The sequence below is a fragment of the Antechinus flavipes genome, chromosome 2, assembly GCF_016432865.1.
Source record: "Antechinus flavipes isolate AdamAnt ecotype Samford, QLD, Australia chromosome 2, AdamAnt_v2, whole genome shotgun sequence".
In the NCBI taxonomy this organism is placed as follows: Eukaryota; Metazoa; Chordata; class Mammalia; order Dasyuromorphia; family Dasyuridae; genus Antechinus; species Antechinus flavipes.
The window spans coordinates 134,881,459-135,025,637 of NC_067399.1; the positions used below are offsets into that span (position 1 = coordinate 134,881,459).

At 37.3% G+C, this 144,179-nt stretch overlaps 1 protein-coding gene across 1 annotated transcript; it reads right to left on the reverse strand.

The window, feature by feature from the left end:
• Positions 1–19,167: 19,167 nt before the first annotated feature.
• Positions 19,168–96,019, reverse strand: SFRP1 (secreted frizzled related protein 1). Its single transcript, XM_051975569.1, has 3 exons — positions 95,122–96,019; positions 86,142–86,219; positions 19,168–23,327 (listed from the first exon to the last, which is right to left on the reverse strand). The coding sequence occupies exons 1-3, from the start codon at positions 95,663–95,665 to the stop codon at positions 23,005–23,007; spliced, it is 945 nt and encodes a 314-aa protein (XP_051831529.1). The 5' UTR covers positions 95,666–96,019; the 3' UTR covers positions 19,168–23,004.
• Positions 96,020–144,179: the final 48,160 nt, after the last annotated feature.

The following is a 144,179-nucleotide window of genomic DNA, read 5'->3' on the forward strand; positions in this document are numbered from 1 at the left end:
AGGAAGGGAGGGAAATTGGAACACAAGGTTTTGCAAAGGTCAATAGTGAAAAATTATCCTTGCATATGTTTTAAAAATAAAAAGCTTCAATAAGAAAAAGAAAAAAGAGAAAAAAAATTTTAAAATTAGGGGGCTAGCTTAGTAGACATTAAAATTCCCTTCCATCTCTAAAGTTATGAACACCAATGGCTTCCTATTGCCTCTAACAAACTGAAACAGTACTATGTCAGAAGTCAGAGCACTTAGTTTCCAGTGCCAGCTCAGCCATTCAGTATCAGTGATTTAACTTGTTTGAATCCTTCAGGCTTCATTTTCATCATCTAGAAATGAGGGTTTTTGATTAGATGACCTGCAAATTTCCTTTCTGTTCTAAATCTATGATCATATCATGTTTCTTGTGCAATGTTCAGGACCAAAGTTAAGTTAGTTCATGATCCTAGGCAGTTTGGCAGTTTCCACCATAAGTTTTCATCTTGCACATATATATAAAAGTAACACTTTGTGTCCCTGATTCCCCATGACTCCGTCCTTACCCTTTCTTCTCATCATTACACTATCTCTCACTTATTGCTCCAAAAAACTGTTGCATGTGCAGTGGTCACTCACTTAATAAAACCATTTGAGCAAACAGCTTTAACCTTGTTAGTGAGTTAGGGTGTTGTCTACCCACGCATATAAAGACTTTTCCAGGCAGAATGGGCAAATGAGAACAATTTGTTCCAATAGCCTGGAGGCTGCCTACCATGCCTACCACATGTTTAACCATTTGAGGAATGTAAAAAAAAAAGTCAAAGATAATCCCTATCCTTGAAAAACTAAGAATCTATTTGAGAAGAAAAGGTAATGGGCATAAAATCCCAATGCCAAATATGAAGCAGTATTCAAATCCATGGTAAATGGGTCTAGTTCCATCCACGGGTCACACCTGGCACATCCCTATCATTCTTTTCTCTTGGTCATTATCATCATGTCATGCTCAAAAGGCTTTTATGGCTTCACCACAAGAACTGCACTGCAGTGCTCTTATGGAACTCTCTCTGTTTTTTCCCTTCTATAAAAACTCATGATCAAGGACAAGAGCCCAGAAACATGGGGAATGTGCAGTCAAATGTATGGCAGGTAGACCCCTTCAAGTCATCTTGAAGTGAACAATTTCACCAGCAATGGAAATTATGGAATCAGAGTGCAAGAGCTTCAGCATACAGAGGCTGTGAGAAGGCAGCTGAAACAGGCACTGTGTGACTAAGGAGCACTTGGTCAGATGCCAAAGAACACATGGTCATCCATTGCATCCTGGGCCATGACCAGTCATTTTGACTTTTTTCTTGCTATTGGACTTAGATGACTCTAGAAGACAAAGTAAGGCTGATAATGTTCTGCCTCGTTTAAATCTAATTCCCATGCAAGTCTAGACATCGCTCAGTGATGTCATTGATCCTGTTTGAAAATGAAGGACAAACAAAAACACCCTAACTTGCCCTCCCTATACTCTTGGCCCTGAGTAAGGGAGATCAGAGAAGAGTCAGCAGAGTTTTTATCCTGGAATCTATAGGTACTTGTGTTGGAATCAATGATGTAACAAATCTATAATGTACAATGCATGATGGTGTTTATGTAACATAAACCTACTAAAGTTTATAAAAAAAAACAAAGACTTTCCTCCTAGGAAAGGCTTTATAAAAGAATCATGAAAGATTTGAGAGAATATTCATGGCTATTTGTAACAATCAAGTTCTGTCATTATCCAATTGAAACCTGTTCTGTATCATTCTACACATTAAAATGCACCCTAAGCCTTTGGGGAATATTTCAAAGAAATAACTACCCTTCATAAATGGCTCTAAGATTCTCCCATGAAAAGGAGGAAATCCAAAACCAAAATATTATTACCAGTATTTTTCTATTATCCAAAGATGATGAGGATAAGAAGTTGATAATTATTCATATTTCTATAAAGTTTCAAAGTTTACAAAACACTTTTCTTAAAATGATTCCTTGAGCTAGGGAGTGACATTTCTCTCATTTCACATATGGGAAAATTGGGCCGCAGGGTCTTAGATGTTAACTAGGATGCGGTAAGAGGGACTATTCTCATGGAGTGCTAGAATGTAAAGGTTACTTTCAAGATCATAGAAACAAACAACTGAGCCTTGTACTTAGCAAGGATCATTAGTTGGCCTAGAAAGCTATGAGATTAAATGCTTCTTCTCCATGGCACTCTTACCCACCAATGGAATCTGTCTTAAAAAGATGATTTGAAAACATTTTCTGCTTCTTGCTCCAGGTACATTTTTTTTTTAGTGCTTGTCCCGGAACTTCTGCCAAAAGAACTTGAATGACTTGGTTTATATTTAGATATTGAAACTAGGTCTCCTGTTTACTACATATTCCAGTAGTGAGAATGGTGGTCCTGGAGACGCCAGAAACTGAGAATTTACTAGTTGTGTGGCCTCAGGCAAGTTTCTTAATTTCTGTTTACCTCAATTTCCTCCTCTGTAAAATGGGGATAATCTTATAGCACCTGTCTCCAAGGATTATTGTGAGGATCAAAAGGATAATATTTGTGAAGAACTTGCCACATAGTAGGAACTCAATAAATCTTTGTTCCCTTCTTAACTGACTCCCAGGCTAGCATTCTTTCCACTACATTGCCTCTCCAGAAATGTAAGTTTATTCCCGTAAACTGACAATGAACCTTGCTTTCTGTACAGCCTGGCTTCATTTCAGTACAGGTCAAGTTCAAATGCTTAATGCCTCCTGGCTAGTTATTGGGCCTTGAGAAAGTCCAGGTGGTTCTGATTAGGTTTGGGGAGTTTTTGTCCAGTTTTAGAGCCCATTCTTATTCCATGGGTTCAACATTGCCCCCCTCTAAGGTTCAAGTTTCTTTCCTCATGGAATGCAGATTCCCATTTCAGAAAAAAGACTTCCTGGGGGAGGAAGGGTTGGGAGAGAGGAAAAAGAGAGCTTAGAAGAGGGGCCCCCAAATCCTTTCTATATGTCACAGACCTCTTGCAAATCAACATATTGATGAGTCCTGGATGGAAATAAGGCAGAGAAAAATATTCTCTGAAATTTACCGGATTGAGGAACACTCAAATTGGTATAATCAAAAGTCCCTGGAGTATTGAGGTACACTAGTATAGGTATGAGAAGCATTTATAATCTATTGGTGCCCCCAAATCTTTCAAGAACAATGTGGAAGTCATGTAGACCCAACAAGCAGGCTAAGCTCTCTGATATTTAGCCACTTCCTGACCTCACCCACTAATTGTTCCCTTCCTTTCACCCCTCCACCTCCACAAGTGACCCAGGCAAAAGAACACAATGGAATTCCTGTGGCCTAGCATATGACTGGCACCTGATGACTGGGGATGCAGGAATTGATGCTCTGATGATCAATACTGACCCCAGGGCCATGATTGGCCCTCCCTTGTCAGGAAGCTGAGATGAGGAGAATATAAGAAAGCCTAATATGAAAATTTCAGTAGGAAATGAGCAATTACATGAGAACACACATTCCAAATGCCACTCATAATCATCTGAACACACAACAGTTCTTATAAAAAATGATAGCAACAAATTAAGACGTGGAATGTTCCTGGCTGGGAAAGAATGTTCTGCTGGTGGAGGGAGGGAACCATGATCTTCTTTCTCCCCACTCAGAGTGAGAGATGGAGCGTGTGTGCCCGTGCATGTTTTCAGCATATGAATTACATTTGTCTCAATTGGGAATCTGCCGTCTCTTCCCTTTGGCTAAAACCTTCTCTCCCAAATAGGAACATTTCCATCCACTGGGACAAGAAGAAAATAATGACTTTGGAAGAATGGAGTAGAAAGAAAGGGAGAGGGACTTCCTCTGGACTGACTCTGGGCAGGATCTAGAAAGTGCTAAGAAGTGCCTGGGCTTGAAAAGAAAGATATCGTTGTGACCAAGGTGTTGTGTTCACTTCTCATGACAGACAAATTGCTAAAGTTGGAGTCATAAAGTCACAGGTCAAAGGATCATGGATTTAGAGCTGTAAGGAGCAACAAAGACCACTGGGTCCAATCCCCTTACTTTATAGATAAGGAAATTGTGGCACTGAAAAGCTAACTGACTTGTACAGGATCACACAGCTAGTAAGTACCTAAACTGAGATTAAGACCTAAGTCACCCTGACTCTAAAATACCTAAATGATCAGGATTGGGAAAAACTTAGAACCATGGTAGGATGGCTCCAGTCAATTACTACCAACTATAATTTTTTTTCTTTTGACTTGGGTTCACACATGTACTTTCAGGAAGGGCCCACGATCCCAGAAGATGACTTCTTAAAGGCAAATACCATCCAAGGTCATACGTACACCCTAGTTTCATTCCGTTTTCAACTCAAGTTAATAAACTTTTAATTGTGCACATTCCATATACTATAAACAACAGGATCATATAATTTAGCACTGAAAAGCGACCTATCCCTTTTTATTTTGTGGATGAAGAAACAGAGGATAAATTGTCAGAAGTGACCACAAGTAACTGAGGGAGTTAGAAGTAGAGAGAGTTTTACACTGTTCATTGTCTTTTTAAGAACAACAACAATAATTTTGTTGCTTAGTTGTTTTCAATTGTGTCTACCTCCTTGTGAGTCCATTTTGGAGTTTTCTTAGCAAAAAAACTAAAGTGGTTTGCCATTTCCTTCTCTGGCTCATTTTATAGATGAGGAATGAAGGCAAACAGTGATTTGCTTGCCCAGGGTCACATAGCTAAAAAATGTCTGAAGCTGGATTTGAACTCAAGCCTTCCTGTCTCCAGACCCGGCATTTCACATATTCCAGGTACTATCCTAAGTATTTTTTAATTTTTATCTCATTTGATTCTTACAAAAACCCTGAGAGGGAGATGCTATTATTATCCCTATTTTATAGATTAGTAAACTGAGGTAAAGATAGAGTTTTTAAAAAAATTATTTGCTTAACATCATGCAGCTGGTGAGTATCTGAAGCTGTATTTGAACTCAGGTCTTCCTCATTCCAGGCCCTTCCCCAAATGCAATGATTAGGAAGATGCATGACTTCATTGTCATGAGCCTTCCTTCCACAAGTGATGACTGTGGCCTCTATAGGTCTTAGCTGACCATCTTCAGAAGTTGCCTTGACTAAAGATAATCAGTAATTGATCATTGACTTCTCTGAACTGATCTGGGCAGTCCTTGGAAAATTAATAGGACTTATATTCAGAGTCTTTTGACCTAAGTAACACTTGCTATAATCAGTGTTCTATTAGCATGGCCTTGGAGATCCCAAGGTCATGAGAAGTCATCCCAACTGTTCTTAAGTTCACATAGGAATAGTCATAGGAGCGGGAACTGGGATTTTAGTGACCTTACTGGGAACTCCCAAGGAGGAAATTTCCTCTATCCAATGTAGGGCAATCCTTTCTTGGCTAATTAATGACAGTCGTCCAGAGTAGCCTGGGTGAGAGCATGAAGATGTTCATACAATCAGTAAGTATCAGAAAAAATTGAACTTAGACATTCCTGGCTTAAAGGTTGGCTCTCTATTCATTCTAGCAGACTGATTTTGTCACAGTTTACTTACTAATACTAATTGCATTTTAGATCATGGCTGTTAGCTTCTTTTCTCCCCTTCTTCAGCTGCCTTAGGTCTGAGCTAGGTCAATTACCTTGATTCATCATACCCAAAGGAGAATTCTACTTCCACTGTTCACCAAGTAACCAGCCAGGAGTGATTTAAGTTGGATCTTCCAGTGGTCCCAGAATGCCAAATGTTAAGAGGGACATAGGAAGTTAGTGCCATCCAGTTAACTCTGAAATGCTAAGCAAGCATCACTCTGGGAAACAGCTTCTTTGGGCGTTCATGTTTCTCCCCTATTTTGTTGGTCTGTATTCAATCACTTTTCTAAGGATTGGGCAAACTTACAATTTTGTTGTTCAGTTTTCTCTGACTCTTTGTGACCCCATTTGGGATTTTCTTGGCAAAGATACTGGAGTAGTTTGCCATTTCCATCTGCAAAACTTGCAACAGATAGCATTGATATAACACTTTAATGTTAGCAAAGCACTTTAGAAGTGTTATCTCATTTTATTCTCACAGCAACTCTGGGAGGTTACAATGCTATTACTATACTAATCCTAATTTAAAGATGAGGATGCTGAAATGACAAGTTAAGTGACTTGCAAATTTGGACTCATCTTTCTGGACTCCCAGTCCAAAGTGCTATCCACCATTCATCTGGCTGCAAATGAACTTAAGCCATCTCAAGGGGCACTTCTAAATCCTCCTCCTTATTGTTTATAGATAAAATAAAATGAGCTGTCAAAATGGCAATAGACAGTTTAAAGAAATTAGAGAAGATTTTATATTGAAATCAATCATTATTTTAATAACTCAATTTATATAGCATTTTAAAGTTTGCAAAATACTTCAAAAGTATCTCTTTTTATCCTCACAATAATCCTGAGACATAGGTTCTATGATTAATCTTAGAGCACTATATAAATGCTAAATATTATTGTTATTATTACAAATGAAGAAATTGAGGTAAATTGGGTTAAGTGACTTGCTTAGTATCACATAACTAGTAAATGTCTGAGGTCAAATTCAAATTCACATCTTCCTGGCTCTCTCTACTGTGTCACCTAACTGCCTAGCTGTGAATATATATTTCACCAGAGCAGATTAGTGACAGCCACTTAGGAAACAGGTATACTGAGGCTTAGAGGGGAGTGTAAATCAAATAATCACTTGGTTACAGTGAAAAATTGCCATAACAAGTGAATTAGAGCTGCCCATTCTAGTATACAACTTATGACAACTGTTTTTTTGTTTGTTTTTTACTTACCTCCTCTTTTCTGAGGAATTTTCATTTATAGTTCTTGGTTTTAATTGTTAAATTCATATTTTTAGCTACATATGATCAGAATAATTCAAGGATATCTTGGTCCATGTGCGCATACATACCTACACACCTGTAGCAAGTTAAATTAATGTCATATTTGGTCTGTCAACTGATAATAAATCCTAGAATCATAGATTCTGAGCCAGAAAGGACCTTACAAGTCATTGAATTCAATCGTCTCATTTTACAGAGGAATAAACTGAGACACAGAGAATTTATATAACTTGCCCAAAGCTGTACAGGTAATAAGTATCTGAGGCAGGATTTGAACTCAGCTCTTCCTAACTCGCAGTCCAACAGTCTAAACATGGTACCCCTGAGACTCCATTATAAGGGCTCAGTCTCAGGTATTATTAGTTGGCAGCCATTTTGACCATGGCCTCCTAGATCTTTCATGCTCTTCCAAGATTTCTTCAGGTTATCACCACCACCATCAATTCCATCAAGATAGAAGAAGGAGACTAAGGGTTTGGGTTGAGGCTGAGCCCCAAACATCTAACTTTAGTTATCTTTAGAATCTTGGTGTTGGAAGAAACCTCAGAGGTAACCACTGGCCGTATTTATAATTGAAGGAGACCACCGTGATCATCCGATACATACTGCAAGTAAAGAAATTATTGATGTCTAGAAAATAAAAAGATTTGCCCAATGCCACACATAATAAATGGAATAACTGCAATTTAAACTTCAATCTTCTGGACTCAAATCCAGAAGTCTTTCCACTAATCCTGAAAGTCTTCTGTGTAAAAGTGGGAATTTCTTCTACATCTCACACAAATGGGTTATTCAGCCTATGTTTGAAGACCTCTAGTAATGGGGTATTCTCACCTTTTTCCTCTCTTCTGCTTTTCAGAAAACATGGAGGTCATCCAAATGAAAACCATATGTCTAAGTTTCTGCCATGGAAAAACTCTACCTCTTTTCTTTTTTCTCTTCTATCTTTCTCCTCTTTTTTTACCTCTCTGTAAGGGATTGGGAGAAGGAGAAGGAAGCACAATTATCTATTTTTTAAGCAAACAACTTTCAGCATTTTCACTTCTTATCTAAATAGTAAACAGATGTTACTAGAGCTTTGGACCTTTTTTTCCTGGAAGGCAGGTTGTTCTGGGACCCATGTCCTTATCACCCATGATGGAGTGACTCATTTCTCCCAATAGTATCATAACTAAAGAATCTTCAAGAAACAGCATTGTGCAATTAGGAAGAATAACCAAATGAAAGTTAAAATCCTGATGATTATACTTGCTACCTATGTGAGTAAGTTACTTACCCTCCCTAGAATTCAATGTCTTTATCTATAAATTAGGGAGTTGGAATAGATGACCTTTAAGCTTTTTTGCAACTCAAAATTCTGTGGTTCTATCATTTTTTACCTTTTTCACTGCCTCCATTTTGTGTCTCCCAATTTCACAAGCTTGAAGTTATCTAAATGTAAATAGATAATAATTCTATTATCAGATTTTCAGTCCTACTTTAACTGTCAAGGTAAAATATTTAAGGAAAAAGTTCCAAGTTTTCCCAAAGGCTAAGTTTTCTTAGCACTGATGACAGCATTGATAATGCAGGGAGAATATTCTCTTTACTAGAGAGGAGTCCAAGTTGAACAACTTGTGTTGCCAAAAAAACTGGCTAAGGAAGAAGAGAATGAATGAAAGAGGGTTCTCATTTAGAATCAGTGAGTCAGGAGCAGCCAGTTACTGAATGGAAATAATCTGGGTCATGGTGCCTTATGTAGAAGAAGGTATAACTTAACTAGCAAGACTGTAGATATAGTTGTCCCAATATAGGAATTATTTCATTTTATTGCTTATCTCTGTTAGTGGGACTAGTGAATAGTTCTCCATTGGTATATTCACTATAGTCATTTTCTAGTCCCCCAACTTACAGACACAAGCATAGTACTGCTATTAGAAGCCAACTGATGAGCATAAGCATTACAACATTCAGCCCCTCCAAAGGAATCAATCCTAAATCCCTGGCCCTGGGAGAAAGGATGAGCTTAATACTGGGATGAGGAACAGATGGGCAAGAACTTGGGGAATGATGCATAAGGACGCCTGGAAATGAGGGATACCTGGAAACGGTATTTGAGCTGATGTTTGAAGGAAGCCAGGGAATCCAATAGGTGAAAGTGAAAAGTGAAAGTATTCTAAGTATGGGGGGCAGCAGGTGGATGATGGAATGCCAGTTGTAAAGACAAGAGTAACAAGAACGTTGAATGAGTAAGCCAGAGATCAGGTAGGGTAAAGTGTAGAACACTGGCAAGGTAGGAAAGTGCCAGGCTGTGAAAGGCTATAAATGTCAAAGGATCTTATATTTGATCTTAGGAAGGCATTGGAGAGAGGAAGAAGGATGAGGAAGAGAAGAAAGAAGAGGAAGAAGGGAAGGAGGAAGAGGAAAAAGTAAAAGAGGAGAAGGAAAAGGAGGAGGAGCAGAAGGAGAAAAAGAAGATAGTCCCTGTCTTCCAGTTTATATATAGTTACAATTTAACATTGTGTTCTATAATTTAAGTGCTGGATGGGAGAATTGAGCTGGGGGGGTTCTGCAGGTACCACTTTAATGAATTTACAGGAGATAAATCTTTGTTTAAGGCGCCTGAGGACCTCTTCCTTTGATGCCTTTTTTTTAAAGGACCCAGGCAACTCCTGGTTGGTTTTTAGGTGCATGGTCTACATTCAACATAAGTGATGAAGAAGACAGACTCTTGCTGAAGGAGTTGCCCCTCTATGCATATAAAGAATAAAAGAATAAAATATAGAATAAAGAAAAAGAATAAAATAAAAGAATAAAAGAATACTGTAGATTGCTCATGGCTCTTTTTCCCTTTTCAGAAGGGCAAGACCAGAATGCAATAAAGACCCACATTCTAGGGGTAGTAAAAGCTTGTGCATATAAAGTCATTTCTTTTCAGAACTGATGGTAATTGCCTTTGGGCAGAAGTATATGGAAGTTACATTTTCTCACCCATTTGGCCTAAGGGATAACTACCTAATAATGGATTTTCTCAGCTCAAAAGTTCCCAGCAACTGCTTTACAAATTGAAAAGTCCCTGAATTGATAAATAAAACTAGGAGTCGATAAATTTTGTTTTGTCTTTAAATATATATAAACTGGGGAAGAGGTAGAGCCAAAATGGCAAAGAGAAGTAGAAAGCTGCCTGAGCTCTCCCCAGTTTCCCTCAGAAACAATATTAAATCAATCCTTTAAATGTATTCTAGAATGACATAATCCACAAAGCAACAGAATAAAACAATTTTTCCAGCCCAAAATAACTTAGAAGGACTTCAGGAAAGATCTTTCTCATTTTGGGCAAAAGGAAAGTGCCAATGATGTCAAGGCAAACTAGCAGAAAATTCTTAGCCACAGCACAGATCAACAACTAATGCTACTCTGTTCTAATTCAGCATGCCATGTGTAAGGCCTTGAACATCAGCATAGCAGGTAAACCGCCAGCGTGGGAATCCAGGGCACAGTAGGCATGACTAGATCAGGTCATCCTAGAGCAATGGGCAAGCTGCCAGCCCCTGGAGGTCCCTGCACAGAAGACCAGAAACCAGAACCCTAGCCCCCAGTGCAAGAAGTTTGGGTTAGTGTCCCCAGTACTCTAGGAACAGAGCTCAACTTTTTCAAATGAGCAAATAACAGAAAAGAGTCCCAACCACAGAAAGTCACTATGGTGACAAGGGGAGAACAAAACACAAATTCAGAGAAGTTCAGCAATGTCAAAATAACTTAAAGGGAAATATGAATTGATCTCAAGGCCAAAAAGTTCTGTTGGAAGAGTTCAAAAAGGGATTTTAAAAAGCAAGTCTGAGAGGTAGAAGAAAAATCGGGAAAAACAAATGAGAGTTATGCAAGAGAATTATGGAAAACAGTAATCAGTTGGAAAAGAAAGCACAAAAATTGACTGAAAAAAACTTCTTTTTAAAAAAATTGGCCAAATTGGGGTGGAAGGGAGGGAAATACATTGAAGAAAACAACCCCTTTAAAAGTAGAATTAGTCAAATGGGAAAATGAAATATAGAGGCTAAATGAAGAAAATATTTCCTTAAAAATTAGAATTGACCAAGTGGAAACAAATGACTCAATGAGACATCAAGTATCAGTTGAACAAAATCTAAAGAATGAAAAGATTGAAGAAAATGTAAAATACATCAGGAAAAACAACTGACCTGGAAAAATAGATCCAAGAAAGATAATTTAAGAATTACTGGAGTACCTGAAAACCATGATCAAAAAAGAGCCTGAACAACATCTTCCAAGACATTATTAAAGAAAACTGCTCTAATATCCTAAACAGATGGTAAAATAATCATTGAAAGAATCTACCAATCACCTCTTGAAAGAGATCCCAAAATGAAAATTCCGAGGAATATTGAAGCCAAATTCCAAATCAGATATAGGAGAAGCTAAGCAGCAAGAAAGAAAGAATTCAAATATGAAGGAGGCACAGTCAGGATTAACCAGAATTTAGCAGTTTCTACATTACACTGAAGAGGATCAGAGGACTTAGAATATGATGTTCCTGAAGGCAAAGGAGTTTGGATTAAAAGCTAGAACCAATAATCCCAAAAAACTGAGCATCATCTTTCAGGGGAAAAGAGGAATAATAAATGAAATAGGGGACTTCCAAACTTTCCTGAGGTAAACAGAAAATTTATAAATACATTATGCTTCAGATGAAGTAAAAAAAAATCTGGAGTAACAATCCTGATGTCAGACAAAACAAAATAAAAATAGATCTAATTAAAAGATATACTATACCAATACTAAACATATCCACCAAATAGTATAACATCCAAATTCTTAGAGGAGAAGTTGACTGGAGTATAGGAAGAAATAGACAGCAGAACTATAGTAGAGGGAGACCCCAACCTCCTCTTTTCAAATAGATAAATCTAACAACAAAATAAATGAAAAAAAAAAGTTAAGGAAGTGAATAGAATTTTAGACCCATGGAGAAAATTGAATGGATATAGAAAAGTTTATACCTTTTCTCAACAGTAAATGGCACCTACAGAAAAACTGACTATGTATTAGGGCATAACAACCTTTCTTTTTGATCAGTTTTTTCTTTCCCAGCTGTGAGTAAAATGGAAATATGTTTTACATCATAGCATATGTATAAACTATATCAAGCTACCTCCCATCTTCAGAAGGAGGGAGGGAGAAACATTTCAAACTTAAAATCTTATTAAAATAAATGGTAAAAATCTTGACATAAGTGGGGGAGAATATTGTTTAAAAAAAAAACTTATGTGAACTGATGCTAAGTGAAGTGTGCAGAACCATGTAACAGTAACAGCAACATTGTGTGAGGATCTATGATTGACTTAACTCTTCTCAAAAATACAGTAGTCTAAGAATTCCAGAAGACTCATGATGGAAAATCCAGAGAACATCCAGAGAATGCAGATAAAAGCATAATATTCTCACTCTTTGTGTGTGTGTATGTCTTTTCCCTTTTGTTCTGTTTCTTTTTTCACAACATAACTAATGTGAAAATATGCTTACATGATTGTATATATAACCTACATCATATTGTTTGACATCGTGGGGAGAAAGGGGTGGAAGCAGAGGAAAGAAAAAATTTGGAGCTGAAAAGTCTTATAAAAATGAATATTGGAAACTGTCTTTACATATAACTGGAAAAATACTGTTATATATTTTATATATGTATATATACATATTTACATACAGACACATATGTATGTATTATGTGTGTACATATTATATTGTATGAATATATATACATCTATGGCAGTAAATAAGAGTACTACATCTGGAGTCAAGAGGACCTGAATTCTAATCTGGTTTCAGATACTTACTGGTTATGTGATCCTGGGCAAGCTACTTAGCTCCTCCTTCAAAATTGCCTTCAAAAATTATACTACATACTAAAATTATAATAAATATATAATTATACAATATAAAATAAATATAAGAATATATAATATGTCTGTATATGACCCATTAGCTAACTTGATTAAAAAGAAAAAGGAAAACCAAATCTCAAATGAACAGACCTTGAAATAGAAAATTTAAACAATATATTGACTTAATTATAAAGGTTTCGATTTTATTCTCATATAGTTGGGCAAAATAGATTTTATTATTCTTTATTTCCTCCTCATCTGTTGCAAATTCTCTTTTTTTCCTTTTTGATACTGGTGATTTGGTTGTCCTCTTTCATGTTAATCAAGTTAGATAATAGTTTTTTAAGTTCCTAATTTTACTTATCAATTCAATGGTTGTTTTTTGTTTTCGATTTTGTTAAATTCTCCTTTGATTTTCAGGATTTATATTTTGATATTTAATTGAGTTTTTAAAGTCTGTTAATTTGCTAGTAATTTAAAAAGCATTCCCAATTTATTAATTTGTTTTTTTCTCTTTTTCATTAAAAGATTTAGAGATATAAATTTTCCTTAAGAATTGTTTTAACAACATACCAACATTTTTGGAATGTTACCTTATTGTTATTATTGTTATTAATGTTTTCTATTATTTCTATGATTTGTTCTTTGAACCAACAAACACAATCTTATGGCATGTCTTCTTTTGGCTGTCACCTGCAATAAAGAGAGCTTGAATTACCCCCCCCCCCACAGGAGTTATTCACATGGATGCTCAGTTTTACCTCACAAGTCACAGGTCCTTTCTTTTCCAGGTAGTCAGTGGACAGAAGATAGTACATATTAGGGATGCCATCAGACTGAACATGCTATTTGCATTCATGAAGGCTGTACTCTGGCTTCCCCTTCACCCCAAGAAATGGAGAGTGGGAGGGGAGATAATAGGACCTTGATCCCTCTTGATATTACAATTATTTGGACAATGCATGTCCAATTCAAATAATTTGCCTAGATAATGGTATCCAAGTGTATATGCTTTCAATGGGAAGTCTAATTTATAGATGGTTTTACAAATATGAGAGGGATTATGTGGAATCCTCTAGAGGAGATAAGAGATTCATCACAATGTTGCCCTCTGAGCAACCCCAAGTTCAGCTCTTTCTGAGGATATGGTATCATGGGGCATTGGAAAAAGAGGCTAGATTTAACATTCAATGACCTGGGATTAGATCTCAGTTTTGTTAATTGCTTCCTCTGTAATTGGGGCAAGTCTTTTAACCTCCTTCTGCAACATTTTCTCCATCAGTAAAATGAGGTTAGACTCAAAGTTTTCTAGGGTTCTTTCCAGCTCTAAACCTATAATTCTATGTTCTTTGAGTAAGTTGTGGTTTTTTTCTTTCTGTTCTATGTGTCAAAGTTAGGATCAGAGCTGTTGTCATTATTTTAAATGGCATTTTCTATAATTTCTATGATTTCTTTGTCTTAAAAAATACTATCTATCAGTATGTTTTCTTTTGACCCCCACCAGCTAAAAGAGAGCTTGAGTTGCCCCTTCTACTTCCATTCCTGGGAATAATTTTTGTTCATGCTTGGTTAGTTAGGGTTAGCTCTTCTGAAACTTTTAACTTATGTGTCTTCATCCATATATAGACTTCCATTTGTCCTTTGAACCTTCTGGAATTTCAGGGGAAGAAACAAAATCTATCCTTATAGCCTGTATATTTTTGTTACCTTGAATTCTTTTAAAAGACCTGGATATCTTCTGTCAACCTTTGTCCTTCATTCTCAAACACAATCATGGCATCAGGGAGGTCATGCCATGACATGTAAGTGAATTGGATTTGAATGAGAGAGAACTAGGCATCACTTTCTCCTTCAAGACTATCTGGGTCTAGTGGCTAAATATGAGTCAGAATGTCTAGGGATTGACATGGATACAGTGGCTCACTTTTACCTTTTTTGAAATGTATTCTTTACTAAGTAAAAGAGGCAGTTCTTTCCCTCATTTCTTTCTTAAATAGCCTTAAATTTCCTCAAACTGAAGTCTGTTAAAAGACAAGCTTTCCACCACATCCAGGGCCATCTTCAGTTGTCCTGATCTATATCTAACCATTGGACCAAATGGCTCTGGAGGAGGGAAAGAGGCAGGTGACTTTGCCCCTCCCTTCTTCACTTAAATCCAATTCACTTGCATGTCATGACATCACCTTCCTGATGTCATGGTCCTCTTCGAGAACAAAAGACAAAAAACAAAAATTTCTAGTTAATTAGGGTTAGCTCCTGTGAGTCTTTTGACTTATGTGTCTTCTTCAAACATATATGGTCTCCCATTAATCTGTTGTAATTTTACTGCAACTTCTAAAATTTCTGGGATGCAACAAAGTGTCTCCTTTAGTATATATTTGTTACCTCCGGTTATTTTAAGAGACTTGGAGATATCCTGTCAAACACAGATGTGGGAATCTACACACAAGCTATGCTTGCAGATTTTTATGGAATAAAGTATAGGTAAGATAAATTATCCAAGGAAAACTAACCTTTATTCATTTCCCCAACTTCAAGGATTAGATCCAGTCCATAATGGTCCAAAATCCTGGGTTTACCATAGTTGTCTTTATATCTTATTCCTTCTTCTGGAATGAGTTCTATGACAATGGAGACTACATCCCATTTAAAATTTGTCCTTTCTTCAATACTTAGCATAGTGCTGTACTCACAATAAAAAATTGATCAATGGCTTAAATGAACAAATGAAATTATTAAAGTTGGGTTCCAAAAGTAGTGACAAAAGAGGTGATACAATTCTTAAATCTTTGCAAGGTTCTTTTGGAATCACATCTTTGTTATTTGCTACCTCTGTGGCCTTAAGAAAATTACTGTATTTCTCAAGGTCTTAATCTCTTTATTTGTAAAATGAGAATGTTGATTTAAATGACTTCTCAGTTCCCTTCCAGCAATAATCCTATAAATAGATCCTATAAATATATTTTAAACCATAAAGAAAATTACTATGCTAGTATGAAAAATGCTGAAGAAAGTCAATTATAAATGAGGAAAAAAGCACTCTCCCCAATCCCTTTCTCTCCCAACTTCCAAGTTGGATATACTCTTTTATGTTGGGGTCAATATTTTCTTTTTCCTTACAGAAGGAATAAATAGGAGGCAGAAACACAGAATTTCAAGGTTTGATGAAGTCTCAAAAGATCATATAGTCCAACCCACAACCTGTATAGGAATCCATCTCTTGAGCAACACTCTCACCAAATGGGCATCCAGACTTTGCTGAAAGACCTCTCAAGAATTAAAAGCACTACCTCTAGAAATTGTCCATTTCATGGCTAGAGATCCTAATTGTTGTCTATGTGCATTTTAACCTATTGTTAAATGACCCAAAAAGAATGAGACTAATATTTCTTCTACTGACATTCCTTATTAGTATGTAAAGAAAATTAACAAGTTCCCTATTGAGACTTTTCTCCAAGAAAGTCAGTTAATAATCATATACCATGGTCTTAAGGCCTCTGATTCTCATTTCTTCTCCATAATAGCATCCTTTGTGCTCAATACCATAGGACTTCCTTAAAGGCAAAATCAATCCATATAGAATAAAGTGATTTGGAAATATTATGAACAAACTCCCTTGGATGGGTCCCAAGATGGGTCCTACAATTATGTTATTGGAGTACTTTTAATATATTCTCTTGTGCTTTTTTGTGGGACAACAGGGAATCTTATTTACTAGGTGCTATTACTGTTGAGTCATTTCAATCATGTCCAATTCTTTGTGATCTCTTTTTAAGATATTCTCAGCAAAGATGCTGACATAGTTTGCTATTTCCTTTTCCTGCTCATTTAATAAATGAAGAAAATGAGGCAAATAGTTTTAAGTAACTTGCCCAGGATCATACAACTAGTGTCTGAGTCTGAATTTGAACTCAAGTTTTCTAGATTCCAAACCTGGCACTCTAGTTGCCACCTAGTGCTTCATCTGATACCTGATCTTCTAGATATGAAGCTTTCTGCACTTAGTTTTGGCATGGCAAATGTACTATTTGTCACTGATTGGCTTACACTCAAAGCCCTTTGCAAAACCTCTGAGAGTTTATATTTTGTGTCTCCTGCCTTTGGTACTTCGGGCTTATCTCCATTCCAAGATGAGGCAGAGGATAAAGACTTCGGGCAAGAGTTGTTAACTATGCTAAGTGAAATGAGCAGACCCAGGAGATCATTATACACTTCAACAACGATATTATATGAGGATATATTCTGATGGAAGTGGATTTCTTTGACAAAGAGACCTAACTCAGTTTCAATTGATAAATGATGGACAGAAGCAGCTACACCCAAAGAAAGAACACTGGGAAATGAATGTGAACTATTTGCATTTTTGTTTTTCTTCCCGGGTTATTTTTACCTTCTGAATCCAATTCTCCCTGTGCAACAAGAGAACTGTTCGGTTCTGCAAACATATATTATATCTAGGATATACTGCAACATATCTAACATATATAGGACTGCTTGCCATCTAGGGGAGGGGGTGTAAAGGGAGGGGAAAATCGGAACAGAAGCGAGTGCAAGGGATAATGTTGTAAAAAAAAAAAAATTACCCTGGCATGGATTCTGTCAATATAAAGTTATTATAAAATAAAATAAAATATTAAAAAAAAGAGTTGCTAACTAAAGAGAAGTTAAAAGAAAAAGAGGATATTTCACTTATTATACTGAAAAGCTATCATCCAACTCACCAGTCTTTAGAAAAATACTCAGGATCAATGTGGTCAAATCAGAAGGGCACTAGACTAGACATAGGCACATGGACTGTATTCTGGGTCACTTGGGAAATATTTGCTCAATGTTATTTTGTGCTGCTTTTCACTATGTAAAAATATGAGGGGTTTGAAATTTGAGATTGCTGCATCAACAAAGATGTTGCTGCAATTTATTTTGAAGAATTGACCGTAGCATAAGAGATCTCCAGGTCAGAGCAAGTCTAGTATGGAGTAGATCTGTCCAAATAAGTGTAGACTTTTATAACTACAAGGTTAGGAATAATAAGACCAGGGTCCACTACTCATCTCTGCCACTTAAGAGTTATGTAACTTTCCCCTCCTCTGTAAAATGAATAGGTGATTTCTCATGTCTTCCACATCTAATATTTCATGGTTTTAATTCAGTTGTTCGCTATTAAACAAACACAAGACTAACTAAATTTTTCAGCTTTCCAACTATGCTATTGGCTTTGCATAGACATGGACACCATGGGCTTGGACACCACCGAGGACTGATCATGGTGAGGGAAGTAAGTCATGTGATCACAGGCCAAATTACAATGGACTCTTACTTCCTTCTTTCCAAAGTTAAGACTTCCCTTTAATACAGACTCCACCAACTTGAAAGTTGAGTATGCAAGGAGATGACATTTAGCAAACTCAAAGTTTATGTTTATATGATTCTAGCCCTCTTTTTTTTTTAATATTATAACTGCCAAAAATGCCGATGTGACTTTAAACATCATTAAGGGAGGAATGGCTTCCAGAAGCAAGGAGGTTTTTCTGAACTTTGCACTGATAAGACCTTTCCTAAATAAATGTACCCAGCCCAAGGTGTCACAGCTTATATAAGGCAATTGTTACATTGTAGAGTATCTGACAGAGGGCCTTGAATCCATGACATATCAAGATTAGTTGAAGGAAGTGCCTGGAGAAGACTTGAAAAGAAATGATAACTTTCTTTCAGGAAGGGCAGGATTTTATTTGCTAAGCTTGGCCTTTTAGGACAGAATGAGTAAGAATGGGCCAAAGTTGGACAGAGGCAAAATTAGGCTTGACATAAGAGAAAAAAAAGCAAGATTAACATTGTCCCAAATGGAATAGGCTACCTCAAAAAGGAATGGGTTTCCCACTGGAAATCTTTAATCAGTCTGAACAATCAGTTGGTGAATTTTTGGTAGAGGGAGAGTTCTTTTTCCAAGATGGGTTGGAGTGGTTGGCCTTGAAGCTCCCTTCCAATTCTGAGATTCTGCAATTTTGAGGACATGACAAATCAAAGGAAACTGTTGGGAAGGGTATAACCAAAAGGGAGAAGACAATCTCCAAAGCAAAAAATATGGAAAAGAAACTCTAGCAAGTCTGGATAGTGTATACTTGCAGAACACGGATTTAATGTTCTCTGTCTGAACTGAAACACACGGACAGTCAGGAGTGCTTCTGGAAGTTATTAATAGCAGCAGATGCTCTAAATACATAGGGTGTTCATCCATCCTGCGGTGGATCCCAAATGTTCATTCAAACCTACCCCAGTTCCCAAGTCACACTGGAAAGCCATCAAGTTGAGAGCAGAAATCAGTATCTTTACAAAAATGAAATGCAGAGTCATGTTGTTTAGGGAGAGGGGGAGTTGGGTAAAAAAAAAGACATTCCCTTTGATTAATTGAGCAATTTTAGTTACGTGAATATTGATACATGGCAGGAAAAGCATGAGAATAAGATGAACAAATATTGGATTTGCTATTAACATAAGTGATAACATCAAAACATCTGGTAAAATAATGCAGATTGAAAAACAACAACACTGAAATGAGATGGAATGGAAAACATCTTCACAGTATTCAAAGCTTTCAAATAAGATATGGAATATAAAAGAGAAGGAAACTTGAGGGCTCCAGAGGGACACACAATTTCTTCACCACTGTGTTCCATACATTTGCTGGAAGATGTGGGTGGGTGCTCCTAGTCCTTTTCTGCTACATGTTGCCTGAAGTGTGCTCCGCAAACAGATACTGAGAGAATGAGGATGACAATAACCAAAGGAAGCTTAGAAACTCCTACAGAAATAATAGAGGGCATTCTTCTACCTATTTGAAGTCCTGGAGGGATGGAAGGTCTGTTTTGGTAGGTTGGCAAGTTTGGGTTTTTGTTTATTGTTGTTTGGATTTTTTATGAAGGTGGAAAATTTGCAATTTACAGAAATAAATGGAAATTAAGACTTTTTAAAGCCATGTTCCAACAACAGCTACTGCAGGTGGGGAGTCAAACATTCAGGATGGTTTCTGCTGCAGGGCAGGGAAAGGCTCTCCATGGTACCAAGAGAAAAAAACCAATGTGGCATTAAAGAGTCCAACAATTTTCTCTTTATACTACACAGACCATCTTCTCCTGGTGCTGGCTCTAACATCTTTATAACCTTCCTCTCAGCCCAACCTAATAACAGAAAAAGATTTGAAGATTTCAGGGGAAAGGGAATGTAAGGTCCTTTAAATTTTAGTTGCTGTGATTTTTTGTGTAGAAGTCAACTTGCAATATCATATCTCATTTTGGACATATCTCTATGTGGAATAATTCTGTTCACAATTTTGGTTTAAGTTTGCTCTGGTTCCAGGAAATGCCAGTATCTCAGATGTAAAGGCTGCCCTTGAAGGGAGAGAAGTTTTCAAGACCTCCATCTTTTCTGGAAACTGCTTGCAAAATCACAGATAGGGCTGGCTGTTTTTTTAACTGAAAAACTTTGTAGCATGCACAGTAAAAATCCAAAATCCAGGAGCTTGGAAGATGAGCTCACATTAGCAGAAGCCATTTGCAGACTAAAGAAAATAAGAAATGGAAAAGCTCATTGTCTTATTATTTAGCTCTTCCCTAAATGTTGCTTACTTTTTTAGAATCTTCATTTAGTGGAGATTGACAGAAAGTAGCCTCTCATTCTTCTATAAACTTTTTTCTTACTAATATCAACCATTATATCAGAATTTTTAAGATAATTGTGGAAAGAAGGCTCTGTCATTGTATAAACATATTCCTGAATGCTATCAATTTGATCAAAAATGGCAGACAGACAAAAAAATGCTTGAGTTTACAATCAATTATCAAATCTAAACTCTATCTTTCTATAAGTCATGGACTTGCTTTTAAGTTCAGTTTGACAACAGAAAAGTTTTTTTTTTTAATTCTAATCAGCTAATGTACATATATGTGTAAAAAAATCAACAACAACAACAACAAAAAAAAACAAACACAAAACCCTCATCTGAAATATTACACACAAATCAAATCAACCTTTACCTCAATCTCCCCAATATGTTATCAGAGTCAGGGATCCAGATATTCATAAGATATATAATTCATTAATTATGTTATGATGACTGATAAGTCTTAAACAGGCAACCCAAGGGGCAGATGGAGGATTGAAATAGAATTCTTATAAAGATGCCAAAGACTTTTAGTTGTTTCTGTCTCTGGCCTGAGTATACAGTGCCTGGCTTCTGTGATAGACCACAAGTTGGAGGAAACACATCTCCCTATAAGGGGAGAGTCCTTCTGTACCTACAGACCTTTGGGGCTCCAAAAGTCATAACTGATTCACTTTTTAAAGTCTGATCACTAACTGCCCTACGGTGGACTTAGAGAAAATACAATGGGAAAAAATAAATGTCTTTCAAGAAGGTTGGGGGTGGGTGGAAAGTCCTTTTTAAAATGAAGTATTAACACAATTTATCATGTTAATACAGTGAGTGGTGCTCTTTGCATGTGCTAGGGACAACTGAAGATTCACTAGGCAGAAATGAGAGCCACAAAAAATAAAGAGGAATTGGGACAGCAGGTTAATTTGGCTTTCTTTTGAGTCACTCTATGAACCTTAACTTCAAGTAACCAGACTTAAATTGGAGTGTTTCTTGATTTGCTTTTTTGAGGCTAGAGAAAAAAGATGTACCCAGAACATAATGATTCTACCATGAGAAAACCATGTTTTCTCATCAGTTATCTTGAGTCTCTTGAAACAAATGAAATTGTATGTGATGATTTTTTTTTGCAAACTTTAAAACACTGTATGAATGCTATTACTAGTACTATTACTATTGGATGCAAAACCAGCTAATACTTCCTAGAGAGTGTGCCATTCCTGTGCAAAGAGGCCTAAAAACAACCCAGGAATCTTGGTCTGTCTTCACCTCTCCTCTGCACTGAACCACAAAATTGGGGCGGAGTTGGGGGGATGCTTGCTTGTTGTTGGGGTTTTTTAAGCCTTGGAAACTAATGCAACAACAACAACAAAATTGCCAGATCTCCTTCTCCCTAGGAGGTACATAAACAGGAAAGTCAGTGAAATCAGAGCCCTATGTTCCTTACCCAGGCTAACCTGTGATTTATGCTGGGTGAGTACTTATTTGCAAAGCTGTTTTAAAACAGCTTTCCAACTCCCTTCCCCCTTTAAACAAGTTTCTTTGGAACCACTAAGTATTGCCTTCAGGCTCTGTCTGAAAGTGCTGTCATTGAAAAAAAAAAAGTCATCTGTTTCATGTCAGCAGCTTCATGCCCATGGTATTACCTCTTTTTGACAGGAAGCACAGGAAAATCTAACCTTCTCCTATGCACCCTAGTGGATCATGGAGCATTACTAAGAAGGCATCTGAGAGCAGCCTGGGGGTGGCATTGCACCCAGAAAGAAGTAAATTCTTTGGGAAGGTGATTGAAGAAATCATGGCAAGGTTTTTGGGGGAGGACATGCATTGATAAAGCTTTGTTTGGGATGGGGGGGGCTGCAAACTGTATTTTAAAGATTTTTTTCTATGAATATCACTTTATTAGTCTGAAGTTTTAAAAAATTACAGAAACACAGAAAAGGGAAATAACTTATAATTAGGTGGTACTTGATTTATTGACTAGCTAGAATCAGTTCATCCCCCAGGGTAGATTTTTGCTGATGAATTCATGAGCACTTTATCACCTAAATAAGCAAAGTTGTAGAATTTGGCATTTGGAGGGTTTTCTCACTGCCTAATTCTCAAAATGATCTGGCTTTGCTATAAGATATCCCTTCCTAAATAGTCATGCCTCTTGGAAGGAAATGGATCTGTACCTGGTTTTAGGTAGTGACTGGGGCGGGGTGGAAGGTGAGAAGATGGGGGTGGATGTTACAAGTCTTAAAATGGCTCTCCAATGTCACTGGTTCCTCCTAGACCCCATATCTTTATTTTCAATATTGACTTGTCTTGCAAGTTGGGGTGAGGATGAAGAAGAAGGGATTGTAGAAAAAGCGGAGGGAAGTGAAAAGGGAAATATAGAAGTAGAAGCTTTGAAGGGAGTTACAGGAACACACACACAAGCACACACACACACATACACACAAAATAAACATAGACACAACATCCATTACTAACAAAAGGAGCCATATGTTTGAACCACCGAGGTTCCAGGGCTGTGTTCTTCCCCCACCCCTTACCCCAGCCCACCCTCCCCCTCCTCAAACCCACCCTTTGAGAGGGAATCATTTAAAAACTGACTGAAATGTGGGACATTCATGGTTTTTCATTTTCTTCAAAAAGTTTTTGAATTCTTTGTTTTTCTTGTCCCACTTATGGATGGCCGTCAGCAAGTATTGGGCCTTCACTTTCCGCCCCATGATGAGGAAATGATTGTTGAGATTATCCAGCTGGTGACAAGGACAGTCAGCCCCATTCTTTAAGTACAAGATGAGTTTCTTCAGTTCCTTTTTCTTGATTGGTCCCAATTTCAGAGGCTTCTTCTTCTTGGGAATAATCTTTTTATCTCCATTTTCTTTTTTCACTTCTTTTATTTTCATCCTCAGTGCTGCAGAGGTGGGGAAGGGGGAAGTGAGAAGAGAGAAGAAAAAGAGAAAAGGGAGAAAGGAGAAAAAAATGGGAAGAAACTATTTTAGAATAACATTTTTCTTATAAACTGGCAACTGAAATTTATGACTGCAATAGAGAGAAATTTTACTGCCCATTCCTGAGCCTACCAAAACAAACTGAAAGGTCATGGATAAATGCTGTAGAAATTTAAGAGAATCACTTGCTTTTTTAAATACAAAATGTGTCAATTACTATGTTCTTCCTTCCACCAACACCTCACCCCAAAATCAATTATTCCTACCTCTGGATTTATGACAACTGAATGAATCTCCCATTTTGAGAGCAAGGGGTCTCCCTTACTTGGAATGTAATAATCCTCTTCACCACCACCTCTTAGGCAGTTAAATGATATAGTGTATAGAGTCAGGTTTATCTGAGTTCAAATCTTATTGGCTGTCACTTAATTTCTGCCTGCTTCAGTTTTTTCCACTTTAAAATGGGACTTGAAATAACAAATGCCTCCCAAGATTCGTTGTGAGGACCAAATGAGATAATACTTATAAAGCACTTACCATAGTACCAGATATACAGCAGATGCTTCATAAAAACTTATTTCCTTTCTCCCTTCTCCCTCTTAGACACTCTGGCTCTCTTTAAAATTCAGTTCAAATACCCCCTTCTTTGGGGTTTTTTCTCACACGCACCCCCACCCCCTCAGCTATCACAGCCTTCCCTACTAAGATTCTCTTGTATAATATGAACTGCATATATCTTATACAAGCCTACTTGTGTAAATGGGGTCTCTTGATTTGAATGGAAGCCCACTGAGAGCAGAGATTGTTTTCCCTTTTTATTTATAGCTTTGAGACTTAACAGAGTAATTAGCATGTACACAGTAAGCACTTGCTAAATGTTTTAAATGATTAAGTGGGAAAGAATTTGCTGCTTATTTCTTCCCTCCCTCCTCCCAACACCTGCAGTGCTTGTTATGAATCAAAGGGATGACAGATGGAGAAAGTGTCACCTGGTGGTTGGAGTTCTTATCATCTGTCATCTACTCCACCATTACTTTCGCTTTATACTGAAATGGGGAATGTGAGTGAACCTTTGTCTAATGAGAGTGTAGCTAATAGACAGAGGATTCTCCCAGTTTAAGTCAGAGCTTCTGATTCTCTCTCTTGCCTCTTCCTTTCACCCAGCATTCTTTTTCCCTTTGTTGGGCAAGACTTTGCAAATGTTCCCAAACTTCAAGACTTCATGAGAATCATGATTTCATGAATGGGACTTTCCCCCTTTCTCTCTCCTCAGAGGCAGACCTCAGACCCTCCATGCCTCAGCAGATGACCTTCAGTAGTTCTTGAACCCAAAATAATTCATCACCTGCTATTCAGATTTCAGGAGATGTGACTGAACTTGAACTAGGCTGGTTCTCAGATGTCCAACCCACAGCTCAAGACTTTGCTCAAAGCTTTTGGCCTTGTCTTCTGAGAGGTAGGTCGGACAGTGAGTAGAGGATTGGGCTGGAGTCAAATAAGGAGAGTTCAGATCTAACCTCTGACACTTCTTAGATGTGTAACATGGGAAAAGTCACTTACCTTCTATTTATCTTATTTTCCTCAATTCTAGAATGGAAATAATAATACTACTTACTTCTCAGGGTTGTTTTAAAGATCAAAAGAGATAATAATTGTAAAGCACTTAGCACAATGCCTGACACAGAGCAGGTACTTTAAAAAAAAATGCTTGTTCCCTTCTTCTGGAATAGTCTTTAAGAAATTCATCTTCCGAACACACTGAGGTATCAAAGAAGGACTTGGGTAGAAGAGCTTTAAATCAAATCAAGATATAGTGGCTACCACAATACACCAGACACTTGACTAGATATTTTCTTACTTCCCTCCTACAATCCTGAATGGAGTTCTCTACTCAGAGAGACTGCCTGATTCAAGCTGCACCTTAATATTTCTGAAGCAGCCCTTTCCTGAATGAATTCAGCACACCTACTATGGCCATTAACATTTTTATTTTATTTTAAAGACTGTAGAGTATTGGGCCAGGAATCCAGAAGGTTCATCTTCCTAAGTTAAAATTGCAGCCTCAAACACTTACTAGCAAATCACTTAACCCTGTTTGCCTCAGTTTTCCCATTTGTCAAATGACTGGAGAAGAAAATGGCTAACCACTCTAGTATCTTTTCCAAGAAACCCCAAAGGGCTCAGGAAAAGTTGGACATGACTAAAATGACTGAAAAACAACAAAGAATTTCAGACACTAAGCACTAATAGTCCAAATGTTCTGAGCTGAAGATAAAATTTGGGTTCTTAAAGGTAGCTGTGGTATCATAGAAAGAGCCTTGGTCTTAGAGTGATGGGTCTTACAATCAGATTCTACTCTGACATTTATTAGCTGTATGTACAAGAGCAAATCACCTGGCCTCTTAGCCTCATCTGGAAAATGAAAATAATAATACTTGTTCTTCCTCTTTTATGAAGAAAATCATTTGTAAGCCTTCTTGTACTATACAAGTATGAGTTATCATCATCACTATTATTACACTTTAACTTCCAAGTTTCTTCCATTCTAACTCTTTGTGATGATGCCTTTTTTTCTCTGTTTCTCTGTCTTTGTCTCTGTCTACCTGTCTGTCTGTCTCTGTCTGCCTGTCTGACTTTCTATCTTTCTCTGTCTCTCTGTCTCTCTCTGTCTGTCTGTCTCTCTGTCTCTTTCTCTCTTTCTATCTCTGTCTCTGTTTCTGTGTCTCTCTGTCTCTCTCTCAGTGGATGGTTTTCTCTGTGTCTTTTTCCCCAGCTACTCCAAACCTCTTCCACATGAAATTCTTGAGGAAATTGACAGGCCTCTACTTGACTTTTCCTTCTCCAACTTAAATATTCCCATTATAAGACCATTCAATTATCTTAAATGGTTTAACCTCACTCAAATTTCAAACACATCTTAATATCTAAATATCCTAGATCTTCCCCTGTTCCCATTCCCTCCAAATTTCTCAAGTAATGGTTAATTTCTTTCGGGAAGATAATCTCGGATGGCAACGGCCTACCAGTCAGGAAATGAGCCTTCCTTAACTATGTCTCAACCCAATAAAAACCAGCAGCCCAGGTTGTTTGTCTTGGAAAGTAGAACTTTAAGAGGGAGTCTTTCTTTACCTATGCTAATGTGCCAAATGTGGCATCCTCCCTCCTTCTAATAGAGATGTGCAGTTTAATATATGATAGAATTGAAAGTTAGGAAAAATCTCAGACAGTTAGCCCAGCATTCTCACTTTAAGGAAGAGGAACCTAAAATTTAGCGATGAGGGGTGATTTGGTCACATGGAGAGTAAGCAGCAAAGTTGAGATCTGAACACCAGTATTAATTATTCTGACTCCAAGTCCACTATTCTCCCCCACTGCACCACACTGCCTTTCTCATGATCTTACTTCAGTGGAAACTATTTCGCCCTTTTGATTGAGTTGCTTTTATAAGTTAATCACAACCCGAATCAGAAATTAATGTTCCTTTGCCATGACCATGTAGAGGAATGTAGTTTACGTGGGAGAGGGGGTGGGGAGGGCAGGAGGGATAAAATGATGAAAATGTGTTGTGCGTTAAAAATCTTCATTTCTTGCCATTTGGCTCTACCCATTTTTCTTTTGGGTAGGAGAGGGAGAGCAAAAGGGGGAAGTACATATGGCCAGAAATTACTAACATCTTTCCATCTTTCAGGAGTTTATTTTAGGGATGCAGATTGAGAACATGTTTAGAGAAGCAATTAGGTATCTTGGGTTGATTGTCCGCTGCCTTGTGGAAATGTCTGTGACCTCAAACATTACTACACGGGGAGGGGACTGGGGCTAGGCAAAGATGGGGGGCTTGAAGTGGGGTGGCATGTGGACTAGAACCAACATGGTCTGATGGCTGGGCAGCTTCCAATATATTATACCTACTTCCTACTTTTAGTTGGCCTCTTAGCTATGGCTCGCGAGATGGGGAACTTAGCCTTGTTGACCATTTCATAAGAGAAGACAGTGTGAAGAGAGAGAGCAATAAAAGGGTGCGATGGGAAAAGCATGGATTCAGAAGGCCTGAACTCTTTAAGAGCTGATTCTGATTGTCAATAGCTATGTGACCCTGAATAAATCACATTATGCTCTCCTAGGGTCATAAGTTTCAAGCTGAAAGAAACTTCAAGGCTATCTAGTCCAAAACCCCTTGTTCACAGATGAAACTAAGTTCCTGAGAGATTAAATGGTTAAGTGGGAGAATAAGGATGTTCTTTTGAACATCCTTATCTTTTGAATCCTTTCTTCTTTGTGTCTCATCTTCTTCATCTGCAAAATGAAGATTATAATGATACTTGCTTAAACATCACAGGTTTGAAAGCGGGTCTAGCTTCAAGTATAACTTTGAAGTAGGCAAAGTTTCATGATCCAACCTCAAACATTAACTGTGTGACCTTGGAGAAGTTAACCTATGTTTGCCTCAGTTTCCTTAACTATTAAATGAAAATAATCATAGCACCTATCTCTAAGAGTTATGAGTATCAAATGAGATAATAACTGTAAAATGTTCAGCAAAATGCCTGGCACATAGTAGGTGCTTTTGTAGATGTTAGCTGTTGTTATTATTATTTTTATTTTTGTTATTTTTTCTGCAACTTCTTTCTAAGACTTTTCTCTTAATACATCTGTATTTTAGTTTCCTCATCTGTAAACTTCAATTCCTATTAGGAATTTAATCTGACATTGCATTAAATGATCTCTCAGATCTATTCCAGCACTGAATCCATGATTTTGTTATCCTTCCATCACCCTTCTCCTCAAATCATTATTCTGCATTTACTTTCTACACTTGACAACTGAATAGAATAAGGTCCATCATGAATAGATCTGATAAAATAATCTCTGAAGATAAAGGTAAAAACACATGTAAGTATGTCCTCTATCTGGGATCTCTGTGTGTTAATAGACCTGAAATATCCCAGGCTACCAAGGAGAGAATCTATAAGGATGAGTAGAACCCAGGGCTTTTTTTTAGGGGGAGAGGTGTCTTTGTCATTCCATGCTTTTCTGCATAAGAGTAACAAGGATAACTGGTAGAACTATGTAAAACTGAGGACCAATCAGACAATGTATTCTCTCCAATAGGCCTTGATAAAATGGTCTTGGTAGCCTGCCATCCAATCGTTCAGTCTGATACCCAATTCCATTACTTTTTTTAAGAGGGCCAAAGCCCCTCCACAGAGGATTATAAGGGCATGGGAGTTGTGCTACTGCCAGTGATGGAAAGTGCAGAGCTCTCATTAAGACGTGGCATGTGACCAAGTTGCTTGGGACAGACCCCTTATTGTCAGACCTGTCAGTCTCAAAGAGGCCTGGGGGCTAGAAAAATGGCCTTGCTTACTCCCCAAGCCCCTCCCTTATTCCCATTTTGGAACGCCCTACCCCAAATCTCAGAACATGATGAAGTTTTCAAAAGAGAACTGGGCAGGCAGGAATCCCGTCTTCCCTGGGCTAGCTTGGAGGAGTCTCTTGGGTGGGCAAGGTCAACCCCACTGGAGACCTTGGGATGCCGTCTTGGTGGGGGAAATGCCAGTTCCCTCATCCAACTGTGCAAATCCAATTTGACCAGCAGCACTTCGCAAAGACGCTAAGCTAGCTGAGAGGGCAGGCAGCCTCCCTGTGAAATGACAGCCTAGGGCTCAGGACATGCTGGGGAGCTGGCTTTGAGGCAATAGGGCACAAATAAGGACAGTGAACAAAGGCACAGCTTAGGAGACTGTGCTATTCACAGCTAGGTTGGGGGGATAGGGGGACTTATTAATTCATTTAGCCAGGCTCTGGACTCTGTTGCAATAGCCAAGGCCTCTCCTTTCCCCTCTCCCCAACCACAAACCACAAATGCGTGTACTTTCCTAAGTTGCCTGATTTACTAAAGAGGCATAGGCAGGAATGACCCACAGACTCAGGAATTGGAAGCAGTTTCCCTTTTCTCACCTTGTTCACCAGATACTTCAGATACAGAGAGGGCTCCTGGGTGGCTCAGATGGACAGATTATTTAACTATAAGCCAGCAGTTTTTGCAATCCCCAGACTCCCGTGTGCAGGGAAGGGCCGAGGAGGGCAAGGAGGGGCAAATGTTATGCAGGCAAACAAGGTGGAACAGCCTTCCCTCTGAAGAAGACCCCGAGCTTGACCTGGACACCTGTGTGTGGAGCAGGGTGAGGCAATGCTATGAGGGACTCACGAGGGTGGGAGAAGCCTTCCCTGGACAGCAATTCCTCCCTCTGAACGTCTGCCCTGCTGGAAGACCCCAGGCTTAACCTGGACACCTGTGTGTGGAGCCGGCAAGTGCTGTGTAGGAGTAAAGAAGGCGAAGAAGCACTGGGGACCACTCTTCCCTGGACAGCGCCCCTTCCAGGGCAGATATTCCCAACTGCCCTCATGGAAAGCTCCACTATGAACCCTCCCAGGGACAGATGGGAAGATTCCGTGAGTTTGGTCCCTGCTGCCTTAAACAATGCAGTAGTGTGGTGGGACCCAAAAACAAAGCCTCCTGTGTTGTGATCTTCCTGAAGGGGGACTGGACTTTAGTTTTTGGGCAGAAGGAATGGGGCCTCGGGCCTAGAAAAAGTAATGGCTTCAGCATTTTGCCTTCCCAATAAACACCTTAACCCACACATAGAGCCAAAGAGAATAGAAAGCCCCCGTGCTTCAAGAAAGTCAATCATTAAGATGGATTGAACCTTGGCTCTGGGTCTGAGGCTGAGCTGCCAAGGCAAACAGATTATTCTGCCATCAGGCCTCTTTGTTTTCCATCTTTAACCACCCTATCCAAGCTGCACCCCGCTCCCTATTCCCCACAATCATTCAGTGGCGATGATGAAGGCCAGTGAGGATCCAAATCAGCCCTCCTGGAAGGAGGCAGGAAAGGGGTTAAGCATTGCAGGGATCCAACGAACTGGAAAGGGGATCAGCTATTCAGGCCTCTGAGGAATGTTTCAGGGCCTTGGGTTTTAAGTTTGGTTGGGTGGGGAGGGTGGAGGAGTAATGGAGTGGGGCAGAGAGAACAGTGGTACCTTGGCTTTTCACCATGGGTGCAAATTGAGGAATTAGGCTTGGCGACAGATGGGCTAAGTTTCATGTAAAAACTGAACTTTGAAGCAAATTATGTATATAGGGAAAAAGTATATTCCATGCATATGGGACAGCTTGTACAAAGACATGGAGACAGAAGATAAAATGATATGCACGGCTAACAAATAACAAGTAAGGCAGCTTTATAACTTCACCCTTTTATTCAGTTACTTTTAGGACGCAATTGGGGTAAGTGACTTGCTCAAGGTCACACAGTAAGTGTCTGAGGCCAAATATGGGCTCAGATTCTCCAGAATCCAGTGTTCTATCTACTGTCATCTACCTGCCCCTTAGAAGTTTATTTTGTTGTTTTTCAGTGGTGTGTGACTTTTTGTGACCCCCATTTAAGGTTTCTTGGTCAAGATACATTAAAAGGCCCTCTGTGGGAAACATCCACATTAATTCAACCAACAATGTTAAAAAGAGAAAGAGAGAGAGAGAGAGAGAGAGAGAGAGAGAGAGAGAACTGAACAAATGGTTGAGTCATTTGGGGTTGTTCATAGAAATAAAGGTTGTTCATAGAAAATAAAGAAATTGCTTTTTATAAGCAATTTTATAATACTTGTGTGGTATTTTTATCCCTACTACTTAAACATAGTACCTACTAGAACTTAATTAAGTAAGCACTTAATACTTTCTGCCTGCCTGCCAGGTGGCAATTACCACCAGAAATTAGACAAAGGTTGATCTTAAGGGCAGCTAGGTAGCACAGTGGATGGAACACTGAGATTGGAACTATGAAGATATCTTCATGAGTTCAAATCTGGCCTCAGATACTCATTAGCTGGGAAACCCTAGGCAAGATACTTAACCTTAATTGCCTCAGCAAAAAAAAAAAAAAAAAAAGTGGGGAGAGGAAAGAGAAGGAGAAAGAATTTGGAACTCAAAATTTTATAAATAAATGTTAAAAGTTGTTTTTACATATACTTGAGGGGGAAAATGTAAAAATTTTCCAAAAATAAAAACACACCTAATTGGGTGGCTAGAATTATATGCCAGAAGATTACTTTCCTTCATAAAATAATAGACAACAAATCTCTATATTCTAAATATAGACTCAAAAATATATTTGAGGATTCAAAAATAAACTACATTTGAATCAGAGTATTATCATAGAGTAATATGAGATAATAATTATAAAGCACTTAGCACAGTACATGGCACATAATTAAGTATTATATAAATCAGGAGTAGTAGTAGTTGTTGTTATTGTTGTTTTTATTATCATCAGAGAAAAAAAATGCTGCCTACAGTAGATCAGACATAACATCATTCCATAAAAATTTAAATACAGCCTTTTTAATAGATGTCTCCATACCAAATACTCAGAATCTCTGATCTACATAGAATGAAAAGCTGTTGGAAGAAATCAAAACCACATGGATACAAGATGAAGTACATATTATACTTGTCATTCTGTCTGCTACTAGAGTTGTCCCAAAGATGCTTTCAGTGAGTGCATATAAGTTTATTTCCCAATACTTTCATTCAACTACAAAAAGTAGTTATTTTATCCACTTGCACAATTGTCCACAGAACAAAAAATATAAAAGGATAATGACAGAGGCACAACTGTTCATTCTCCCTAATCTCCACTGAAAAGATAAGAAAACCAAGGTGATAATAAGAATAATAGTAACAGTAATAATAACTGTCATTTCTCTAACATCTTAAATTTTGTAAAGCTCTTTAAACTACATATATCTTGAGTCTAACATCATATCTATGAGATAGGCAATACAAGTACTATTATTACTATTTTACAGATAAGGAAATCAATTCAGAGAAATTTAGCAACTTGCCTGTGCATTGTACAACAAATATGTTCAAGAAGTGGAATCTTCCTTGCTTCAGGTCTAGCACTCTATATAATTTGGCAAATTACATCTCAAAATCCATGCTTTGAGTGAGTACCAAAGAAACCTATGTTGTTAGGCAAACTAGAGTATAGAGTCTGTCCTGAGTTTTCCCTAACTAGATATGTAAACTTGCTCACATTAATTCCTCTCTCTGGCCCTCAAATGTCCTGTTTTAAAAACCAGGTTGGAAATACCTGATTTCTATTATTTAATGGCTTTAAAATGTGATGACTATATAATACCAGATAAAGTAACAATTAGGTTACCCTCTACCCCCAGAGACCTTCATCCAATCTCTTCTACTTCTATTTCCATTCTATTTTCAGGCATTTTGATCAGGGTGGGATGAGGGAAGTACAGAGATGGGGAAAAGAAAAAGCTAAATCCATGGTCTGGGATGATCCTCATGGAAGTTCATTAGAGTAGGAGCTAGAACCAAAACCAAAGAGAAAAAGCCAGCTTATTAAGGTGGCCCCATAGTCATTATAACCTCATAGTGTTTCACTAGTCAGGAAACTCTGAGCCAGATAGTGAATAAGGTCATACTTGCCACACCCTCCATGAGGTCTTAGATAAAAGGAAGCTGAAAGTATACTCTATCCCCAACCCCTGTTCATAGCCTCCAAGTAATCAAGCCCATTAATCAACTGCTAATAGTCTCTCCCAGAAGGATGCTTTTTTGAAGCTATATTTTCTTTTGAAATCCTTGGCTTATGACTCCAGACTTAGTTGCATTGATTATCAAAAGCAATTTAGTATGGCCAAAAGAACAGCGGGACTCTACCCAGAAGACTTGGGTTCAAATTATAGCTCCAAAATTGACTAAACTTGTGACTATGCAAATCATTAGAGACCTCTCAACCTCAGTTTCCTCATCTATAGAGTGAGAGTGATAATTCCTACACCTATCTCCCCATTTTTTTTACCAAATCAAATGCTATGTAAACTACAAAGTGCTATACAAGTGTGAGTTAGAAAAAAAATGTGTAAAATCTCAGTCTCAATCCCTTGGAGTGGGAGGGGAAGGAAGGGAGGAAAGAACAACTTTTTGGCTTTAATAAATAAATCTGTCTGTTAATAGGTCCTGAGAGGTTTCTTGGAGATCAGAAGAGTTATAAAGACTGGCCAAACATTGACAACTACTTCTCATATTTGATGATTTCCTTGTAGCTAAATGCAAATTCTTTAGTTTTAAGACACAACAATTTGTACAATATTCCTTGCAACAGATGGTATGCTAGGGTCACTGGCAATGATTCAGAAGGTCTGGGATCTGTTCTTAGCTCTGTCCCACTGGGTAACCTTGGGCAAACTTCCTGGCTCTGTACCACTGTATTTTGGCTGTGTAAAATGAGGAAGAATTGGTCCCTTTCTGCCATAGCTCCACCTTCCGTCATCACTGAGAAGCACTTATGGAGGTTTGTGAAGTACTCTGAAATTGATGAAAAGCACTAATATTTATTAAATATTTACTGGACCAAAAGTTATGAAATACAACTGAGGAATAATGCTAAGAAAGAGGGCCATACAAAACAAATATAATAAACAGTCAGCTCTCAAACCAATTATGATTTAGTTGAGAAGACAAGAAATGTTGGAAGGCAGTATGACATCATGCAAAGAAAACAGGTTTTGTAATTTGAAAGTCTATATGTGAGCTCTAGCCCAGCCCCTCACTCAAATAACTTCACCTTTCTAGGTCTCAGTATGCTCATCCTCAGGCTGAAGGAGGTGTACAAGATGGTTTCTATGATCTCTTTCAACTCTGAATCTCTAGGCTCCACTGAGAAAAGTAATGATATTTATGGGGAGCACATGGGCTGTATGGAAGCACTGATGGACAGGAATTGGAAACCAATCATCTGAGGAGCTTTGAGGCAGAAAGATGGCTACCACTGAACTGAAGAGAACACACACTTTCAGCTTAAATTACATTCTGAATAGTAGGTCTATTAGTTTAATTGATCCCCATGTTAACACTTTGTGCTCCCTTCTCATGCACTAGTAGAAGAAACAGATACTATTTGAGATCTCAAAGGGCATCACCATTCACTTCAATACTACAAACTATAGTATTCAACCTTAAAGAAGATACAAAGAGAAATAATAATATAGTCCCTGACCTCAAAAAGTATTTAGAATGGGGATGGTATATGCATAAATATGACTTGAAATAGAGCGGGTAGAGGGAAAGAGAGGATCCAGACATGGCTATGAGAAACTTCTAAAGGGAAAAAATCCCTTTTATCTGAAGGGATCAAGGAGTGCTTCATGGAAAAAGGTAGGATTTCATTTGTGCTATGAGAGAAGAAAAGAAAAATGGTCTAAGAGATGTAGAGGGAGCATATTCCAGGCATGGGTGGGGATGCTACATGAATGAATGGAGACATGAGAGGACAAGATGAAATCCCAAAAGGCAAGCATCCCAGTTTGGCTAATGTTCCCAAGTAGTGGGGTGGAGAGAGTTATGTGTGGATGGGGAAGGCTGGAAAGGGAAGTTGAAGACAGACTGTCAAGGATTTTGAAGGCCAAGTTTATAGTTAATCCTTTAGGCATTTGGGGAGCTATCTATTGATGAGGAAAATTCATTTGCCAACTTTGTGAAGGATGATATGAAGAACAGAGATCATGAGACCATAAATTTAGACCACAGATGCAAAGAAAAGACTTCAGAGGTTAAGAATGGAAGCAGAGAGATCAATTAGGAGGTTATTGAAATAAATAACCCAGGGAAGAGGTGATGAATGTCTAAAATAAGGTACTGGCAGTATGAGTGGAAAAGAGAGGACAGATGAAGGATATTGCTAAGGAAAATCCAAAAGATGATTCTATGTGGGAAGATGAAGGAAAGAAAAGCATCAAAGATGATGCTAAGGTTTAAAATCATGACAAATAGTAAGACAAAGGTGCCACTGACAGATAGGGGGAAGTTAGACAGCAGGTCAGACAGAGAGAAAAGATGATGACATTCACTAAAGATATTAAATGCCTATTTGTTTACACTCAGTTGTGTTTTCTCAACGAATGTGGTACAAGGTATAGTGGAAAGAGCATTGGCTCTGGATTTAAAAGAGATAGTTTCACATCCTAATTCTGCCATTTATTTGGATATCATTGAATAAATCATTGAATCATTGAACAAAGCATTTTATTTATAGTATTTATATACTGCCCACTATGTGTCAGGCACTGTACTGTATACTTTAAAATTATCTTATTTGATCATCAGAGATACTTTGGAGGTAATTGTGATTATTTTCTATATTTTGTAGTTGATATTGGGGCAAGCAGAGATTAAGTGATTTGCCAAGGTTCATATACTGAGTGACTGAGGTTGGATTTGAACTAGTTGTTCCTGATTCTAGGTCTAATGCTCTATCCAACACTACCTAAATAGATCTTTTAGGCTCTTTTCATTTGAAAACACTGAATCATGAAGACATTCTACATTTCTCTCAATGTCACATCCTTTCTACAATTTTTTCATGAGGAAAGTAAAATACAAGAAAAGTCATGGTGGTAGAAGAAGGATGCCTGTCTGCATGTATATGCATATCTATGTCAATATGTCAAGAACATGTGTCTTTGCTGACATAAGAGCTCTTACATAGGGAACTAACTCCACGAATACCTATGGCAGCCTGTCTATAACCACTAGTCTTAGAAAGTTGCCTGATTCTCAGAGCAGCTAAATAATCTGCTCATGATCACACAGATGTATGAGATGCCAGAGTCAGACCCAGATCTTCTGGATTTCAAGTCCACTTTCTGTATAAAAATGTGATTGGGCAATTTATGAATTGACAACTGGCTATACCAATAAATTGCTACTAAGGATGTATTTGAAAGACAGACACACTTTGCCAACCCAAACTTTGCCATTAGCTATTGTATCCAGAGCAGCTTCAGCAAAGATTGATTGAAAAATATGGAAAACAGTGTTTTGGAAGTTACAAAGTAACTACTTAAAAGAATCTGTATAGCACAAACTATTAAAATTGAAAGATACTGTAAAAATATTGCCTTTGAGTATTTGATCATACAAATAAGTTAAAACTGAGGACCAGAGAATGATTGATCACAAAGCTGGTTAGTAGCATAGTGAGAACAGAATAATGAAAGGTGAGGATTGAGTGATATCAAAGTCTAATATTAAGAGTTGGTCAATATTAATGACCTAATCCAACTCCTACACAAATAGGAAATTTGGTTTATACATGTAGGAAACCCTTGTCAAGTTGAGTATCTCCAGGAAGTGTGAATTTATTCCTTATAAGGCAAAAACTCATCCTATTATTAGGAAGTTTTTCCTTATGGGGAGCTAAAATTTTCCTCTCTATATTTTCAAGCCAATAGTCTAAGTTGTGTCCTCAGAGACCAAGCAGATCTAATCCATGATCTTCTCCATGATCACCTTCTCTTTGAAGATTGCCATCATGTTCCTCCTGATTCTTCTCTAGGCCAAATAGCCACAGGTTCTTTAACCAATCCTCAATAGCATCTTTTTGGAATCCCTCACCATCTTGTTTATTGTTTCCTAGATGTACTCATGCTCATCAATATTCCTTCTAAAATGTGCTGCCAATGTAGATACCAAACTCCAGATGTGATCTGACAAAAGCAGAAAACAACAAGGCAATCGCCTCCCATCCTCCAGGAACTCCACTTCTGCTAGTGAAACGTATGTTTGGACTGAGTTTTTTGGCTGCCACATCCTATTGTTGACTCATAATGAGCTAAGCCCACACCACCCTACAAAGACTTTTTTTTTCACATTAATTATTGTCTAGCCATATGTTCCCTGAAGAATACTTAACAAAGTTTTTTAACCTAAATACTGAACTTTACATCTATCCCTATAAACTTTCACCGTATTAGATTTAGCCTTTAATAACAATGAGTTACAGGACAACTACAGTCTTGGAAAGAGAGCTCACACCAATGACATCATGATTCCTCTGAATCACTGAAGTCAGATTTGGCCCATCATTCTAGCATGTTGAGATCTTTTTGGATCCTGATTCTGTCATTTAACATGTTAGCTATCCCTTCCAGCTTCATGTCAGCTACAACTTTGCTAAACATGTCACTCATGCCTTTCAAACTAGACATTGATTAAAAGCTTTGAACAGAAAAAAAGACCAAGGACATAACCCCAAGACATGTCTAGGTGATTCCCAAGCTCTCTTGTAATGCTGTATTCTGAGATTCTACTTTTTCCTGACTCTCAGTGCAGGGGTCTTTCTATCATGTCACTTCCCAGTTTTGGATCAGAAAGGGCAAGATGTTCATTCATTCTTGGGCAAGAAATTGAAGACTGTAAGAGCATTAAGTGTTACTTTCATAACTTTTGCCAATAAAAGAAATGGACATCATAAAGTAAGGCAGATTTAGAAAGAGAACAGTTCGTTAAAGTATGGCATCCGAAAATAAGATTTGTATTTGTGAATTGCAGATTAAAATAGATATTTAGAAGTCAATGGCTAGAGATAAAGCACATGTGCACATACACACACTCAAAGGATAAGAATAAGGACATATTCAACTCAAGTCTTGCAAATACAATCAAAAGAGCTCTAAATTAAAAAGGATGGGCAATTCTACCTGTTCTATCTATAACTATAATGTAGAAAGAAGATTAGTAAGAAAGATACTCAGAAATTCACAGGAGGCAAACTCCTGTGAAGAGAGCCATTAATAAAATGCATGACCTCAGCTATCTATCCATAAAAGTACATAGTATAGATAGCAAAAAAGAAATTTGTTATCAAAAGAACCACTGAGATTTGATGAGGACAGAAATTGCTGGAATGTGATTATGGAAAAGAATTCTAAAATATTACTAAAAAGTAAATAATAAGGCAGGACTATATGCTGAGAAAATATTCTTATATGAGGAAACCCAGACTACAGAGTGGAAATGTATATTAACCAAGCATCTATACATAGATAAACAGAAATATAATACAACAAATTATTGTCATTGGTGAATATGACAGGTCACTTAGTCAGAAAGAGGAAGCAGAAAAAGAATTTGAGGGAAAAAAATAAAAATCCTGGCACTGAAGCAGGGAGGATTTAGCTATCCTCTAGAGCCTTCTCTCTCTCTGCCCCTCTCTCTGTGTCTCTTCCCTTTTCCCCACCTCTGTCCATATCCCTTTTTGTCTCTGTCTCTTATTTTTCTACTGTTTTCCCTACCAAAGATAATAGCCTTTCTTTAAAAAAAAAAGTTAATAAATAGGGATGAGAAAAAATAGTAAAAAATCACCTGATTCTCCTTAATGAGTCCAAATCCCAGATGAACTACATCCAGAGTAATGAAAGAAGTGGAGAATGAATTCTGAGAAGTTGTTATTCACATAGAAAAGGCATTACAAGCTAGAGAAGGACATGTCCTGATTTTCAAGAAAGGAAAGAAAATGGAATTTGCCATAAACAAATCCTATATAAACCAGTTAGAATCAATTAATCACAAAAGCATTTATCAAGTGCTTATCATGTGCCAGGAAATATATTTTGATTCCTTGCAAAAAAACAAAAAATAAAACAAAAAACAAAACAAAACAAACAAACAAAAAATCAGAACATATTGTCAAAGAAATGGTTAGTGAACAGCTGGAAAGGAATAGTGAGCCGATATGCAGATCACATATCCATCCATGAATCTAGTTAGAAGCTGCATAAGGCCATAATGATAGTGACTTGTCCAAGATTACAGAGTTCTTAAGTTATCAAGTATGGGATTTGAGACCAGATATTCCCAACTTCCCAGTCTGCACTAACTATCATTACCCATTGCCTCTATGTCAATATACTATGGCAGTCAAGAGAAGTTCACTTGAATTTAAGTAAGGTTAAAATATGCATAGTATCCTAGAGAAGAGGAGGGTAGTTCCATTGTACTATGTCCAAGTCAGGACACATCTGGACTATTGTGTTCAGTTGGGAAAGCTATATTTTCAAAACAATGATAAATTGGAGAGCATCTAGAGAGAACCAACCAAGATAATACTTGAAGCTATTCAGGTGGAGAGAAGAAAAGAAAGACTTAGATAGGACATGATACATGTCTTCATGTAATTAAAAGAGTAGCACTTCAATAAATCATTAATGTTTTGTTATTTGTACACTGTAGAGAGAGGAAAATAGAAAAAAAAATGGGTAGGGATTTCAAAAAGGCAATTTATACTTAACCTAAAGGAAAACGTTCTTAAAAGTTAGAGTTACTCCAGAATGGAATGGGTTGCCTCAGGAGGTTATGAGTTTCCCTTCTATTGAAAAAATTCAAGAAAAAACAGGATGACTAATGACTTTGTTAGGGGGAATTCTTGCTCAGATGTTTGGATTAGATAGACTCTGAGGACCCTTCCAAAAATGAAATTCTGTCACCATTCCATTAGTCTACCTGGATTACCTCAAAACCAGAAGGATTCAGAGGAGGAAACAGCTTCTTCTTAGGTAGAATTGTCTCATTATTCTTTCAGTTAGTTCTTAATCAAAAGGACCTTGTCATCTGGAAAGAAAATTCTGTTTCCTACTCTCTTCACTTGTGTAGCTATCCCTCTATCAACTGAACCAAGCATGCTTTATCTTAAATTCTATTTAGGGTATGGTAACAATGACATGCAAGTTGCGTCTTACTCTTCTGAATTGAGATGCCAACTATGTATCCAGTTTCTTACATTTAGACAGAGGTCTCCACTAAAGTCATTCAATGATTCATTGTGAGGTGAAAGTAAGTATGACTCCTTGAGGTATCTGGAAAGCTCAACCAAGCTACAAAGTCTTTATGCATAGGACTAGGGATGGATTGTGTATCTCTGATCTGAGTACTGGCCTAGCTAAGTTTGGGAAGCCTTACCAATAAAGGTTTAGCTAAAAAGAGCCTTTTTTCCAGTTATAACCATGAAGACATTCTTCCCAAAGCCTAGAAGGGTTGTTTGTTTGCATCGATGAGAAAACATCCACAACTATGAAATCATGGTTTCTTAAAATATTGAAATGAAAATTAATATCAGAGATATTTGGACAATATATGTCATGCAAAGTGCTCAGAACCTTACTCCTTGGCAGGAACAAGAATCTGGCCCCCTAAGCCAGGCCAATTTCTCATACTTGTTGCCCTTTTACATCAGTGGGAAGTCAGAACTCTGGCCCTCAAAACAAAGAACCTAAAATGGTTGACAGTGAGCACATGGCTCAGTTATCATCAGCATGGACAAAGAGCCGCCAAAGGCATACAGATGCCCAGTTGGATTATGGCTCACATGAAACAGAGTAGAAAAGGATGTCGGTACCTAAATATTGACATTTGTTTTGGCTCAGAATGGATTCTGGATAATGGCAAATCAGCTCAGGAGTTCACAGAGACTAACTCCAAGACCATTATCAAGACTAAACCTATGGATAAGGTTCTTGGGAAAAGAGGGAAGAGCTTTTCCTCATAGTTCTCAGTCCAAAATCAGTTGGCACAAATATAGATGAGGTCTGGTGGTCTGGTGGCCAGAATTTCTGGTTTCTTTATCCAGTCTTCAAATAAATCACTCTGTACACCAGTACTTTGGTTACAACATGGGCAATACAATGTCTGCTTCATATATAGTTTTTGAGAAAAAGAAACCAGAAGAAGAAAAATCTTTTAGGTATGCTATATGTGGAAGGAAGCACATGAGAAGAGAAATCATACAAAGTGTCTTGGTTCAAATTGGTAAATGTCTCCAACCTACAGAGATGGTATTATGTAGCTTCTCTAACAAATATACTTAAGTGGTGATAAGAGAAACAAGTGTGCTGTGAAGATATGGAAAGCCAGGACCAAGAAGGAAAAAGCTTTCTAGGATGGGCTTGGGAAATGTGTATGTGTGTGTGTGTGTGTGTGTGTGTGTGTGTGTGTGTGTGTAATATTGTCATCCCAATACTACCATATTCAGTAACAGTTAGAGACTCCCTACTTCATACTAATTAAAGTTCAAAATCCCTGACCCTGGCACTCAGGGCTCTCCATCATCTGACACACCCTTATCTCTCTCCTTTTCATACAATCTATATTCCAGTAGAATTAGACTACTCATTGTCTGCTTTTAAGTATTCCTTTCTCCCAGCTTCATGCTCTTAGATTATATTTTCTCCTAGCATGGGCTTTTTTCAACCATACTGCAATCCAACTTTTCTTTCTTTCCTTCAGACAAGTGTTACTTCCTCCATGATGTATTTACTGACTTCATTCCCCCATCTCCTACAAGCTAAAACTATTTTTCCCCTCCTCAGATTTCTCATAGTCCTTTGCTTAGACGTCTCTTTTGTACATATCACATTCTCTCTTGCATGTACATGTGTTTTCTTGGGTGTACATATGTGTAGTTATTTGTCTTCATTTAGATTTCTTCTTTGCTGTTGTTCAGTCACCTTGTACTGCTTGCACCCCATTTGGGGCTTTCTTGGCAAAAATACTGGAATGGTTTGTCATTTTCTTCTCCAGATCATTTTACAAATGAGGAAACTGAGGCAAACAGGATCAAGTGACTTGTCTAGGATCATACAGTTAGTAAGTGTCTGAAACCATATTTGAACTCAGGAAAATGAGTCTTCCGGATGCCAGGCCCAGCACTCCTGATATTTGAATAGGCCTCTCTTGTTATGGAGGGTGGAATCTATGTCACATTTAATATTTGTATCACCAGTGTCTTCATTAATCCAATAATCATTTTAAAGCATGTTTTATACCAGGGACTCTTTTAGTCAGTGGGTATAAACATAAATCACAGTCTTGTACATAGTTGGTACTTAAAATTCTTTGTTTAAAATACATAAATAACATATTCTGAGGCTCTAGCTGAAAAATCACCAGATGACTCAATCAACAAGTATTCACTGAACACATGCAGACATTAATTGGTTTCTAAAAGGTATCATTCTTAATTTTCTACTTCACTCTTCATTTATGTTGGCATTGTCCCTGTTGACTCCTTGCTTGTACCTGATTCTTTGGTTTTCTTGGCAAAGATACTGGAGTGCTTTGCCATTTCCTTTTCCAGTGGATTAAGGAAATCAGACTTTAAATGTTTTGCCCAGGGTCACAAAAAAAAAAAAAATACACAGCTAGTACATGTATCTGAGGCCGAATTCAAACTGAGGTCTTCCTGACTCTGGGCCCACTGTACACTATAATGCCACTTATCTATCTCCTCCCTATTGCATTTCAAATAGCTACTACCCATAGAGTTATAGAATGCCTAAAAATCCATCATTTAGAGGTGGGAAATCACATTTAAAAATCATATCCTATGCTCTCAGAAAAACCTGGAAAGACTTCCATAAGCTGTTGCAAAGTGAAATGTAATTTGTATAAAGGAACAGCAAAAGTGTAAAATGATCAACTCTGAATGATGTAATTATTCTCAGCTATATAATGATCTAAGACAACTCTGAAGGACTCAGGATGAAAAATGCAATCCATGCCCAGAGAAAGAATTGATGGTATCTGAATGTAGATTGAAGCATACTTAATTTTTTTTTACTTTGTTTATTGTTCTCAAGGGTGTTTTTTTTGGGGGGAGGGATTACATTTTCTTTTACAACACAACTGTTATGAAAATGTTTTACAAGACTATATATATATATATATATATATATATGTATGTATGTATAACATATATTGAATTGTATTCTCAATGAGGGGGAGTAGAAAGGGAAGAAGGAAAGAATCTGGAATTCAAAGTTTTAAAAACAAAAACAAAAATTATTTTTACTTGTAACTGGGGAGAATACTATACTAAATATTTTTCAAAAATCATTTCCTACAATGCTAATCTTATAGAAAAGAGAATGGAGGTTTAGAAAAGTAAGTTACTTGCCCAAAATCAATGTAGGCATTAAGTGGAAGAGGTGAAATTTCAATCCATATCTGATGCTACTTCCATTCACTCATCCCTTGTGGGGCAGGGTACTTGCTCACAAATTCCTATCCAGTTCTAATCACTCTTTGACAGGACATCTCCTCTGCACGTTCACATCTACATCATCCACTCTTCTACCAATGTGAACCATAACTCATCTCTAACTTAGCAGATAAATCTGAGGGAATCATCTGAAGGACAGACAGTTTAAGTAATTTGCCCACACTCACAAAGTTTCAGAAAAAAAAAAACTGAACTCAGTTCTTCCTGACTCAAGGTCCAGGCTTTTTTTGCCACTCTTTGCCAGGCTCTAGCTTGCTTTCAGAGTGTGCACTATTTGCATTTGCTTTTAATTTCTTTTCCTATTGCTTGTGCCCTCTATTTGGGAGACCTTTCCTGAGGGCCAAGGAAGCATCTTTTATTTCTTTGTTTTCTTTTATCTCCTTTACCACAGGGAACACTTGAGTGTCCTATAAGCTTGAGTTCAATAAATGTTGTCAACTAATCCATGTTAAATGATTACAAAATGGGTTATGATGTTACCAAGTACTGATGGGCTTACAGGAAACACTAGTGGGGTGACGGATTGGTAACTCTTAAAGGGATCATAGATATCTTCCAGCACAATCCCTTCATTTTTCAGATGAGAAGATTAAGGCCAATAGAGAGTAAGTGATTTGCTCCAGATCATATAATAAGGGAGAAGGCCAAAGTAAAAACCCACTTCTAGCTATCTTGGTGAAAAGTTTTTGATAATCTGTCTACTGTTCAGTATAAAGTTATACTCAATAATCTGAAATGATGAATAAAAAGGCATTTACTAAGTACCTATTTTGCACTAAGTACTATATTAAGTGTTGTGGGATATAAATAGAAAAGTAAGACTATCTCTACTCTAAGGAACTCATGTTCTAAATGAGGGGGGAAACCCATAAAAGATCAAGGGCAAATGGAAAGGCCTAGTGATCCTATACCAACAGCAGAGAAGGAAAGATCTAAGACTCCTTAGGTTACATTGACAGGTCAAATGTTAATGCCCAAGTATATAGAAGATATACTAACAAGGCAGATAGTAAGACCCAGTGAGCCTCCATCTCAGTGGAGTCCTTATTTACCTAAAAAATGTAAAAGAGCCTGAGATTTGGAATCAGATAACTTGGGTTTAAATTTATTTTCTACTTCTTGAATAAATCACCATTTTTCTAGACCTTATTTCTCCCACTAGTATGATAAGGGAGTTGGGACTATGATTTCCTTGTTCAGCATTTATTATAGTGTCTGATACATAGTAGATGCTTGGTATGTTTATTGAATTGAACTCATCTCTAAATTAAATGATTCTTTCATTGCCCTATTAAAGATGAAGTATCATTATTTAAGCAGCTATGAAGAAAGTACTTTATTCACCCCAAATAATCTCCACTTATATTCTGCTTGTAGCTGGAATTCAGGATATGGCACTATAATTCAGAAGGTAAGCTACCAAAGAGAATAGGGGAAGGGGCATTGCATTTATCACAGCTAATATCAGCTACTATACTAAAATATTTAATGTAGATCTAAATAATCTATATCAAGTCACTTGCCTTCTTTCCTGGGACAAAGGAAAGGAGGGAGGGAGAGAATTTGGACTCAGTATTTTTTGGAAAATGAATGTTAAAACATTTCATAGATAATTGGGGAAGAAATAAAATAAGAGAAAAAATATTCAATGCAAAATAAAATATCAGAAAAGTACTCCCAATTCCTTGAGCTGTCAATAATTTGACCCTGTACTTTCAATAAAGAAAGATGCAATTTCAAAATGATTTCTGTTTCAGCAGGTAGTTTCTAGTTTTCTGGGTATTAGGAAATGTTTTAGAATGTCAAAGATGAAGATGGTTGTCATGCTTTTTAGGCTATCTTTAAATATTTTTGCAGTGTAAAGAGCTATGATTCTGAAGTCAGAAGATCTGGGTTCAAATTCTGCCTTTGACATTTATATATATATGATTTAGGGCAAGTTATATCCTCATCTATAAAATGAGAGATTTGAACTAGGAAGTCCCCAATGTTCTCCTGTCCTCAGTCCTTGACCTATAATTGCATGATTCTGTCCTTCAAAAATCACTGATTTCATTAGTGTTAGACTCCATCCAAGAAGCAGATCTTTACTCCCCCACATTAGGCTAATGTCTTTTATCATTTATTGAGGCTAAAAGCAGTGTTCACATAGTGCCCAACCCTGAGCAAAAGTCACTTTTCTAGGTTGGCTGATAATGATAGATGCCTGGTCCATCACCAACTTCATATTCAATGTCTTTCCAGTTTGGTAAGACCTGTCAGAGCTTGGCTTCCATTAATGGTCTTTGAGAATCCAGGGCCATACTATTATGAGACATGTTTATCAAAATGTAAAGCTTTAGGAGCAATTGGGTGTTTTAGTTAATAATAGAATAGAGCATTTATTAAAGTGCCAGGCACTGTGACAAGCACAAATATATAAAAATAGTATGATTCTACTCTCAAAGAGCTTGCATTCTAATGGAGAAGATGAAATATCCAGGGAAGTGAGGATAAGGTTGTGCTGGAACCAGATCTAACCAGTTCAGGAGAGCTGATTTAAATTTTCAATATTAGTATTTACACCTCAGGGCAGCAAGGTGGGCCAATGGATAAAGTGGAAGGCTTGGTGTCAAGAAAAACTGAGTTCAAATCTAGCCTTAGCTACTTACTATACTTGTGTGATCTCAGTCAAGTCACTTACCCATGTTTGCCTCAGTTTCCTCATCTATAAAATAACTAGAGAAGGAAATAGCAAATCATTATCTCTAGTATTTCTGCCAAAAAAAAACCTACCCAAATGGGGTCATGAAGAGTGAGACATGATTGAACCAACTGAACCACAACATTTACACCTCAGAAATCAGCAAATGCTATAAATCTAGATTTGATTAATTGCTTTGTTGATTGCCTAAACTAAAGAAAATGTTTAAAATGAAAATTAAATTAAAAATATGCCTTAAATATATTTTCCCCAAACTGGGGCCGGGATAACATAAAGGAAAATTGTCAGCTGCTGGTGAAGAGAGGGGGATAGGCAATTAGGAAAACAAGATACCTCATTTCTATAGCATTTGAAGACTAAGAGAATCTCAATATCCATTTTCTTATTCAATCCCCATAGCAAGAAGTAGCAGGAACTAGGAGAGGGGATGTGAATATTACTTGTGAAAGAAGATTATGCTAAAGTACAAGAAAATGAAGTATATTTACCAAAGTCACATGGTTCCTATGTGCTTATAATGGCTTGGATTTCAATCAAGCTCTTCTTACTGGGACAGTGGTCATCTTTCCCCCAGAGTACACTCTCTGAGTACCCTCAGAGTACAAAGTCAGCCCAAAGCCCTGTAGCCACACTTCAGGAGACAGCTTCCAAGGAGGAAGGTTCTGGGGAGTCTGGGAACATTTTTTTCTTTACAAGCTGACCATCTGAATTTCTCTCCTTTGACTCCAAAGTCATTATCCCCTCACCTCAGATGTTCTGCGCATGGCTACTCTGTGGCTCTGGGTTTTCTTTGGCATTCCTCACAAAGCTAGTCTGTAACGTTATAAATTATGTCTTGTAAGTCCCATCAAAGCAGCTAAAGAGGAAAACCACTGCCTACATTTTGCCTACTCCCTGCCAATACTGGGGCCACTTAGAAGCTAGTTCTTGAAGTAGCTAGAATTCCCTCTACTCCCAGAATGACAATGCCTTTTCTCAATTCAAAATCATGGTCAATTAGCTGTCTCCCCAACTCATGTCTTCAAGAGGCAACATCTGTACAAAGTGACTCTTTTCTGTGTGGTGGAACAGAACAAGAGAATGAGTGGTAGGTTAAACAGGTCTCAATTCAAGTCATTTTATCTTGAAGCCTCAATGTCCTTATCTTTAAAATGGGAACAATACCTCTTATACTCTATATCTCATAGTGTAGTTGTGGAGAAAGTGCTTTGGAAACCATAGTCTATCAGGGGATCTCTGATCAACTGAGTATCTCCAACATTCTTAAAATCACAGGATATAGAAGGGGCAAGAAATGAAGACAACAGGCTATATAAAGAGGTATTGCTTTCCAATTTTGAGTGGCTGAATTTGCACACTTAGATGTGGTGAGAAAATCATCCAAAAACCTACTTGAAACAATTAACAGCTTTAGCAAAGTTGCAGTATTAAAAAATAAACCCATACAAATCATTGGCATCTCTATATATAATTGATAAAAGCCCAGCAGCAAGAGATAGAAAGAGAAATTCAATTTAAAATAACTAGACAAAATAAAATAGTTGGGTGTCTACCTGAAAAGACAAACCCAGGAACTATATGAATACAAGTACAAAATACTTTTCACACAAATAAAATCAGATCTAAACAGCTGGGAAAATATCAAATGTTCATGAGTAGGCTGCGCTAATATAATAAAAATGTTAATTCTACCTAAATTGGTCTACTTGTTCAGTGCCAATCAAACTGACAGAAATTATTTTATAGAGCTGGAAAAATAATAAAATTCATCTGGAAGATCAGAAGGGCAAGAATATCAAGAGAATTAAGGGGATAAAGTACAAAAGATGGTGACCTAGCATTGCCAAGACCTAAAACTATATTATAAAGCAACAGTCATCAAAACCATTTGATAATGGCTAAGAAATAGAGTGGTGGATCAGTAGAATAGATTAGACCCACACAACTCAATAGTCTAGTATTTGATAATCGTAATCTAGTATTTGATAAATCCCCAACTCCAGTCTCTGGGATAAAAACTCACTATTTCACAAAAAAATTGCTGAGAAAACTGGAAAAAACAATGTTAGAAACGTGGCTTAATCCTACATTTCACACCTCATAACAAAATGAGGTCAAAATAGGTACATGATTTGGCCATAAAGGGAAATATCATAACCAAATTAGAAGAACAAGGGATAATTTACTTATGAGATCTTTGGAGAAGGGACGAATTTATGACCAAAGAATAACTAGAGAACATTATGAAATGCAAAATGGACAACTTTGATTACATTAAATTAAAAAGGGTTTGCACAAACACAATCAACACAAACAAGATTAAAAGGGAAGTACAAAGTTGGGGAAAATTTTCAGACAGTGTTTCTGATAAAGGTCTCATTTTTTAAATATATAAAAGAACTATGTCAAATTTTATAATAATACAAGTCATTCCCCAGTTGATAAATGGTCAAAGAAGTCAATTTTTAGAAGAAGAAATTAAAGCCACTTATAGTCATATAAAAAAGTGCTCTAAATCGCTATTGATTAGAAAAATGCAAATTAAAACAACTGTAAAATACCACCTCACATTGGCTCAATTGGCTAAGATGATTAGAAAAAACAATGACAAATATTGGAGGGGATATGGGAAAACTGGAAGACATGCATTGTTGGTAGAGTCGTGAAATAATTCAACCATTCTGGAAAGCAATTTGGAATTATGCCCAAAGGGCTATAAATGCATATGCCCTCTGACCCAGCATTGCCACTATTGCATTTGTATCCCAAGGAAATCATAAAGGAAGAAAAAAGACCCACATGTGCAAAAATGTTTATAGCAGATCTTTTAGTGGTGGCAAAGAAATGGAAATGAGTAGGTACCCACAATTGGGGAATGTCTAAATAAATCATGTATACAAAGGTAATGGAATATTATTGTTCTATTAAAATGATGAACAACCTGATTTTGGAAAGGCTGGAAAAAAGCAAAACTAGGAATTCATTATACACAGTAACAACAAGATTGTGTGATGATCGACTATGAAACACTTGATTCTTTTCAGTGGTTCAATGATCTAAGGCAATCCCAATAAATTTTGGATAGAAAAATCCATCTGTATCCAGAAAAAGATTTAGATTGAATGTAAATCAATACATGCTATTGTTCACTTCTTTTTTCTTCTTTTTGCTCTCTTGTGCTTTTTCCTTTTTGTCCTGATTTTTTCTCCCAATATGATTCATAAAGAAATATGTATTTTAAAAGTTAATATACATGTATAACCAGAAAAAATAAAACAATAAAAAAATTTAAGAAATTTTCTATCAATCTATCAATTTATGTTAATAAAACTCAGAAAATTGGGAGTAAAAAGATGTGGTAAGGAATAAAAGTAGGGCATTTATGTTGCTGAGGCTCATCTGAAGAGAGTCATTATTATATTTCTGATGCTTCAGTATGCCCTCACCTTACTACTATGGACCTTGTCTCTCAGTCCCAGATGGGTGCTGCTTCACCTCCAGTTTCTATCTTCCAAAAGTCCTAGTTTATGGGACTTCTAGCTTTCCCTAGAATCAGCAAGAGCTTAACTGATTCTTCTCTCTCAGGTTCAGCTCTAGAAACAACTATCTCCCAAGCAGCACTCACCATCCTGGACTCCTTTTGCAAGGAACTTGATTTGACTTTACTGAATGCTACTGTGGTTCTCCTGTTGCCATGTACTATTGCTAAAGAAGAGAGTGAAATCCCCTCTCTCTTCTTTTGCTGCAGTGATATCAAAGTTAAATAGAAATGGAGTTATGAAATCATTCAAAAGAATCCCTGTGGACTACTTATTGACTTAGAAAATCATATAATAACATTAAGCTCTACTGTCTTTTTACTTATTTTGTAAAATATTTCCCAATTACATTTTTAAATGGCTTGGGTTGTACTGGAATCTCCAGGCATCTTGATTGTGCTATTCTACAAGCATTCCTCAGTAGTTATCTCAACTCTTAATTGCCAGCAGAGTCAGCTTATCCTTTTTTATTGCCACTCCTTCTACTTTACCCACTCATTGAGTAGGCAGAGAAAAGGGCTCATGATAGACCCATTCATTGTCTTCATCAATCCACTGTTTTTTTTTCTCATTATTTAATATGCAAATGGATCTCTCAAGATCTACAAGGATCCTACTTTTTCAACATATAAATTAGTTCACTCTAAGCCTGAAGTGGAAACTCTCTTATTGCTCATATTTCTTTTCCCATAATTTCATTAAGTGGATTGAAGAACTCAGTTGAGTCCCTGATCAATCCCCGATAACACTAATTATAATGACATTAGCTCATATTTCAACAGTATTTGACAGAGAGGCTCTCTTGTTTTGAGTGACCACTCTGATGTGCTATCAACCGCTTTTACTGCCTTAAATAAATGTATCATGAATACTTCCTAGTTGTTCAGGAAAGAACAAAGGAAGAAAAAAAGAAAAGGAAAAAAGCATTTATTAAGCAACTATTATGTACCTGACACAATGCTAAGCACTTTACAAATAATATCTCATTTGATACTCCCAACAGCACCAGGAGGTGGATGCTATTATGAATCAAACTTTCCAGTTGAAGAAACTGAGGTAGGCAAAAGTTAAATGACTTGCCTGGAGTCACACAACTAGTACTAGTTTAATGGCATATGGTGTTGTCAGCTACTGCAAGACTTAGAGGAAAATCAGTGGAATGACAGATTGGTGACTCCTGAAGGGCCATAGAGACCCTCTAGCACAATCCCTGCATTTTATAGATAGGAAGTGATTTTCTCAAAATTTTCTCAAAATTAGAAAGTAAGTAGTAGCAAGGCCAACCTCTAGCTGTCTCAGTGCAGAACTCTTGATATTTCATTTCCCTAACTCTCAATCTAGTTACCCCCAATGCCCTTGCTGCACTATTTTTGCTTGCTTTCTACAAAACTAAAGCATATATAAGGTGGATCAGTTCATATCTCTGAGGCCTCAGGGCTAGTGATGCCCTCATCCTGTAACTGTCAATCTCAAATTAAGTCTGACAGATGTTGCTTCACTGCTTAGCTGTAGTGTACTACCATCCTTTGCTTTTGTCACTTCCTCTGTTATCCTTATGTTTCTCCTCTTTTAAAATAAAGTAGAATGACCAATATCTAAGGTTTCCTTCCAGTTCTAAATCCTATGATTCCGAGGGAAAAGAAGAAAATGGGCAAGGAGAGGCAGGAAGACAATAGACGCTTCTTTCTCCCCAATTCCCCAACTCCATGGTGAGACCAAAGGCAATAATAGTCAAAAAAAGGAGTTTAGAGGAGGCTAATTATCTAGAAATGAGTAGCAGAAGAAACTGAGGCACCATTCAGACTGAGTCAGTTTGACTTCTGTATAATTGATGGATTAGATAAGGCAATTGGACTGATTCAGGCTCCATTAAAAAAGCACAATGCATTAAAAATAACACTAGGTTTGGAGGTTAAACCTTTCTCCTGCCTTTTATAAGCTTCATAACCTTAGAGCAGGGCAGGGGAACCTTTTTTTCTGCTCGTGGTCATTTCAATATGTGTAACATTTGTGGGCTGTACAAAACTATCAATTTAAAAACTCAAGCAGTGGGAGGTTGTTCTAACTAGCTTTCAGTTCATCATTCTCTATGGTTGCCTTGGCAGGACCAGACCAAATGATTTTGAGGGCTTTATACAGCACATAGGCCATACATTCCCCACTCCTAATTTAGAGAGTCAATTCTCCTATTTGGACCTCAGTTTCTCCATTTGTAAAATGCCAGTGTTGGAGTAGATGATCTCTATTTTTTTTCCAATTCTCAATTCTAAGATGTTTCAGATCATCCCATTTTCTACTAATAATTTTGGGCAGAAATTTCTTCTGCCTTTCCCCCAAATATTGTTCTCCTTATATAGAGTGTCCCAAAAATCCTGGTGTAATAAGACTAAACTTAAACTAAAACTTAAAATTTAAGTGATGAAATGTTTGAAACTGCACCAAGATTTTTGGGACACTTATAAAGTACCTAATTTTGGTTGGGATTGACTTCTATTTCTACTGAGGAACTAGCAAAAATTTTTATACCCAGAATTAGGGAAGAAAACTCAGGCCATGGAAAGTGTCTCAGTCCTTCTTTTACTCAGGATATAAATCCAAGTAAAGACTTTATGACCTGCTATGTGCTAAGCACAGTATTGTGTGCTGCAGACATAAAAGCAGGCATAATAAATATCCTTAAGAGGCTTACATCCTGCTGGGAAAAACATGTATGAAATATGTTTTTATAATATTACAATATAATATAATGAAAGATTATTAAGTACTTAATATGAGCCAGGAATTATGTGAAGTACAAAACATACAATTAGAAAAGAAGAAAGTCCTCCATTGGGTCTATATCTTAAAGAGATCATGAAAAAGAAAAAAGGACCCACATGTACAAAAATGTTTGTGGCAGTCCTTTTTGTAGTGGCAAGGAACTGGAAACTGGGTTGATGCCCATCAGTTGAAGAATGGCTGAATAAGTTGTGGAATATAAATGTTATGGAATGTTATTGTTCTATAAGAAACGATCAGCAGGATGATTTCAGAAATGCCTGGAAAGACTTCCATGAATTGATGCTAAGTAAAGTGAGCAGAACCAAGAGAACATTGAACATAGCAAAAACAAAATTATGTAATGATCAATACTGATGGACATGGCTCTTTTCAACAATGAGGTAATTCAAGTCAATTTAAATTGTGAAGGAGCATCATCTGCACCCAGAAAAAAAAAAAAAGCCATGGGGATTGAAATATAGATCACAACATACTATTTTCACCTTTTTGTTGTTTGCTTGCTTGTTTTTTTTTCTTTCTCATTTTTCCCTTTTTGATCTGATTTTTCTTGCACAGCATGACAAATGTAGAAATACATATAGAAAAATTGCACATGTTTAACCTATATTGAACTATTTGCTATCTAGGAGAGTAGGGTGGGAGGGAGGAGGGGGAGAAAAATTGGAACACAAGGTTTTGCAAGGGTGAATTCTGAAAACTATTTTTACATATATTTTGAAAATAAAAAACTATTATTAGGGGAAAAAAGAGAAAAGAAGATAGTCTTTGTTCCAAAGGAAAGTAATTGAGGGACACATATGTGGGAAGGTATAGCTCCAGGTGGATAGAAAGACTGGGGACAGAAGGGTCGTGGAAAATAGCAATCCCCAAAAATTCTAAAATCAGATTTGCTATGCCCTCATATCCCTAATGCCTCCCACAGTACCTAACACATAGTTAGGTCCTTGGTAATGCCTTGAATTGATCATAGCATGTCACTACTGAAAGGAACATCAGAAGACAGGAATATAAAGTGTCAGTAGTAAAGGCTTTAGAGACCATCTCAATCCCATTGTTTTCCAGAAGAAGGAGTAAATGACGACCAAAATTTTATAAGTTAATTGTTAATTGTTTGTCACTTGTTTTCACAGAGAACAACTGATATCATGGTATAATTTGGATTTATGTGAGGCAGAGTTTCACAAAGTCATTATCATCATTCTCTCTTCCAGAGTCATCGAAATCCAAAGCATGGAAAAAAAGTCAAGACTAGTGGTGACAGCCCAGAACCCAGTGGATCTGTGATGTCTGGCCAAGCTCTAGCACTCCAAAGTGTCTGCTTCAGCTGCCTTTATGGCCATTGGAACAAACTGTTCTTGTTGGCCCATTTCATCTTCATATGCTTAGAGTAAACATTTCCCCAACTTATTGATGGATTTAAAATTTGTAGGTTACCCTCAACCTGAATTAGCCTGTCTGTTGGGATAGTTTTATCAAGGTATGGCCACTATACATGCTGCAGCTTCTTGGAGCCACAGGTGAGGGTGGATAAGAGGTGGACACCAAAGGTGGATGAGCAGTCCTGCAAAGGGCTCAGCTAGGCTTCATGCCAGAGGTGTTCACCCCACAGAAAAACCAAAAGTAGAATCTAGGTTTCTCGGCTCCCTTCTTTTTTCTCTTTGTTTCTCAAATGTTTTGTTCCTCTGACTTATGTTTTCTCTCATCGGTTCCACCTCAGAAATAGATACATCAAGGCTCCCTCACACTCCTGTGCCTTCCAAAGTTAACAAATTCAAAATTCACCCAATTTACCTCCCTGGGAAAAAAAGTTCAATACCAGAGCATTATCTCTTGTCTCAGAGCCAGCATGTGTTGCCAAAAAAGAGAAAACTCAGTCTCCTTCCAAGCCTGCATAGTCCAAATCTATCTCACTATCAGATAGATTATTTCCTGTGAGAAATGGAACAGTAGTCAATAGCAAAGCCAGGAGCCCCAAAGCTCCCCTAGTTAGAAGCACCAAAAAGCCAGAGGAGAGAGAGAGAGAGAGTGCAAAGGAGCCAAAGGGTTCATTGGAAGAAACCTGGATTTGAATCCCAACTCTTGCCACATTATCTGGGTGACTTTGAAACTCCCTAATCTTCATTTTCCTTATCAACAAAATAAAAATAGGGAAGGGAATGGAGGAAAAAATGGAGTCTAAGATCTCTTTCTTGGTCTATGATCCTGTGAAGACGGGCAAACTGCCCAGGCCTTCTTCCCTACCCACTAAGGGGCCAGATAATGTACAACTACAGAAAGGCACTTTGCTGCTCCTGTTTCAAAAGCCCAGAATTCCTGACACTTATGAATTTAGGCTTTAGCCTTATAAGAAAATTTACAAATCCTCAAACTCCTTGTTTTACAGAGGAAGAAACTGAGACCCAGTAAGAAGTGACCTTCTATATATATTTTCCTATCCTCTCATCAATAATTTTAAAGAGGAGAAAACTGAGGGAGAAGAGGAGAAGTGATGTGAAATTTTAGAGAACTATCTGAAAGTGATGACATGCCTCAGGAACTTGTGAGTCCCCAGGTGTTGGAGCCTTCAAACAAAGCTTAGAGAGGATTTAGGAGTAGACATTACAATTCTGCACAACATCAGAGAGTCTCAAAGTTGGGGTGGGGCAAATCCCAGAATCCATTTAGGTTACTCCCTAAATAAAGAAAAGTAACACAATCACACAGTTAGGAAATATGTGGGGTAGGATTTGAAGCCATATTTTGTCTCCAGATTCAGCCCTTTATCCACTGTGCCACCTGGCTGCTATAAGAAAGAACTTTTCTTCATTAAGGAAGCAGCCTAGATGGATTCTGAAACTTTTTTCCTCACACCTTTTCAAACTAAGTCTTGTGGGGAGCTATAAGTGATAGATGAAGGGGATGCCTCCATATATAAGGAATACCTAACAGGCCAGTATAATTAGCACTGAAGTGCTTGAAGGGAAGTAATATGAAAAAAGATTTGCAAGATTTGTGGGAGCCTTTTGGTGAAGGCTGTAAATTCCAGGCTGAGAAGTCTATATTCAAAGACAATAGGGAGCCATTGAAAGTTTGGGAGAAGGAAGAAGTGCCATGGTTAGATTTGTAGTAAATGTAAGGTTTTTTCCTGCTTTCCAATTATGATCCTAGGAGCATTTTCCCTGATCCCTGTGCCTTCCAGTTGCCTCCAAGCTGAGTGTTCATCCTTCATAGGATGCACAAAAAGATTGCCTACATTTACCTCCAAGCACAGAACACACAGAGTTACTAGAGCTATTCATACATAACATGTAACTTGAATGGAGAAGCTTGAAAGGTCAAAGAGAATCTTCTCAAAGGGTCTACTGTATGTACTGGCTGGTTTTCCTATGCCCCAAGAAAAGGGGGAGCAACAGGGGGAAGGTGAGGAGAAGAAAGGGAAAGCTCTTCTTTTTCTTAAGCCTGACTGTTCTCTCCTTTAATGATCACTCAAAACAAGGAAACCTGCCAGAAGACACATTAAGGCTGTAAGAGAAGAAGGCTGAAGGCAAGGACCTGTCAGTCAAGGGGAAAAGTAAACAGACCATATTGATTTTTCTTCTTCTCCAGGGCAGGGGAAGCTTCATGTTCAGCATCCATTCTCCCTTCCCCCAAACACAGACATATGTACCCCACTCTTTACTCCCTCCCTCCAAACTGGGAACAGCAAAAACAATAAACAAAATCACCAGAAGAATTCATTCCAAGGACTGTGCAGATGGGCTGACTCCATCCTGGGGTGAGGGGTGAGAATGGATGTTCCTTCTGTAGAGAATGATGGAGGAAGGGAGGAAGAAAATGATGGGGGTGGGACAGAGGATAGCAGAGAAAGCTTGCTCTGTTGGCAATATCTTATTCTGTATTTCATTCACTGGCTTCACTGGAAAATTGGATAGCAAATTAAATAAGCAAATACTATGATGTAGCAGAGAGCACACTAGACTCGGGGTAAAAAGACCTGTGTTCAAACCCTGCCTCTGGCATTTATTAGTCATGTGATCCTGGGCATGGCACAAAAGATCCTAGGGTTTCTGTTCCCTCATCTGTAAAACATTAAATAAATATCCAAATGGACTTCTGGGTTCATCAATTTAGGAGTTCCTTCTAATAATGCAGATCATATCCATATCTGAAAGTTTGCCATACACAGATCCAACCAAAGTCTTGGAAGCCTTCACTGCTTTTTATCATGAGGGTACCAATGAAGTATGCCACCTGATATTCTTTACTTTGAACATATAAGTAGCCCATCTTTCTTTATCCTTTATTCTCTTTTATTTTTCAGAGTTTTTCATTAGATATATATGATAGCCATCTGGCATCCACTTTTGTGCATCCTTCCATTACCCTTGATGTGAGGTTTACACTTAATTCTTCAGAAGTACCAGTATTTCAGGTCCTACCTCTATATAGCACTTCAGGAAGATGTTTGTATTTGAAAAGTGGGCACTCACTCTCATGGAATGCTTGGGATCAGTAAAATAGTATAAAATTTCCTAAAAGTCTACTCTTCTCTTTATCATCTCTAATTGTTTATCTGTACGGCTTATCCCATTCACAGATATTATCTGTTGATCAAATTCCATATATGGTATCAATTCAGATGCCTGTTTAAACTGGACAACAGTCATTCTTCATCCATTTTGGCCTTTCCTGAGTAGAGAGACAATCTAAAATCCTGATTATAGATGTCCTTCAGGAATTTCTGTGGTATTTGGGGGGCTTGATGCAACCAACACAGAAAGGGAATATCTGGAGAACTTTACCATCCACAAACAATTTCTCCTCCACTTGGATTCTGTGCTGGATCTCTAACATCACAGTGGCAGATATTCATGGCTGGCAGATACCTCCTTGTGTTATGACTCATGTAATATATGTTATCAGATGGTGATTCAAAGAATTATGTCTGTTGTTAAATCTTCTGAGGAATCTTGAATGATCAATCCCGCAATACTCTTATAATCGAATGACATATTGGTTATGTTGCTTCTATATATATCTGATCCAATCAGTTTTTTTCTTCCTTGTCATTTTTCTTGTTGGTACCATTCCTACCTTCTCTATCAACATGTCAGGGATTTTAATTCTAGGGTCCATTTGTGATGGTTCCACTTGGAAAAAAATGTTGAAATAATTTTTGCAATTATTTTTCTTTTTTCTCCTATTTCTAGTCCTCTTTCTATCTAATCCTTGAATTTTCTTGAGATGGTTTTATTTATTTGACTATCTTGCCCACTTTTATGAGATCTGACCCTTCATTGCTTCTCTCTGCTTTATGAGACAATGCTGCTCATAATCATCCATCATCTTCTTTTTTGTAAGATTTTACAGACAAGTTTATATTCTAACCCAATGTTGCCTTTGGCAGCCATCTCTTTCCAACTGGCAAATAAGTCAAATGTTTACTGACTTGGACATTTCCTAGGCTCTTCTGGTTTCTTTGTTGTCACAGTTAATTTATCCTGTCTTAACTTCGATTTTAAATTATTATGATTGGTGGCATTTCTCTTATGTTTTAAAGAAAAATTTTCCATACCTATACCACCTACTTCATGGAACTGTAATGATTAAATGAGATAGTATATGTAAAGTGCTTAACTAAAAATTTAAAGCACTATTCAATGTAAATTATCATTCCTAGGATACTATGCTATCTGATATTTATTCAAATATGAATATATAATATGTGACTATCTATTTATACAAATTGCCAGACCCCTCCCATTCCTTCCTGGGTTAACATAAATTTATCCAAGTTAATACTGTAAAATTAGTTGTGGACTTGTAGTCAAATACTGCTAGCTCCTGGGTATTTGTATAATCTAAAAACTATACAATGTATTCTCAAATGTAATCTTTCTTATTCCACAGAGTAAAAACAAATTACTTTGTAAGCCATATAATCAAATGCATCCATATTTAGGTAAGCAATAATACTGTGAGACAGATAAGTGATATATCAATAGAGTGCTGGACTTGGAGTCTGGAAGAGGTGAGTTCAAATCTAGCCTGCAACACTTACTAGCTGCATGAACTACAGCAAGCCTCTTAACTTCTTCTTTGCCTCAGTTTTTTTTAAATCTGTAAAATGGGAATAACAGTAGCAACTTCTTGTCAGGGTTGTTAAAAAGAACAAATGAATCATTATTTGCAGACTACTTTACAAACCTTAAAGAGCTACAGAAATGTTAAGTATTATTTTATGATGATTATTATTATGTCAACAGAAAAATGACCAATGCCCTAAGGAATCATGAAACCACAAAACTATAGAGAAAAAAACTGTAGATTAAAGGTAATCTATCTCTCATCAATTACAATAATCCCTTGTCCAATGTCTCTGACAATCAATTGTTCAGACTCTACTTGAGCACCTCCAATGATGAAAAAACTTACTACTTTACAAAGCAATCCATTCTATTTCCTGGCATCTATATTCAATAATATTTTCCTTATAATGATATGACTTGCACAATTGGTTCCAGTTCTTTTCTCTGAAAATGCACTAGGAAGATGAGGAGAGGAGGAGATGGGTAGATGTGTTAGTCCATGTTTCAAGTGGGCACACGACCAGCCTTTCTACCTCTTGACTATCTCCTTCAAGTATTTAAAAGTGAGATCAGAATACACTCCCCAATCTTTTCTTCTCCAAGTTAAACATCCATAATTTCTTAAACAATTCCTCTTCATGTAGCACTGGTTCAAGCTTACTCTCTGTCCTGATCATCTCTGTTTGTTAATTTGAGGGAAAAAAGTTCAAAAACCCAGATTAGAAGTCTACACAAAATTGGAGCAAGAGACACAACTAGGGTCACTCAGTTAATAAGTGTAAGAATCAAGATTTGAAACAAAGTCCTTAACTCCAAGTTCAGTCCCCACAACTATACCATGTTCACATCCCCACTGACACCTGAGCACCGATTCTGGTGAAAGATTTGTTGCTTCCTTTGGGACAGAATAAAAAACAGACATTGAAACAAACAGCCTGAATTGTTATCATGAAACTCCCTCTATCATCAATCTTCCAGTGCCTCAGTTTCTTCACCTAGAAATTAGGCTATTAGAAACTGTCTATCTTCCAAGCTTACAAGAATGGTCAGGGGTCAGGTTGGGTGTTAATCATCTCAAACTGTATAGAGTTCCCTGGAGAGAGACCTTATTGTTACAATCCTGTTCCAGAAATGGTGTGTCTGCAAAATACATTAATGCCATTTAAAGAAAAGAGAGGCTGAGTGTGTGGGCTGCTGGCACAAACACCCAGGGCAACAGCCTTACTGGGTATCCGAGCAACTTCAAATGGAACAGAAAGACTTTCCTGGGGTTCTCCAAGTGGGACAGCAAGATTCCACTGTGATTAGGGGTGCTGAGGGGCTTCCTGTGATGCTTCCTGGGTGTCAGAGTTAAGACATGGGTGGCTGGGAATGCCAAGGGCATGTCAATCGGGCTGAGCCCAAATGGTTTTAGACAAAAGCTAGGTTGTGGGGCTTAGTTGGCACAGCAGCCAGGGGAATTGAAAAGGCACTGAAGCAGTGGCAGAAAGATTTGGATCCCCTTGTCTACTAAAAAAATCACCCAATTATTCCATTAGTATCCTCTAAGTCACAGGTTTTTAACCTGTCGTCTATGGATTTATTTTTGAAAATATTTTAATAAGTATTTTTCAATATATTTTGTTCCCTTTGTAATCCTATGTATTTCATTTTATACATTGAAAAACAGGATTCTGAAAAGTAGTTCATAGGTTTTACCATTTAATAAATTGGAGCATAACACAGAAAAAGGTCAAAAACCCCTGCTCTGTACTAGAAAGACAACTTATGTTCTTTTAATTGCAATGCCTCTGTCTAAACACTTCTAAGATCTCACATTTTAAAGGGAGCACAAAGACTTTTCAGTCCAACACAAATCTGAGAAGGAATTCCCTCAACAAAGTTACCACTACTTGCCTAGAGATCTCTAGTGACAGGAAATGTCCCATCTTCCAAAGTAGCTCTCTCCATTTGCGTCAGCTCTAATGTTTGGGAAGCTGGTCTTTACAGTTAACTGAAATCTATTTCCCTGCAACATCAACATAATATGTGATGAGAGAAAAAACTCCCCTGCAATGTAGGGCAGAATAGTTTGGAGTTTTTTTCCCTAAAAAGCATGGAAGCTATCCCTGAGACTTAAGAGCTAAAGTTTGAGCTATTAATAGAACACATTTGTATAATAACAATCATCATAATAATAAATTGTAGCTGGCACTTATGGATATTATCTAATATTTTTCTTCATAACAATACTGATAGGTGGATTTTATTATTGTCCCCATTTTACAGATAGAGAAACTGAAGATACCTGAGGTAAGTAACTTGTCCAGAAGATACGCTAGGTAAGTTTGAGACTAGATTTAAACTCAGAGCTTCCTGATCCAGTGCTACCTAGCATGGCACCTAGCTTCCTAAATTCATAAGAAGTCAGTCCACAAGGATTCACTACTTTCTCAGAGTTGACAGATGTCTCATGGTCTTTCAGGTCATCACACTGTGCCCTGTTGACCAGATGCATTTCTATGTGGAAACAAGGAGGAATGAATCTCGTTGAGCTAGTTCTGTATTCCTGCTGAATATCCTTTCAATGATATAGCTGAGCAAGCTTCTTTCATCAAAAATGAACTGTGAAAGTTCTCAAGTTTGGGAAGCCAGTCTTTCCGTTTAACTGAAACCTATTTCCCTGCTATATCTATATGTCTCATAAAAATTTTTGTGGAATTAATTTTTTCTTAAATCTGTAAAATACATTGCATAGCAATGAGTTTAGCCATTTTTCAGTCATGTTTGGCTCTTTGTCACCCCATTTGGGGTTTTCTTGGCAAAGATATTAGAGCAGTTTGTCATTTTATTCTCCAGTTCATTTTACAGATGAGGAAACTGAGACAAACAAGGTGAAGTGATTTTCCCAGAATCATACAGCTATCTGAGATCATATTTGAACTTAGGTCTTCCTGATTGTAGGGTTGGTGTTATAGGCAGGCAAATAAAATTCTTAAAACTAAAACATTTTTTCATCTGGATGCTACCTTCCACTGTATTAGTTGGCAGTATGAGGGTATTATACTATAGACTATACTGCTGCAAACCTCTCTACATTGACCATCTTCTGAAAAGCAAAGGAGAAGTTTCAGGGAACATAGTTGCTACTATCAGAGGATGGCAAGATGATTAGGTCTTAACATCACCTCTGACACTCTGTTCTTCATGGCTGGTGGATGGCATTAGAGATGTAAAGAACAACAAGCCTTTAATAATCTGTCAGCAACATCTGCTTCATGCACCATTTGAGATCCTTAAAGTTTCAGAGTAGGGAAGCATAGCAGAGGCAAGTCAACATTTAACCTTGAGCAGCAATTGATGGAATTGGCAAACTTGAAGTCTCTAATCAGCTAATTGATTACACCAAGCCATCCTTCAAGTCTGGAAACTGAGTGACATAATTGGTTATTTTTCTACTGCCAATAATCATGAAAGTGCATAGTTGCCAATGCAAAAGCAAAAATGAAGTTACTAATAAAATCACATAAATGCTTGCAGCCATGAAAGCTAACAAACATTGAGGCTTGATTGTATTAATATCTAAATCCAATGGCCTTTTTTTCAGTCTTCATCCTCCTTAACTTTTATGCAGCTTTTGATGCTGCCAATCACCCTCCCATCCTGAACATTCTTTTCCTTTGGTTTCTATGATTTTTGAGATTCTTTTCCTACTTGGCTAAACCTTCTTCCTCAGCTTCTTTTGAATCCATTACAAGAGCCCCAAGTCCAGGGAGCCCCATCTACTCAGAAAACCTAGTTCAAACTTCAAAGATCAAAAAGAAATGGAACTGCTTTTGTGTGATGCCCAGAATAAACCCCAGGTTCAGTAATAAGACAAAATATGGCAAAAGACTCCTACATTCTTCCTGTAAATCTGTATCTTAGGGAAACTTCATGAAGCAAGTTCTTTTTTACCTGAAAGACCTAATAGAACTTCCTTATGAAAGGAAAACTCATTCTGCAATGTACTGAGTCAAGAGAGCTTCAATCACTGGGAACAATTCTATGTGAACTATTTCTCCAAGAAGTTATGCTTGAGCATTACTGTGTGATGATATTACCTAATATGAATGCTGACTGGGTGATGTGCTTCCAGTCTATGCAATTTTAAAAGAGGAAGAGTGTATTTTGAGAGTTGTGGCAAAGAGTGTTGCAACAGCCACAAGAATCAGAAGCACAAGAGAAAAGAGTGAGACAGGTCTTATTTGAAAGGGAAATTTTCCCTCTATTTCCCCAGAAATAAGCAGTAGTCTCTTCACTCAGAGAAGTTAACAATGCTTCCTGCATTGTGGAACTGAAGGAGGTAACCAAGCAGAGCCATTCAATGGCAATAAAAATATTTGCTACCAGATTCAATTCTGTTATTTATCTTGTTCTCCCATCTTAATTAAATGGCTTTTGTTTTTAAAACACATTGTATAGCAGATAGGAAGAAACAAGCATTTATTAAGTATCTACTGCATGTCAGGTACTATGCTAAATGCTTTACAAATATTTTCTCATTTGATTTTCACACCTACCCTAGGAGGTAGGGGTTATTAGGATCTTCATTTTGCAGTTGAAACAACTGAGGCAAAATAAGTGATTTGCACTATTGATCAGAGAAGTGCAAATTAAGACAACTCTGAGATACCACTACATACCTGTCAGATTGGCTAAGATGACAAGAAAAAATAATGATGAATGTTGGACAGGATGTGGGAAAACTGGGACACTGATGCATTGTTGGTGGAGTTGTGAACAAATCCAACCATTCTGGAGAGCTATTTGGAATTATGCCCAAAAAATTATCAAACTGTGCATACCCCTTGATCCAGCAGTGTTACTACTGGGCTTATACCCCAAAGAGATCTTAAAGGAGGAGAAGAGACCCACATGTGCCAAAATGTTTGTGGCAGCCCTATTTGTAGTGGCTAGAAACTGGAAAATAGATGGATACCCATCAATTGGAGAATAGTTGAGTAAATTATGGTATATGAATGTTATGGAATATTATTGTTCTGTTAGAAATGACCAGCAGGATAAATACAGAGAGGCTTAGAGAGACTTACACGAACTGATGCTGAGTGAAATGAGCAGAACCAGGAGATCATTATATACTTCAACAACGATACTGTATGAGGATGTATTCTGATGGAAGTGGATCTCTTCGACAAAGAGATCTAATTCAGTTCCAATAGATCAATGATGGACAGAATCAGCTACACCCAGAGAAGGAACACTGGGAAATGAATGTGGACTACTTGCATTTTTGTTTTTTTTCCCAGGTTGTTTCTATCTCCAGAATCCAATTCTTCTTGTGCAACAAGAGAAATGTACTATATATGCACACATATATTGTATCTAAGAGATACTATAACATATTTAACATGTATAAGATTGCCTGCCATCTAGGGGAGGGGGTAGAGGGAGGGAAGGGAAAAGTCAGAACAGAAGTTAGTGCAAGGGATAATGTTGTAAAAAATTACCCAGACATATGTTGTGTTAATAAAAGATTATAATAAAAAAATAAGTGATTTGACCAGAGTTATACAGCTAGCAAATTTGTGAGGGTAGACTTGAACTTAGTTCTTACCTCTAGCCCCAGAATCCTATTATTGTGTGACAACTTAGCTCAGAGTCAAGGATTTGAAGAACTCAGGAAGTAGCAAGAACACAACTTTCCAGAATCATATCAGCACCTGGCAAACCAGAATAACTGTTCCTAAAATTCTTCTTTCTCTAAAACAATGGTGGGGAGAGGTTACAAAGAAGTCTTAAATGGCAGGTACTCTGTTAATAAAACAGGCCAGAGCTTGCATTCTCTCTAGGCAAAACACACACATACACACACACACACACACACACACACACACACACACACAATGTTCTGTCAGGAACAGGTTCACAGATTTGTCCCCCTCACTTGCTCTCTCTTTTCTTACTCAACAAAAACGCCAACATTTGGCCCCCCAAACAGTCCCTCAGCACAACATTCTCTGGAACTAGCCCCAGTCCCTCAGAGCCTTCACAAGGCCATTACACATCCAGAAATCATGAGGCCAGCTTCAACTATGCATTGGCCGCTGTCCTTAGCCCCTAACAGGGCCTGGAAAGAAAAGCCACTGAAGGTTTACGATGGCTCCTATGACGGCATCTCCTAGTAATGACCAATTCTGTGGTGACTGAGGTACAGGCTGATTATATGCTCTGGATGCCCTCTCAACACACCCAAAACAAAGGTTTCCTAGTGGTGTGAGCCACAAGAGGGATCTGTTACTTCCCACAGCCCATGGAGTCAGAAGTTTACCCCAAACTACAGTGGTGGCCTTAGTGACACCATTGGCATTCACCTATGGCATCTATAGCTTTGTATCCAAAGAGAATCAATGAACATAGACTTTTTTTTCAGAGCTAGAAGAGACTTTAAAAGTCATCTATATGAACCCTTAATTTGACAGTGGAGGAAAGGAAGGATTGATTGAATTGACCTTGTGGAGCTTTATTAAAAATAATCTTAGCCTCAAAAGAAAGACAATATAAATTCTTCTAAATTCAGTTAAAAAAAATCTACAAGAGATCACAAAGGCCATCTAGATGAAGTTTTCTTAAGCTTTTTTTTTCCAACTTGCTTTTTCACACAAGAAAATTTTACATGACCCTGGACATATAGGTACATAAAACAGGTATATAAATCAAATATTTACTGATAATAAGTCATAAAAATTCATTTTAAAATAATTTTGATATACACATACTTTTACCATTTATTAAAGATGAAAGCAAATTTGCATAGTAATGAGATGGATATGTTAATTTATTTATACCTAAAGAATCAAATCTTAGCAGAATTTTATACCTTTAATACCTTTTACTGTTTTTACAAAATTTTTGTGATCCCCACATTCAGTTATACCACCTCATATGGGATTGCAATCCACAGTTTAAGAAGTTTTGATCTAGACAAACCCTTTTATTCTACCAGTAAGGAAACGCGAGCCTAAGAAAGTTGTTACTATCAAATCACACAAGTCCTAAGAGTTAGAGATAGGATTTAAATCCAGACCTCTATAACTCTATAGTCAATCTTTTCCCACTATACCATGAGCCTCTTGATGCTTGAGATCTCACCTTAATTATCTTTGTTTCTGATTCAATTCAGCCCAAAATGCAATGTTGGGCAAGAGGCATACAAAGATAGTTTTGTCCCTTAAAGATCTAATAGTCTCTTGGTGGGATATGTACATAGAAAAGTAAATGCAATGTAAGTTGAAATGAGAACAAGCATTAAAAATAGAAAGGGATTAGTAGAGCTTTCCAGAGGATATGGCACCTGAGCTAAGCCTTAAAGAAAAGTAAGGATTCTAAGATGGTAAGTGCTTTTCAGGTTCAGGATGTGGTCCAGTAGTGATGATGGGGTTTTAGTGACAGTCAGAGAGTTGTGGAAATCCCCTTTTGGTCGAGGCAGGTACTTCGTGAAAGAATTCACGAACCCAAAGAGTTTTAGGTGGCAAAGATGGAAGCTTATTGTTGGATGAGAAGTCAGCTTTGCTAGAAAAACTGACTTCTTCAGTGGCAAAGTCCTATTAGGGAAATAACAAAAGGTTTTTCATTGAGAAGAGGATCTCTTTACAGTGGACAGAAGTTTTGGACATTCTACAAAAAAAAATGAGAGAGCAGAAACCTATTTTATGAGTAGATCGGGGGGTGGAGGGGTGTGGAGGCAGTTTGAACTAATCAGACCAGGATCTCCCAACTGAAATTACTTTGAAGGCTTTTTTAGCCTAAATTTGAATGGAGATCCAGCTATCAATGGAGGTCATTTGCCTTAGAAATGGCCCAGTCTGAGATGCTCTCTCATAGACTCCATGGAGCCTGGGAGGTTCAGGAATCAAAAAGAGGACAGAATTTCAGAGCATTAATTTTATAGATCAAAAGGGAACACAGTTTCACACCCCCATCAGTGTCAAACTCAAAGGGGCCACTAAATGTACATAAGGATCCCTACAGCTATATATTGAATTAGAAAGCCATATGCTAAGATTATTTATTGTTTTTATTTATTTCATTAATTATATTCCAATTACATTTTAATCCAAGTATTACAGGTAGCAGCATTTGACACCCCTCAGGTATTAGTCCCCCTTTGCTAGATTACTAAATATAATCCAGTAAATAAAATATGACTAAAATCCATCAAGCAGTCAACAATCTTTATTAAATGCATACTATACTCCAGGAACTATGCTATGTTCTGGGGATTCAAAAACAGAAGTGAAACAGTTCCTGTCCTCAAGGGGATTGCCATCTTGGAGAGAAGGGATGGTATATGTAATGACAACACATCTATGTATTATTTATATACATACATATATACACATACATAATAAATAAGCATTTACCACAAATACAAGGAGACAGGGACTAAGGGACTTCTAATTGTGGGACTAAGGAACAGCTTCCTATAATAAACCTCTTATCAACCAAGGTTTTCGGGTCTGTAAATTCCTTTACAGAGAACCTCTGAGTCACCAGAAGGGCGTCCTCAAAACTCCCTACCCTTGTGACAAATCCCAAGGGGTTTCAGAGGAGCCAAATCTCTCCTTTGGTTCCCTGAACCCCGAACCTACCACTAGACTTTATCATTTAACTCCCTGACCACCAGAAGTCCTAATTTCATTTTAGTTCCCTAAATCTAAACCTCATCAAGACGACCATGACATCAGGAAAGTGATGCCATGACATGCAAATGAATTGCTTTTAAGTGAGGGAGGATTGTGCAAGATCACTTACCTGCCTCACTTCCCCCTCCAGAACTACCTGGATCCAGTGACAAGATATAGATCAAGATGACTGGAGATAGCTCTGAATGCAGTGGGAGACCTTGGCCTTTTTAAGCTAAGTTCTTCAACAGATCTCAGTTTGACTGAGGCAGGACCATTAAATGATTAAGCCTAGGTAGCAAATGAGGCAAAGAATCTCCTCTTTCACCTAGTCCAAAAAAAAAAATCTAAATAAATACATTTGGGAGGGGCCAGGGTTTCTGGCCAAAGCAGAAATGATTGCTACTTACATTCAAACAACAATCTGATTCTCACTGGCCACCAATAGGTCCTAGACCAAGCTCCATTGGCCATTGTTTGGATCCTGATTGACTGAGCTGACTCTTAAATGAAGGTAGGGATTGTAAGAGAAAGAAGAGGGAGGAATAGTCAGAGCAAGGGCACAGAAATGAGAGATACAGATTGTCATGTATGAAGAACAGTAAGGTCAGTTTAACTGAAGTGTGTAAAGGGGAATAATATGAAAAAAGGCTGAAAAGATACAATAAAGTAAGATTTTTGAGGGCTTTAAATGCCAGGCTCAGAAGTTTGCCTTTTATCTTCAACACAATAGGAAGCTATTAAAGACTTTGGAGTAGGGAAGGGTCATGGTCAGCCCTTGAATGACTCAGAAAACCTATTCTGGCATCCAAGAGAAAGATATATTAGGGAAAGGAACAGAACTAAAGAAACCAATTAAGTGGTGATTGCAATTGTTGAGGCAAGAGGTAATGACCCTAGAATGATAGTTGTGTGAGTATGGAAAAGCAAAGAATACCAGAGGTGTTATAGAGATAAAATCATCAGGGTTTAGTGACCCTGATTTAGATTTCAGTGTTAAGGGAGATGAAAGGTTCGAAAATAACTTGGAATTTACAAAGCAGAGTGATTAGGAAGATGATATGGAAGTTTTTAGGAGGGGAAGTTTCAAAGAGAAAGAGTATTATAATTTCTATCCTGGACACACTGAGTTTGAGATGCCAATGGGATATCTAGGTAGAGATATCCACACAAAGCTGACAATAGGACACTACTGTTCAAGATGGGGAAAGTGATGAGTGTCTGTGAGAGAGAGTGTAATGAGAGAGAGAGAGAGAGAGAGAGAGAGAGAGAGAGAGAGAGAGAGAGAGAGAAGAGAAGAGAAGAGAAGAGAAGAGAAGAGAAGAGAAGAGAAGAGAAGAGAGAGAAGAGAAGAGAAGAGAAGAGAAGAGAAGAGAAGAGAAGAGAAGAGAAGAGAAGAGAAAAGAGACAGATATAAATGGTAAGTGAATCCATGGAACCTGATTTCCAAGGGAAATATCACAAAGAGAGGAAAAAAGGCAGTTGAGGACAGAGTGTTGAAGGAAATATGTGCTTGGAGTGGGAGCAGTAGCTATATGACACATTAGAAAAGGTAACTGCAAAGGTGCAATCAGAAAAGTAAGAGCAGACACAGAATAGTGTCACAAAAACAGAAGGCTGAGTCTATCCAGTCAGAAGGAGCATTTATCAACACTTAAAGCTGCATGGTAAGCAAGGAAGATAAAAGCTTCAGAAAGACTATGGGATTGAATAATTAAGAAATCACTGGGAACTTTGTGTAAAGCAATTTCAGTTAAGTGGTGAGAATTGCAAAGGATTGAAAACTGAATACATGGTGAGCAAGAAAGCAGCAGCAAAATATATGGCTGTTAAGAACTTAGCAGTGCCACATCAAGCACTCGAACCACTCTATCCCACTTATTCTTAGTTCCAGGGATCATCAAATTTGAGTCAAACCCTCTCTTCAAAGATGACAAAACAGACTTTGAAAGCGACTTACCAAAATTAATGTAGATATTAAGTATCTGAGGTAGGATTCTGGACCCCAAATCCAACTGTCTATCCATTATGCCAAACTGCCCCATTTCTATTCCTGAGGACTTTATCTGAGATATTCTGAAAATAAAATTCAAGCTTACCAGTATTCAGAAGATGATTTCACTTTCTCTCCTCATTCTCAAACTCCCTGCCTCCCAAATGCAAACTCTGCTATATTTCTATCTAAAACAATTTGATTAAGTGAGAGCTTAAAGCAATGGACAGGACATTAAAATTTGTATTTCATGAGAAAAAGATTTGTATTTCAATGTCTAACCAGATATTAGCTCTGAAAAAGACCAACAAAAAATGAATCAAGTATGTGTAATATGGCAACCAGAAAAGTTAATGCAATATTAGGATACCTAAAGAAAGGCAGGCTGTCTGTGAAAGTCCTGTTCTCCTGTATCTTGGTCCAATCATAACAAGAGGACTGTTCAGTTCTGGTTCCCACATTTCAGGAAGGATGTTAACAAACTAGAGAGCATCCAGAAGACAACCAGCCATATAAGGTCCTGATTCAAGGAATTGAACATGTTTAGCCCAGAGAAGAGTAAATGTAGAGGTACATAAGAGCTATCTTCAAGTCTATAAAGAAGCAATCTCACATCAGAGAAGAATTATTAGACTTATTCTGCTTGGTCCTAGAGGACAGATCATGGGTGAGTTATAGACAGATTTAGACTTGATGTCAAGATAAATTTCCTAAAAAGTAGAACACACAAAAATGGGGAATGAGTTGCTTCCCCTTCACAGAAAGTCTTCAAGCAAAAGTTAAATGTCATATGTTACAGAAAGAATTCAAGTACAAGTACAAGATGACCTCTGAGATCCTTTCCAACTCTGAGATTCTGTGATTCTGAGTCAGAAGCCCCAGGCTCAAATCCAGAACTTTCTCCTTACTAGCTATATAACCTTGGACAGGTCACCCAGGCCAACTCTTCTGGGTCTTGACCTTATACTCTCATAAAAGCTAAGGTTAGACTAGATCAGCGGTCTTTGGGCAAAGCCTGTGGACCCTTCTCAGAATAATGTTCTTAAATGCATAATAGAAAATACACAGAATTACAAAGACAACCAAAAGTCATTGAAAATAAAGATATCCTTTTTTCCCCATTCAGGTTCACAGATTCCCCTCCCAAGGGGTCTGTGGGCTTGTCGTTCAGAACCCTTGACCTAAATAAACACTCCAGTATCTTCAAATTCAACGTTCCTATTAATGCCTGTCAATTTTAAGGGAAACCCAAGCTGCCTGCTTGTGGCTCCTTTCTCCCATAACTCATCCAAGGCTGTTTTGTTTGGTACTTAAGGAAGCCATTCGAAATCTTTTCTGTGAACCAGGAAGTCTTAGTTTGCCAGCTCTAAGCACGGCACTCACCCTGGAAAGAGGCCCACACGTCAGTGACAGCTTCTGGATCTGGCAAAGGGCCTGCCTGTGCTCCCTTCTAATGGCACAGACAAGCCAGACCCGCCAGCCCAGTGTCAGGGTCCTCCCCAGCAGAGCCAGAGTGACAGCTCCAGTGACAGGCCGGGGCCTCTTACACAAGCAAAGCTTTCCTTTAAATATTTATTGTACATGTCTGGCTTTCACACGGAATTTGCAACCTGTCAGTTACTCATGTTTACCTTGGTGGAAATTCACGGGAAATCTTAGTCTGAATAGCCTGAGAGTTTATTTTACTGCCAGATAAACAACTTTCTTTGATAAATCACCCGTGTGACAGTACTCCTGAAAGACTAAACAAAGATTTCAACAGCAATCTATAGCTCTTTGAGAAGTTTTCTAAAAAGCTAATGCATCTTTAATTGGCTGCTCTGAGCAGGTTGAGGCAGGGCAAGGTCCTGAGCATGCTGACATTTTTTTTTTTGCCATTTATTCCTCCTTTTAAGGAAAAAAAAGTGCTATAGGTTAGATTTACTGAATAATTTCTGCAAAACTGAATAGAATTTAAGCAATAAAGGAAAAAATAACATGCACATCTATTGCTTGCTGCTCACTAGATTTGCATAGTACAATCAGGCAAATGTCAGGAATCATCAATAAGAATTGGGAGATATTTGCACAATGAGAGAAAGGCACATAGCTTTGGAGTCACAGGCCCAACGCCTAAATCTGAGCTCATCATCACCATCAAAAAGCACTTATTAAACACTCATTGCCAGGTATCAGGTTAAGCACTGGGAATATAAAAGTACAGGGAATACAACAGTAGCTGTCCTGAAGGAGCTCACAATCTATTAGAAGCAACATGCAAATAATTGTATAACCTAAAGTAATACAGTGAAAATGGACTGTAAACTCAAAAGGAAGCTACAATGTGGGAAGAAGGAAGGAAAGACTGGATTTGAGCTGAATCTTGAAGGAGATAACCAGAGAAGTCTTTGCCACTTACTAGATTACTAATTTCTCTTCAGAGGTCTCACCTGTAAAAAGAGGGAGTTGAACTACATTTGGTCTGTAAAGTTCCTTCTACTTTACATGCTCTAATAATGAAAGGGAAAGTCAAAAATATCAGACTAGACTTGTAAAATTGGAAGAGACCTTCTGATTGATCCAATTCAACAGCTTTATTTTATACATATGAAGAGCTAGGTGGAACAGTGGATAGATAGAGTGCTGTAGCTAGAGTCAAGAAGACTCACTTTCTAAGTTCAATTCTGGCCTCAGATACTAGGTGATCCTGGGCAAGTCATTTAATCCTACTTGCCTCAGTTTGTTTATCTATAAAATGAGCTAGAGAAGGAAATGGCAAACCTCTCCAGCATCTTGATCAAGAAAACCCCAAATGGGGTCATAAAGAGTCAGACAGGACTGAACAATAACAATTTTTAAAATGAGAATATTGTTTGCAAAGATGCAAAGGGATGTGCCTGAGATCACACAACTAGAAACAGGCTGAGACAAGACCAGTACCAGAATCTCTTGGCTCTCAATCTAGAACTCTTCTGAGAACACAAGGTGGATGAGAAGTCAGGGGAAGGAAACCAGCAGCAAAACCTCAATTAACCAGAACTCAGAACTCAATAAACAAAGTAAAAACCAACATTAGATAAGAATCATGAGATACAAAGCTGCAAGGAACAGTAGATATCTTCTAGAAACCAACATTCTCATTTTTCAAATTATGAAATTAAGACTCAGAGAAGAGATCTGTCCAAGATCATACAGATAATAAAAGACTGGATCCAAATTTGCATCTTAAGAGAAAAGAATCATATCTCTAGAGCTGGAAGGCATCTCAAAGGCTCTTGAATCCAAATCCTCTAATTCACTGATGATGAAACTGATACCCGGGACCAAGGGGAGCTAGAGCCAGCTGCTACAGACTCTACTGTTAAATTTTACCTTGTGAACATTTATACCTTGAAAATCTACAGTCACTACAAATCAGGGTTTGATTTGTTTTATTGATTGCCTAGACTTAAAAAAATAATGGAAAAACTCTTAATAAAGCAGATTAAATTTAAAAGTATGTCATATCTATGTTTTTCCTCTAGAGAATTAATAGTCTAATATTTACTAGTAGTATATTGCTGCCCAAGAAGTTTGTGGCTTGGTCAAAGACACACAGATAATACATCAGAAGTGGAATCTGAACCTTGGTCTTCCATCTTCAGAACTTCCATCCTGCCTGTTCTCTGTACTTTTTCTCCCCCTAGAATGTATCTGCAGGCTCCCCATTTTAGCCCATTCTCCACTGATATATTTTACATTTACTCACATCCATCACACACATACACACACACACACACACACACACACACACACACACAGTACCAAATTATATCTTCAGAAATGCATATTTTGTCCATTCTCTACTACCCTCTGCACCTATAATTCCTATATATGAACAAATGATTTCAAATAATCAAATAAGATTATAGGAAGATTTTATTCTGTTCCTCGCATTGTCCTAACTAAAGAAGGAGCATGGACTCATGCTTTAGAAAAATCTTCAACAATAAAGGTTGAAACCACACCATTTGAAACTTAAACTCTCATTAACCAAAGAGGCTATGATCCAACAAACTCAATTATTCAGAACATCTCATTCCTCTTGTGTATTCTCTTTTCATAGTAGGCACCTGGGTGGCTCAATGGATAGAATTCTGGGCCTGAAGTCACATCCAGACTCAGATACTTCCTGGCTAGGGCATTAACCTGGGTACATTACTTACCTCTGTTTTCATTGTAAAATGGGAATAACAATACCTACTTCACAGAATTATTGTGAGCATCACATGAGATATTTGTGAAGTCCTAAGCACAGTACCTGACACATAGTAATTGCTCCATAAAAGCTGCTGATACACTGTAGACACAATATAAATAGTTATTCCCTTCTTTAGTCATTCTTCTCTATATGTCCTACCCACCAGCCAGACTGGACTCTCCATTCTTCCACCTCTGCATTCCTTTCTTACCTGCATCTTTTTTTTCTCACACTATTGCTTGGGTCTAAAATTTTCACACCAATGCAAGATTTGTATGGATTTATATAAGAATGATATTAGTAGAATCAGGGGAAAGGGAACAAAGAAACAATCTTTTATTAAGTACCCAATTCATACAAGGCATTGTGCTAAGTATTTACCAATATTATCTCATTTGATTCTCACAACAACCCTGGAAGAGAAGGGTTATTATTATCACTAATTTATAATTGAGGAAAATAAAGCAAACAGATAAAGTGTCCCAGTTATGGTCACATAGCTCATATGTGACTGAAATCAAATTTGAACTCAAGACTTTCTGTTTTTAGATCCAGAATTGCCCTATCCACTTAACCATCACCCTACCTATAGCAGAAAAGTATTTTATCATTGACCACAATAATGCAAATGCTAACAAAATTGAAAGACCTCAAGACTACCCAACATATTGACCTATTGTACCTTTAGAGGACTGGGTAAATCATTCCTCCTTTCCACAGAAAGATGGTAGCTATAGTTGCAGAATGAATATATTGTCAGATTGGACCAATGTGATGATTTTCTATTTTTGTTTTTGCTTAATTGTACTTCTTTGTTATAAAGAATAAATAGTTATATTGATGGAGAAGAGGGAAAGTCATTGGGAAATGTAGTTTATTTTCCTATCTTTTCTTTAATTAATCATATATGTATATGTTCTGAGAGGCAAAGTGGCACAGTGAGCTGGCCACATTCTTATCCCTATGCACACATACATGCTGTCTCTCAATACTGAAGTACCCCTCCTCCCCAAGCCCCAGAATATAAACTTATTAAGAATATCTTTTTGTATTTGTATCTTCACAGCCTAGCACAGTACCAAAATAAGTGTCTGGTGATTGGCTGATTCACATGATAGCACTATTAAAGAAATTAATAAATCATTACCTCCTTTAATTAAAAATAAATTCATTCCCATTCTTCAAGAATCAAATCAATTACTACTTCCTCCATGATGACTTCTCCAGTTCCCCTGAGTCAGACATAATTTCTTCCTCTTCTGAGCTATTTACTTACTTCATGTCTCTCTTATTTTCTTATGTGCTATTTAGATCATAGTCATCTGTGTACCCATCTTAGCTCTGTCTCTTAGACTATCATATGAGGACCTTAAAGTTAGAGACTGTAATGACTTATTTTTCCTTGAATCACTCTCATGTCTACTATAGTGATTCACACATAGTGAGAATTTAATATATGTTGAATTAATGAAAAAATAGCTATAACTCCTTCAGTCATCCATCATCTCTATTATTATGAATCATTTTTAGGGAAGGAAAAATATTTCTCTTCTCTCTTAAAGAAAACTGGTCACGAAGTTTAAAAAAAAAGGGGGGGTGGAGGAGTGGGGAACTGGAAATGTCCACATATGAACAAAAAGAATCAAAAGAAATAGAACCAAATGGACTACAGAGTCAATTAATTCAAACTAGAGATAGGAGAGATAGTAGGAGGAAAATGTTACAGTAGAGTATCTAGTAAAATGGATAGACTGAATTTGAGATGCAAATCTCTATTCTTCAATTACCACATATACAATCGAGACCCCAGAGACCTCACTGAATTGAAATCTTCTTTCACTTCCCCTCAGGCAAATTTCATATATTTGTCAAATGATGAAAATGGACTAAATGACAAATTGTTCCATGTGCTACCAAAGCTTAGAGGAAGATAACCATGGTCAAAGCAATCTTCTTCACTATGCCTCAGTTTCCTAATTTGTAAAATGAAGAGCTTGAACTAGAAGATCTCTAAGATCCATTCTTACTCAGATTATCTATAAATCTGAACAGGCTGTTCTGACTAAAAATGCACAAGGAGAAAGCCCTATGCTGGCTTTTAGCAACTAAATGGCACAACAGATAGAATTCCAGGTCTGGGGTCAGAAAGACTTAGGTCAAATCTGGCCTCAGATATTTATTTGCTGTGTGACTCTGGGCAAGTCATTTAATCCTGTTTTCCTCAATTTCCTTTACTTGTAAAAGGGAGCTGGAGAAGGAAATAGCAAACCACTCTAGTATCTTTGCCAAGAAAATCTCAAGTGGGATCACTAAGAGTGAGACACAGATGAAAAGACTCAACAAAACAAAACAAAAAAAAAAAACCTAATTATGCCTCGATTGAAATTGTGAATGAGGCAGTTATGGGACAAGTGAAAAATTGAATTATGTTATATTCTTAGACCAAGAGATGGTTTAACTGAAAATAAATGTCTCCCTCTTTCTATATACATATAGACACACATATGTGTATGTGTGTATATATATATATATATATATATATATGGAAAGATAAGTGTGTATCTATACACATATATGTGTCTATATGTATGAATGTTGAGGAAATTCTGGAAGAGATGAAGGTTGGGAGAAGATTTTGAAGTTTGAGATATGAAGAGCAAACACAATCTCCTCATGGGTACCTTGGTGCCCTCTTTCAGAGACAGAATCTGGGATTAGAGGGCTCATAGATCCGAAAACATGAACTTTTTATGTTTCTATTTATACAGATTCAGGCTAAGAGATGTTAAAAAGCTTTGGTAAAGAACTGCTCAGAAATGGAATGGGATGTTCTGGAAGATCATGAGATATCCGTCATTCAAAGTCTGCCATCATACAGACACTGGATGACCAGCTGATGGGGATTCTTTCTCAAATTTTGAATTGAACTGGATGGTCCTTGAGGTCCTTCTAGCTCTAAGACTCTTATCTTTCTAAGATACTTACTCCTTCTGTAGATGGGCTTTAAGTAAAAATGGCTACTTTTCAAGGTGTCTTAATGCCACAGAAATAACTAAAAAAGAAAAAAGAAACAAATAGAGAAAGGTGGAATTTGGCTCTTCAGAAAAGGTTGACTGTCCTCTTATCTTGACCAAACCAGTTCTCTCTATTCCTTGCTCATGAACACCACATGGAGGGTCAGCTTGTAACATGATCATCCTGTGGCCACAGCCCAAACTGCCGAAGGCCTCACTGAGCATCTATAACCAGGACCACAGGTTCCAGTTTCTTCCCAGGAATTCCACAATCTGTAACATCACAGGGTTAGGGCCAGTGAAGGAGGTGGGAAGGAGGGGGAGAGGATGGGAAGGGGAGATAGTTTATTTCACAAAACCATTCCAGGGTTTGAATATTTCTGGTTTGGCCTTACATTTTTGTACTTGTAAAACTCAACCCAAGACATGGGAAGAATATTTAGGATTGGACATTAACTACAAGTATGTGGTTTGAACATCAATTTCACTTACTAAATAAATAGTCCTCTGCTCTCCCACATACAAAATGCTATAACAACTCCTTCCAAACACTGAAATATCTGAGGATGTGATATGTATTTTATAGATCTTCAATAACAATAAAAACCAGTTGTTTTCAGGCTGCCAACTCCACTCCAGGGTAATAGCTCTTTCTCCCATGTCTATTTAATTTGACTTTAACTAAAATAGATTTTGAGATTATAGCCTTTCTTCCTTACATCCAAATATACACAAATCAACCCCTAAGCAAGAGCTCATAGCTTTCCTTATTCTTAAACAAATGGTGCATATTAATTTAGATATGAACCCTTTCCTCAGTAGAAACTAAATTCAACTTCCCTCTCAAACCCATCATTCCCAAACATCTCATTTGTTTACATCAATATTAATTACCTTCTATAGCCATGGCACAGACCAATGCAAGATTCAGGCTCTTTCAAAAACTTAACAATAAACTAATTAATTCACCAGTTAATTAAACAACCTGAAATTATTGAGCTAGCTTGCCAGGAGTATCTTCACCTGTGGGGTGAAAAGTTCCCAGGGACTGGAAAAAGAAAGGGTATCTTAAGAATTCAGTTCCTCAAAGTCAGGTAGGCAGACCATTCTCAGATTGAATATTGTACTATTCAGCTGCAGTTACCAAATCACCTCAGTTTAAAAAAAAGACATTAAAATAGAGTCTGGCATAATGTTGAGAGTGTCAGACTCAGATTTAGTAGAGCGCAGTTTAAACTCTAGCGTCTCCACTTATTAGCTCTGGGATCACAGACAAGTCCTTTTGAGCCCCTTGAGACTTGGTTTTCTTCATTTGTAAAATGAGATTAACATTACTTCCTCCTTCACAGAGTATCAGTCAGTGAAAAAGCATTTATTAAGCACCTGTCATGTGCCAGGCATGGTAATACATGCTAATGGTTACAAGGAAAGAGCTTTGGGGACCCTAAAACATTACAGAAATGTGTACCATTATCCAGCATCTTGGCAAATGTCTTATAAACCCTAGGATCTTAATAAGTGTCTGTTGAATTGTTCTGAAAGATTGTGTCAGAATATAAATGAAGGTATGAATAACTTAGAAAAACTTTTTCTGCTCTGGTTACAAGAAAGTTTCTGAGAGCAAAGTAAATCTTCATTCATAGAAAGAGGCAGACAGAAGTTGCATGTGAAATCTCTCAGAAGAATTTTTTTTAAAATTAGACAACTCAATCAGGAAATAACTGTCAAATATTTTGGAAAAGATGCATTGCTTTGATTCTGATTCTGCCAGAGGAGCTCAAGGGAATTTAGAGATACCAAGTAGAAAAGAAGTATGAATCTGCAGCCTGGAGCAGAGAAACCCTAATCTCAATGGAAGCACAAGTGACATCATATCACCTGGAAGGGAGAAAAAAGCCAATAAGAAAGATGACTGCCAGGCACTCAGGTCTGTCTCAGTTCTTCTACAAGGTAAAAAGCTATAAATTCCATGGCAAAGCGAAAAGACAGCAGAAGAGATTCCATTTTGGGCAGCATTTCCTCACCTGGAAAAAAAAGGCACTGAAAAAAAAAATCAATAAACTCAGTCTAGAACATCCCAGCCCAAGTCTAGCAAGTAGGCCAGCTGCCATGTTGAATTCAGAGCTTGTACACCATCAGACTTTTGGCTCCTAACATCTGTTACTTGATCCAGGCCAATCCAACCACATTCCTAAGCAGCAACACACAGGTGTTCCTGCTGGTCTTTTTCCCTATTGGGAGAAAAAAAATGTGCTTGGAACTGGGGAGGGGGAGGGAGAAGAGGAGGGGGCAGTGGTGGGAGGGAGATTACCATAAGGACTGAGAACTGAGAATTCATTACCAGAAGAGAAGTTAATGGGGAGTCGGGCATGCCCGAGTGCCCTGGAGGCTGGAGGGTCTAAGGAAACTTTGGCAGAAAGGAAGGTAGCCTGCTAACCCTGATGGAATGTCCACCTTTGGACTTAGATTTTTACAGAGCCTTCCAGGAAGCTTGCATCCTCTTTCCCTCTGGGATTGTCAGACCCATTTATTGCTGAGTTTGAGCTGATTTAAAAAAAAAGAAATCTTACTATTTTTTTCTTACTTTCTATGTGTGCACTTGGATTAGTTTTCCATCCCTTCAATCAAATCCTATTGACAGAGGCGGCTGTCCAGCTACCTGAGCCATGCTGGTGCTAGTAAGTGAGCATCTCAATGAGATCTATTTGACCAAATTTAGGGACCTTTTTGGAAGGGTATAACTTGAACCCAGTAGGAAGTCAAGATGAAACTACTTACTAGCTTTGTAAATGTGTGCAGAGTATTATGCATCTCTGGGTCTCAGTTTTCCCTTCTGCAAAATGAGAGGAATTAGATCAGGTGATATTTAAGGGTCTCTTCCAGCTCATGTTTTGACACTGACTCAAAGATCCTATGAAATTTTCCTGTTTCATGATGATATGAAAAAAAAGAAAATGTAGTCAGTATAAGTATTTACATATATAAGATATAAATTGGAAGAAGTCTCAAAGAGAAAAGCACTAAGATTAAGGAGAGCTGGAAAAGCCTTCTTATACTAAGTAGGACTTAATGCATATATGGTTCCACCCAATCTGAGATAGTTAGATAAGATGATTTCCATCCCTTCCAACTTCTACTTCTCATGACTTCTTTTGCCCTAAATCACATGTTCAACTGACAAAGATTTAACAAAATTTGACTATTTCTCAAATTAGGATTTGCCTCTACATCTGGTGAGGCAGCTAGGTGACACAGGGGATAGGATGCCCAAGTCTGGATTCAGGAAGATTTGAATATGGCAGACACATACTAGCTATGTGATCTTAGAAAAGTTACTTAACCCTGTTTGCTTTCATTTCCTTATCTATAAAATTAATTATAAAAAAGTGGCAAATCATTCTAGTATGTTTGCCAAGAAAACCCCAAATGGGGTCACAAAGACTCAAACGTAACTGAAATGACTGAACAACAACAAAAAATCTCCTGTTAAAAAAAAATAGCAAAGGTATATAGAATAGTTTTCTGCTAAGAGATCACTGCACACAGTAACAGCAACATTGTGCAATGATTAACTTTGATAGACTTAACTCTCCTCAGCAATAAGATGATCTAAGCCAATTCCAAATGACTTCTGATAGGAAAGGCTATCCAAATCCAGGGGAAGCAACTATGGAATATAAATGTATATTAAAACATACTATTTTCATTTTTTTGTTTTTTCTTTCTCATAGTTTTTCCCTTTTGTTCATATCCTTCTTTCACAACATGACTAATGTGAAATATGTTTAATATGACTTTTCATGCACAACCTATATCACATTATTTGCTGTCTTGATGAGGGGAGGGAAAAAGAGAGGAAAAAAATGGGAACTCAAAATCTTATAAAAATGAATGTTGAAAACTATCTTTTACATGTAATTGGAAAATAAAATACTATTAAGTGAAGAAAATATATAACAGTTTTCTGTCTGAATCATCAATATTGCTGTTCTACAGATATTCTGTCTCAGAATACCCTGAAGTTCCTCCTCATGACCCTGTAAAATGAATATATAGTTTGAATCAGGTAAGAAACACAATCCTTTAGTAAGTTTATTAGGATACATGATAATATTCAAACCCTTCCCAACGACTCAGTTCTATTCTAATATTTCCCTGGGATATATCCAACTTGTCTAGCTGCCACAAGTCCCCAGGCATTCCAAAATTTGTGATGGGAGATGGACTCAGGGGAGATAACTAAAGTCAAAATTCCACGTGGGTGGGTTCTGAATAAAATATAGACACAGATGCAGCAAGGCTCGGCAGAGTAAGCAGGAAAAGAGCAGTAATAAAAGAATCCTAACTCTTCACCAACATTAATATCCACCATGTACCTGAGTCCATTTGGCTCCAATCCCCCATGTCAGGAAATTAAAGAGGGGGTTGCAATATTAATGGATTATTAAAGTTGTTAATGGTATTAAAAGATTATTAGAGGGGTTAATGATACTAATAAAATTCAGATGGATTTAAGACACTCAGACAATAAACAAGAAGTGAGAATTATAAAAATTCACCTGATTTTTGGTAAGATTGGTATGAAAATTAAGTTGCTTTTCAACAAAATAAGAAAGTTTTACACATAATAGATACTAAATGTCTTGGTAGAAAGAGCTGTGGAGAGAGGGAGGGAGAAGTAAAAGGGAAGGAGAAAGAGAGTAAACTGAGATTTAAAAAAAGAGAGAGAAAGAAAAGAAGGGAAAAAAGAAAGTGAGAAAGTCAGGAAGGAAGGAAGGAAACTTTTAGTGAAATCATTTCTCCCCTTGGAAATTGTCGATTGTTTTGTTGATTATATAAACTTAAGAAAGTTGCTGAGGGAAATGTTAATAATGTATATTGAAATTAAAAGCGTGTCCACATATTTTTCCAGAGAGCTGATTGTAAAAGATTAGCTGGAAATATCGTCTCCAGTACTCCTGATAATCCTTTAACTTGTCTTTGAACAACTCTAATGACAGAAAATTCATTATCCTCTATAATGCAGCAACCCATTTATTTCAGGATAGCTCTTATTGGAAATTATGAAAATTTTCTTCTGAGTCAAAATCTGCCTCCCTGTAACTTCCAATTATTGTCCTCAGCGATATAATAAATACATTTTAAATTTTCTTCCACATATTAACCCAAATATTTGAAGATAGCAATCATATCCCTTCCTAAACTTTCTCTACTCTGGGCTAAGTATCACCAATTCCTTCAATAAATTTTCATGTAATTTCAAATCCCCTCAGCATTCTGGTTGTCTTCCTCTCAAACTGCTTTGGCTTTATAATGCCCCTTTTAAAGTAAAGTGCTCAGAATAAGATTCAAAACTCCACAGGTAGTCTGATCTTTTGTTCCATACACAAAGCCTATTAATGAAGCCTAAAATCACATTTCTGTGACCTCTCCTCTCAATTCTCAATTTAAAAATCCATTTAGCAGTTCAGCAAATTTCCAGGTAGAAAGTTTTTTGGCCCTCTTTAGATATACTCCATCCCTGGCAAAAGGTCTGTAATTCCCATATTTTAAGCTAAGGCTCAGAAAGCCAAATTCCACCCTTACACCTTCCTTCTAGCCAGCTGACTATTTCTCATATCTTCCATACTATTGTAAAATCACTACCTTCAAAGGAAAATACCGATGTAATCACACATTTCCCCAATTCTTTCAGTTTTCCATCCAAGGTTTCATAACCCCTACAGATTCTTTCCAGATTCCTTCTATAAATATCATTATTTCTACATGAATCACTAAAAATCACTCATTAGTTTCATAAGTTTTTCTTTTTTCCTTCTTTCTTTGTGCCACATGCATCTTTCCTCTCACTTCCTGATACATATTTGAATTCCATTCATCTTCCTCTGACTGTTTTTTTTTTTTTTTTGTTTCCCACCTGAATCATTTCCTCTATTCTATCAGGGAAGACTTCAATATCCCTTGATACGCCAAAAAAGAGAGAGGCTTTCCTCAAGCTCTTTCACTTTTTCCTCTAGTGGAGAATCAGTTTGAACTTAGTAGACACCTAGTTGTTCTTTAGTACAATAGAATAAATACAAAGATAGTATTGTCTGGGTTGCTGAAATAGTTCCCTCACTTTCCATGCCTATTTCAACTGGGATTAGCAGTTCTATATGGCTATTCTCCTTGCTGCTTGCTGCACAGAGAACTCCTAATTGTTCCTTCAGAGCTAGACTTTTCTACTTTTTTGTGCCTTAAATGGCCACCTTACCCTGGTGAGAATGATCTATAATTATCATAGTCTTACTACCAGCCTACCAAAGTTGCCAAGGTAAAATTAGTTGCAATCAACTATTACCTACTAAAATGGTTTTTTGAAGACTTCAAATTTACAGTCATTTCTTTTCTCTCTTCTTTTTTTCTCTTCCCATAGACTGTGTATGGTGATATTCTTCATCCTGACGGCTGTGCTTTATCAGACATTCAATTGGGAATTCTTAGGCAGAAAGGCTTTATGGAACATTCTTGTTTCTTATAAGAAAAACAATTCGTCTTTGGAAAAAACCCTCACATGCATTTGTATTATTGAGAGTTTATTCTGCATAAGATCTAGAGGGACTCGTCATATTTTTCTCTATGACAGATTCTGTGGCTGCTTTATCAGAAATCCTGCAGAGTCCCCTACCTTTATTTTCTAAATTCTATTGCAGAAAAACTATTCTGGTTACTCCTCAACTCCACCCTTCCCTCTTGTACTGTTGGGCATTTGTCACACAAGTTATGCCTATTCCCATGCTGGGATATATTGTTTCCTCCTTTTTGACTTTCAAAATCTTAGTCTTACTTCAAGAATTAATTTAAGATGACATCATTGAGGTTTTCCCTGATCTTTTTCCTCCCTCCGAATTGTTAGCTCTCTCTCCCTCAATGATCTCCTTTCTATTTTATTTGTGTAAATGCTAAGCTTCTTGAAGACAGGTACTACTTCATTTTTGTCTTTGCATCCCTTTGCACATGAGACACTGTGCCTTGCAAACAATCAGAACTAAATGAATGTATTAGATTTAATTGACATCTTTTTGTAGTACCTGAAAATATAATAAAGAATCATAGATTTAGACATGGATGGGACCTCCAAGATCAAATATAAAATCCTCTGTTTGGCTTTTAAAGTTAATCATAACCTGACCTGTACCTACCTTTCTAGTTTTCTTACACTTCACTTCTCCTAGTCACTGCATGATCCAAATCATCATTCTAAATGCCTGACTCTGTGCCTTTTCACTGATTGTCCCCCATGCTTGGAATATTGTCCCCTTTAACTTCCTCTTTCTGGATTCCCTAACTTCCTTCAAATATCAGTCCAAGAGGCCCTTTCCCAATGTTTCTCAAATTTACATCCTTCCCTCTATTAATTATCTTCAACTTACCTTGCATATATCTTGTATGTATGTAGTTGTTTGCATATTGTCTTTCCCATTAGACTTTAAGTTCTTTGAATATAAAGATTGTTTTTTTACCTTTCATGGTAATCCCAGAATAAAGTCCAGTGTTTGATAAGGAGTGACCAGTTAATAAATGCTTCTTGACTTGCTGATCTTATTAGTTGACTAACAGGTGAGGAAATTGAAGCCCAGAGATGTTAAGTGATTTGTCTGAGCTCACACAATTTCAGTTTACACTGTCTCAGGCAAGGTGAACCCTTGTCTTCTTAACGCCTGACTCCAAAACTCTTATCTACTACACCATGCTGCCCCCAGTGGCCTCCACCCTGAACTTCGTTGTTACAACTTGCATACCTAATTCACATACAAAATGGCATGCAAAATCATCTTGTATAATTTAATGGGATTTGAAGTAGCTATAGAAGAGAAAAGAAAAGAGTTGTAGAAAAGAATGGAGAAATAAATAATGGAAGTAGCTATAGAAGAGAAAAGAAAAGAGTTGTAGAAAAGAATGGAGAAATAAATAATGGGTTTTGAGATGAGATTCTGGGAAAAGCTCATTTCTAGCAAAAAAAAAAAAAAAAAAAAAAAGCACAGAAAGGGAAACCCAATCAAATGGATAAAGTTCAAGTAAATCTGGAACCACAATCTCTCCCTTAGAGGAAGAACTGAGGTTTTTTCCTCTTATTTCACTCAATTCCATTGCTTTAGTGACTGCTTATACCTGGTTATAAGGTTATTTCTCTTCCTCAGTTTGTATTGTAGAAATAGATAATGGGAAGGTCTGAATGGACACAAATTAAGAAGATATGTGTAACCTGTCTTTCTCTTTTCTCAGGTAAAAGTCCTAAATAATCCCATCATTGTGGCACATATCTCTATTCCTTGTTAGTGGGGTAAGCTGAGGCTGGAAGATCTCTTGAGTTCAGTCCTGAGCAGCATTAGGCCTAAAATCAGATATCTACACTAAGTCATTATGGACAATTTGCAGACATCAGTTGGTAAATCTCCAGAAATGGGGTATGGTACAATAAGTGGTATATCTAAGGATTTAAAAGGGAGCTGGTCAAGATTTCTGAGACAATCAGTTGTGAAATCAGGCCTAGTTTTAGCCCATTTCATTTATAGCCAAGACAAGTGAGGGAGAAGGAGAAGGAAGAAGAGAAAGAGGAGGAGAAGAATTACTCTTCTGGGACATATAAGGAAGTGAATTCCCATGATGATAATATCAGAAATGTCAAAACCACAATTTAGTAATTGGCAGTTATAAAGCATATACATATATATAAGCCCTGATATTTCCCAGAGAAATGATTGTCCTAGGGTGGAGAAATCAGCTTTGCCACACAACAAAGTCACATAAATACTAGACTTAAGTCAGGAAATCTGAGCCCTGAATCTAAGGAAACTCGCTGGGAAGTCTCTGACAAGTCACTTCTATTCTCTGGGCCTCAGTTCTCTCCACTTAAAATGTGAGGATTAAACTGGTTCCTTGAAGTTCTAAAAGTCATATCTTTATGACCCTTTGTTTTCCCCAAATCTCTACCATCACCATGGAAAGGGAGAAAAGAGTCTCTTCTACTCTCTGTAGGCAGGAGGAAACGAGGAACCATATATCAAATCATGAAATGCTTCCTTTCCCTTCAACCTAGAAGTCTGATCAGAAGACATAAGATGATAGAGGAAAAGGCTTTGGTCTCCCATCTTCACCTAAGTAGACCTCACATAGGCCACATATTTGTAGAATATGCTTTGGGGATGAATATCACAGAGAACAGGATTGACCCCAGGAGATAAAACTTGGATGGAAGGAGAAAGTCATGGGAGGTTCAAAAAATATATAGAATTATGTCATTGGAAGGGAAAGCCAATCTCCTATCCTTTGGAGTAACCAAAAAGGAAGCCATTCCAGAAAGAAGCTATAATTCAAAAATTTAGCAAGGTCCTCTCTGCCCATCCCCTCTCCTTGAGTTTAAGTTCTTTTTATGCTAGAGCTGAAGGTGGGGGGAAAAACATTAGCCTACTGTGATGCTGAGCTTCCAAGGGCTGGGCAACCCTGATTCAGAGAGGGATGGGAACCCTTCATCCACAATCACACTCTCTCTCCATCCCTGGGGAGGGGAACTTTTGCCAATCATTCTCACACTTTGATAGAGTAACACTGACACCTAGGGGCAAACTTTGGGGCAGCAATTTGCACAAACCTTTTGGGCTCCCCTGAAAAAGCCAGAGGGTCAGATTTCTGAGTTTCAGAAAAGAGAAGTTCATATTACTCTGGCTTCCAAGTCCTTACAAAAATCATTTGATAGAAGACTCCCCAGGTCTGTCTCTTCCCTCAGAGGCATTAGGCACTCCGGGAAAGAAGTTAATGAGCTGTTATCAGGGGAAACTAGCCCCTAGCCAGGAACATGTAGGAGTTTCCCAAACCTGTGGAATCCACAAAGATGAGCTTACCAAATTCACTGGCACAAAGATGCTCTATGATGGCTTCAGATTTCATCTCATTATCACAAGGCGGACACACAGCTGTGCCTAGGAGAAGAAAAAGAACAAGAGAAAAAGTTATAAACAACTTGGAAATAGAGTTAAGGGAATGGAGAAGGAAAGAATACCCCCATTCAATCCAATTACTGGGGCCATGCTGGGGAGGTGTAAAGTGCCTACGAATCAGTGTCCAAGGACCTGGCTTCAGATCCTGACTCTGTTACTCTTGCCCTCAGTTTTCTCTTCTGCAAAATCTATGACCTTGTGAGGGGAAGAATTATTTCAGTATGTTCCTGATCTCTGCTGGTCAGGATGAGAAAGAAATATTGCCTAAAGTCCAAGATATACATTGCCTCTGGTTCTGATTAAACCAATACTGTCGAAAGAGAAGAGAATGAAATAAGAGGAAAGGTTGAAACAACTCATTTTCTGATGAATTTTAGATTATCTCAGGCATTCTTTTCTTTCCTAAAGATTGGTTTTATTCTACATAATGTGTCCTTATTCCTTCTTCCTTACATATTATTCAGTACTATAATCAACAGTAAAAAGCAGACTCCTTTTTTCTTTCCCTTACCCTGCCATTTCTCCAATATGACATTACCAACACATTTGGCCAAGGATCCAACATTTTCTATGATATAAATCTGAATCTGAATGGTGACAGAAAAAAAGAATGTGTTTTAAGTTTATTCGTGAGCTCCATCTCCAGGCCACACTGCCACCTTTACCCAGCATCATCCTGCAAAGGGCAGAATTTGCTGGAAGTGAGGAAGGGGAGTTCAAGCGGAAGGGGTCACCAGAAAGAGCTGCCAAATGGAAAGGCAGAAATTGGTGGGGAGAGGCACTTCAGTGGACATTAATTAGTGAATGCCTGTAAAAGGCTTTGAAAGGTGAGGAGCCCTGGGGGAGGGGCCAGTCATCATTGGAAGGACTTCTGAGGGGTGATGGAGAATGGCTCCTTCTCTGACATAAATTCATTGAACTACAAGTAGCTAGGAATGAACTGCTCTTTAAATTCCATTTTCTATCTCCTACCTCCAAGCATTCGCACAAGCTGTCTCTCATTCCTGGAATTCATTCTTTCTTCATATGCCCCTTTCAGAATCTTACTCTTCCTTCAAGGTCTAATTCAGTGATATCTTCTCCTTGAAGTTTTCTCTTATATTCCTCCCCATCATCCCCCCAAAAAGAAAAAAAATCCAATAGGTCTTAAATAAATGTACGCCTAATTTAATCAATGAAAGCAATTGTCACAACAGAAGTAAAGTATCTCTTCCAGGAATAGAGTCAGGGTAAAGGAGGTTAGACAGTCTCCTGCTCAAGAAACAGTCTTGTTTAGAAATGGAATACAGTATATCAACATTCTGGTGCTTGGTAGATTGAGGTTTCCTTTGGTACTTCCTGCAGCCTGCTCTCTGCCCGAGGAAAAAAGCCATGGCCCTGGGAAAGAAAGGCGTTTTGGTGCAGTGAAAAGAGCACTAAGTCATGCAATGTAGGTTCAAATACTGCTTGGTCCCGGAACAGCTAAGGTCCCTTCTTGCACTGGGCCTTATGAATTTGTTGAGACCTCATGTTAAGGAGTTGATGACAGACCCCAAACTACTCAGAAAGGAGCCAGTGCCAGTTCCAAGTGGAGATGTCCTTGCTCAGAAACATGCCCCCAACCTTCCTTCTCTTCTTCCCATCCCCCTTCAAGAGAGTGGCCCACAGCTTCTCCTCCCTCATCAGACAGATCAAAGGAGCTCCTCAGCATGGGTCACAGATAGTGAGAAGAATGTAGCTTCCTGCCACCCTCCCCACCACACACACACACACACACACACACACACACACACACACACACTACTTCTTCCCAGGGAAAGATCATGAATGGGGAGAATGATGAATAACTTCTCTCATCATAGTCAGAGCATCTACACTCCACAATTAGGGGAGGATTAATGCTGTGTCAGCAATCAGGAGACAATACAGTGCATGGTAGCATGTAATCTCTTCCCTCATTCCAAGCAGGGTTCCAACACAGTCTGGAAGCAGTATGTGTAAAAAGCACTTTAGATATATGCTCTACAGGAGCTCCAAGGAGCAGGTACACATAGTCACTCATTCTAAGAATGATTATAACAATCCAGCAGTCTCAAAGTAGTCAGAACATAGCCTGCAAACTAAAAAATTGACAGTGTTCTGTCAGGCTGACTTACAATTTACTCTTCACCCAGGATCTGAAGGATGAGTGCGGGCGCTAGTACCTCATGAACAAGAACCAAGCCTGATTTAGAATTTGACACTCTGACCATAATCTCTATATTAAGAGAGGGAAAATGACTGAGGAAAAATGAAAGAAGCAATCCTAAGTGAATATATACAGGAAACAGTGTCAAAGTATTTCTTCACTGTTAGAGATATGGTTGTCCTCTCCCAAGTAACAATGAAGCCCTGGAAAGATGAAATACATTAAGTTTGTTACCTTTTGGGGGTTAAAAAAAACCTAGAAACTTTCCTACTGTAGTTTTAAGACTAGAATTTTGACAGACAGCAGCAGAGAAGTTAGATGTTTGAGGTGTGGAATCTATTTCCACATATTTGCCTTCCCCTGTTTACAAACTCTCTGCCCCTACTCTATCCAGAGTTCTCAGTCCCTAAAACTGACTTTGGGAAATCCGGGCAAGGGTAGTTTCCTTACTCCTAAGATTTGCCCTGGAAGATCAGTTTGCTACTTCTGATGATGGCAGACCTCTTATGTGTTTCCCATAATGCCCTCCTCCATCATGACTATTTCCTTATGGGCAATTGTGGAGCCGTTTTATTCCAAGGGGAAAAGAAAGAATGTGCAATGCAATATTAATCTGTGACTCCCTTGATATCTACTTGGGGGCCCTACAGACTGCAGAAACAGGAGAAATGCAACAGGTCATCTATATGAAAAATGGAACCAAATCCCAATTTGAAGTATATAACAATCATTTAGTTTTTTTAAGTTTAAAAGCAAAAAGAATCCTGAAAGATTTGGAGGTGGTAGCAGCATCAGCAGTAGTAGTAATAGCAAACCATAAAGGAATGACCAAATACTGGGGTTAAGATTTTCTTTTCACTTTTGCTCTTGCTCTTGCTCTCTCTCTCTCTCTCTCTCTCTCTCTCTCTCTCTCTCTCTCTCTCTGTTTCTCTCTCTCTCTCTGTTTCTGTCTCTCTCTCTGTTTCTGTCTCTCTCTCTCTCTCTCTCTCTCTCTCTCTCTCTCTCTCTCTCTCTCTCTCTCACACACACACACACACACAAACACACACACCCCAAGGGCAAGTAGACCAAAATTCAAATGACAGAGAAAGAGAAAGTAATATTAAAATGAATAATTCTGACTATTCATTTGGTGAAAAGATGGGGTTTCAAAATCTGATACATATCTTAGAGAATTCATCCATTCATTTTCAAATGCAAGGAAGGCTCAAAAGTAAGGAAGAAACCATACAAGTTTCTGTTCTTTGATGAAAAGAGCACATACATGCATCCACTCTCTTCCTGGGAGAACCACATAGGAAAGAGAACCCAAAAATATTATAAGAAGATTGTGACCCTTATGCAATTAAAGAAAAGGAAATCAGTTTAGATAGTTCATATAGGATACAGTTTCTAAACAAAATAAAATGAAACAAGAGCATTTGTCTTTTTTATTTTTTTAATGAGTCTGGTAAAACATTTTTTTTTTAAAGAGTAGCTTTGGAGGTTTAATTGTTGATGGGATTGAAGTGCTTGAGAAACCATTCTTCTGTAAAGTATGCAATTGCCTGTCCAATAGCAGTCCACAGAGGCCTGGCATCCACTTTGAAGGAAGGTAGCTTTTGAACTAACACTTACAAATGAGGCACTTTAGTCTAACAGCAAAAATATCTGATTTGAAATCTCAAGAGCTGTGTTCCAATTCTGGCTCTGAGTATCTGAATATAGCTGTGTATAATGGCACATAGTACCTGTGCGGCAAATCAATTCCTTTTTCTGATTCTCAGTGAAAAAATAGCTTTGTAACAAGAGAGGGGTTGGGAGACATCATCATTAAATTCTCTTCTAGTTCAAATGTTCTGTGGTTCTAGGCTCATTTGAAGAAAAACCTGGGTCAGGCAAACCAACCTAATCTCCAAAGCCCAGGGTGTGCATAGAATCTATGTAAGAGCACTCATGTGTTTGTGTGTGCACTTGAGTGTTTAAACATGCTCATACATGCTAAGCATAGAGATCTGATGTAGTAACAGATGGAGATGGGTAATCAAACTTAAGACTGACAATATTTAAGAGAAGTCCAAGCCAGAAATTCTCATTTCTGCCTTATTGTTACCCTGACTTTCTACAAGCCCCTCCTAAAATCTTCACCTTTCCTAGTCTTCCTTAATTCTATTTCCTTCCCCCTGTTTACAAACTCTCTGCCCCTACTCTATCCAGAGTTCTCAGTCCCTAAAACTGACTTTGGGAAATCCGGGCAAGGGTAGTTTCCTTACTCCTAAGATTTGCCCTGGAAGATCAGTTTGCTACTTCTGATGATGGCAGACCTCTTATGTGTTTCCCATAATGCCCTCCTCCATCATGACTATTTCCTTATGGGCAATTGTGGAGCCGTTTTATTCCAAGGGGAAAAGAAAGAATGTGCAATGCAATATTAATCTGTGACTCCCTTGATATCTACTTGGGGGCCCTACAGACTGCAGAAACAGGAGGAATGCAACAGGTCATCTATATGAAAAATGGAACCAAATCCCAATTTGAAGTATATAACAATCATTTAGTTTTTTTAAGTTTAAAAGCAAAAAGAATCCTGAAAGATTTGGAGGTGGTAGCAGCATCAGCAGTAGTAGTAATAGCAAACCATAAAGGAATGACCAAATACTGGGGTTAAGATTTTCTTTTCACTTTTGCTCTTGCTCTTGCTCTCTCTCTCTCTCTCTCTCTCTCTCTCTCTCTCTCTCTCTCTCTCTCTCTCTCTCTCTCTCTCTCTCTTTCTCTGTTTCTGTCTCTCTCTCTCTCTCTCTCTCTCCTCTCTCTCTCTCTCTCTCTCTCTCTCTCTCTCTCTCACACACACACACACACACACACACACACACCCCAAGGGCAAGTAGACCAAAATTCAAATGACAGAGAAAGAGAAAGTAATGTTAAAATGAATAATTCTGACAGTATTCATTTGGTGAAAAGATGGGGTTTCAAAATCTGATACATATCTTAGAGAATTCATCCATTCATTTTCAAATACAAGGAAGGCTCAAAAGTAAGGAAGAAATCATGCAAGTTTCTGTTCTTTGATGAAAAGAGCACATACATGCATCCACTCTCTTCCTGGGAGAACCACATAGGAAAGAGAACCCAAAAATATTATAAGAAGATTGTGACCCTTATGCAATTAAAGAAAAGGAAATCAGTTTAGATAGTTCATATAGGATACAGTTTCTAAACAAAATAAAATGAAACAAGAGCATTTGTCTTTTTTATTTTTTTAATGAGTCTGGTAAAACATTTTTTTTTAAAGAGTAGCTTTGGAGGTTTAATTGTTGATGGGATTGAAGTGCTTGAGAAACCATTCTTCTGTAAAGTATGCAATTGCCTGTCCAATAGCAGTCCACAGAGGCCTGGCATCCACTTTGAAGGAAGGTAGCTTTTGAACTAACACTTACAAATGAGGCACTTTAGTCTAACAGCAAAAATATCTGATTTGAAATCTCAAGAGCTGTGTTCCAATTCTGGCTCTGAGTATCTGAATATAGCTGTGTATAATGGCACATAGTACCTGTGCGGCAAATCAATTCCTTTTTCTGATTCTCAGTGAAAAAATAGCTTTGTAACAAGAGAGGGGTTGGGAGACATCATCATTAAATTCTCTTCTAGTTCAAATGTTCTGTGGTTCTAGGCTCATTTGAAGAAAAACCTGGGTCAGGCAAACCAACCTAATCTCCAAAGCCCAGGGTGTGCATAGAATCTATGTAAGAGCACTCATGTGTTTGTGTGTGCACTTGAGTGTTTAAACATGCTCAAACATGCTAAGCATAGAGATCTGATGTAGTAACAGATAGAGATGGGTAATCAAACTTAAGACTGACAATATTTAAGAGAAGTCCAAGCCAGAAATTCTCATTTCTGCCTTATTGTTACCCTGACTTTCTACAAGCCCCTCCTAAAATCTTCACCTTTCCTAGTCTTCCTTAATTCTATTTCCTTCCCCCTGTTGATTATTTACAATTTACATATAACTTACTTAACACATAGGTGTTTGCTTATAGACTCCTCCATTAGACTGTGAGCAACTTGAGAATGGGACTGTCCTTTGCCTTTTCCTAGCACTTAGCACCATGCCTGGGATATAGTAAGCATTTAATAAATGTTTGTAGATTGAATGATTGACTATAGTGACAGTTCCATGGCTAGTGTTATTTCTGCCATGTGCAAAGTGTCAACCTTGTCTAATTCTGATTTGGGGAGAGCAGCACCCACAGTTGCTCTGATCCAAAACCCCCATTTCATATTTCTGAATTGTCAGAAGTTTAGTCTCCCTCTCTCATCATTGTTATCATTCTATATCATAGACTTCATTCAGAAAATCAGACGTACCAATTTTTACACCTAAGAGGGAGACTGCTTGATGTCAAATCCAAGAATCTTTAGGCAGCTGGAAAAGAGACTTAAAGAAAATCAAGATCACCAAGGTAATGGAGGGCGGCTGGCAAGCAAGTTCCCTTCTGGGCTTTCCAGTTGTAAAACTCTTCTTTTGTTCAGCCTACGCTAAAAAGCGAGACGCGACTACCTGAGCCCCCGGGGTGAGGTAAGGAGGTGAAGGTGGAGAAAATAGGAGAAACCCTTAGGTTTTAAAAGTAAAACTTTGCCAAAGAAGCACAGAGGAAAAAAACCACACACCTGGAAGTCAACCAATCTCTCTGTCTCTGTCTCTCTCTCCCTGCCTCCCTTTTTCCGTCCCTCCCTCCGTCCCCCTCTTTCTCTTTCTCCACCCTCTCTTCCTCTGTCAGAAGAGGAGGAAGATGGGGGTGAAGGAGGGAGCATTCTCTCACTCTATCCATCCACTTGTCCCTAACATCATCCTCACAGCTATTTTCTCCAAGGCTGCCCCCTCCAAAGCCCATATTCTTCTATCCCAGGTCGTGTCCGCTTCCGGTCCCCGAAAGTGGCAATTACACGGTAATCGGAGGAGGGCTGTGTGCAATAACACCCGGGCGGGCGGGCCGGCAAGCGTAGTTGCCAGGGCAGGCTCTGGGCTCGTCCCCCCCAGCGGAGAGAGGAAGGGGAAGGAAAAGCCTGCCCAGGCTGCAGGCGACGGACCATTCCACATGGGCAGAACACAACGTGCTTTGTTTGCTCAAGGTAATTGCTCGGCTGGCTCTCGAAAGGAGCTGAATTTCCCGTAAGGTTAACCCTGTATAGACGGGGGAGTGTCAACCCGCGCTGCCCCCCCAATTCATTTTACTGTGGTCTAGGCTTCCCAGAACCCCTCGTCCTGGGCTCAAATAACTGAACAGCATCTCTCACGATACTTTTTCCTACTTATTAACACATCCCATTAAAACAATCGACTGTTTGAAATAAACCTCTTCTCAACACACACACGCTAAGTGGGAATATTTATCTTTATGTATCTTTGAAATTAGGTAACACATTGCTCCAGCCCCCTTCCCTTGTCATGAATTATTTCTCTATGAATCTCCACAGTGTAAGGAGGTAAAAGTCGCTTCACTTCAAGGTGGCCTGGTAAATATGTAAGCATCCGCCTTTACCTCCCAGTCTAAACCACTTAGCATCTCCCCCTACCCCCACAAACACACACCTGAGGCTAACCAGTCTGCTAAATGTTATAATTCATTCTTGAGACGGGATGATTTTTTTCCCTTAAACGTGTGTCTCGGTCTATTTCTTTATCTCCCCTCTCCACATATACACCCCCAATCACGAATTGTCTCTAAAATCTGAGAGGAAACACTTGTTAAAAGCTTCTGAGAGAATAGATGGGTCATCTGGGAGGATTTTAAATCCAGAGCTAGCAGAGCTAATGCTCACCCCCATTGAGACAATAGACAATGAGTTAATTACATTTTTCCTCCTTCTAATTACCCGGGGATTTGTGTAACTGTTCAGAGAGGGGAAGTGAAGGAATCCTATGATGAGAACGAGAAGGATCCCTTCACAGCCCCAGATTAACAGTCCTAACCTGAACGGGAGGGGGGGAAGGAGAGGATTCTCAGCAGTTTCTTAACTTTTTTGCAGCTAGCTCCACTGTTATCCTGGGGCTATTTTGCTTAATGACTGGCTAAAGACGGTGTTTAAGCTTCACTGTACCTATGAAAATAAACAAAATAGCTCTTAGCATTCTCCCAAAACTTGCTGGCTTGCTTGCGCGTGCACACACACGCGTGCGCACACATTCACTTACACATACACATACATACAAGTACACACAAAGTGACTTTTCATTTGGGAACTCTACTGTTCTTTTTAAAAAAATAATAATTTTTTAAGCTATTCCTTGAGAACATTCAATCCTCCCAGAGAATGGTGCAAGAAGTTTCTCTCCTTTCATTTAAAAGTTACGGGCTTTGTTGGGGTGGGAGATGGGGATGAGAGCAGGACTCAATCTCAGAGAAACACTGAGATAGAAATGGGCATTGGGACTTTCAGAACTCGGTGAAAGGGAGAAGGCGTGGATATGGGAGCCAAGGCAGAGACTTGACATGCGCCTAGCTCCAGGAGACAACAGAAACTTTAGTAGTTATTCCAAAAAGTTTCAGGGCAACTTCTTGTTAAGTGGTCTTACTCCTGGAGAAAGTGATGAAGGAATGGAGCTTATGGATGCCAGCTTCTGAGAGGGATCCAACTTCATCACCTCCTCTCCCTTACCCACCCCAACCCTAAAGTGTGTCAGAAACTGAAACCCGTCTGAAGACGGGAAGGAAGGAGGGCTTTTCGCCTTACCTTGGGGCTTGGAGGCTTCCGTGGTGTTTGGAGGGGTCATAGCAATGCAGACGTCTCCCTCTGGGAACTTGTCACATTTGAGCATCTCTGGCCAGTAGAAGCCAAAGAATTGCATGACGGGCTCACAGGAGTCCCGCACAGCCTCACAGAGCCAGCGGCATGGATAAATGGGCCGGTCCAGACAGACCGGGGCAAAGAGGGAGCAGAGGAAAACCTGAGTGCCGATGTGACAATTTTTGTTGAGTAGGGGCACCCAGCTGCTTGCCTGCTGCTTCACCTCAGCCATGGTCTCATGCTCCAGCAGGTTGGGCAGTACCATCTTCTTGTAACCAACATTGTGGCACAGCCGCAGGTCCACTGGGATGTCCACACACTGAGGGGGTTTGGTATAGAACCGCCCGCTCTGGTAGGAGCCGATGTCCGACTGGAAGCTCACATAGTCATACTCACTGGCCATGCCACCAGCCCAGAGCCCGGCAGCAAAAGCCACTAGTACCCCCATAGGGGGCCAGCAGCGGCCCCGGGAGTGGTGCGCCCTAACCATCCTTGGCCCGGAGTCAGATCAACTATGGGTCTGCTCTGTCTGGCCGCAGAGGGGTCTCACCGTGCAAAAAGTTTGGAGGCTCCTGCCAGGGATCCTCCAGGACAAAAGAAGACTCCTCCACCCCTAGCCCCCACCCTCACAGTTGCTGCACACTCTTGCCCAAACCAGGAAACCTTGCAACTCTTCCTGCTAGGGGTGGGTGGGTGGTGGGTGGTGGGCAATGGGTAGGGAGGGGAGGGGAAGGGAGCGGAGCAAATACAGATCGGTCTGTCCGTCTTTCCTTCCTTCCTTCCTTCCCTGGCCCGCGGGGTGAACAGCACCGACTCCCGGAGGCTGCAGGCTGGAGAGAGTGCCCCGTGCTCTTGTTAGAAGAACGCTCTGAGTCTATCCTCTCAGCCAATCAGGTCGGAGCTGCGCCTTTCTGCACTCTTTCCCCCATGTCAGTCACGGCCTCAATTAACCAATCGTTTCACTTGCAAGAGGACTCAGTTTGGTAAAACTAAATACAGGTCAACACCCCTTAAAACAAAACCGAGAGACAGAGAAAGTGAGAGAGTGAGAGACAGAGACAGACAAACACAGAGAGAAGAGAAATGTCTAACGGTGTAATTGAGTGTTTGCCAGAAAAGGGGGGTGAGGGGTACTTTAATGACTGACAAACATTTAAAGTCCTTTCCAGTTTAAAATCTGTGATCCTAGGCGTTTAACAGACACCAGAGATTTAAGCAATTTTCTATTCTTTCTTTTCTGTTTCCAGCCACTGACCTCAGAGCAACAGACTGGGAGGTCAGTTCCTCTAACTCCTGGGAAGACTGGCCAGTTCAGAGCTGCCCGGGATTTGGCAGAAGATGTGTGGACATGTATCTCAAAAAAGATACTAATTGATAATTTTCCAAATAGGACAATCACAAATTTCTTTTTAACTCCTCGACACCGATAACTTTGGATTTCTTAAGCCATCTTCTGGCCAAGTGAAGGGGGTTGGAGCTGACATGCATCTTGTTTTAGAAATACATCACCTTTTACACAGTACTGAGGACAGTTGCCTTCAACCAATATTGAAAATTCCCTGGGGAATTCCAGTGCTCTGTGAAACAGTACTTTCTTGTATTCACTCAAGAGTGAATACTCTTGAGAAAGGAGTCCTAGATCTATGATCCTATGATTTCGTGCTGTCCTTAAACATTAACATTGGTGGAATCATTAACCATAGTGGAGAGTACATATTTATACAGATATCATGCATGTACATGCATAACCAAGACATTAGAAACATATACTCACATATCAACATTACTTCTACCTCATCTCTAATTCAAGCACACAGGCTGTTAGATGGGGTTTAGTTCAGAAACATAAACAGACATAGTACAACTGAGATGTCATCCATATTCTTGTTCTGGCCCTCTATTGTATTGGCCCTCACACATATTCTATCCCAATCCCAGAAAATGAGCACACAAAGTGGAAACAAAGAGAACTTTTAAAACTGTTGTCTCCACTCTGAGATTGACTCTTATCTGCACTGAAGTGGAAGGAATCTGCCCTGGGAGTCGGGAAACCTGAGAGTGAGTGACAACTACATGGAATAAGTTTGTTCGAATCACTGAATCTGTTTCTTCATTTGAATGGAAAGTCTCCTGACAAAAAATGGGTTTTGAACTGAATCTTGAGGAAGGCCAAGGAAACTGAGGCAAGGATATTCTAAGACAACATAGAGCCAAAGAAAGAGTATCACATTAAAATAACTGAATTTTAAACTACTGTTGTTAGTTTGAAAAGTGTGTAAGAAGGTATAGAGGGGAAGACTAGAAAGTTTATGAGGTGCTTTAAATGAAAAACCTAGGAATTTACATTTAATTTACATTTACATTTAAGGATTCACAAAACATGTTCTCACTGGATTTTCACAATAGTTTCGGGAAGAGGGTCACACTAGGATTATCATTCCTATTTTACAGGTAAAGGCAATGAGGGCCAAAGCAGTCTATGGTCATACACTAACTCTCAGAACTAGAACATGAGACCATGAGTTCAGTACTCTTTCCACTTCCTCATGGTTATGACTCATTCTCAAAAGCAACTGAGACAAGAGAAAGAAGTTTATTACAAAATTCCTCTTTTTTCCATTTTGTGGGTATTCTGGGATATGGATGGAGTGAAGGTGAAGGCCCTGTAGAGAGCTAGTATTTGTTCATGTATATTCCAGTTAAATTAAAGGTCATAGCAGCATATTGTTAGAGCTGAAATAGCCTTCAGAAACTATCTAGTCTGACCCCATCATTTTACAGGTAAGGAAACTGAAGCCCAGAGAAGTTAAGCAATGTACCCAGTCTCAAAAAAAAAAAAAATCAAGAGCAAAGATTCCAATAAAATTTGAATTTCTTGATAATAAATCCATCATCTTTTCCACCATACATTCTTCTTAGGCATGATGCCACCCTACCTGGCCCAAGGATTCAAGAACCTAAATGACTAAGACAGACATGGCAGAAACTCAGCCTGACTCTGCTGGCTTGTTTGCTAAGCTCCAGAATGCTTCAGGGAAGCTTGGTCTCAACTCCACAGACCTCATTTCTCATTGGACTGATTCCAAGGAAAACTATGGCACTTGTGAAGAAATCGAGCTCTTTTTTTAAAGAGATCGCATCCCTGACAACTATGACTCAATTGTGCAGGTATGGAGTACTTCCAATCTTCCTAGGGCAGAAGGAATGCTGCAAGCAAAGTATTGAAGACAAGAGGTTAATCCTGAAACCATTGTTAATGTTCTGTCTCAAGAGTCCAAAGAGACATCCATATCCTCACAGAAACTAGCCAGCAGGAGCTCAGGGGACATTTAGAGAAAAAATGCTTTTTGCTTCTCAGATATTTTTAATGTTTGGTGCAACCTTTAATTCCAAGCCAAATTTTCCTGCTTGATGAATATTTAGGAGGAATTGTATTTACAGATAGATGCACTTTTCCCCAATCCAAGCTTCACTGGACTTTCAATTCCATCATTCTTCTCCTGCTGACATAGATGATTTCTCCAGATTTTGTTGTACCTGTTGTTACTATTTCTTGACCCCTTTTTGTGGGGAAGAGAGGATTTTTGGCCAAGATCCTGGAATGGTTTGTTATAATTTAGGAAGAGGACCAACAATCTATAGTGGAAAATGGAGTGGAAGCTGACTTGAATCAAACTTTAAGAAGTCATCATTGTTCCTCTACAAGGTTTCTCTAAAAATAATTCCAGTTTTGCATAGGTTTTGTCTAAGGCTGAAGCAGCCAATTATACATCAACTAAAATCTTTCTTGAACTTTTATTCAGGTCTGGCTCTTCACAATACACCCCAATTCTTTCCAAACACTCTTATTAGCCCAGCAATGAGCCACTAGAGTAGTAATGGATTGCAATTGTCTCAAGAACAAAAGAAGAGGATCTATGTGTCCCAGTTTTGACGACCCACCAATATCCCAAAAACTGAAACTCAGGATTATCTAGAAGTCTGTCCCAGAAGCCTCCATCCATCCACATTGTTGACCGTTGGATGACCCAATGACTCATCCCATAATTTCCAGAAGCAGAGTAAATATTAACCTTGATCAAGAAATGATTATTATAAAGGGCTACATTGTGCCAGAGTGGTTGGTAGCTTACACATAGTATTGAGACCACTCTCCCAAGCTTGCAATCTCAGTGTCATCCTCAATGTTTGATTTATACTTACCCCCATATCCAATCTCTTGCCAAATCTTGTCATTTTACTTTTACAATGAGAGTGCATAATCTTCTCCACTCATATAACAGCCCTCATCACTTCACACTTGGACAGACACAATAGATTGTTGGTTGGTCTCACTTCTTTGGGTGTCTTCTTCACTCCTTTCTATCCTCCCTTCACCTGCCAGAAGTCATCATTTTAAAACACAAGTCTGACCACGTCACCCTCAACCTTCAACTCCATAAACTCCAGTGGTTCTCTATTTAATTCCCATATATCATGTGAAACCCTCTTGTCATTAAAAGTCCTTCCCAACCTAGCCCCTTCCTTATTACTTGTCTTATTAAAATTTACTTCCCTACATGTACTCCATTATCCAGTAATGTTAGCCTTCTTGTTGTTGCTCATATGTAACCTTCTATTCTTCATTCTCTGCCTCTTCACTGGGTTCACCCATGTTCAAAATACTAGTCTTCCTCATCTCAGTCTATTGGGTTCCCTTCAAGACTCAATTGAAGCCCCATCTAATGTAAGAGACCACTCTTCATTCTTTTTCCTTCCTATCTTCTCCCTATTTTACCTGAACTGAAATGATCTTTCTTCTATTCTAGCTGAATTTTACATATACCTATTTTTATATTATCTCACCATTAGAATTTGAGCTTCTTGAAAGAACAGACACTATTCTTGCCTTATTTTATCCCAAAAAACTTTAGCACAGTGTCTGGCATGAAATAAATACTTAATAATTGCTTGTTGTTGCTATGATATATGACTATAATGGAATACTACTCTGATTTAAGATAATAGAATACTATTGTGCTTTAAGCAGGATAAATATTAGAAAAACTTAGGAAGACATATTTGAACCAATGCAAAAAAAAAAGTGAGAAGTGGGATATCATTGTGCACGGTAACAACAAAATATTGTAAGGACAATCAACTGTGAAAGATTTAGCTACTCTGATCAAGACAATGATCCAAGACAATTACAAAGGATTCATAATGAAAAATGCAATCTACCTTCAGAGAAAGAGAACTGATGAACTCTAAATGTAAATTGAAATATAATTTTTTTCAATTTATTTTTCTTGCTTTTTTGCAACATGGCCAATATGAAAATGGGTTTTGCATGATTTCACAGGTATAATTGATATCATATGGTTTACCTTCTCAATGGGTGGGAGAGAAGTTGAAGGCAGAAAATTTGGAAGTCCAATCTTTTTAAAATTAATAATAAAATAGTATACAAGCATAACCTATATCAAATTGCTTGTTGTCTTGGGGAGGGGAGAGGAGAATAGAGTGGGAGAAAATTTAGAACTCAAAACCTTTTAAAAATGAATGTTGAAAATTATCTTGTAACTGAAAAAATAAAATAAAATATTAACAAAATAAAATTAGTATAAAAATAAATAACAAAATGACTAATACATAAATATGTTTTGCATAACTGCACATATACAACCTATACCAGATTGTTTAGCATCTCAGAGAGCAGAAAGATTAGAGAGAGATAGAATTTGCAATTTAAAAGTTTAAAAATGAATGTTTAAAATTATTTTTCCACATAATTTGAAGAAAAAATGAAATATTGTTTTAAATAAATAATAAATTTAAAAATAAAATATATGCTTGTTGCAAGACTGACCAGTTGTCTTTTCATTTTCAGGATATGTCCAACTTTGGAATCAAATGAGATCATATTAGGTGCTTAATAAATGTTTATTCCCTTCTGAAGATGCAATAACTTTCTAATATAAGGAAATACAAAGGAAATTTTCCTAATGGAGAGAATTGTCTCAAGTTAGAATGGAGTATGCTGGAAAGATAGGAGAAAATTTCCCATCACTGGTAGTCTTCAGGCAGAGTCTGAACAACCTCTCATTAGGAACAGTAGGGACAGTATAAAATGTATAGAAGTTTGATTAAGTCTCAATTGTCTTCCAGATTTTACAGATCATAGAATTTTAGATCTATGATTCACAATAAATTGCAACACTGCATTGCTCAAATTTTGTATGTGGAAGTTCAATTTCTTTGTTCCTTAATAGGGCATTAGGGCAAAGGGGGAAAATAGAGAGGAGGAGGGGAAGGGAAGAAAAAGAGGAATGCAGATAGAGGATTCTGTAGAATTATACTGATGTTGAGTCAGTCATTTCCTGTTCCTGAGCCTCAGTTTATTTAACTGTAAAATATATGGATCTTATGATTTTGAGAGTTTTCTAAAGCTTAGAAATTTTATGGAATTCTCTGTCACATTGATAGAATGAAAGAGTTCCAAAGTTCCAGTCTGTAAGTTGGAAAGTTTCTCCTATCTGTGTGAGGGAGGTGAGAAGAGAGGTAAAGAAGAAAGAAATGAAGGAAGGAAAAAAAGAGAGGGAAGAAAAATAAGAAAAAAGGGGGGGAAAGCTTTAAACATTAAGTTTCCCATTTCAAAAGAGGTTCCAATCTTTCCCACACTATCAGCTGTCCAGTCAGGAAATCAGAAGCTCAGAAGCAGACATATTCATGCTACCATGGAAAGTTGTAGACATGCACAAAAGCTTCAAAGGAGAAGAGGAAAGAATGAAATAACCTTTACATCATGATGGAAGGTGTTCTGTTATTGTCTTCTGAGTGGCAAGAGAAGCAAAAGAAGACCACTTAGCTTGTAGAACTGAGCAGCCACCTCTTTCCACTTTGGGAGGCTCTAGGAAATCGAAAGTGAAGCAGCACATGCTTCAGTGACAGGAGGCCCATAAATCTGCCAAGATGGCTGCAGGAAGGAGACTGGGAGCCAGGATGTATTCCCCATGGAGCCTGGTGCTTGTTTACCTAACCTGTTCACTGCAAGAAAGTGCCCTGGCCTCCACTGGCCTTTCTCAAAGGACCTAGCTATTGTGGGAGGAGGGGTGGGATTTGGGGGCAGGAATAAATTGTATGTCTCTCAACCATCCCTTTACCAGTGGTACCTTTTATCCCAATAGCCATGGGAGCAAGACTATCTACAAGGTGTGATTATAGGAATACTTCCAAGAACCTATTACCACCATCACCCAACATGCACATACACATATACATACACACAAATACAAACACATACTACTGTCTTCCCATGGCATCATTCATGGTTGAAATGCACCAGAATTATTTTTTGGATCAAAGTCTAGGACATGCCCTTTATATTACAACCCTACTTCTACTCCTTGTCAAGAAGTAATCCACTAACTGTAATCAAATATTAACACTTCATACTGGAAAAATTTTAAGGCGTTAATTCATGCATACAGCCTCACAAGAGAGAGAGTTTAGAGGAAAGAATAGAAAGGTAGGTCTATGTTATAGAAGGGAACTTTTGTCATATATGAATTGGACTACATGCCATTGAAGTCCTTTCCAATTCTAAACTTCTATGATCCTACAAAGAGATGCATGTCAATCAGGGGAACTAATAGTAAATATCAGAAACTGTCCCTTTGACAATTATCAGTAATATAATGTGGTCCCTAAAAGAGTTAACAGGAGGTTATATTTAAAAAGTTTTTAAAAGCCCATAACATAGGAGAGAATTAGAAACAATGGATGAAAGTTGTGGAGAAGTGGGTTTCAATTTGGTCCAAGGAAAAAACTTTTTAATAATTAGAGCTATCCAAGACGAAATGGGTTTCTTCTAAGGGATATGAAGTTTCTAGTCATTATAGATCATAAAATTATGGCTCTAGTGTTGAAAGCAATCCAGCTCACTCATTTGGCAAACAAGGAAATTGAAATCACAAAAGATTAATTTGTCAAGATCATACAGAAGTAGTATTTGAACACAGCTCTTCTGATTCTATAGACAATGTTCTTAACACTGTTGTTTGTCCTTCAGACTTGAAAAGAATCAAAATGACATCACAATGTTGAGGTTGAGACACAGTAAATTTGACTGTGGCTGATCTCATTTTTGAAAGACTCCACTATAGATTGGACACAAATTGTTATAACACTACCTCAAAACCAGATATTATCATGGAGATTCTTGATTTAGATGGGAAGCCTGACTAGTCCTTTCCAACTCAGTCTATGATTTGGATGGTTTTACTCTATCCTTTGGAAAGGTGTGTAGAAAACAACAGGAGATGGAGTTGTGAACTAGTGCAACCATTTTGGAAAACCATTTGAAACTATATACGAATGGTTATTAAACTATGCTATTAAACCTTTTGGCCCATCAATATCGCCACTAGCTCTGCATCCCAAAGAGATCAAGGAAAAGAGAAAATGACCTCTTTGTACAAAAACATTTTAGAAACTCTTTTTTTGTGGTACAAAGAATCTAAAAGCAAGTGGATGTCCATCAATTGGAGAGTGTCTAAAGAAGTTGTGATGTATGATTATGATGGAATATTATTGTACTATAAGAAATGATGAACAGGATAATTTCAAAAAATATAAGAAGATTTATATGAAGTTATGCATATAACTTACTTGAATGAAGTAAGCAGAACCAGAAGAGCATATAGTAACAGCAATATTATAATAGTAATCAACTATGAAACTTGTTTCAAAGGCCTCATTAAAAAAAAAAAAACTGTTATGTACCTCCAAAGAAAGAACTCTGAGTAGACATTGAAGTTTTTTCATTTTATTTTAATGGAATTTTTCACAACATGGATAATATGGAAAAATGTTTTGCATCACTTCATATGTGTAATAGGTATTGTATTTCTTACCTGAGAAGGGAAGAGGGAGTGGTGAGAGGGAGAGACTTTGGAAATTAAAATAATTTTTTATTTTAAAAAAAGCAACCTAAGAGGGACCATAGGACAAAGTTCCAGAAGCAGACTAGTGTCCCAAGGGGTGGTAGTTCTCATTTCATCTAAATTCTATGTAACGCTGAACGTTAAATTGTAGCATATATATGTCTCATTTTTAGAGTGATAGAATCATGAAGCATTAGATATTAAAGAGCTCTTACAAATAATATGATCCAATCATCCTTATTTTACAGATGTCAAAAGCAAATCTCAGCGAAAGGAGGTGACTTGCTTTGGTCAACACCCTCTTCTGACTAAAGCATTAGACTGTATCTAATGAGATAGAATTAACAGGGATAAATATAAATTCTTTCATTTAAATACCAAAAAAAAATCACCTTCACAAATATTATATAGCATGAACAAATACCAATTGTTCTGAAAAAGATCTAGGGATTTTAGTGGGCTGCAAATCTTAGAACAGTCAGAAAAGTTATGTAACAGAAAAAAGCCAATGTGTTTGTAAGCACACATTAAAAGAGTTATATCATCCAGAAATAGGGAGTTAACAATTCCACTGTTTCTCTACCTTCATTGAATCTCATTTGGAGTCTAATGTTCGGTTCTAGGAACTATAGTTTAAGAAGGACATTGATGACCTGGAAAGTATCCATAGAACCACAGCCAAGATGCTTAATAGATTTGAGGCTATGGCATATGAGGATGAAGGTTGAAGGAACCTGACATGTTTAACCTAGAGAAAAGAAGACTTGGTGGAAAGGGGAGAAGGCTATGATCACAAGTTTCAGGGACCTGAAGATCTATCAGGTGAAGAAGTGGTTAAATTTGTTCTGTTTGACACTAGAAGGTCAAAGCAACAGCAATGAGTAATTGAAAAAATGGGAGGACATGAAGATAAGTTTTAGTCTGGATATCAGAAAAAAATATTCTTATCCATTGTGAGAAGTAGGATTCTGCCTCTTTGGAAATCTTAATACCGAGCCTAGACAATCTCTTGTCAAGTATGGTATACAGGATATTCCTTTCTTGTATGGACTAAACAAGATACTCACTGAGGTCCCTTTCAACTCTCAGATCCTGGGAGTCTGTGAAATAAGAGTAGTAAAAGAGCCAAAATATCCTAAGTAATTGGTATTACACCATTAATAAAAGTAATACCAAATCCTCTAAACTTTTCATGTATCCACCTATTTCTCAATCAACCAGTAAGCATTTATTATTATAAGTATTATAAATAAGTCACTGTTTCATGAATACAAAGACAAAAATGAAATGATTCCTATCTTCAAGGAGATTTAAAAAACAATGTATAAATATAGAGACAGAGATATAGATATGGATATGGATATAGAGCTAAATATATACATATCCATATATTAACATATATATTATTTTCCTCATCTATAAAATAAGAGGGACTTATAGGAAAGCTTTGATTCACTGATTCTAAAAGTGAAAAAAGTATATACAAAATAAATACTAAGTATTTTGTTGCTGATTTTTTTAATGGTGTGGACACAAATGCCTGAGAGAATGAATAAAGGTTTCAGATAGAAAGTGATGCTTGAATACAATTTTGAAAAAAAGAAATTCTAAGAGGTAGAAGTTGGAAGGGAGAGTACTCCTACCAGTACCAAGGCATAGAGAAACAGGAGAAATAGATGTTATTTGTAAGGAAGAGGAGAAAATAGAAAGGAATAAGCATTTACTAAGAACTTACCATGGTTCAGGCACTATGCTAAGTATTTTGTAAATATTGTATCATTTGATCTTTACAACAACCCTGAAAGTTAGATGCTTTTATTATTCCCATTTTACAGTTGAAGAAACTGAGGCAATCAAATGTTAAGTGACTTGCCTATGCACTTTCTGACACCAGATATATAGCCCTCTATCCCCTGTGCCACCTAACTGTAAGGAACAGTGAGATGATCAATAAAGCAAATAGCAGTGAGGAGAGAGGGAGAAGGTAAAGCTAAACAGGTAAATTGGGACAAGTTTATAAAGATATTTAAAAGTCAAACAGATATTTGAATTCGATCCTAAAAGTGATAAGAAGTAATTGGAGTAGTTTCAATTTAGTCTCAAAATAGCTTACTAGTAAAAAAAAAATCTATAAAAGCCCTACTTTACACACACATACAAAAGGATACACATTTCTCTGAAAGGTCAGCAACCTTCCAGGAACATATATCTTTCAGACACTCAATTTACAAAAAATAATCGGGGACTGAGGAATGAAACTTCTGCCAAGAAACTCAACTTCACAAAGTACTCACACTGTATCCAGAGAAACTCTAAAGAAAATACCTCGACAGACCAAGAGAGATGAGTACCAGCTCCATCTCTCCCTTTGCTTTACTCTGAGCTAAACAGAGCTCCCATTCTGAAAATGGAAGCAGCCATCTTATTCATAAGGTTTCTATAAGTGTATAATCCCTTCCAATAAAGTTTAAATCTGACCTTAGACATCTACTAGCTGTATGACTCTACCTTAGTTTTCTCAACTGTAAAATGGAGATAATAATAATAATAATAATACTTATTTCCTGTAAATTATTCAGCACATAGTAAGCTCTTTTGAAGGAGGGAGGGAGGCAGTCAAGGTTAAGTGACTTGTCCAGAGTCACACAGCTAGTAAGTGCAGATACCTCAAGTCCCCCTGACTCTATCTACTGAACCATCTAGCTACCTCCCCTGTCCTTTTTTTTTTTTTTAAGAAATCAAGGTTAAATAACTTGCCATAGTATATTCTTCATAAATGTTTATTTCTTTCTTTCCTTATTTGTCCTAGAAATAGGAGACTGTCAGGAATTCTGCATAATGCTCCCTCATTATATAGCATTAATTAAGTCATTCTCCTTCATGGGATCAATTTCCTTGACTAAAAAATGAGGTGTTTGGATCCAAAGTTCTTCTAACTTTTAAAGGCTATGTGTCTGTGACCCTCACTCTCTCTCTTATGATTTTAGAATGTTCATCTTGTTCTGTTTTTTGCACCACTACTCAATCAACAAGTATTTCATATTTAATATCTGTACTTATCAGAATATGTATTATTTTTATCAGATCCCTCATATTAGAGAAAAATCCATAAATTCCCCCAAAAACCTAATTTGTCAATAAAGGATTTTTTTTTTGCTTTTGCTTTTTTTTTTTTTTTTACTGCAGTCTAGACCATCAAATTGCTTAATATACCATATAAAGCCTCATAAATAACAACTTCCCAAATAGTAACTCTAAGTCTTGGAATCCTCCCCAAGTCCTGTATTAATTCCTCCAGTGTGAAGGCTTTTCCAATGATTTCAGTCCATAAATGCATAACTAGTGGTTTCTCGTATTACCGTGTAATCCTTAATACTATCACTTATACTTTATTGCCATTATCACTGATCCTCTGATAGAGGATAAAACGTTTTTCTCAAAATTTGAAACTCATAAATCACCATGATTGTAACTGATCCTACTTTTCCAACATCTTGGTTTTACTTCTAACCTGTCTGAAATTGCTACTTGAGTTATTAATGAGCATTTCTGCTCGCATCATTTAACCTTGATCTCTCTCCCATTCCTGCCTTAGAAAAACTGTGGGTAGGGCAAAGAAAATCCTGGTCACATCCAAATATCTATTTCATTCTATAAATGTCATACATCATACCTCTCTGTCAGGAGATGGATAGTAGTCTTCAGATTTGCTCCTTTGTTTTAAGGTTAGTTGTTATATAGATTGAAGTTCTTTAGTCTTTTGAAATTCTTCATTTCTATCATTTGTTGTTCACTTTACAATGTTGTTATGATTAAAAATACTTCTTGTTCTTCTCACTTCATGTGGTATCAATTCAGAGGAGTCTTCTCTTATTCCTCTGAAATGATCTCTTTCTTCATTTCTTACAGCATAATGTAATTCCCTTACATTCAAACACCATAATTTGTTGGGCTATCTCCTAATTGATGGATATGGCCAATAGGGGGATTTGTTTTGCTTGAGTATGCATATTTGTAACAAAGGTTTTCTTTTCTCCCCCACTGTATGAGGGGATAGGGGGTAAAAGGGAGAGAAAAAAACTCAACTAGCATTTATTAAGTACTTATTATGTGCTTAGGTACTGTAATAAATTGTGGGGATTAAAACAGGGGATGTCAGGCTCATGTGATTAACAAAATCAAAATTACAAAAGAAAAGAAAAAGTATGGAAGTCAAGAGACATAGGCAGTAGTCATGGTTCCGACAAATCATTTCATCTCCCTGGCCTCAGTTTCCTCCTCTGTAAAAGGGAACTCAGTTCGTTTTAATGTCCCTTCTTAACAGTCTATGATTTTCTGCCTAGCCAGAACCATAACCAGGAGTTCAGATAACTGGACTAAATTTAGCCTTGGGCTGGATGAATAAAGAAGAGGTCTCTGGTCACTATTGTATATGGTTTAGATGCATGGAGGCAGATTTTAGGAGCTGAGGATGTCAACAAACCAGAAAACCAGAGTAGTTGGGATAAATAACTGGAGTGGAGAAAATGGGAATTAGGTTCTAAAGAGGTTAACAAAAGAACCTGATGATCAGAGACAAAAAGGATCTGAACAAGATGGAGAAATAGTTAAAGCTAAGTAATAGCAGGATAGGACTGATTTGAAAATGGCACCAGGGAGCAAGAAATAAGACGATTCTTTCTCTTGGTACTGAGTATCAGAAAAGGAACATCCAGCCTTAGAGAGGGCATCAAAAGATGGATTCTGAGAGATAGGGATCAAGGAGGGAGAAAATAGGAATAATATTTCTAAAGAGCTCTGTCTTAGTCAACTGAGGAGTTCCATAGTGTACAGGGATGAATATGGCAATATTGACAGGAGAAAGTCAGATTTCAGTGAACACCACAAGATGTAATGAATGTGAGAGGAACAGATCTAGGACTATAGAATCATAGATTTGGAGCTAAAAAAGATTATAAATGTCATCTAGTCTAATCCCCTTATTTTACAGGTGAGGAATCTGAAGCCTAGATAAAGGAAAGGAAATTGTCTGAGTCACAAGATGTTATTGAGTCATTTCAGTTATGTTCAACCCTTTGTGAGAGGATCCTGGAGTGGTTTACCATTTTCTTGTTCAGCACTTTTTGCAGAATAGGAAACTGAGGCAAACACAACTAGTAAGTGTCTGATTTGAAATTCATGAAAAAACGCTTCTTAACTCCAGACCTAGTACTTTGTCCACTGCACCATTTAGCTACTAAAGTCACATTGCTAGTAAGAAGTTAATCAAGATTATAAATCAAGCCTTATTCTAACTCCCCTGATTTTCTCACTGTACCATAACAGAGGAGAATCCAGAGACAGTCTTGGAAATGGAGTGCAAAAGAAGATACAGACTGACAAGGGTCAATTAATTTATACTGGGGCAAAAGAGAGAGGCAGCCAGGGTATATTCAGCCAGTGCAAATATCCTCTATGCTAATAATTTCTCTCCATCTGATCTGATTTCATTCCAAATTCAGTGTGTTTTCAGGGGTGGGATAAGGCTGTAAGAAGAGTCATAGGGAATATACAGTTAATCTGGAAAGCTTGTATATATTACTGGACAATCTCACAATTTGCTTTCCTTCAACTCCATTTTAGAAAATGTATTTCTTCATCCCTTATCTGAGTAATTCTCCAGGCAGGGGGAAGATACTGAAACTCCAGGAAGGCCAAATGATAGTCTTCCAAGGGAGATCTCATTTCTGATTCAGTGGGGAACTGAGCCCACCCTCTATTGAAATCCCATCCATTTTTCAAGACCTAGTTCAAATGCAACTTACTCCATGAAGCAGCCAGACATATGTATTTCTTCCACAGACACCTACAGTATTTTGTTATCTCTCCTGTGTTCTTGTCATAGTCTACCCTAAAGGATGACTGGTGCATGTGTAAATACTAAAGTAATTTTTGTTTATTTGTCATAAGACCCTCACCTCCATCTTCTCTATCATAACTGGGACTTTTCATTTTTGATTTTTGTATCTCCAGCACAGAGCTTGGTGCATAATAGTTGATTAATAAATGTATGATTATTTCTTCCTTTCACCAATGGCTCAACTCAGCCCTCTGCAAAAAACAGATATTTAATGAATGTTAATAAGAGCTAGAATTTATGTATGCCTGTCTAAGATTTTAAAAAAAGCTTTCCGTGCTTTATACTATGCAATTCTCTCAACAACATAGTAAGGGAGGGACTATTGTCCTTGTTGCTCATAACTGAAGCTGAGAGTGGTTGAATCGCTCTCTCTCTTTCTCTCTCTCTCTCTCTCTCTCTCTCTCTCTCTCTCTCTCTCTCTCTCTCTCTTTCTTTCTCTCTCTTGCTTTTTCTTTCTCTCTCCTCTCTCTCTCTCTCTTCTCTCTCTCTCTCTCTCTCTCTCTCTCTTTTTCTGTGTCTCTCTCTACACACACACACACACACACACACACAAGCTCTGGGGACACTGGATTTGTTGCTCTTCCTCAAACAATACATTCCATTTCTTAATACCATTTCCAAAGTTAAAGGCTTCTTCTCCCATACCCTCTGATATTAAGAAGAGAGACTATTCTATTCCTTGGCCTCTGCATCTTCTCATTCCTGGAATGTTCTCCCTCATCTCTGCCTCCTGACTTTCCTGGCTTCCTTCAAGTTCTAACTGAAATCCCACCCTCAGAGACAGAAAGTCTTTAATTCTAGTATTTTCCTCCTATAGATTATTTCCAATTTATTCTGTATTTAGCTTCACAGTACATAGTCATTTGCATGTTGTCTTTCCCATTGGTCTAGGACCTTCTTAAGAGCAAAAATCCTTTTTTTTTTTTTTTAACATTTTGGGAGTTGGGGTATTTTTTTTTTTTGGTTTTGTTTGGTTTTGTTTGTTTTTTGCTTTGGAGGCAATCAGGGTTAGGTTACTCAAACAGAGTCATAAAGCTAGTGGTAAATCTGAGGTAAAATTTGAACTTAGGTCTTTCTGACTGGGGAGATGGTATTTTGTCCACTATACCACTTAGCTATTCCCATATTTTACCTTTTGTTGTGTCCTCAGTACAGTGCCTTAATAAATATGTCTTGGCTGACTATCAGATTGGCATCCCTTCCTGTTTTTAAAGACCTGTATGACAAGAGAGTCCACACCTTCACATAGAAAGCAGTGAGAGAGAAGAGTGGAGAGAAGACCATCTGGATACCAATTCTGAAGAAGATGGCAGGTTAAACTCAGACATTGATTATAAGAGCAAATATCCTTTACACTTGCTTATGGAATGCTAGGGAGATTTGTGGTTTAGAGAATGGGATAAAGTGTTGTCATAAATCTCCACCAGTCCCACAAGCACAGAATAAGTGGGAAAGAAAGAATAATATTTCTGTTTGTAACAGTCCTTTTTGTAGTGGCAAAGAATTGGAAACTGAATGCATGCCCATCATTTGAATAATGGCCAAATAAGTTATGGTTATATGGATGCTAGGGAATATTATTGTTCTATAAGAAATGACCAGCAGGATGATTTCAGAGAGACCTGGAGAGACTTTCATGAACTGATGGTGAGTGAAATGAGTAGAACCATGAGAATAACAACATTATAAGATGATCAATTCTGACATGGCTCTTTTCAATAGCAAGATGATTCAGGCCAGTTCCAATGGTCTGATGATGAGGGGACTCATTTGCACCCAGAAAGAAAATTGTAGGAACGGAGTGTGGATCCCAACATACTATGTTCATCTTTTTGTTGTTGTTTGCTTACATTTTGTATTCTTTTTCATTTTTTTCTTTTTGATCTGATTTTTCTTGTGCAGCAGAATTGTGGAAATATGTATAGAAGAATTGCACATGTTTAATATATATTGAATTACTTTCTGCCTAGGGAAGAGGGTGGGGAGAAGGGAGAGAAAAAATTTGGAACACGAGGTTTTGCAAAGGTAAATGTTGAAAATTATCTATATATATGTGTTTTGAAAATAAAAAACTTTAATTTAAAAAAATAATATTTCCTAGAGTCTCTGTCCTTTGTACTCTGTATTTACAATATATGGAGCATGTGGGGCACTAGGTAACACAGGAGATAAAGTGCTGGGTTTGGGGTGAGAAATACTCATCTTCCTGAGTTCAAATCTTGCCTCCAACATTTGGTAGGTGGGCAAGTCATTTAATTCTATTTGCTTCAGTTTCCTCATCTATAAAATGAACTAGAGAAGGAAATAACAAACTACTTCAATAGTTTTGCCAAGAAAACCCCAAATAAGGTCATGAAAAGTTGTACACAACTGAAAAAAACTGAACAATAACAGTACATGTGGTGGAGTACAAAGAAACCGCTTTCAAACTCTAGTTGCACCATTTCACCATCTTTGCACCATGGGCAAGTAACTTTTTTGGCTCCGTTTTCTTTTATTATAAAACAAAGGGATCTGACCCCAGAATTCTCTTCTAGATCTAAAGCTGGGCTCCTGAGCTACCTCAGGGCCCCTCACCTCTTCTCCCTTTGCTTGCTGAGTTCTGCTCCAGCCATTACAAGTTGAAGTAGAATCCAGAGTTGAGGTGGGTTGGCGTTGGGGGGAAGGGAAAAGGAACAACAAGGGACTGTGTGCATTGACCCAGACTGCTAAGAAAAAATCCATGGAAGCAAATCCCCCCTTCCTGAGTTGAAAGGGCATGATAAAGGCTTGAGAACATGACCCTCGCTCTCCAAGCCTTTTCACTCTCTCAGCTTGTCTCCGACACGTAATATTTCCATTGTTCCAAGGATAACTAGCCTCGGAACATGAGATCCGTGGGCTGTGCAGAACACTGTCTCCCACCCATTATTCTCTGGGAGGGGGTAGGAATGTTTCTGGTGGAGTCAGACTTCAAGGTGCATGTGCAGGGGGGGCCTTAGGGCACACACAGAAAACAGAAGACACAGACTCTGTAGTTAGGTGAACATTCCCTGCAGATTTGAGTTGTAAGGCAGGAAGAATGGGGAGTGAAAGATGTGCCCAGGCAGGTAAGCTGCAGGAGACCTGACTCTTCTCCTTACACACCTTCATCAACCTATTAATCCCTGTCACCCGCATTCACCTGCCACCTTTCCACTTCTAAGCCTGGAGCCTTCTCACTGGACTCTCAGACACCCTTACTCCCTATCCTTGTTTGCTTTTCCAAATCAAGGCAACCCATAACAAACCCCTACATGACTCTTCCTTTCAAGCTTTATGTTCTCTTCCATTCTGCTACCTGAAAAGCTGTCTCTTTCCTTAGTTCTGCAAATTCAATTAGGACAGTCCATCCTTCTTGAGATTGTCATATAAGACTAGGACATGAATGGACCCAGAATCCTATAATCCTCTCTGAGGCTGATTCTGGGATAGGAGGACCCTCAAGGGTGTGAGATAGTGTGAGACAGGTTAGTGTAGAATCTCTCCTCACAAAGATTCAAATTCAAAGTGTTCCTTCCCCAAAGGCCAGGCTCAAGAAGCATAATAGACTATATTAGTTATCCTGATTGCATGGTGCATTTGTTGACCTCTCCTATCCAGTTCTTCCTCCCTCCTCCTGCCCCATTCAACTCTACTTCTCCAAGGACAATGGCAGCAACTAAGATGATTTTTACCAAATGACTGATTTTAGTTCATTGAGCAAGAAGCAGGACCACCAAGGAAACTTTTCTCGAGGCTGCAGATGGGATAATCTCACAAACCCAGTGACAAGAGAGATATTCTCCAGAGACTCATGATTCATTTATTAGATTGGGTCCCTGTAAAAGTGTCCCATGACAGATACCCAAACTCAAACTCTACTTGAGGTCCCCATGTGCTTCCAGTTCTAGACACTTCTGCCTAAAAGGTCCCAGGGAAACTTTGGAGCTCCTGCACAAGTTCTTCCAAGGATATCAAACCACAAAATATGTTTCAAATTCATATATTCTCCTGAGGCCAATTAGCTAATGCTATTAGTTTCATCTTTGCTCTTTTGGGGGTGTTTGTGGATGTTTTTAAAGAAAGGAAAGATATGCAAATGAGCATATAACAAGGCTTAATAAGATTGGGGTAACATTTTAATAGGGCCCATTCAAACTATAAACAAGTCCCCTGACTGTTGCTTCTTGCCTTTTAGTCTTTGCATTTTCTTTGGTTATAGAAAACCAGTCCCCTGAAATTTCTGCAAATATCAGAATCAGAATCAGGATCAGAATAATTAACATTAACTAGCACTTGAAAGTTTACAAAGTGCTTTACAATTATCTCATTTTGATCCTCTCAAACAACCTGTAAGGTAGGGTGCTATTATTATTCTCATTTTGCAGATGAGAAAGCTGAAGTTAAAAATTAAGAGATTTGCCAGGATGGCACAGCTAGTAAGTGACTTAGGTACAATTTGCATTCAAGTCTTCCAGACTTCAAGTGCAGAGCACTGTCCACTGGGCCACTTATCTGCTTCCTAAAAAGGCATGATCCAGGCCTGTACCTGGATCCAAACAGCTATATTTCCAGGTTGAAATGTATATGTTAATAAAGAGATAAGCAATTCCTTCCCTCCCCCTCCCCCACACATACATACATACGTACAGAGTCAGCTCCCCAACATTATGTATATGCAACCTAACCATTATGTAAGTTTTCTTTTACCATTTTCCTCTCTTCATTGTCTAATGGTATACACACTAAAAGAAAACCTACAGATTCTGCATTATACTTTGACATTTCTCCCTAAAATACTGTAACTTAAAATGCCTTGACTCTTCGATGGTTGCATCTCAATTCAACTCAATTCAGCAAAGAATCCTTGAGAGTACAGGAAAGAAATATCATGGCCCAATAGATATGGCACTAGGCTTGAACTCAGAAAAAAATCTAGTTTCAAATACTTACTACTTGTGTGGATTCAAACAAGTCATTTAGCCAATAACTGCCTCAGTTTCTATAAAATTAATAGATTTGATTTTATGATCTCTATGATCTCTAAAGTGCTTTCTACCTTTATGATTCAGTGTCCTGGACAATAAAGAGACTAATATGAAAAAAGAGAGTATAATCTGGTGAGTAAAGGGGTGGGATAGGAAACATGCATACAGGAATCTATAATCAGGGTAAGATTTTGAAACCATGATATAATAATAATAGAATATAATTACAATTTGAAACTGGTCTCTCCTTCTTTGTGGAGGCCAATAAGAAGAGAATAGTAATTAATTGATGATGTCCAATGGTTAAAAAGATTGGGGGGGGGGGGTTAGATCTGATAATCTACTGGAAAGAGTGATCCAATTCTGGAGAAATAATAACAATATAATATAATAGTAGAAAATGATTTCGTGAATAGGAGAGTAAGATGGAGTAGGCTAAGAGATGCAATGAGGATTCAGGTTTTATGAGGGAGTCAATTTACTAAATTGCAACTTGAAGGAAGGGAAGGAAATCAGTGGGCACATTCTAGAGAAGTTAGAAGCAGTATGTTTTAGGTATGGGGAATACAAAAGAAGAGTGAGCAGAGTGAGATCAGGATCCTTAGTGTGTGTGAAAGAGACTCCCTTGAAATAAATTTGAAGAGGCAAGTTAGAACTTAACCTACCTACATTATGGCATGACAGCCTAATACCTCTTATTGCTTTCTTTTAGTAATAGGGAGCTATTGAAAGTTTCTGAGCAAAGCTAAAACATAATGAGATTTCATAGGATCATGGCATTTAGAGTCATAAAAGACCATCTTCTTTGAAAAGTTAAAATAAAACATCAAGAGGATGTACAAAATATTTTCCCTACTGTTCTAAAGCAGGAGTTCTAAACTTATAATCCTTGAAATTATTTTAATATTTTAATAACTTTACTTCAATGTAATTTATTTCCTTTGTAGTCCCATGTATTTTGTGCATTTAGACAGATTCTGAGAAAGGGGGACATAGTCTTCATTAGATTGACTGCCAAAAGAGTTCATTACACATGCAAAAAAAAAAAAAAAAAAGTAAAACCCCAGTTCAAAAGCAGCCTGAAGGGCAAGTAGTGAAACATGCTCAAATAATTTAAATGATTTGCCCAAGCTCACACATTAAGTCAGCTGTGAAACTAAAGTCAGCAGCCAGGCCTCTGGACTCTCCATCCTGCGTGCCTACATCCTTTGCATTAACTTCTACTTAAAGAAATAGCTGCTTACTGTAATCCCTTGTCGAAGAACTGTGCCAAACAGAAAAACTTGGATGGTCATAGACCATGTCATACCAGGAGAGAACTTTTTGGCAGCTGTTCATTGGAAAGACATAGGTATGTATCATCTTGTAATAACTTGCCATCTAAAATGCATCCTCCTCTGTGGGACTGGACTCTGTCCCAGGGAGGGTGGGGATGGCAAGAGGTGCTGCAAGGCAAAAACATGTTCTTCAGATGCCTGAGTTTCCGGTGAACACCAGGCAGGGCACTAATTCCAGGGCAACACAGGGCAAGCAGTATTTTATTCATCAACAGCGGAGCAGGGCAGAGATAAGAATTAAGGTTGGCAGCTCAAGGGACTCCTGTGTGCCTGCACACATCAGTGCCATGAAATCTTTGGATTTCATTTCCAAGAAATTAGTCAAAAATGCTAGCAGCCACATATAATAATCTATCTTCTAATGGAATGAGATCCAACCTCCCCAGCAGTACTAAGTATGTATATGTTTGAATTGAGCAATTTCCCACCTTTGCATCACCACTCTCTTTTTTGAGACCTCCCCCACACATCTGGCACAATGGGGGGAGTTGGATCACTCTTTCCAGTAGGCTATCATATTCACATACATTCCCAATCTTTCTAATCACTGGACATTATCAACTAACTCCCATTCCCTTATTGACCTTATTGGCCTCCACAAAGAAGAAGATGCCATTTTCAAAAGATTTAATACTAGTTGATTTGTGTAAAATCTAAACACCTTAAGACTTTTTTCCAGCCATACATTTTGCTTAGGTGAATCTGTTTGCCCCAGACCACATAACATTCACTTGAACCATGTCTAAAGGTTTCAGTTCAAAGCTATGTTAAGGTCCTGACACCGTTTCCTATGCTATCATTGAAAAATCCTTGAATTTTGAGTCAAATAACTCAGCTGTGTTCAGTTTCTCTAACTCCATGTGATTTTGAGAAAATCATTTCCCCTCTCAATGACCGGTGTGTCTGGCTGGCTATGTGACAGTTCCACAAAATCTTCCCTTTTGGTTTCCTAAGAAAACAGAAATGTCAATAGTCAAAGCTTATGGTTCATCTTCTCATGTAAAATGAGGTTAGAACAGATGATGTCTAAGGCTCTTTCCAATAACAAATCCTATCAAATCTAGGAAGCCATATTCTTTATTTTCTTCACACTATATTCCCTCCCCTTATGAGCTCTCCATCTCTCTCTCTCTCTCTCTCTCTCTCTCTCTCTCTCTCTCTCTCTCTCTCTCTCTCTCTGTCTCTCTCTCTCTGTCTCTCTCTCTCTTTCTCTCTCTCTCTTACTCTGTGTGTCTCTCTGTATCTCTGTCTCTGTCTCTGTCTGTCTCTGTGTGTCTGTCTGTCTCTGTTTTTCTCTGTGTGGGAGTATGTGTATGTGTGTGTGTCTCTATATCTGTCTCTGTCCCTTTCTTTCTCTGTTTCTGTCTCTGTCTCTGTCTCTGTCTCTGTCTCTGTCTGTCTCTCTCTCTCTCTCTCTCTCTCTCTCACACACACACACACACACACACACACACATACACACACACACACACATCAAAGTCATCTCATCAATTTACATGAATTCAATTATCATCTCTGTGCAAATGACTTCCAATTCTGAATTGTTGCCTGTCTGCCTGCCAGACATCTCCATTCAGAGGTCCCCTATTAAACTCAACATGTCCAAAACAGAACTCATTCATTATCTTTTCCAAGAATCCACCCTTCTTCCTAACTTTCTTATTTCTCTTGAGTGGAAGTTCTTGGTACCAGTCTCTCTCTTCTCTAATCCATCCTCTCCTGGTAGCTGCCCATATTGCTGTTTCTAAAGCACAATTCTGGCCATGTCATCTTCTTTTTCAAGAAGCAACTATGGCTTCTATTTTCACTAGGACAAAATGCAAACTCCTCCACTTATCATTCAAAATGCTCCAAGGACTTTAGTCAACCTTTCCAGGGTCATAAGAATTATTCTTTCAGCCAAACAATCCTACTTGCTATTTTTGATGCTTGGCATGCTATATCCCCATACCTTTGTATGGGTCATTTTGGTGCCTGGCACTCACTCATTTCCTTACCAAAAATGCACTCCTTCCTGAACTTCATTCCTTGAAATCCTAACTTCCTCTGAGGCAAAGTCTTACCTTGTTTCTCTAGCTTTTAGAACCCTAATATATCCATATTATTTTTCAATTCATTTTTTATATTTTTATTTGGTTCTCTCTCAATAGATAGTGATATATCTATAGAAAATATATAAATATATATATATATTACACATTTATTATATTTATTAGTATATTAAATTGTGTATATTATACTACATCTTGTTTTGATATATTATTCTAATGTATTATACAGTATCTTATATTATATGCTGTTATAATATATTACAAATTTTTTATATTATCTTTTAAAATATATCATAATAGTTATATAGATAGATATTTGTGTGTATATATAGATACAGATCTACAGATATAATTATAGATAGTTTACTACAGTAAGATGTAAGCTTCTTGAAAGTAAGTATTGTGGTTTTTTTTTGTCTTTATGTCCCCAGTGCTTAACACAGAGCCTGGTACAAGGTAAGTACCTAATTAATGCTTATTAAAGATCAGCTAAAGATGGCTTCATACATAATAGTTTTGTGGGAAGCATAGTCCTGACATATGATGACACCAATCATGAGAAGCCCAGAAGATTGTAGGTTTGGGAATTATTTTCTAGTTTAAGGAGATTTTTTTTCAATTAAATTAAATTTTGTAATAGAACAATGAGGCTGTAATTGTATACCGCCAGTTGGCTGCTGTTTTCTTTACCCTGTCTCATTAAGATGGATGGGACTGCTGCCTTATTAATAATTGGGCTTCTTGCTCTTTGTTCTCCCCTCCCTCTCTGCTCCCTAACGATGCCTTGCTTCAGTGGTTCACAAAAGAGACTTCCAACCCTTCAGGGAAAGCTGAGTATCTCTACCCAGCTCAGGGTCACCAGTTTGGTGGAGAGAATTAAGGTTTTTCATGGACTACAATCTTAATATGAATGTTTTTTTTTTTTTAATGTGACATGGAGGCCCCAAAAAGCTAATGCAATGTTGGACTGAATTTATAAAAATACTATATCCATACTGAGGTATAGGATAGTCCCACTGTATGTGCCTCTGGTCTGAATTATATGTTGTGTTCAGTTATGAATATTTCAAGCAAAGTAGTAAGATCTATTGATGATTTTGTTCTTTACTCCAGAGACATTTTTGCCTTTACTCCCCAATCACATAAGGAACATTCTAGAAAAAGAAGAAGAAAAAAACATTTAAGCAAAATAAAGCAACACAATAACTGTCTCTAATAACATATGCAACATTCCACATCTGAAGTCTCATATCTTTTGATCAAAAAAAGGGAGATAGATTTTTCAGGGTCAAGATTAGTCATTACAACCACTAAGATTTTTGACTTTGTTTTAATGTTATTTTCATGTATATCTCTGTAATCCTTATTCATTTCACTCTACATCAGTTCATGCAAGTCTTCCCAAGTTTCTCTGAAGCCTTTATTTTATCTCTCTCACATAATAATATTCCATTGTATTCAAATGCCATGTGTCCAGTTGCTCCAAAATCAATGTGTGTCTACTTTGTGTCCAGTTTATTTTTACTCTATAAAGTTCTACTATGAATATTTTGATACATATACAAATGTATATATTTGATATAATCATATTAATAGTATAATAACATTGTGTATATAATGTTATCACATATATTATTATACAATATATGCATGTTACATGTAACATATTGCATGTTACATATAACATGCCTCATGTTACATGCCCATATATATTGGCTTCTTGAATGTGGCTAGTTTGGTGATTTTCTCCAAATAATTCCAAACTATTTTCTAGAACATTGGTACTAATATTTAGTTCTGCTAATGTACCTGCTATTCCACAGTTCCTCTAATATTATTTTTTTCTGTCTTTTGTCACTTTTTCTAGTTTTCTAGAAGGGCAAAAAGTGAATCAAAAGAATTGTTTATATTTTCATTCCTCTTAATATTAGTGATTTAGAATAGTCTTCTAAATAGTAGTTGAGAGTTGGCAATTCTTTTGAAAACTCTTAATATTTCTTGACCACTGGTCATTAACTTGATCTTATTTATAACATTGTTTCAATTCTCTATAAATTTTGCCTAAGAGATTTTTATCAAATATATTTGATGCAAAGGTCTTTTTCTCACTTGACCATTTCTTCTCTTATTTCAGCAGCATTGATTTTAATCCTGCAAAAGCTTTTTTGTAGTTAAAATTGTTTCCTTTTTTATGATCCCCTCTGTTCCTTTTTTGACTAAGAATTTTTCCCCTACCCATAACTGTGAAAATTGCATTCTCCTATTCTCCTCTAATTTATTATGAAATAACCTTTTATATTGGCCTATTCACTTGGAAATTATTGTAACAGGAATTATAAGAACACTTGATAAATCTCCTAAAAAAGCTGATGAGATTGCTTGGGAATACTTAGAATATGGAATTTCCTATGAAATTAGATATGTAACCTGGCCCTTCTCTAATGAGTTCCTCAATGACAGGCAACAGGAAAACTGTTCCACTCTGTAATGTATAAGAGTAATCTATGGCTTTGTGGACCCTTGCCATTTTAAGATTTCTCCCCTTGGAAATTCCTGTAAGTGAATTAGGAAGAAATTTCTTGTATATATCTCCCCAGCCCCAGGACTAATGGTGACTTATAGCAGTAACACATCATCATAGAAAATACATGACTAGCCAAGTGGGCCTAAAACTAGAGATCATAAGCCTCCTAACTCCTGGCAACCTTCTTTACTTTGTTGTTTTTCTTAGCACAGATCAATAACTGGTAACCCCCAAAACTGGATTTTGCCAACTTCTATCCCACAGGTAATTTTCAATCAGACACCTGCCATGCAAAGGGAGAAGATTTTCTCAATACTATGTTTCTTAGAGGAGAAGAGTGAGCTCTACCAATAGGAGAACAACTGACCTGTAGATGAAGTTTGGGCAAGTCTTTTAATCTCAGACTTAATTTCTTTTATAAAATGGATTTGAACTAGATGAGCTCTGAGATTTCTTTGAACTTGAAATCCATGATCCTGTATAATGTTATAAAATCATGTGATTAGGTATCAGAAGATCTATCAACCATTCATAATAACTGGTACAAGTTGCTTAGATAGTCCAAATCTAAGGTGAATGGGCAATATCTGTGCAACAGTCTTCAAATTATTTTTATGTTCCAGAATATTGAGTTATTTGAGCATTTTATGTTTGCTGTATTTCCTCATGTGCAAGCCTTTTGTGTCTTATACGGTTTTCTTTTGTGTGGGGGGAGAAGTGGGGGGGGGTATTGTTGTTTTTTTAATGGAGAAAATTAAAAACTCTCCTTTACGTGATATCCATATTGTATTTTAAGCACCTTTGTGGAAGAGGATCCTGTTATCCCACATATGTGGAAATCTTGAACATTAACTGTACTGGAATTATTCCTCTAGTTTCATTCTCGGGTGGGTACATTAAAATAGAGAAAGAAGTCAGTCCCTGGTTTGATCAGATCCCCGGGATGCTAGGGGGAGAAGAGGAAAAAGAAAAGTTGAATGTAGGAGACAAGGGAACTAAGGACACCTGAAGACATCTGCTATAAAATGCTACTCCAAGCCTATCTTCTGCCAAATTATTTTTTGGCATTTACAGAAATTCTAAAATAAGAAGAAACCAATTTCAGAGTATTTACCCCAACAGATGGTAGTTACTGTGTTTGTTTCTGATTATGGTTCATTGAGTCTATTCCAATAATCAACTTTTCTATTTCTTAACCAGCACCAAAAAGTTTTGATTACTGCTTTATACCATAGTTAGAGATCTGGAATTTCTATGCTTCTTTCATTCCTACTTTTTTTTATTATTTCCCTTGGGATTATAGACTTTTTGTTACTTCAAATGAATTTTGTTATTATTTTTGCTAGTTATATAAAATAGCCCCTTGTTATGTTTATGGGCATGGTATTAAATCTGTAAGTTAATTTTGGCAGCAACATCATTTTTATTTTATTGATATAATCTAACTATGAGCAATGAATATCCTTCCAAATACTTGTCTTCCTTTATTTCGGTAAAGTGTTTTGTAATCATATTTGTAAAAGCTTTTATTGTGTTTTGGTAGGTTGACTCTCAGATATTTTATACTTGCTGTGGTTATTTGAATGGGATTTCTCTTCTTATTGTTTCCTTCTGCTTTTGTTATTACTGCATAGAATAGCACTTAATTTTTGTGGATTAATTTTACATTGCGCCATTTTATTAAAGTTGATTCTAGGTTTTCTATGTAAGTCATGATGTCATCTGCAAATAGAAATAATTTTATTTCTTTTTCACTAAGGCTTATACCTTTGTTTTCTCTTGTTTTATTGGTAATGCTAATATTTCTAAGATTATGTCAAACACCAGCACAGATAGGAGATCTCTTTCCTTTACTAATTTTATCATTTTTTAAAAGGTGATTCATATTTTTCATTGTTTTACATATGTGCATAAACATGTATACATGTGTGTGTGCGTGTGCATTTATATATTTATATATGTAAAACCAAAAGCTGTATATATACATATTTATATATGTGTGTGCATGTATATATCCTATTAGAAAATACCTCTTCACTTAAGATTTTAGCATAAGAAAGTTATATTTTTGTCAAAGACTTTTTTCTCAATCTATTAATATAATCATATAGCTTTTGTTATTTGGATGATTCATTAAATTATCAAGCATTATAGTACAATAATTTTGATTATTTTATTATTACAATAATGAGATTTTATTTTGATGTTTAAATACTTAATCATGATATTATTGTTTGCATGATTAATTAATATTGATAATTAATTATCAATATTAATCAAATATCAATTGATTAATATTATCAATTATTAATTAATTATCAATATTAATCAATTAATCACTCAGACAATTAAGCACTCAGACTTCTTGATTTTATACATCTTTCCCCACCCCCATAGGATATGTATAGTCCTTAAATTTTCTCTGAGCATACTATTTCAAACCCCACCTCTAATAATTAATAGCTATCTGACTATGGAAAAATCACTTAACCTCTCTGATCATCAGTTTTCTCAGTTATAAAATAGGGGATAATAATGTCACCAACTTCATAGAGTTATTTTTAGGATCAAATGAGATAATGTATGTAAAGGAAGTTTTTTTGTAAATATCTTTTGCACATAGCCAACCTGGGTAGAAATGTATTCCTGACTCTCTTCTGTAGAGATGTAGATGACATGAAAGATGACATACTTTTCCACCATACTTGAAGGACCATGAGGCCTTTTCATCTGATTTGCAACTGAAATTTTCTATATTTGTTCTTAGAAGCTGAAATCCTTGAGAAAGGAGACTATCTTTTCTCTTTATATCTTCAACACTTATCACAATGTATTATACATGTTGTGCTTTTAAATGTTTTATTCATTCATTCATTCAATCATTTGTTTGTACCATCTTTCCCTTCTCCACTCAAGCAACTACTAATAAAACTCCAATGGTTTCCTATTATCTCTAGGATCAAATATAAAATCCTATTTAGCTTTTTAAAACCTTCCCAACCTAGACTCAATCTTCTTACACTTTGCTCCTTTATACATACTCTATAATCCACCAATACCAGCCTTTTTGCTGTCCCCCAAACATGACCCTCTATATCTTAGGCCATTTCATTAGAATGTTTTTCCTCTGTACCGGTACCTTCTGACTTCCCTAACCTTCTTCAAGACAGCACAAAAGACTTCTTTAAAAGACTTTTTTTCTAATCCTTTTTCCCTTCCTTCCACTACATCCTCCACACTGTCAGTATTTCTAGAAATTACTTCCCATGTTTTCTGTACCTGTCTTATAAGTACACAGTTATTTACCTTATTGTCTTTTCTGTTTGAATATGAGTTGCTGTCATGCAAGAACCATGTTTTTGCCTTCCTTTGTATCCTTGGTACTTGGTACAATGCCTAGCACAGAAAGTAATTAATAAATGTTGATTGATTTCTATCTTCTCTCACCAGTTACAAAAAAAATTGATTCATTTACATGGAAATGTAGAGTTCAGGGCATGAAATATTAATTTAATTTGTATTTCTTCCTTTTTATTACTTGCTATATTCCCCTTAAATCTTTAGCTTCTTATATACTTTTGATCTTTCTATTCTTCCTTCTTTTTTCTTTCTGTTCTTTCTTTAGCCTTCAATAATCTTGTCAAATCAACATGAGAAAAAATGATTTTATTGTATAGATCTTTTTCTTGAATACTATATTTTTATTTATGTGTCTTTTATTTCTCTTTTCAGAATTTTTTCCTAAGTCCAATACTTTGCTTATCTTTGTTTTCTGTTGGAGAAATGGCTCAAAGCCTCTTACTAAAGATGCATCTCTCTTCATTGATGATCAGGCTCAGTTTTACAAGAGGTTATTTTGAAAATTCATTCTGAACTCCTCCTTTTTGATTTCTCATAGCTAAAGAGTAATCCTAAATGATTCAAACTAAAATACTTTCATTGCTAAAGGTGTTTGTTTTGACTACTTATAGTATTTGTTGTTTTGCACTGAAATTCTGATATTTAAACATTATATGTCTTGGAGTTTTAAACCTGGGCCTTTTTTCTATTGAAGATCTATGAATTCTATGGACAGAACTTTGTTATTTTATTCAAATATTCTGAATGAATTTCTTGTATTAATTCCTGCAGAATGGCACTCAGACTTCTTGATTTTATACATCTTTCCCCACCCCCATAGGATATGTATAGTCCTTAAATTTTCTCTGAGCATACTATTTCAAACCCCACCTCTAATAATTAATAGCTATCTGACTATGGAAAAATCACTTAACCTCTCTGATCATCAGTTTTCTCAGTTACAAAATAGGGGATAATAATGTCACCAACTTCATAGAGTTATTTTTAGGATCAAATGAGATAATGTATGTAAAGGAAGTTTTTTTGTAAATATCTTTTGTAAATATCACCTGGTAGTAGGGATGATATTGTTGTTGCTGTTTTTAAGTCACTTTAGTCATGTCTGATTCTCTATAACCCCATTTGGGTTTTTCTTGGCAAAGATACTGGAATGTTTGCCATTTCCTTCTACAGTTCATTTTACAGATGAGGAAACTGAGGCAAACAGGGTTAAATGACTTGCTCATTGTCGCACAGCTAGTATCTGAGGTCAGACTCTGAACTCAGGTTCTCCTGACTCAAGGACATTGATCTGTCTCCTGAACCACCTAGCTACCCTAGTGATAAAGATGTAGACACATTGTCATCATTATCATCATAGTAGTATTCAAGGTCAGATGCTTTGATTGAAGTATAAACACATGTTCTTCCACAGGTATCTTTCATCTTTATTCCACAAGATTTCCTTTCACTTCTGTAATGTTGAGTTCAAAATCTATCATTCTCTTTTTCAGGGTCTTTGTTATATTGAATAGAGTCTCTGCCATGCATTCTAAGTTGTAACCTCTGTTGTTTAATCTGATATTAGCTTTGAGAGTTCTGTTTCTAATCTGATTTTCATATAAAATTCTTCTTTAAAATTTTTGTTTCTCTTTTTAACATTTCTATAATTTCTAGCTCAATCATCTCTAGAGGATGCCTAGCATTTATTGGCTCTTTCTTTTTCATTGTGGCTTTTTGCATAAGTCTCCTTTAATCTTGATTAAAGGTATTGTGACTTTTGTCCATATTTTCCTTCTTTCTTTGAATATCACTACTGTTTTTTGTTTGTTTGGGGTTTTTGCTGAGGCAATTGAGGTTGTGACGTGACTTGCCCAGGGTCACACAGCTAGGTAGTATTAAGTTTCTGAGATCAGATTTGAACTCAGGTCCTCCTGAATTCAGGACTGGTGCTTTATCCACTACGCCACCTAGATGCCAATCTGAAAACCAATCACTATTGGTTTTGTTGCTTGAAGCCTGGGTTTCTGCATTTTTGTCTTTAATTTCCACAGGGAAAAGATAAACCATAACAGAGTAATCCCTTCCTCTATAGACATCTTCTGCACACTGCCATGACTTTACATTCCCCTCATAGGCTCTTCCTCCTCTAACAAGTGACTGTTCAGTATCACTGTTATCTGCCTATTATTAGAATAAAGCAAAATAATTCATATTGAGTCATTGCCTTGAGAGGACAAGAAAGAATTTATCACAACCTAGACTTGAAACAAATGTATCAGCTTGTTTGTCCTGGATAAATTAAAAATAGGTAGATTGGGCTAAAAATAGGGTAAGTGGAGGCTTCAGATAGCTCTTTGTTTTTAATTCAGAAAAATTTATATCATATGCAAATATGCTACCTTCTCTTCCAATTGTAATTTTAATTGCTCAGGTTGCAACTAGTTGGCATAGTGGATAGAATGCCAAATTTTGAATCCTGTGTGAATCCTGTCTGAGAAACTTCTTAGTGACTCTGGACAGTCACAGCCTCAACTTCCTTATTTCTAAAGTGGTATTAATTATAATGACACATATATCACAAGGCTGTGGTAAGGATTAAATGTGGTAATATACATAAAATGTATATTCTTTAAATGATGCTATATAAATGTTGGGTGGTAGTAAGTAATGGTGTTGGTAAAGGTGGTGATCCTAATGGTAGTAGTAATTATAGTGGTAGTAGTAGTGTATCAGTGATAGTGGTAGGAGTAGTGATGATGATGATAGTAATTGTAGTGGTAGTTATAGTAATAGTAATAGTGGTGGTGGTGTGATAGTAGTGGTAGTGATAGTAATAATAGTAGTGTAAACTTGGTGTATTTGTTTCTATTTTGAGGTGGTAGTGCATGAATGTTATCCTGAAAGCAACTATACTGTTTTGTTGCCAATCGCATGACCCCTCCCCCTTTCTGCTGTCATTTTCAAAAATTTATTTTATTTGCAAAAACAGTGTAAGGGAAAAAAAAGAAATACAGAAAAGAAATGTAAAACACAATAAGACAAAACAAAAGAGAACATTGTCATGTGTCCAGAAGAACATCAGAAAGGATTCAAAATATATAACAACAAATTACAGGATTAAGAAAGTTCATATATATATATATATGAAATTATATTCATGAATATTCAGTTTTTCTTCACTTCCTTGTAAATAGTTCTTTGGTCCTCTGCTGCACACTTTATTTACTTTATTCTTTTTTCCTCCTTTCATCCCTTCATACCCCAATTCATCTACAGTTAAGAAAAGATACATTGATGTATACATATGTAGATATATACAGATATACACACATTCACACAAACACACACACACACACACACACACACACGTCTTTCATATCCTTTTTGCCTCTTTAATGACATTCTATTCTATAACTTACCTTGCTACTATTTAACCTGCCCCACCCAAGGATCCCTCCTTTGTCTTCTTCCCTTTGTTTCCCCATCTGCCCATACGTCTCCCCTTATTTCTTTATAGATTTTTGGAGGTGCTATACCCTTCATGGTATATATATAGTGTTGCTTATTGAACCCATTCCCAAGGAGAATAGGTTTTCAGAACTATGAGACTTCCTCCTCCCTCTAATGCCTCTGTGTCTATTTTTCCTTTGCATCTCATTTGTATAATCTGATTACTATTTTTATCTTGATTCTGCCAATCTTTCTTTTGAGTTACACTATTGTTAATGTGAATCTTAAACATAAAATATACATTTTCCCATGTTAAAAAAAACAAATAATTTGTACATGTTCTGTTTGTCCATTTTAAGTTCCTTAAAATTGACTTTTCATGTTGATTCACATATTAAATTTTCTGTTAAGTTTGGATTTGGTTGATAGAAAGTCCTGAAAATCTGTAAGTTCATTGAATGTCCATTTTTTTCTCATTCAAAATAATAGATGATTTTGCTGCATATAATATTTTTGGCTGCAGACCTAGTTCTTTTTATTGTTCCAGGACCTATGGTCTTTTATTGTAGCTTCTGCTGTCTGGTACAATTGTATTTGAATTGTTTTTTCTTGTTTCTTGCAAAATTTTCTCTTTGATCTGGGGGTTCTAAAATTTGGCAATAATATTCCTGTCTGTTTTCCCCAAAGGATGTCTTTGAAGTGGTGATCAGTAGATTTTTTTCTATTTCTACTTTCCCCTTATGTTCTATCACTCCAGGACAATTTTCTTGGATTATTTAATGCATTATTATGTCAAGGTTCTCTTTTTAGTCACAACTTTCTGGCAGTCCAATTACTCGTTTACTTTTTTTCTTGATATGTTCTCTGTCACTTTTCTTATAAGATGTTTCACATTCTATTCTATTTTCTCATTTTTTATAATGTTTTATTTCCTGCTCTCTCATAGCTTCACTAGCATTCCCTTGCTCAATTCTAATTTTCAAAAAACTATTTTCATCTTTGAGCCTCTGTACCTCCTTTTCTAGTTGGTTAGTTTTTTTTTTTTTTCATAAGCTTCTTGTTTTTCTTGGATGGTTTTTGGGTTGGGTTTTTTGTTTTGTTTTGTTTTGTTTTTAGTTTTTCCTCAATGGCTCTTATTTATTTTTGAATTCTTTTTTGAGTTCTATAAATTCTCTCTCTGGGCAGGGAGGTATTTCACATTACTCTTTGGGAGTAGAAGCTTTTTTTACTATAGTATCCTCCTCTGAAGATGTAATATGGTCTTGCCTCTCCCATAATATATTTCAATGGAGGGGTTCTTTCTTCTTTGTCAGTTCATTTTTAATAAAAGGTATTAGTGTAAGCACCTCTAATCGTGGGATGAGAGTATGGTGCCTTAAGCTTCCCTTCAGTTCTCTAGGAACCCCAAACCAAGAGTTCCACCTTGCTGCAAGAGCCCACTGCCAGCAATATCCTTATCCCACTGCCTCTGCACTCACCTGGTGCTAGTTTCTTTTCACTCAGGACTTTATCTCACTGGCACAGCTGGGCCTGGCATTCCCAATCAGCCAAGGTTCACTCAGTCTTCCCAGACTCAAATGCCAACTCAATAACCAGTCATCTAGCTAGCCTGAAGGGTCTCCATTTGATGTTTCTATAAAGCTAGCCAAGAGGTATCTACACCTCAGACAAATTAATCTCCAGTCTTTCTTCAGATTTTCTCAGATTGTAACAGTAGGTCCCCGGTTCTGCCACAACTCTTCTTGATTTTTCCCCAGTCTATGTTCATCCTGAGGAACAAATTTGTTCTATTTGTGAAGGAACACCGGAGAACTTGAAATTTACCAACCAACTCTACTTCCCAGAATCCTCCCCCTTCTGCTGTCATATTAACACTGGCACTGTCTGAGATGCAAGGAAACAAACAACTATACTATTGAAGAGGGGAGGAGATGGGAAATGCAATAAGACAAAACAAAAGAGAACATTGTCATGTGTCCAGAAGAACATCAGAAAGGATTCAAAATATATAACAACAAATTACAGGATTAAGAAAGTTCATATATATATATATATGAAATTATATTCATGAATATTCAGTTTTTCTTCACTTCCTTGTAAATAGTTCTTTGGTCCTCTGCTGCACACTTTATTTACTTTATTCTTTTTTCCTCCTTTCATCCCTTCATACCCCAATTCATCTACAGTTAAGAAAAGATACATTGATGTATACATATGTAGATATATACAGATATACACACATTCACACAAACATACACACACACACACACACACACACACGTCTTTCATATTCTTTTTGCCTCTTTAATGACATTCTATTCTATAACTTACCTTGCTACTATTTAACCTGCCCCACCCAAGGATCCCTCCTTTGTCTTCTTCCCTTTGTTTCCCCATCTGCCCATACGTCTCCCCTTATTTCTTTATAGATTTTTGGAGGTGCTATACCCTTCATGGTATATATATAGTGTTGCTTATTGAACCCATTCCCAAGGAGAATAGGTTTTCAGAACTATGAGACTTCCTCCTCCCTCTAATGCCTCTGTGTCTATTTTTCCTTTGCATCTCATTTGTATAACCTGATTACTATTTTTATCTTGATTCTGCCAATCTTTCTTTTGAGTTACACTATTGTTAATGTGAATCTTAAACATAAAATATACATTTTCCCATGTTAAAAAAACAAATAATTTGTACATGTTCAGTTTGTCTATTTTAAGTTCCTTAAAATTGACTTTTCATGTTGATTCACATATTAAATTTTCTGTTAAGTTTGGATTTGGTTGATAGAAAGTCCTGAAAATCTGTAAGTTCATTGAATGTCCATTTTTTTCTCATTCAAAATAATAGATGATTTTGCTGCATATAATATTTTTGGCTGCAGACCTAGTTCTTTTTATTGTTCCAGGACCTATGGACTTTTATTGTAGCTTCTGCTGTCTGGTACAATTGTATTTGAATTGTTTTTTTCTTGTTTCTTGCAAAATTTTCTCTTTGATCTGGGGGTTCTAAAATTTGGCAATAATATTCCTGTCTGTTTTCCCCAAAGGATGTCTTTGAAGTGGTGATCAGTAGATTTTTTTCTATTTCTACTTTCCCCTTATGTTCTATCACTCCAGGACAATTTTCTTGGATTATTTAATGCATTATTATGTCAAGGTTCTCTTTTTAGTCACAACTTTCTGGCAGTCCAATTACTCGTTTATTTTTTTTCTTGATATATTCTCTGTCATTTTTCTTATAAGATGTTTCACATTCTATTCTATTTTCTCATTTTTTATAATCTGTTTTATTTCCTGCTCTCTCATAGCTTCACTAGCATCCCCTTGCTCAATTCTAATTTTCAAAAAACTATTTTCATCTTTGAGCCTCTGTACCTCCTTTTCTAGTTGGTTAGTTTTTTTTTCATAAGCTTCTTGTTTTTCTTGGATGGTTTTTGGGTTGGGTTTTTTGTTTTGTTTTGTTTTGTTTTTAGTTTTTCCTCAATGGCTCTTATTTATTTTTGAATTCTTTTTTGAGTTCTATAAATTCTCTCTCTGGGCAGGGAGGTATTTCACATTACTCTTTGGGAGTAGAAGCTTTTTTTACTATAGTATCCTCCTCTGAAGATGTAATATGGTCTTGCCTCTCCCATAATATATTTCAATGGAGGGGTTCTTTCTTCTTTGTCAGTTCATTTTTAATAAAAGGTATTAGTGTAAGCACCTCTAATCGTGGGATGAGAGTATGGTGCCTTAAGCTTCCCTTCAGTTCTCTAGGAACCCCAAACCAAGAGTTCCACCTTGCTGCAAGAGCCCACTGCCAGCAATATCCTTATCCCACTGCCTCTGCACTCACCTGGTGCTAGTTTCTTTTCACTCAGGACTTTATCTCAGTGGCACAGCTGGGCCTGGCATTCCCAATCAGCCAAGGTTCACTCAGTCTTCCCAGACTCAAATGCCAACTCAATAACCAGTCATCTAGCTAGCCTGAAGGGTCCCTATTTGATGTTTCTATAAAGCTAGCCAAGAGGTATCTACACCTCAGACAAATTAATCTCCAGTCTTTCTTCAGATTTTCTCAGATTGTAACAGTAGGACCCCGGTTCTGCCACAACTCTTCTTGATTTTTCCCCAGTCTATGTTCATCCTGAGGAACAAATTTGTTCTATTTGTGAAGGAACACCGGAGAACTTGAAATTTACCAACCAACTCTACTTCCCAGAATCCTCCCCCTTCTGCTGTCATATTAACACTGGCACTGTCTGAGATGCAAGGAAACAAACAACTATACTATTGAAGAGGGGAGGAGATGGGAAATGCTGGTCTGTTTAGTGCCTGTGGCCTGAATAAGACATGCCTCCTTAGTAGCTTACAAATATCCATCTGTTTCTGCTTGAGTATGGTTTCTGCTCTTTCAACAATTTATATTCCTCCCCAAATCACTCTTCCCTGACTGAGATAATTTACTAACTAGCTCTTCATTATTCCTAGCTAGTTTATGATCCTACTCCTATCCCTGAATTCATGTGACAAGTTACATTGTTATATTATTATATATACTCTATTCATTGGCAATAAAGTTGCCCCAATAAATGATAGTAGAATTTTAGGTTGAGGACACCATTTTGCAACCAAGCATTTTTAACTTGGATGAAGCATTATGTTATCTGAAAAGGATAACATTTTAGCCAGCCTACCAAATTAGCAATGTTCAGTTTGTCTGATTAGAAAGTTTCCTTCTCAAGGAACTGGAAACTGTGTGGATGCCCATCAATTGAGGAATGGCTGAATAAGTTATGATATATGAATGTAATGGAATATTATTGTGCTATAAGAAATGATGAGGGGATAGCTAGATGGCACAATGATAGAGTGCAAGCTTTGAAGTAAAGAGGACCTGAGTTTAAATCCAGCCTCAGACACTTAATACTTTCTAGCTATATGACTTTGGGCAAGTCATGTAACCCCAATTGCAAAAGAAAAATAGAAAGAAGGAAAGAAAACAAACAAAAAAAGATGAGCTGACTGATTTCAGAAAGGTCTGGAGAGACTTATATAAACTGATGCTAAGTGAAGTGAGAAGAACCAAGAGAATAACAACAACAAGATTACATGATGATCAACTATGATGGATGTGGCTATTTTCAACAATGAGGTTATTCAAGGCAATTCCAACAGACTTTTGATGAAGACAGCCATGTGCATCCAGAAAGAGAATTATGGGGACTGAATATAGATCGTAACATAGTATTTTCACCTTTGTTGTTGTTTTGCTTGTTTTTTCTTTCTCATTTTTACCATTTGATCTTATTTTTCTGATGCAGCATGATAAATGTGGAAACATGTTTAGAAGAATTGTACATTTTTAACCTATGTTGAATTACTTGCTGTCTAGGAAAGGAGTAAGGGAAAGAAGGAGGAAAAAAATTTGGAACATAAGATTTTACAAGGGTGAATGTTGAAAACTATCTTTGGATTGCATGTAGTCTGAAAAATAAAAAGTTATTTTTTAAAGTTGCTTTTTGCTACTTGAATGTAAATGAAAAGCCCTAGGGCTTATGGTATGACAAGAACTTATATTAGAAGTTAGGATAGGAAATTCCTTTTATGACACAGATATGGTGCTACTACCTAAACCCAGTAGAGTCAAAATAGAGAAAGAAAATTATAAACCAATTTCTTTCATGAATATTGATGCAAAACTCTTAAATAAAATATTAGCAAAGAGATTACAGCAAGTTATCCCCAGGATAATACAGCATTACCAAGTAGAATTTATACTACTTGGAGCTCAGGGCTGGTTCAATATTAGGAAAACTATGAACATAATTGACTAAATCAATAAGCAAACTAACAAAAATCACATGATTATCTCAATAGATACAGAAAAATCATTTGAAAAATCCAATACCCATTTCTACTAAAAACACTAGAGAGTGTTATGAGTTCAAATGCTGGAGTTCTTGTTCTTCTCAAGGCAAAGCCGGTTTAGAGGCTTGGAGCCCTTTGGATGTCTCCAAATCCAAAGGTTCTGTCCTTCAGCCTCTGCCTCTGCTTTCTTCTGCCTCCAACTAAGACAGAGATGGAAGGTCTCTCTTATCTCCTTCTGGGGAGCCCAGCCACCAACTTGCCGCGGAGAGAGGGCTTCTGGCGTAGCTCCACTGAAATCCGTCAAAGTGTTCTCTGCACCAGAGTCGCTCCTCTCGAGTCCAGTGCGATCAGCCAGCCAAGAGGAAAAAATGTATTCTGCCATAGATCCCTCATCGCTGGCCTTTTATCTGACTCTTCTGAGAGAATGGGATTATGGGTTTTCTCCCATAGTGCTCTCTGGCCCAATGAGCTTTAAGGGAGGTGTGGACTCCCTTGAAGTTAGAAAGTATACTTTGTGAAGCTAGCATACTTGTGGACTCCAATGAGTAAAGGTGGGAACACAAGCCTTGTCTTAATTAGTTCTACTTAGTACCTTGTTTCAGGTTCTGGCCAAAACATCTTCTTGTAAGATTAGATCAACTCTAATTAGTTAGCAGTTAGTAAGGATTCCAACAAGAGAGTATGGGGAGTTTTCCTTAAAATGATCAGCAACATCAATTTAAAACCATTACCAAGTAGCATAGTAATGACGATAAACTGGAACCATTCCCAATAATATCAGTGGTGAAACAAGGTCACTATTGCTATTCAATGTTGTTTTAGAAATGCTAGTTTTGGCAATAAGAGAAGAAAAAGAGATTAAAGGAATGAGAGTGGGTAATGAGGAAACCAAATTATCACTCTTTGCAGATGATATGATGATATACTTAGAAAATCCTAAAGAATCAACTCTTGTTGCACAGGAAAAATTGAATTCAGAAAGTAAAAATAACCTGAGAAGAAAAACAAAGATACAAGTAGTCCACATTCATTTCCCAGTGTTCCTTCTCTGGGTGTAGCTGATTCTGTCCATCATTGATCGGTTGGAACTGAATTAGATCTTCTCTTTGTCGAAAATATCCACTTCCATCAGAATACATCCTCATACAGGGTAGGAATGGGGAGATGAGGAAATGGGAGGTACATGAAAACCAAGACTGCCATGGCCGAGTGTGAGGTTACTGAAGGGCACTGGGTTTTTTGCTTTTGTTTTCTCTGCCAAAAACAATTATATTTGAACCAAAAAAAAAAAAAAAAAAAAAAAAAAAAAGTAGAACAAAAAACAAATGATAGGGTGTTGATACCTAAGATTCAATAAGTAGAAAGACAATAAAAGCTCACATAATTACCCATTTCTACCCTAACTTCTTTTTTTTTTTTTTTAGAATAGATCAGGATAGGGTTTAATGACCTTTCAATGTATAGGCCATGAAACTACAACATAAAATGTATCCACAATATTCATACATTCCTTTCATTTTTCTCAACCATTGTCACATACAGAGCAAAAAAGAGGAAAATTGTCAAGCACTTAGTATGTACCAAACACTGTTTTAAGCACTTCCTTCTTTCTTCTTTTTTTTAAATTAAAGCTTTTTATTTTCAAACTATATACATGGTAGTGGCTAGAAACTGGAAATTGAATGGCTGCCCATCAATTGGAGAATGGCTGGGTAAATTGTGGTATATGAATGTTATGGAATATTATTGTTCTGTAAGAAATGATCAGCAGGATGATATCAGAAAGGCCTAGAGACTTACATGAACTGATGCTGAGTGAAATGAGCAGGACCAGAAGACCATTATACACTTCAACAACAATACTGAGATGTGACAATGATTGAGAAAAATGAAAGGAATGTATGAATATTGTGGATACATTTTATGTTGTAGTTTCATAGCCTATACACTGAAAGATCATTAAACCCTATCCTGATCTATTCTAAAAAAAAAAAAGAAGAAGAAGAAGAAGAAGAAATTAGGGTAGGAATGGGGAGATGAGGAAATCGGATGTACATGAAAACCAAGACTGCCATGGCCAAGTGTAAGGTTGCTGAAGGGCACTGGGCATCATTGAAACAGAACTAAAAGAGATTGGGAGAGTGTTTTAAAGAACTGTCCTCACTGTGCCTTGGGATGCTGCCTCCTCACCCACCAAAAACTATAGAGACTCAAAGAGCACTATTCTAGAGCAAGAGAGAAGGTTTGAAATGCTCAAATGAAAGTGGATATAGGGTGGGAAACTTCCCAGAGACCATATTTTAACATGGCTTAAGAGATAAAATCCTGTGCTTTCAACTTCATTTCTTTCTCCCTTTCTTTCTTTTTTGGTGAGGCAATTGGGGTTAAGTGACTTGCCCAAGGTCACATAGCTAGTAAGTGTTAAAAATGTCTGAGGTCAAATCTGAACTCAGGTCTTCCTGACTCCAGGGCTGGTGCTCCATCCACTGAGTCATCTAGCTGCTCCAACTTTCTGTCTACTTATCAATTGTGATACAATAGAAAGAGCCCTGAATGTTAAACCCAAACACCTAGGTCTAAATTTCAGCTCTGCCACTTTATTATACTTATAAGTGTGAACTTAGCAAGAGAATATGAAACAATGCAGTTCAATGGAAAGAAGAATGAGTGGCTCTGAAATTCTGGATTCAAATCCCACTTTTGACACCTAAGTCTAATTTTGAGCTAATCATTTAGCCTTCATGGGCTTTGATTTCTTTATCTATAAAATGAAGGGTTTGGACTCCATGGGCTTGGAACTGTCTTCCAGCTCAAGGTCAATAACCCTCTAACATCTTGACTCTGTGAACCTTTCTATTCCCATGTAAAATGGGGTACTGGCCTAAGTGATCTTTAAGATCCCTTGCAGCTCTAAATCCTGTGAATTATGACAATGAACAATGAAGAAAAGGCAGAGTTGTTCCCATTCTTTTTTTTTTTTGCTTTTGTTTTCTCTGCCAAAAACAATTATATTTGAACCAAAAAAAAAGTAGAACAAAAAACAAATAATAGGGTGTTGATACCTAAGATTCAATAAGTAGAAAGACAATAAAAGCTCACATAACTACCCTTGATGATTTTTATTCACCAGCCCCAAAAGAACCATATATTGTAGAAAACTACAAATACCGGTTGATATTATAGCTAAGCCATCCCAGGAATCTTGGATAGATCACACAATATGGGTGAGGTACCTTGTAATTTAAAAAGAACCATTGTCCTAATTTTTTTTTTTAAAGAAAGAGGAGTCTACCAGTACAGCCAGTGAGGCTGAATTCAATTTCTGATATAATTCACAAATATATTATTAAAGGGATGGATCAGAGAACATTCAGAAAAGAAATCACAATTACAAAGAATCAGGAAGAACAGCCCACTCCCAACTAACTTCATTTTTCTTTTTGATGGGATTACTAGACTATTAGATCAAAAGAATGCAATCCCCCAGACCTGGAAGATCTTCTTGCCTCCTCCCTGCCTTCTGATTTCTTTGGTCCTTTAAGTTTCAGATAAAGTCCTACCTTCTGCAAGAAGCCTTTCCTAGTTCTCCTTCATCTTAGCACCTCCTCTCTGTTTCCTAGTAGATTGTGAACTGCCTAAGGACAGAGGGTTTTGTTGTTGTTGTTGTTGTTTTGTTTTTTTGCTTCTCTCTGCATCTGTTTGGGACAAAAAGACCTACCCAATTTGATTACTACAGCAATCACTCATAGAAAGCAGAATTATTTATTAGTATCTCAAGAAGCAGACCCCATTCTGATCTTTGAGCCAAATTTCACAGCAGAATAGGGCCAGAGCTTTGAAAATGCTTACAGATTTTATACATTTCAGACAAAGAACTTCCAAAATCCCGCCCTCTATATGTTGTGATTGGTCACATAAGTCTACTGTTCCCCTACTTGGTCAGTGGAATGTAGTAGACAAGGTGATGTACAGCTTTTTTGGCCACTCCCTTCGTTGGACAATGGAATGTAGTCCAGGCCTTATCTAAAATCACGTGACTCTGGAGAATCTGAAACTGAAGCCAATGGCTTGATCTACGTTAGCTAACAGTCTCTGATCAATATGTGCTGTAAGTTCTTCACCTTTTCCCACACACATCCCTATCGTTTAACTCAGTGTTTGATATATGGTATTGCTGTTGTTGTCCTTTAGTAGTTTCAATCATATCCAACTTTCTGTGCCATCCCTCCCCTGTATTTTTTTGGGGGGGCAAAGATACTGAATTAGTTTGTTACTTCCTTCTCCAACTTATTTTACAGATGAAGAAACTGAGACAGACTTGCCAATGGTCATGCAGCTAATTAGTATCTGAGATCAGATTTGAACTCAGGAACTTCCGAGTAGCTGATAGAGTCAGGAAGATTCATCTTCCTGAACTCAAAACTGGCCTTAGATTGGCATATAGTGGGCATTTAAAATAAATGTTAATGACCTGACTGGCTGTAGACAAAGTTTATCTAGAACTTGGCAAAATATTTGACAAAGTCTTTATGTTATTCTCTTGGAAAAGCTGGGAAGATCCTAAATAAATCAAATGCCTTTTGTTACTGTTGTTCAGTCATGTATAACATGACAATACTGTCCATCAGATTTTCTTGGTAAAGATACTGGAGGGCTTTGCCATTTCCTTCTCCAGGGGATTAAGATAAAAGTGATTTAAGTGGTTTTAAGTGACTTGCCCAGGATCACACGTGTCTGAGGTCACATTTGAACTCATATCTTCTAGATTCCAGGCCTACAACTCTGCTGCACCCCCTAGTTGCCTCAGTTGAATGAGTGGACCCACCCAAAGAGTTGTAATTATTGGTGTGAAGTCTCCTTGAAAGGAAGTTTCTAATTGAGTGTTTTGGGATCTGTGTCATTTGATATTTTTAATCAATGACTTGGATAAAGTCATATATAACATGTTCTACACATGAAGTTAAGAGGGATAATTAATACAATGGTTAGTAGTATCAAGATCTGGAAAGATTTTGACAGGCTAAGTCTTTAGGCTGAATCCAATAGGATAAAAATTAATAGAATTAAATGTAAAATATACTTGAGTTTAAAAAAAAAAAAACAATTCCACAAGTAGATGAATCAGAGATATATTACAGATAGCACTTCATCTGAAAAAGTTCTTGGGGTGTTAGTATACTGCAAATTCCATATAAGTCAACAAAAAACTGCTAAAAAAAAGTTAATGTCATCATAGGTTATACAAAGAAAATTATAGTCCCCAATACTAGAGTTGTCATAGCCTCACACTATTAATTCTGGTCAGATCATATTTATATTATTGTGTTCTATATTCATGACCAATATTAAGAAGGGCATTGATAAGTTAGTGAGAATCCAGAAGAAAGTTGTCAGACTGCCAAATAGCCTTGATAGTGTATGGATTTATTGAAGAAACTAGGGCAAATTAGCTGGAGAAGAGAAAATTTGGGAAGGATTTAATAGACATCTCCTAGTATTTAAAGAGCTATCACATGTAGCAAAGAATTTAAAATAAAGTAAACGCTCATGGATTTGGAAATGACTAAATAAGTCAAACATGAATTTAATGAAATGTTATTGTGCTATATGAAATAGTGAATGTGAGGAATACAGAGAACATAGAAAGATTTACATGAATAAATGCAGAATGAAGTAGAGGCATGAATACACAAAAATTCAAATGTAATAGCCACCACACAAATACAAAGGAATTTTAAATGAATGTGGCAAAATTATAAAAAAAAAAAAAGTTTGACTCAAAAGAAGAGATATGAAAAACACTTTTAACCCACCTCTTTGCAGGGACTTCTACAAGTATTGCAGATTTCATGCATTTTTAAGTTTTTTCAACATATTGAGCAGTTAGATTATTTTTTTCTTTTTATTCTTCAAAAATACTATTTGTTATATGGGATAGCGCTCTGTAAAGGGAGAAGCAGAGATTATTGAAGGAAAGAATGGTGATTGGAAAAAACAGTCATTAATAAAAATTCATAAAAAGTAGAAGAGGAGCTATCACATGAAAAAAAGGATTATTCCTGTTTTAGTTAGCCCAAAAAGACACATCTAGGAAGAATAAGTAAAACTTGCAAAGAGGCACATTTGGGTTAATCCTAACAAGGAAGAAGATTTAAGAAAAACTTACTAACTATAACCGTCCAAAAGTGGGATGATTTACCTCAGGAAATAGTGAGCTTCCCATTCTGAGATGTCTTCAAATAGAATGATTATGTTAGAGATATTGTAAAAGAGATTTCACTTGGACAGAAATTGGACTAAATGTCTTCTGAGGTCTTTTTCAACTCTGAAAATACAAGACTTTTAATTGATTAATTCATAGATATCCTGAGGGAATTCTTGGCTTTCAGGCATGCATCAACAGAATTTATAATTATCTATGACACCCATGGCCTTAAGTTGCCTTTCCATCAACAATGGAATATAACATTGAAGTCAAGAAGATTTTAGTACTGAGGAAATCCAACTTCAAAGAGGAGAAATTAAGATTTTTTTTATCCATATTACCTTGATTATTCTGCCCCAATCCCAGAGTCCTCAAGGGAAATCTCTTAAATAAAATTTAGATATGAACATACTAGAGTCTCTTCTAGAAAAGTTGCTTAATGTATAAATTAGCATTTATCACTTATAGGACAGCTATGGATTTACCTTACCATCTACACCCCCCCAAAAAAAAAAAAAACTTAAAACACAGAAGACTTATGAGAACATACTGACACATATTTAAAACATGAAACTGCAACCCATCAGCCAAACAATTCTGGTTTAGACCTTCTGGCCAGTTAGGTCATAGCTTAAGATTTAAAGTTCTATTGTGATCCTATTAATGGCCATTCATATTTCCCCGCTGGCAAACAGCATGCAGCCGCTCCTACCTTCTAAAATTCACAAGGAGTCAACCACCTAGACCAAAAATAGTCTTTGCTTAGAATTTCTAATAAGTCATCTATGTTCAGGGAAACAAAGAATAAACGAGGCAAAGATTTGAGATTCAGTTTCAGGATCAGTTAGGAAAACATTTATTCTTTTGCTGTGTGCATATAACCAAACAAGAAGAATAGAAATCCCTTCTCTCTGCTCAAGTCCAAATATTGTGTCTGTGTTCCAATAAAGAGGCAACTTCTATCTAATCTGTCGAAGAAGGATCTCTTTCTGGTTCAGTCACTAGCTGTCTTTGACATACCATCCTTATCATAAGACCCAAGGAGTTATCCAGAAAAATCACAATACTGCATGCTTTTTAACAAGGGGTTAGAAAACATGTGGTCCACAGGAAGATTCTGGGACATAATTCCATCCTTATATTTATCCTCTTGAATATCCTCACCTATCCTTGACAGCTGAACTGTAATTTGCTAATGGGAAGTTATTTGGTTTGGGGAAAAGGAACCAAAAAAATTAATTTTACACAGAAGCAAATGAATAAATTAAATATTATTAACAACTGAATGAAACATAGTATACTACATGAACGCAGTGTAATATTACTGTACTGTGAGAAATAATAAATATGCTAAATACAGAGAAACATGAAAAGAGTTCCATGAATTGAGACAAAATAAAGTAAATAGAGCCAAGAAAATAATCTACATAAATTCTACAATAATGTAAGTAAAAAAAAATCACAAAACAAGTAAAAATGAATGCTGCAAAATTATGAAGAACAAGCTTGATCCCATAAAAATACTTCTTCTTATTCCTTTGCAGATGGGTGAGTTCCACAGGTATAGACCACTACAAATATTTTCAGATTTTTTTCTAATGTTTGAACTGAATGTTTTGCTTATTTTTCTCTTTTTCTTTAAAGAAAAATCTTTATTCTTATAGAATGGCGCTCTGGTACGGATAGGGGATGATTACAGGAGGAAATTAAGGGAGAGTAAAAAAACCATCAAAATTTGTATAAAAAATTTTTAGAACATTAGATGAAGGTAAATGTGGAGATAAAGCATGGAAATGAATTCAGTTCAGATCACAAAAGATTTATTAAACCCTATTATGGATGCTTCAGATAAATATTGCTTTCTGGAAACAAGGTGTAATGGAGGATGGTGGGATGAAGTTGACTTACTTTAATGAATCTGTGAACTGTGGATATTTCTATCCAGTGATATAGGTTGCTGTATCATACAGGTTTTCTCTTGCCCAAATCCTTCATAAATCTATCATGGGGATCCACTCTACATTTTGGGGGCCTTTCTCATATTACATTAGTACAAATGGGACACATGAACTGTCCATATGCTATCAGCACTGTCTTGTGACTAGCCCATAGATAACCATACTACAAAATGATTAATAGGCCATTTTCATTTTTTGAATGAAAATTCATGCCCTTGAATCTTTTTGCTCTTGCTCTATTGCCATCCTAAGTCTTGGATTACCGCCATCTGATTTTCCTACTCCTACAACTTTTCTATACTGGATAATACTGGAGGGTAGGAGGGGAAATCATAATAATGGGTCAAGTACAAGCTTATGCTTTATAATTTCAACCAGACAATCTCTGATATGTGACAAACTTTTTATTCTTCATTAACTGACTCTCACACTCCCAGAGAAGTTTTTCCAAGTCTTTTTTTTTCAATTCTATTCTACCACTAACTCAGCAAAGAACTTCCTCTTACTTTAGAGGTCCTTCCATCCTGAACGCTTTCCTTTCCATTACAGAATATCTCAAAACCCCTCAATTAATCTTCTAGTCTTTTCCTCCACTCCATTGTCTGATAGAGAGGTTTCTCTTACTGCCAAGATTAGTACTTCTACTTGTGCCCTTGAACTCATTCCTGGTAAATGCTCTTTCAATCATTACTTCCTTCTCTTCCCTTTCTCCCTCTCTCTTTGTCTTTCTCTGTCTGTGTCTCTCTCTGTCTTTCTTTGTCTATCTCCATCTCTATCTCTGTATATATGTTTATGTCTGTGTCTTTGTGTCTCTGTCTCTGTTTCTCTGTCTCTGACTCTATCTCTCTATATGTCTCTGTCTTTATCTCTCCATTTCTGTGTGTGTCATTGTCTCTGTCTCTGTCTGTCTCTCTGTCTCTCTCTACCTCTGTCTCTGTCTCCATCTTTGTCTCTCTCTCTCTGTCTCTGTCTCTCCATCTCTCTGTCTCTCTGTCTCTGTCTCTCTGTCTCTCTCTCCTTCTTCCCTCCCTCCCTCCCCCATCTCTATTTCTGTGTGTGTGTATGTGTGTGTTTCCCATTTATTTATTCCTTTCATGTTACCTACAAATCTAGTCAAGTCTCTCCCAATCTTAAAAGAGCCTCTGCTGACTCTAATATCTCCTTAAATTGTTGTCCTATATCTTTCCTCATTTACCCTAAAAAAAGTTGTCTGCACTCTTTGCCTCTCCTCTTCAAGTCTCATTCACTTCATTCACTTCTCACCTCCTAACAATATGGTTTTATACTTTTCCACTAAATTAAAACTATTTTTTCAAGCTTACCAGTGATCTCTTTAACTACTAAACCCAATGTCTTTTCTCACTCTTCATCCTTCTTAATCACTCTGCAGCACCTGATACAGTTAATAAATTTTTCTTTTCCCTGAATTTTGGAAACATTATTTTCTCCTGGTTCTCTTCAATCTAATGAGATAACACACGTAAATTATTTGGCAAACTTTAAAGAGTTATGTAAATGCTCACTGTTGTTATTAATAATAATAACAATATGATAATTATCCTACTTGTCTGATTGTACTGATAGAATCTTTTGCGCTTTATCACCAACCATAAGTAACCCCCAAGGCTCTCTCCCCCAACTCTTGGGGGATCGATGACTTCAGTTCACATGTGTTCAATCATTATTTCTATGTAGATGACTCTCAAATCTATATTTTCCAAATCTGATATCCTTCCAGAGTCCCAATCCCACTTCACCACTCACTTGTTTAATATCTCCAACTGGATGTGATTTCCTTTAGGTATTTCAAATTCAACATGTACAAAACATAACAATATCTTTCCCCCTAAATATCCCTCCCCTTCTCCAAATTCTCTTGTTTCTATTGAGGGACTCAGAAGGCTCCAGTCATAGAGATTCATTCTCAACTCTTTCTTCTTCCTCACATACCTATCAAATTAATCAGTGTCTTGTAGACTCTCCCCAATATATCTAACATCAATTTTCCTGTCTAGTAGAGGACTAACAAATACTTGTTGGATTGTATTGGGAACATAATGTTTTGAGGAGAAGCATACTAACATATGAGAAAGAAGACCTAGACTAGAAATCTGAAGAATCGCAGCTCTGCCTCTAATTCATTTAAGCAAATCCCTTCTACTTACTCATCTTGTTTACTTATCTATAAAACATCTGCTAAATTGAGGAAGGGGAGAGTTAGTATTTTAGGGTCTCCAATATTATACTGTTGAGAAACTTCTCTGCTGTTCACCTCAAGGGCTGGGAAAGAAAGAGTTTATCTAAATACTTGGAGCAGGGATAGTCAAAACAACAGTCATTTAAGTACCTACTGTGTGTCAGGCACTGTGCTAAGTATTGAATTTTTAAAAGAATGCCCCAAACAGGCATTATATGCTAGGATAATGATCAGAGAGGACACTAGGCAAATAACTATATGTAAATTAGACATACAG

What these genes read in the sequence shown, in the direction of transcription:
- SFRP1 (XM_051975569.1), bottom strand. Translation starts at nt 95,665, where the DNA reads ATGGTTAGGGCGCACCACTCCCGGGGCCGCTGCTGGCCCCCTATGGGG. An exon ending in GGAAGCCTCCAAGCCCCAAG is followed by an intron (nt 86,220 to 95,121) that starts GTAAGGCGAAAA and finishes TTCTTCTCCTAG; the next exon opens with GCACAGCTGTGTGTCCGCCT. An exon ending in TCTTTGTGCCAGTGAATTTG is followed by an intron (nt 23,328 to 86,141) that starts GTAAGCTCATCT and finishes CCACCTCTGCAG; the next exon opens with CACTGAGGATGAAAATAAAA.